The sequence below is a fragment of the Salvia hispanica genome, chromosome 5, assembly GCF_029641045.1.
Source record: "Salvia hispanica isolate PSC_SH4W2 chromosome 5, Shi_PSC_v1, whole genome shotgun sequence".
Classification (NCBI taxonomy): Eukaryota; Viridiplantae; Streptophyta; class Magnoliopsida; order Lamiales; family Lamiaceae; genus Salvia; species Salvia hispanica.
In genome coordinates, this window is record NC_142696.1 from 20,303,490 (window position 1) to 20,425,385 (window position 121,896).

Genomic DNA, 121,896 nt, shown 5'->3' on the forward strand with positions numbered 1-121,896 from the left:
AAATGAGTGGCAGTTGGCTATGCAAGAAGAGCTTTCAGCCTTCATCAGGACTGACACTTGGTTCATAACTGTGCTTCCCCCGGGTAAAATCCCCATCGATTGTAAATGGATTTACAAAGTTAAGTATAATGCAGATGCCTCTGTGGAAAGGTATAAAGCTAGATTAGTAGCTAAAGGGTTTACACAACTTGAAGGTGTGGATTTTTTGGATACTTTCTCACCAGTTGCAAAGCTCACTACTGTGAAGATGATGCTAGCTCTAGCTGCTATAAAAGGCTGGTCTTTGACTCACTTAGATATCAATAATGCCTTTCTATATGGGGATTTAGAAGAGGACATCTACATGACTCTACCACCAGGTCTTAAAGTGGACAGGCTGAGTGTTGAGGGAGCCACTCCAGATTCTACTTTAGTTTGTAAACTGAAAAAGTCCCTTTATGGCTTAAAACAAGCATCAAGGCAATAGTATTTGAAACTATCAGAAGTCCTCAAGGGATTTGGTTTACAACAATCAGCCTCGGATCACTCATTTTTCTTTAAATCAGATGGGGCAGAGAAATTCTTTGGAATAGTGGTGTATGTGGATGACATTCTTGTTGCTACTACTGATCCAGAGATGACTAATGAGTTCAAAGAATTTCTCACACAACACTTCAAGTTCAAAGACCTTGGTGTTCCAAAATATTTTCTTGGGATTGAGATAGCCAGATGCAAAAAGGGGATCCAAATCTCTCAAAGGAAGTACATCATGGATTTGTTGAAAGATACAGGACTTTTAGGCTGCAAACCTGCATCCACTCCTATGGATCCATTGAAGAAACTGAAACTGGATTGTGGAGCAACCTTGGGAGATCCTTCAAAGTATAGAAGACTAATTGGGAGATTGTTATATCTCTGCATCACCAGACCAGATATAACCTTCGTTGTGCATAAGTTGAGTCAATATGTGTCAAAACCTTGTGATGAACACTGGCAAGCTGCTGAAAGAATCTTGAGATATCTTAAAGGAACTCCAGGACATGGCTTATTCTACTCCAGCAACTCTAAGCCTACTCTAAGTATTTTCTCAGATGCTGATTGGGCTGCATGCCCAGATACAAGGAAATCTATGACTGGATATTGTCTTTTCCTAGGGAATTCTATGATTTCTTGGAAGGCTAAGAAGCAAAACACTATATCCAGATCATCTGCAGAGGCAGAATATAGAGCCATGGCTCAAGCTACATGTGAGGTTGTATGGGTCGTGGCTGTGTTGCAAGACTTTGGAGTAAAAATAGAGAAAGCAGTTCCTCTATATTGTGACAACCAATCTGCCATATACATATGTTCAAATCCAGTCTTTCATGAAAGAACTAAACACATCGAGATAGATTGTCACACAGTTAGGTCCTGTAGATACTCGTACAACATTTCCTATTCATCGATCTGCGCCTGCCTTTATACAGTTAGATACAAAATTATCTATTTTTGAAACAGGAATTAAAGTAGTAGATCTTTTAGCACCTTATCGCCGCGGGGGAAAAATCAGACTATTTGGTTGTGCTTCTACAACATAGGTGCCAACGTGGACAAGGTGAAGCGTGAACCAGAGCTGGTGGAAGATGTGGTGAATGTGGATGTGACCGAACTACGGAAGGAGATGGATGTGGTGAGAGGAGATATGGGGGAAGTCAAGAAGGCGCTACAGAAGATCAAAGAGAGTTTGAATATCCTAGCTGGACGATCAGCTGCCCAGAATGAGAGGATGACCGAGGCTGTCAAGCTTATGCAGAGAATGTCAGTATGGTTGGGAGAGATGTTTCCCCAAATCAATGAGAAACGGCAGCCCGGTCCGGGAAGTTCCTCCCAACAGCAGCTTCCACCCCCCTCCAAGCCTTCGGTAGCCCCGCATGTGTCTCCAGCCTTGACGTTGTCCCTGTGAAGAAACCCCTATCTAGACCCCCTGTTATTACTGAAGAGGAAGCGCCGGCAAAGAAGAAAGTGAAAGTGAACCGCCCCAGCATACCATCCAAGTCTGGCTCCCAAGGGAGCCGGACTCAGAATTGAATCCCCCGTTGACCAAGTAATTTTACATTTCAGTCATTTCATTTTGTTTTCTGTTTTTGTATATCCATGTTATTTGTGCTGAGCATGTTTAACTGTTTTCTAGTGTGTTCTCCCACATAGCCCAATCTTTGGTCTAAGTGTGAGAAGTTTATATGTTCCTTAAGCATGCTTTTCTTGTGATTAGGTGTTCATCTCCCACTTAGCCCAATTCTTGGTCTAAGTGTGAGAAGTTTGTGTATATATTCAGCATGTTTGTTCCTGTTTATGTTTTTGTTTTTTCTCTCCCACTTAGCCCGTTGTTCGGTCTAAGTGTGAGAAGTTTTAAGTGTTTTATTTTGATTGTGTGCACCAACTCCCTCATTTCCCCCCTTCACTAGGATAGCTTGGGAACAAGCTAGAGTGAAGTGGGAGGGGGTGGGAGAGTTAGTGCAATATGTGCTCAGCATGTGAAGGAGTTCTTAGGTCTAGGAGTTCTAGTTTTTTTTTTTTAGGTTATGTGTTTAAGCATGAATTAACAAGGATAATAAGGCAAGATTCCCTTAGGGAGAGTAATTGAAAATAGGATGCACTACAACTTTGAGGCCACTTTCCTTAATAAGCTAAAATCGGTTTGGAGGAGGCAAGAACGATAGAAGGTGTCTTAGCTGACCTAATTGTGAAGTCCCACTATTAATGTGACTTAGAAGCCTTAGCATTGAGTGCTAACATAATAAAAAGGGCTGCTACCTGATGCTTAGGGAGAAGAATCTAGAAAGGAGATATTAAGAAAAGAAAAAAAAAAAGAAAAAAAATTTTCAAACCCGGAGGTATAAGCTGGAAATATTAAAAAAAAAAGAGAGAGAGAGAAAAAAAATTTGGAGGAATAAGCTGGACGAAGTCCAAGAAAGATGAGGTATAAGCTGGACGAAGTCTAGGAGAAAAATTAGGAAAGGAGGATAGAAGGAGAAAATTCTCATAACCCGAAGCATCAGTAGCAAGAACTAACTATGAGCGATTGATCCTAACATCCCTGGTGAGGAATGAGTGATCGAGCGAATCTAACAATTAGCAGGCTAATGGCTATCTGGACGAGCTGACAAACCGATTAGGTGGAAGAAGGGAAGGGGGGGATTTGGAGAGTGTAGACTATTGGATTGACCTTAAACTTGTGGGGACAGCTGCCCAAAAATCTGAACTAATTCATGCCTATGTGTTTTATTAAGTGTTATTGTTTTTCCTTTCTTTCATGTTAGTGTCTAGGTCTAGTAGTTCTCTTTGGTCAGGGAATAACCATGCATTGAAATTTGCCTTATTTCTCTTTTCTTGTCTTTATACTTGAGGACAAGTATGTTTTAAGTGTGAACAGTTTGATAAGGCTAATTTCATGCATTGGTTAAAGGATAAATTATGTGATTTCCTGGGTCTAACAAACCTTTTTGAGCCAGGTGTGTAGAGAAAAATTGTCAACCCCAGCAAGAAGACAGAGATCACCTAGTGGAGGAAGTCGGCAAGAGAAATAAGCTGAGCAAGGAAGAGCACTAGACAAAAGAGCATTGAATCGAAGGGCAAAATGGGCATTGCAAGAACAGTCTAGAAGCTTTATCCATTATAAAAAGGGAGCACGCAATCAACATGAAGGATCACTTTTTCAGCTCCTAGCTTAGTTTTCCGCTTTTTCTCTACACACTCACACACTTAGGGGGAAATCTCAGGGGGGTTCTCGTTTCATCGGAAGTTTGGGTGCAACACCGTCTCTGCGGAGGCGAAGAAACAATTGTCTTTTAATTTTTTTCTGTCTACTTTGGTACTCGTCGAGTCCTCGCTGTTCGAGGCTCGGCTTTGGTGTTGTTTCTATCGTTGGATATTTCGTATTTTGCAATGGATATGTCTGTTTATGTTCTGTTTATCTTATCGTGTTGTTTTGGGTTTGATTTGCTGATTATTGTTGGTTGATCTGAGTTTGGAGTTGGTTTGTAAGAAATTTGTTGTCGATCGGTTGAATCTACGTAGACTAGTGAGGATCGGAGGTGGAAATGATGTTTGGTTGTTGTGGATGGCTTGGATCCGGAGTGGATTAAGCGTCCCGTGGTTGGATCTGCTTGTTTTGTTTCATTCGATTGTTTAAGTTCTGTATTCTCGTTTTACCTCGTCTAGTAGCCGTAGATCTGCTTTAGTTTTAACTGTTCTTCATTTCTATCGGTTTAATTCCATCTACTTTGTTTTGATCTTCGTTCTTGCTCTGTTTTAACTGGTTGTTTCATGATAAATGTTGGAGAAGATGATGTCGCTGTTAGTTAGTCCTTTAGTTAGTTATTTTGAAGCTTTCCAATCGTACTCTACCTTTTCAGAAAATGGTCCCCACATTTAGTTGCTTTCTCAGGTCTAGGTTAATTCAGGAAATTGTTCGTTCGATCTAGTAATTGTCTCGCTCTTTTCGATTAATATGCATGTTTTTGTGTTTCTGCCTAGATCTAACTGTTAGAGTAGAATATTTCAATTTCCAAGTCTAGGAATTAAAGCTCAACCCAAAATTGCGTGGCAGCAGCCAACAAAAAAAAATAGTTCCCGAGTCTTTGAACATGTTTACTTGCACATTCATCTCTGTGGATTCGATCCCTACTTCCACGTACTAGTTTTCTTAATTAAAGCGGGTTGAGGGTTTTTGAAGAGGGAGTTAAGGTAGTGATTGTGTGCCCAACGACAAATAGCTCAAGGTTCTCTAAGTTTCTAGACCAAGTGTCTAACGGATTTCTTGGACCGAGGATTTTCTTCATTATTTTTAGAACACGCTTTCGCTAACCATCATTAGCTTCTAGCTTCTGTCCCACCCACTCTTCAAAGCCAAATAAACATGTTGACTAGATTAACAACTTATGATTAAATATATTAAAAACAAAATATACTTATTTATCAAAAAACCCCATTCCCGCTAGTGTCTCTCTCAAATTGAAATAATGACATTCCAAAAATTGAACCATAGATCTCTGATCCCTTCGCGTCTCTTCTCTCTCGTCTGGTCGGGAGGAGCACCGCCATCGCCGGCGTGTGGCGGTACGGGTGTCTCCTCCTCTTTCCCCAACTGCCCTCACTCTCACTCTACCTCTCTTTCTCTCTTGACCTCACCGTAGCGCTTCTCGGCCGGCCTAGTCGACACCGCCCTAGTCTTCGGTGAGCGGCAGCGCGCGTTGTCCGTCGTGCTTCAGCCGTGGGTTGCTGCCCGCCGTCAGTCCCCGATTCCTCGCTGATTGTCTCGCCATAGACGCTACTGTTCAAATCTCACTATATAAAACAATAAAGCCCAATTAACCTCACTATTACTTCAGATTCAAACCTACCATAACATATTGTGCTAGGACGAGACTACTAGATGAAACCAATCAAAATTTATCATCATCAAAAAAGTACGAGAAGAGCATTCAAAATTTATCATCATGAAAAAGGTCTGAGAGGCCGTAGGGGAAGGACGCGAGCTCGACGGTGCGGAATTGGGAGCTTTTTAAGGTGGAATTGAGCAAAGATGATGCGAATTGGGAGCTCCTTGTGGAGGAATTGAGCAGAGATGAGGAGATTGTGGGGCATGGGGCGGGAGCCGAATTCCGTCATTTAATTTGACAAATTAAATATATTTAATTTTTTGGTAAGTTTTTCATTAGAAGTTGTTAATCCAGTCAAAAATAAACTAAATCCCGGCCGTTTTCATTTGTTCAGGATACAATAATTCAAAAGATAATATTCTGGACAAAAAGCGTAAAATCTTTATATGTTTATGTTATATTTTTATGATCACATTTGATCAAATTACTCTCCATCTTACAAAGTTTGCACTTATTTCCATTTTTGTCTATCCCACAAAATTTATCACATTTTCCTTTTACCATTTTTTATTATTGACCTCATCATCCACTAACTCATACTCATTCGCATTTTATTACTCCCCGTCTACAAAAAATAGAGCACTTTGTGTATGTAGAATTGGTAAAGTAAGAGAGAGGGAAAAAAGTACTCTCTCCGTCCCGGAGTATTAGACTCACTTCTTTTGGGCACATGATTTAAGGAATTGATATTTAAATAATTAAAGTGGAGAGAGTAAAGTATGAGAGAGGGAAAAAATAGGGGAGAGAAGAGAGAAAAAAGTAGATGGAGAATAAAATAAGATAGATGCTTTTTGCTAAAAAAGGAAATGAGTCTAATATGTTGGGACATATCAAAAAGGAAAGTTAGTCTAATACCTTGGTAGTAGTCATCCTCATCACCCCTATCTCTGGTCCTCTCCCTTCTCTCACTTCGATCTCTGTGGCGATCTCGGTGATGTCAATCTCGATCCCGTTCCCTTTCCCCGTCTCTGTCTCTACCCCTCTCCCTTTCCCGATCCCTATTCCTCTCTTTGTCCCTGTCTCTATCTTTGTCTCTACTACCTCTTTCCCTCTCCCTGTCTCTGCTTTTAGACTCCCTTTCCCTATCTCTTGCATGTTCACGAGATTCATGCTGCAAAAAGTGAAGTTTAATATATGTAACATTAGGCAACATATAAAAAACAGACAAACTGAGAAATTCACTCTCCAACTGATCTTTCCAATGAATAAAAAGAAACAGCACAACAAGATGTAACAAATTTTTTTTGTAACTTTCCATATGTGACATGGAAATAGATGGATGCAGCCTTGCAGGCATTACATCTCTTCTAGTGGAATCAAAGGATGCTTAACAACTAACCTTCCCTACACCTGGTGCATTTTCTACATCAGGAACTGGGCGTGGGACAATCAAATTCACCAATGTACCTGCAAATTTTTTATACAAAATTCAGAACCATCATTTTAATAACTAAATAATGTACTATATCAGCAGCATTCGGTATTACAAAGTAGGGTGTACGTGTGTGTAGAATGTTCCGTGTAGCAGAGTAAGGAGTTGCAAAAAAATGTAGAAGGCGAGCACAGCCCACAAAAAAATAATTAAAGACTGAGAAAATAGAGAAAAGGTAAATTTAGAAGCAGAGGAGCTAAGATTACTAACCAAACTTCCCACATTCAGTTCTCATGTCTTCGAGTATATCTTCATAATCATCGTCATTCATGAGCTCATCGGGGGAAACCACATTTGTTAAGCAAACAACCTTTGTAACCGGTTCAATATTAGGTGCTAACATGAGTCTCTGCAAAAGAAATGGCATTAATTTCAAGTTTAAACAACTGCACCAGTCAGACTCACATTTGATATCAACGGCCTTGAGGATCATGATAAGAACACAAGGATATCAGAGATCATGAGTATCATTACCTGTAATGCAATTTGTTGTTGCGCATGTAATAGCACGCTCTCCTGCTCAGGTTTAGGCTGTGTTGTACCTTGATTAGCACGCCTAACAGTGAGCGTTTTACTACCCATCTTTATCCCATCAAGAGCTGCACAAGCAAAATCTGTAACAGAAAAGTCCTGGTAAACACAAAATGCATAGCCTTTGGAGTTCCCTGTTTCTCTATCTTTAACCAGATCAAAACCCCGAAGTGGTCCAAAGGATTCGAGCAGCTCCCTGATTTTAGCTTCTGTGCAATAATACGGCAACCCACCAACAAATATGCGGTCAGGGCCTTCAAGCCCCCCAGCAGATCCTGGAGTTAACCCAACAGCTGCAAGATTCAGATTGGGATTAGGTTGACTGGGGCCCAGAGTGGCAGCAAGCGAGGGGTTATAGTCACTCGGTCTTCTAACTTTAACTGGGGCACCCTGAATAATAAAGCAGAAATTACTTTCAAAAGCATACTACCAAATGATGCAATTGTCATTTCAGCACAAACAATAACTAACTCAGAATCAAGTAAACTTCAATTTCCACAAGCAGTAAGATCAGTTGCTACCTCAAAAATAATGCCATCTAAAGCCATTGCATTGCTAGCCTCTTCAACTGATCTCATCTCCACAAAAGCAAATTTCTTTTCATGGTTAATGTAAACATTTACCACGGCATCTCCTGAATAATTAAAAAGGAACGGTATGAATGATTAATAAACTCTCATAGATACACGGATGACCAAAGGATTTATAAAAGTGTAGAGATGTTTACCTGGACCGGCAGTATTTCCTCCAATTGCTGACATAACATGACTAAAGAACGTTGCCACAGACTGCACAAGGAGAACATGAAAATGAAACGCTTAGCTGATCATACAGAACATTGAAATAAAATACATATGAGCAAGAAAAGAAATAGACAAATAAGGGATTAACAGCAAAGGCCGTGAGAACGACAGGAATTTGTTTAAAAGATTGAAAATGTGGCCCTCTAATTTCAAAGAAAACTGTGGATATGATGTATCAACAGAACCACTCCATGCACTTGCAAATAACAGCATGGGAAGAATCATAACATTCATAAACTGGTTGCAAAAGGGTCAGACTTAAATAGAAAATATTAGGCATTAAGGTATCTAACTAGTGCCATATCTAGTAACGGATACAATACGAAAACTCTGGAGAAATTGAGTTAGAACTTAGTAACACCTGTTCATTAGCAGTTGGCGGAAGACCACCAACATATACCCTGCGAGCATGCCTGGTAGCCTGACAAAACAAAATTTCTTTAAGGACTTCTCATATTTACTTATTCAGAATTAACACAATACATAAAGCAATATAAAGAGACCTGCTGAGTCATTGCCTGCACTGGCATAACAGGGAGGGCTCCAAACTGCAATCAGATTGAAGACACGTCTTTAGAAGTTATATTAAAGAGCTAGTGAGCAACAATGAATGCTAGAGGTAAAAGTAAGACAACCTGTCCTCCTGGCAAAGGTAACATACTGAGGAACATTCCAGGAATTGTGGGGGTGGCTCCAGGAAGCTGACCTGTGAATGCTACATCAAGTTACATCAAAAATAAAAAGGCAGTCTATTCTAAAGTTACAGGTGCCAGAGCTTATATTCGTTAATATATACTTTTCCATGATTATGTTCTGATACAGGCTATCGATTTACAAAAGAACTCTAACATCTATTATAATTCTGTAAAAGCTACCAGACATGCAATCCTGGTTAGAGATGGACAAGACCTGTAATCATTCTTCCTTGTACATAAAAGCTACAGAAGTCGGCTCACGCCCATTGTCAGCACAGTGGGGCTAGTGGCCCAACATTGCCTTCTTAGAACATTACATAGCACATGCAAAACAAACAAACAAACACAAACACACCAAGCAAACAATTAAATAACAACAAAGTGAACTGTCAATTTTAGGGACTACTGCTCCAAATTGAGATGTGCAATTGAAGGACCGAGTACGCTTACCAAAATGAAACCATTTTTTTGGTACGACCATTCCACACTAAATCACAAAAAAGAAAATAAAATAGTTATCATCAATAAAATTGTAGAATAAGTGTTTGGCTGTACCTGCTACAGCAGCAGCAGTATTTGGAAGCAAGGTAGCAGGAGCCATGTCAAAACCACTCATCCTTTTGCTGTAGAGTACAATATTAATGCCAGAGACAAGCAAAACATGTGGGAGCAATAGTTCGATTTAGACCAATAACATAACTTTTATGAGTAATTGAACCCAAATTAATTAATTCAGGCATTATAGAAGGGCAGCAGGTATAACGTAGAAGCAGAGTTCATATTAGTAAAAAACAATTCTGGTGGAGCTGCCTTATCTAGAAAGAGTTAAGAAACACAAACATAGTCCCTTTAAAAATCTCCCCAAATACTGCTCGGAAGAATAACTAATTTCAAACAATATATAAACCAGTAGCATGTCAGGTCAATGACATACTCTAAATAACGAATATAGGCTACTGAGAGTTCTAAATGAGTATAACGCAATCATAACATATCCATGCAACAACGACATTTAAGCCAGCTATGTGTAACTAAAGCCTCCAGCCTTGTCTGCTAATACTATGATTGTTTTCATTTTTCTCCAAAGACATAAAATAGTAAAATCAGAGTAATTTAACACTCCCTCCGTCCCACCCTAAGTGACACATTTTCCTTTTTGGGAGTCCCACCCTAAATGACACATTTCTTAAAATAGAAACACCATTCTCTCTACTGTTTTTCACTCTAACTTTATCATCACTCCACTTAACTCACAAAATAACACTACATAAAATCCCGTGCCAAAAAGGAAATGTTCCACTTAGGGTGGGACGGAGGGAGTAGTACTTTTCTTTTCTCAATGTAAAGTTCGAAATTAAGAAATACTAGCATTCTGCAAATTTGATGGATTTCCTTTTGCAAATTGAAGCACTGAGTAGAGAGGCACTTTCAGATCTGAAAGTCCCAAAAGATAAAGAACAAGAGAAGAGCAGCATCACAAATTACCTTTTAGAACGTGAACGGGACTGCGATCTTGATCTGTGCTCAGATTTAGCCCTTGAACGAGACCTGGATCTGTGTCGGGGCCTTTCTTCCCTATCTTTATCATAATCTTTCCGTCTGAGTTTAGAATATTTTACTTTAAGTCCTTACCAGTAACTAATAAATGACCACTGTTGGTAGAAAGATATAGAAAGTTGCACTTTTCTCACCTGTCATAGTCTCTGCTTCGGTAGTAGTCATCCTCATCACCCCTATCTCTGGTCCTCTCCCTTCTCTCACTTCGATCTCTGTGGCGATCTCGGTGATGTCGATCTCGATCCCGTTCCCTTTCCCCGTCTCTGTCTCTACCCCTCTCCCTTTCCCGATCCCTATTCCTCTCTTTGTCCCTGTCTCTATCTTTGTCTCTACTACCTCTTTCCCTCTCCCTGTCTCTGCTTTTAGACTCCCTTTCCCTATCTCTTGCATGTTCACGAGATTCATGCTGCAAAAAGTGAAGTTTAATATATGTAACATTAGGCAACATATAAAAAACAGACAAACTGAGAAATTCACTCTCCAACTGATCTTTCCAATGAATAAAAAGAAACAGCACAACAAGATGTAACAAATTTTTTTTGTAACTTTCCATATGTGACATGGAAATAGATGGATGCAGCCTTGCAGGCATTACATCTCTTCTAGTGGAATCAAAGGATGCTTAACAACTAACCTTCCCTACACCTGGTGCATTTTCTACATCAGGAACTGGGCGTGGGACAATCAAATTCACCAATGTACCTGCAAATTTTTTATACAAAATTCAGAACCATCATTTTAATAACTAAATAATGTACTATATCAGCAGCATTCGGTATTACAAAGTAGGGTGTACGTGTGTGTAGAATGTTCCGTGTAGCAGAGTAAGGAGTTGCAAAAAAATGTAGAAGGCGAGCACAGCCCACAAAAACATAATTAAAGACTGAGAAAATAGAGAAAAGGTAAATTTAGAAGCAGAGGAGCTAAGATTACTAACCAAACTTCCCACATTCAGTTCTCATGTCTTCGAGTATATCTTCATAATCATCGTCATTCATGAGCTCATCGGGGGAAACCACATTTGTTAAGCAAACAACCTTTGTAACCGGTTCAATATTAGGTGCTAACATGAGTCTCTGCAAAAGAAATGGCATTAATTTCAAGTTTAAACAACTGCACCAGTCAGACTCACATTTGATATCAACGGCCTTGAGGATCATGATAAGAACACAAGGATATCAGAGATCATGAGTATCATTACCTGTAATGCAATTTGTTGTTGCGCATGTAATAGCACGCTCTCCTGCTCAGGTTTAGGCTGTGTTGTACCTTGATTAGCACGCCTAACAGTGAGCGTTTTACTACCCATCTTTATCCCATCAAGAGCTGCACAAGCAAAATCTGTAACAGAAAAGTCCTGGTAAACACAAAATGCATAGCCTTTGGAGTTCCCTGTTTCTCTATCTTTAACCAGATCAAAACCCCGAAGTGGTCCAAAGGATTCGAGCAGCTCCCTGAGGTGCGATTCTGTGAAATAATACGGCAACCCACCAACAAATATGCGGTCAGGGCCATCAAGCCCCCCAGCAGATCCTGGTGTTAACCCAACAGCTGCAAGATTCAGATTGGGATTAGGTTGACTGGGGCCCAGAGTGACAGCAAGCGAAGGGTTATAGTCACTCGGTCTTCTAACTTTAACTGGGGCACCCTGAATAATAAAGAAGAAATTACTTTCAAAAGCATACTACCAAATAATGCAATTGTCAATTCAGAACAAAAGCAAATTTCTTTTCAGGGTGATTGTAAACATTCACAACAGCATCTCCTGAATGACCAAAATGAACAGTATGAATTATTACATAAAATCCCTCACAGATATATGGATAGCCAGAGAATTTATAACAGTGTTGGGATGATACCTGGACCAGCAGTATTTCCTCCAATTGCTGACATAACATGACTAAAGAACGTTGCCACAGACTGCACAAGGAGAACATGAAAATGAAATGCTTAGCTGATCATACAGAACATTGAAATAAAATACCTATGAGCAAGAAAAGAAATAGACAAATCAGGGATTAACAGCAAAGGCCGTGAGAACGACAGGAATTTGTTTAAAAGATTGAAAATGTGGCCCTCAAATTCTATATAAAACTAAGGATGTGATGTAACAACAGAATCGCTCCATTCACATACAAATAACATTTATAAAATGGTTGCAAAAGAGTCAGACTTAACAACAAAAATAATGACATTATGGCATCTATGGTGCCAAATCTAGCAATGAATATACTCATATGCCCAGCTATAATACAAAAAATTTCGAGATTGAACGTACTATCACCTGTTCATTAGCAGTTGGTGGAAGTCCACCAACATAGACCTATCGAGCAAGTCTGGTAGTCTGGCGAAACAAATTTCTTTAAGAATTTCTCATAATACATGATTTAACACATATACATAGAGTAACATGAAGAGACCTGCTGAGTCATTGTCTGAACAGGCATAACAGGGCTAGCTCCAAACTGCAATCAGATTTATGATACAGTTTCAGTAGCTATATTAAAGAGCTACAATAGTCAATAAATGCCATAGGTAAAACTCAAACAACCTGTCCGCCTGGCAAAGGTATCATATAAGGGAGCAATCCTTGAATTGTGGGAGCGGCTCCTGGAAACTGACCTGTAAATGCTATACCAAGTTACAACCAACTTAAAAAGGTAGTCCATCTTATTCTTCAGTTACAGGTGACAGAGTTGATATTAGTTAATATATTTTCTCCATGATCAATTTATCATATTTTAATTTAGGTTATAGATTACAATAGAACTCTAACATCTACTGGAAATTCTGTAAAAGCTACCAAACATGCAATCCTGGTTAGAGATGGACAAGACCTGTATTCATTCTTCCTTGTACATAAAAGCTACAGAAGTCGGCTCACGCCCATTGTTAGCACAGTGTGGCTAATGGCCCAACATTGCCTTCTTAGAACATAACATAGCATTTAGCACATACAAAACAAACAAACAAACAAGAAACCAAAAATCTCTCAGTTTCCATTACCAAGCAAATAATTAAACAAATAACTGAAATGTCAAATTTAGGGACTACTCCTCCAAAATGTGATGTGCAATTGAAGGACTGAGCACGCTTACCAAAAATGAAACCATTTTTTTCGATACGACCATTCCACACTATAACACAGAAAAGAGAATATAATGGTTATCATATCAAGCAAACTGTAGATCAAGTGTTTGGCTGTACCTGCAACAGCAAAAGCTGTATTTGGAAGCAATGCAGCAGGAGAAGCCATGTCGAAAGCACTCATCCTTTTGCTGTAGAGTACAACATTAATGCCAGAGACAACAAAATATGATGCGGTTATAATTGAATTTATACCACATAATATAAATTGCATGAGTGATTGAACCACAAATTAAGTAATTCTGTATTACAGAAGGGCAGAAAAAATAATGTAGAAGCAGGGGAACTACCTTATCTAGAAAGTAGAAAGAGTTAAGAAACACAGACATCAATCACCCCAATTACTTGATAATTCTCCCAAAATACAGCTCAAAAGATTAACTAATTTCAAACAATATTATAAACCAGTAACATGTCTGGTCAAAGAAATACTGAGTATGATGCAATCATTGCATATCCATCCCACGCAGCAAGTTAAGCCAGTTATGTGTAACTAAAGCCTCCAGGCTTGTCAGCCGATGTGATGATTGTTTTCGTTTGTTACCAAAAAAAAGTAGTGTGGTCAACGTTATCTGTTGAATAGGTAAACCTATTATGTTTACTTTAAAATTTTGACAGTACGCATCAACCACAATACATGAGTATAAGAAAATCAATATATACCATTTTTTTGCCTCCACCAGCAGAAGATAAAATAGTAGAATCAGAGTTATTTAATCAGAATTCGATACCTAATATTTTTCTTTTTACCCTGTACCCTCAAGAGCTCAGTATAAACTTTGAAATTAAGAAATAAGAAATACCCCCCCCCCCCCCCATTTCACTACCAACAGTTTCGGTAGCGGACTGCACGGATTTCAATACAAAATTGGTAAAATAGGAGAGAGCTACAGAGAAAAAATGGTTGGAGTATTTTTTGTGGACGGACCAAAATGGAAAAAATAGGACGGTTGGTTGTGGAGGGAGGGAGTAGAATTATGGAATATTGATGAGTTTCCTTTGCAAATTGGACCACCACATTGACAAGGCTTTCCAATTGGACAGTCGAAAAAAACAAGAGAAAAGTACATCACAAACTACCTTTTTGAATGTGAACAGGATCGCAACCTTGATCTGTGCTCAGATTTAGCCTTTGAACGAGACCTAGATCCGTGTCGGTGCCTTTCCTCCCTATCTTTATCATAATCTTTCCGGCTGAAATCAGAATATTTATTATTTTAAGTCCTTAACAGTAATAATAAATGACCATTTCTGGTAGAGAAGATACAAAAAGTTGCACTTTTCTCACCTGCCATAGTCTCGGTTTCGGTAGTAGTCAACATAATCATCCCTATATCTGGTCCTCTCCCTTCTCTCACTTCGGTCTCTGTGGTGATCTCGGTGATGTCGATCACGATCCTTATCCCGTTCCCTTTCCCTGTATTTATCCCTTTCCCTATCTCGCTCTCTGTTCCTCTCCCTTTCTCGATCCCTGTCTCTATCTTTGTCTCTACCTCTTTCCCTCTCCCTGTCTCTGTTTCGAGACTCTCTCTCCCTATCTCTTGCATGTTCACGATATTTATGCTGCAAAAAGTGAAGTTTGATAAATGTAACATTAGACAACACACATAAAACAAAACAAACTGAGAAGTGCGCTGTCCAACTGATCTTTCTGATGAATATAAAGTTGGGAATTAGCATAACCAGAACACAGAACAATTTGTGAAAAATTACGATGGAGTTTGATATTTTCTCATTTTAAAATTTCTTTTCTCTCCACTGCTGCAATGAAACAAAATAATCTAAGCATTCTCCAGACAAGCATGACTATTGCTAATAGCTACACCTAGCGCCAAAAATGGCCTAAATGTAAGTATAGGCTAATCTGGCCAAAAAACGGTGGTTCGTTTACGGTTCAAACCGAAACAATCTAATTCTTTCCCAGGCCTGTTATGGTTCACATTTCCTCCGAACCAGAAGCAGAAGCAGAAGCAGCGGTTCCGGGTGAGTGAGCATTGCTACTTGCAGCATGAAATAACAATTAAAACAGAAAGGAGATGGACTGACGACAAAATAAGCTAATAATCTCTCAAAATTGATGACCTTGGATCCAAAACTTGAAGAACCTTTGTGAGCTTTCTCCTGCATGGATGCTACTTTGGGTGATTCTGTATGAGATGGAGCCGCGCGAGTTGCCATCTGGGTTAAGAGAATACTACTCCTTAGCTGCAGCAAGAAAATCTTGTACCACAAATTAGGGTTTGAGAAAAGTGATAAGGGTTTCCTAGAATCCAAGAACGTCAAGCTACCGTCGATTGTCCAATAGACCGCCAAGAGTTACTGGCTACTTATACAATAGACATTTACACTTTACAATGAAAAAATCAAACATTGTGACATCAAAATTTCATAAATTTGGTTATTCTAACTTTTAAAACCATAAATTAGATTTCAAGAAAAATGAGCAAGCTTGCAGATAGAGGGAAAAAGAAGAAGATACAAGATCGGTGAACAAAAACTGACCTGATGGACAAAGAAAGTTAGGGCTATGCTGCTGCGTTAAGGCAGAAAAGAAGACAGCGAGTACAATTCGACGGAGTCGACGAGCTGGAAATGTAGAGACGGGTTTTACAGAAATTTGCGTTTGCGTTTACTAACTCCTTTTTTATTGCGTCCATATTTTTTTGCCGCGATTCGAATCCATAACAGACTAACAGTATTAATTAATTCATTTTTTATCCAGTCAATACCTAACTAAATAATTAAACATAATTAACTATAACTTTCTTCAAATTTATAAATCAATTTTTGAGCCGCGACATCAAAATCCGCCCTCACATTCATAAACCAAAAATGCGAATATATGATTTAGGCTTCTAAAATGGGAGCCTTTCTTTTTTATTTCCGGATTTGGTAATCTCGAGTTTGGGAAACTAGGCTTTAATTCCAAGTATCTCAAACTCAACTTTAACGTTTACCTTTAAAGAATATTTGAGCATCAGAAATATGTTGTTAATTTTGCGCCAGTGATCAAGGAGGTTGCCTGTCATTCACAAGATTGCGCGATTCTCCGCCATACTTTTTCCATTAATTGTTTTACTCTATTTTAATTTGAAATTAATCATGCAATTAATTTCATATAAATAGAACAATACCTTAAACTTAAAATAAAAGAATTTGTAAATTATGAACAAAATTGCAATATGATGTTATTTTCTTGAGTGAGTAGTAGAAAAATAACAAACTTTGATTTATATAATTAATGTAAAACTAAAACAGTACGGAGTACAAAGTATTTAAGAAGACAAGAAATAAGAATCTAATTATACGAAAAATTACATTCAACCCAAAATAAATTATATTTTTAAAACGTGATTGAATTTGGAATTGATGGAACTTTTTGACTGAAAATGTGATTTTCGAAATGTTGGATACTCAGAATACATACAAATGGCATTTTCTGGTTACTATTTTTACACTTCACTCTAGTATATTTTATATTCATTACAAACACTATAACATAAAAACAAGTGCCTACATTCAAGGAACATGGTGACATTTTTTCTGTTGTTCTTGTTAATTCGTTTTTAATCTTATAAAAAAAGTAAAGATCACGGTAACGCTCTAGTGAGTTGGTTACTGATAGAAAACATGAGTTCTATTTGACTGTATATTACATTTACTTCTGATTTTATCAGAAACAAATATCATGCCAAAAAAAGTTGGAGTAAATTTTTTTTATGGAATTTAGTATAGCCACCCACCAGCATTGGTAGTAAAATCCTCTTGTGTAATTTCAGCGAATATCCAAGCTTCTGCAAAGAGTTCAGCGCTGAAGTCAGGATTTCAAAGAAAATAATGAACAAAAGTTACAGGTAGCTCTAGTTTAAATCAGCCATACAGTAACATTTTTATTTAACATAAATCATTTTAAAAATTAGTAGTATAACACTAGTATTATATTTTTAGTTATATTAAGCGTAACGCCTATGTCAATTAATCGTAAACATTCAAACGAGTCTACAAATGACACTTAATTTGAAAGACCAAGTGTTGGCTAATAAATAAAACTTAAACTAAACTACTCTTATTATATTTGTATTGAATGATGAAACATTAACTCTTTCGAAGAACAATAAATTTATATCGTTGTAACCCCAAGTTGCTGATTGTTAAGGAAACCATCCCCAAGGAAAGCTAATTAAAGTAAGCAATCTCTAAATTTTGAGTTGTTGAATGGAACTATTTGATTATAAATTCTATAATTAAATTCCAATTTTTTTTTTTATATTTCTATTCAAGTTAGGGCATAACTAACTTGAAGATCTAGGATTAAATGGTCAATAACATTCAACTTTTAAAAAAATTGTAACATAACATTGACTTAAATATCGAGTGAAGTCTGAATTTCCACTTTTGTCCAAACACCAAGTCAATTAAATGTGCAAAATAATTACAAATATGATCCCGATCAAATTAAAAGTAAAGACCGAAATAAATTAATAATGATAACAGAGAAGCTTTGTCAATCAATTAGAATACAACTGTAACAAAATACAAAAACAAAAAGAAAAAGAAAAGAAAAAGAAAATGCGTCTGTTATACTTAGATACCAATAAGGGGTAACGGGTTTTGAATATAATCTTTAATATTGGAGATTTAGAGGGCATGAAATTCGAAATAGTTCATTACAAATCACATTTATTTATCTCAACTTATGGCCTGAATTTTGGTCTGTTTTACAAAAATACTGTGATCTTCAAGATATCCAAAACAAGTGCTATATTTTTTCAAAAGATAAGCTAAATAACACAGTTTTTAAAATTTAGCTAGCGGTAGTCCTGCATGTAAATGTTGTACCATATCCAATTTTAAAATTAGATTTGCATGGGGAACCTGAGCGTGCCAAACGATAGATACAGTGGAAAATCGACATTCGGTAATATTTTTGGAGAAAATTATATTGAGAAGTCAGGCTTTTGTATATTTTGAAGGTGATCATATTTTTACAAAAAGGCAACACAATTTAGTTTATTAAGACAAACAGTTACCTAGTGATGTTGGGTTGATGAGGCATTGCACGAGCTCCACAATGCTGATTAGGTCTCTGCTGACATGTCTGCATTTTTTTTTAATCTCTGATGATCAACATATCGTAAATTATATCATCACATAAAGCTTATAAGATGCTATAGCTAGATCTTACCCACAACTCTGGCTGAACAGAACCATGGCTACTTCGACTCGTACCCTGTATTTAAAGCCCAAACATATTATTACATCGTAGTACAACATTATCATATCGTGTTTACGCAGTTTTTAGACTTGTCTTGGAGCTCACCGAGAATGTGGGACTTGTCTTGGAGCTGGCCCAGGACGAACTTTCTGACTGACACGTTCTCTTCGACTTTGGTCCCAGAGAGAGCTGGAAAGGTAAGGGATGAGCGAGAGAGAGAGAGAGGTAATATGATACATCGGCAACAAATATTCTACCTTGTTGAACTCCTCTGGGAGAGGACTTTCCTGGAGTTTTGATGTGTTTTCCTGCAAAACATTGAAGCCTATTATTATTGAATACAAGTAAATATGGCTATGATATGATGGCTCATATTTTACTGTTAATTTGTCCCCTCGTAGAGTAAATGTCAAGAGTAGAAACTTGAACATGCCACATTCTAAATTCTTAATCACTTTCATGTTGGTAAGTACTGTTTCTTAATTGTACTACTACTATATTTGTATGTTGTAATGGTAAATTTGATTGTTTAGATTGGATGCTGATCTCAATGTAAAATTTGTTTGAAACTCATCAATTAACTCAAGAGACAGAGACTTCTTTGATTTTGAGGTATCAATGATATGACTTACCTTAGCTGATGAATGGTGATTGGCCCTCTCCCTAGTTTTGAAGTTAAATTCCTGGAATTGACGACATAAAAGCAAACTCAGATGCCAAAACGCAATAGATCAAACACCATATTGAATTACCGAGGGAATTTCTTTTGTTTTTCTTTCTTCTTGCTAGAAATCATAATCTACTTGGGGAACATGCAAAACTACAATTAAAAATAAGTTAATGCAGCAGGAAAGCATAAGTTACTTGAAACTCTGTAAGTGGTGTCTTGCTCTTTCTTATAGGGGGTAACGAATGAGACTGCAAAATCTACAGAAAGGGAAACGGATGATAATAAGTTTTTTTCCGTAAACACAATGAAAGCCAAAAAAGAATTAGAGAACTCTGGTTTACGGAAAATACTAACTTTTCTGTGTGAATGATTTTGAGCTTTAAAAGGACCCTTGCTTTCCTGGCTTTCGGTTGTGCTTGATACAGAACTGTTCTTGGACCTGAGATCCATGAGCACAGGAAACTTCATTAACACATTGGAAGTCTACATTGATGAGATGTACAAAAACTTTCTGAGAAAAAGTTGCATATACCTTTGACTTTGTGATCTGAGCAGTGTTCCCCGCTGCGGTTCTCTTGGAACATTAACCTTTGCATCAAAAAGAAGTGCGACATAAAACAGCATCAGAGTTAGTATCCAGCTAACAAAATTCTATATGCAACAACACCTTCTTTGATGATTTATGAGACAATGATAACTTGTGCTTTAAATAGGACCCCAACATAACACATTATTCACATACCAATCCCCACCCACCTCTTTAAATCAGAATAGCATAGTAACTAGTAAGTGACATAATTAGTCATAGTAGAAATTGACAAAACATGAATTTTTTTTTCCAAATAATGGAACCATCTCTTTGTCATTCGAGGTACAAACTCTTATTTTATCCAACGACTTTGGCTCTTCAAATAATGGGATATCATTGTTATGTTCATATTACGCATACAAAAGGGTCGGCTCACTTAAAAAATTTAAGCCTCTGTAACATATAATGTATGAATTATTACGTTGTTGAAGAACCCAGTCTCAAGCTTTTGTCGCTTCGTTGCATGATTTTGATATCCAATGAAATTTATTTTCTCGTCCTGCATGATCCCCATTCTCTGTAACCTGTTATATGAGAGACAAGAAAACACACATAATCAAAACGAGAACTTTAGTACTTCAGTATAAAGATTCAACTACATGGAACAATAACTTTTGGCAGTGGGAGAGCAAGAATGACACAAACAAAATTGTCTATTCCAATTCTTAGAATGAAAGTTAAACCTTGTGAAATGGTTGCTGGATTGTTGCTTGTCATGCAGTACTGCATTTTTCTTTGCCAAATGGCTAGCTGTAGGTTCCATAAAGTTTGCACTCCGCGTTTGAGATAAATTATGAGAAGCCTTGGGTTTCGGCTTTGCTGCATCCTCAACCGCAAGATGGCCTTTTACTGAAGAGAAACATAGAATACAAGAGATCAATACATGTGAAAAAGAAACAATTACACATACCGAAAGAAGCTGACAGAAACTAGTGAACGTAAAAAGAACATATTGGTAACAACTAATTAAACCGAGCACAAAATTCTGCATTAGATGACATTCCCACAGTGTTCACAAAAAAAGCGGGATTCTGATCTTAAACCCAAATGAAAGCTAGTGTAACTGACATCATACATCCAACTTTTGCTCCTTTAGGGAAGCAATTCACTAGGAGGAGTTAATAATCCATGACTTGATTTTGAAGGAAAATCAGGCATAACAAATGGGTTGAACCGATAGGAAACTTGGAAAGAGATAATTCTTTTAGTCCATATGGATCACAAATACCATGAGCTTAATATCCAGTTTGCCAAAGTTTGAACAGATGCTTGTGATATTGCGAATAAACATGACAATGAGATAGTAGTACAAGATTTGAGAACAAACTTCTTTCAGGAAATTGCTTCCCTAAACGAGCACAAGTTTTCCTATTGAATTATAAGTCTGCAATAAGTATCAGACTAATATAAAGTGAAAAATGACCCAGAAAGTCATATAGTATGCTTTAGAGACCAAATTAAGAAATAATGTTAGTTTTCGTATGACTGAAAAATGAACCAAGAACAATCAAGAGCACACCACATAGTTACAAGAATGCTCAAATCTAATTTTCATCATTGCAATCATGGTAAAACTAAATCAATTGATGATGAGCAGCAATAGCAAAACATACATTGAGAGAAATGGAGAGCCCTCCTATTTTACCTTTGGCATTCTTTTTAGAAGGGGGAAGCCCATGCCTGCTATCAGTATCCGAACTGCTGCATACTTTTTTGGGTTTTGATGACTTACAGGAGCTGGGCACAGACAGTATTTTGCCTATATTCAATTCCACGATAAAAGCTGGAAATAACAAAAATTCCACAAGTGAATAGACAATCAAAATGATCGAGATCAATTGAATCGGCAATCTCACAAAAATAAAAGTCGGAGAAGGGATAGAAACTGACGAGAATTGGGATAATCTCCAGAAATTTGGAACCAGCGCTCAACCTCCTGAATCTCAGAATCAACCTCGGTCCTAGTGAAATCGAAGAACTGAGAGGCGTCGAACTCGTACTCATGGTCAATCTCGACGCTACAGTCATCAACAGAATCCTCCATTTGTGACAAAAATAAAAAATAAAAAAGGCGCCTATTGTTCCATGGTGGGTGTTGGTAGAGGAAATCGCTGAGTCCTGCTTCTCAGAGATTTCGAGGAGGGTTGAGAGGAGGAGAGAATGAATTTGTTTGAAAATGATTGAGCTGTTTTGATGACAATGCGATCTTCCCGTGCTCATTCGAAAACAAGAGGACCAAAATATTGCTGCTATTTCTTTTACAAATTTAGCGCCCAATTTAAATTTGTGGGGCCTTTTTCGGAATATCCCCCTAACCATCTTTATCTTATTCTCTATTCGTATAAAGCAGCCAAAATATTGCTCCCTCCGTCCCTCTTTAGTAGTCCCATTGACTTTTCTGTCCTCTTTTTATAAATATGATAAAAAATAGTTAAAGTGGAGAAATAGTAAAGTAAGAGAGACAATAATGTAGATAAGACTCTTCTCTATTTATTTTCTCTCTTAATTTACCATTTCTCCTCTTTAACTATTTTTTATCATTTTTACAAAAAGATGGCAGAAAAGTCAATGGGACTACTAAAGCGGGACGGAGGGAGTATTTGTTATTTTACGCTCATATACTAATATTAATCCAAACACAACAAACAATGAATCTTTTAATATACGAGTACTTCCCAAATTCATCACAATTCAATTTTTCTGAAACATGGAAGTTTTATTTGACCGTAATTACAAGTTTCCTTTTAGTCTCCGCAGTCAGTGTTTTAGTGAAAGACACGGTAATTAAACTTGAATATTTTACATTCTCACAATCATTCATTTTCACAAATTATAAATGGAACTCAATTTAATTTTAGAAAATAGGGGACAGTGCAAACATGATACTCTGTTGGGAACAAGCTGAATCCTAATACATTAGAAAATGGGAACATTTCCTTTGGTGAAACATCATAATAATACAAGCATGAACATTACATGCTGAATTTAATTTTGGAGTGAAGGGGATATTTCACATCAATTTAAGCTGCAGCTGCCTCTTCCACTTGAGTGGCAACCGATTGATTCCGTTTCCAGACTGAAAGATGCAGCAACCAAAGGCATTCCCCCTCATAAAGTCCTGTCATCAGTAAAACAATCTTTAGTTGCTGCAGCCGAGAGGTAATTCTGTTTTAAAGCAAGAATATGGTTACCATGGATTGCTGCTTATGCATTTTGTTGACTTTCCTTTGGCAGCTCTGTCGTCGGCTCATCATAATCAACTCTCCAAGGGTCAGCAGCGGCCTTCTGGCTTGACCGCAGTTGCTGCCACGCTGATACTCTATAGCTTCTACATCGTTCCCTCGAGAAGGAGCCTTTGAATTCGACACCAGCAGAGGGAAGAGCCACTCCAAGAAGGAAGCTCCTACCAAGCTCGCGCTGCCAGTAGCGTAGCTGCAGGTGCTGTCAGTTTCAGAAGCTGGCGAACCAGGACTCTGCACAAGTCTGCTGCTATCTGTGGTCACCAGTGCAAGACAAGTTTGCTGCACAGGAACAGCGCTTGCGATTGCTGTGCTTGATATTAGGCCATTGGCTAGGAGGGACTTGGCCGAGCAGAAGGAGTCATCAGTGCCCACACTGCACGTGTCGAGCTCCGTCTCTGATGATTCATCGCCTTCACTGTCACCTTGATCATCATTATGTATGGAGCTAGCATGCCAGTTTCCATATTTAATGGCCAATAGTTGTGGAGGTTGAGTGAAGGATGGGAGTGGCGTCCCAGGCTTCTCTTCCCATCCGAAGGGGACGGATACGACCAACTTGGGAGGTGGCGCAGGAGGCTCGACCGGTCGGCTGAAAGGCTTCCAGTCTTTCTTGGGCATCCCAGGTTTTTCTTCCCATATGAATGGAACAGAAATGAGCTGCCTCTCTCTCTTCCTCTCGCTTTTGGAAGGGTTTGGTTCTGCCATTTGCATTAATGGATTTTGTGAATTTTACATTGAATCGGAGACTCTTATATAGAGCTGCTACTGTTAGAATTAGTGGAGTAGTAGTTTCTCAACTAATTCATTGGACTCTGCTAATTAACAGAACCATTTTGTTTAGAAAAATTAGGCTTACCTACTGCCCCATTTGAATAAAGAATTTGACTTGATTTAAAGTGGAGTTTTGCCAGTTTGTTTAAGGTAGTGCTCTTATCTTTGACTTCTTTCCCAAATAAGTTGATATGTGATAAGATTGGGTGGAGTCTCAACTGTATTTGGATTATCACAACTGCCTGCTTAATTTATTTTTTCGCAATATATATTATTCAAATCGTCTGTGGAGTCTAGAGAGAATTAAAAGAAGGTTCAAAAATTAAAGGAAACGATTTTTTTTTCATGAACTTTGTCAAATTATTAGGTCTATAAATTTTAAAAATATTATTTGAGGTCTGTCAATTATAAGTTAATCAATCGATTAGTATATTTAATTTTTAATTTATTTATATCAATTGACCGTTAGATCTCAATATAGTTTTGTTTTTTTTATTTTTAATTTATTTATATTATACAATTGACCATTGGACCTCAATATAATTTTTGTGTTCACGACATTGTGAGCTTTTCATACAAGTCTCATTAGATTTGTTTTTATCATAATACTCATTAGATTTGTTTTAATTAGATTCTTGCATGTTACCAAGCCGTTGTACCAGAGGCTATCAGCTGCTCGGGATTCTTGAGATTTCCTAATTCATTTAGATGTGGTTCGGTTGCTATGACTATGATTATTCATCTAAAATTAAGTTATGGGATATAACAATTTCATAACATTCAATTATCTTCAGTTGTGAGCATACGGACAGTTGAGAGAGAGGATCGGACCATAAGGAGATTGTTCTGGGCTTTGACATATGTCCGGCGGGATTATCCTGGAGAGTTTGTTCGGGGCCCCGACATATGTTCGGAAATCTAATTGCCGACGTGTAAGAGAGATGAATAATAAATTAATTTGATGTGTGTATTGAAGGAGTATTATTTTTAGTTTGATATGTGTATTGAATATTTATTGTTAAATAAATAATTTAAGAATAAATGGAAAATGAGAGAGATTAATAAGAAATTAAATACTCTATATATCTCAAGATAGATATTACACATATCTTTTTAGTTTAACCTATAAAAGATGTCACATTTCTTTTTTTTCGAAAAAGTTTTTTCTCGCATTAATATATAAAAATATATTTTACTCTCTACTTAACACACAAAACAACATTTTCTAAAATCTCGTGACTAGTCACAGACTAGTCACTCTCTCTCCCTGCCATGTCATCAGCACTAAAATTCCATTTGCCACATCATCATTTTAAGCAAATAGGCTAGCCTAAGGCTAGCCACAGGCTAACCACAATAAAAATAATTAAAAAACAACTACATTTACGGAATTAAATTTACGATAAATTACGAAATTAAATTTACGAGACATATACGGGAAAAATCATTCATTTCATTTAAATAAAAAAAAGGTGCATAGATAAAATAAAAGTACATAAAAAAATCGGGCTTCTACACACGAGTCCCGCCTCTCTCTACTCCTCATCACCGTCGCCGTCCTCGCCGCCGTTGCCGCTGCCACCCGGGACCTCCACATCGGTGGCATCTGAGCCCGCGTTTGAGCCCCCCATCTGTGCCCTCGCGGCATCCAAATCGACCCGCATGCTCTCGAGCATCGAGTGAAGAAACCTCTTCTCCGCTGGGTCAGTTGCGGCCCTCCAATCTTGGAAGACCATGTACATCTGTTCCCGCATTTTTTTACGCGAAAGAAAGGTGTATGCGGGTGGGGGGTGCCGACTGGACCTCCTGGGGCGATAGGAGGGAGGATCCCCTCGCTTCCCGTTGCGCCCGCCTTTGGCCAACCGGGCGAGTGCGGCGAGCAAACGATGGAGGGGACGGACACTTCTCAACATCCGGGGGGAGGTCGTGGGAACCGCCGCTGTTTCCGCTGTAATTGCTGGAATAGTTCAACTTCTGCTTCTTCAGCCACCCAGCGTCGACCCCCGCCCGGAACTTCTCGTAGTCCTTCAGCACCAGATAGCAAGATAGCAGTTCCAGTAGGTGAATTCCTTGTAAAGCCCCGGCACGGGGAACAGACTCTCCGCTATCCTCCGGCAGTCTTCCTCAGTCTGCCCACTAGTCTGCATGCGGAGGGCGTTGGCGTACAACCCCGAAAATCGGCCGACCGCGGCCCTGATGCGTTCCCACCCCTTCCGGCACTCCTCCCCGGTGTAGTCCTTTCCGTGCGGGCAGTTCCTCTTGTAGGCTGCTCTAATCTTAGCCCACATATTGACGATCCACTGGTTGTTCGCAACCAGCGGATCGTCGCAAACCGACAACCACGCCTTGGCCAGGGCGACGTACTCCTCTTCCCTCCACTTCCTCCGTGTGGTGGTGTCGTCAACAGCCGGTTGCGATGACTCGCCGACCACCTTGCTCTTTCCCTTGCTCTTCTTCTTCTTCTTCTTCGGCGTGACCCAACCCCCCTACTCCCCCGCTGGAACGGCAGTGTCCGCCTCCACGATATCGATCCTCAGCTCATGTAATGAGAAACGGTCATCCCCACTGAACTGCGTCTCCACTGGGGTCGATGTGTGAGACGAAGCCGTCAAAAAGTTAAGAGTGGGACGATATACCGTGCCTCCCCCCCTCCCCCCCCCCCCCCCCGGGCTGCATCCCCCCCTGCCATATTGGCATCATCCGCATCATGTGTTGTATCATCTGCGTCATACCTCCCCACCCCGGCATTGCTTGCCCTCCGCTGGCCTGCCCCCCGCTATCAATCCCATCAACTATTGCCAAGGGTACATGTTGTACCCCCCGCCCATCTGGCCGCCGCCCACCGGCCCGCCGCCAATGTGCCCCCATCCAAACCCCACGGGTACTGTGGGAGTCTGAGACCCACTCGTCGTCGGACTGGACTCGTTGTTGTTGTCCATCGCTCGATGTTGCTCTTGTACAAAAAGTTAGAGAGAGAGAAAACTCGTTAAAACAAGTGGTGCAAATGAAAATGAAACTAAAATCGCGTATATATAGTGTTTCAAAATTTTTCAAAAATAAATAAATAAATAATTGCGCTGGTCGATCGCCAGCCTGCAATGGCGGCCAGCGCATCGGCGAGCGCATCGGCCAGTGCCTAGAAATCGAGTAGTGCTCGCCGGTTTTTTGCCGAAAAGTCGTTGGTCGATTACAATGGTTCGGCTAGCCGACCGGTTAGCGACGCGAATCGGCTAGCCAGTGCGCGAGCTGCCATTGTGGATGCTCTTATCGAGGGATCTTTTTGTAGTTCACTCAAAGAAAAATTAGGACTATTTAATAGCATGAAAGAAGTATACTAGTATAAATTAATCTTATCACAATTTTGATATACTCTGAGCTAGGGGTGTCGAAACGGGTACCCGCGGGTACCCGCACCCGACGAGTCGGGTACCCGTACCCGATTTCGGCCGAAATGGCTGTCCCGATACCCGTCCCGCATTGAGTCGGGTATAACCCGATACCTGAGTCGGGTATCCCGCACCCGACACCGCGGGTACCCGACCCGCAACATGTGTTTTTTTTTTTTTTAATCTTTTTTTTTACTATTTGTATACTATTTTATATGATTTGCACACTCCTATAATTCCAAAATTCACATGAGGATTTGTACAACTAATATGTTGCATCTGTGCGTGTGCGTGTGCGTCACATACTTTTAAGTTTAGGCATAAATGTCATTACCAGTATAGAATCTAAAATGCTCCAAGACAATGAATCATAAAACACACAAATTATTCATATTAGTTGCTTAAGAAATGCTCCATAGACTAAAATGCTCCCTAACTCCCAAGAAAATATATCATAAAACATGCTTAGAACCAAATTATTAATAAAAATAATTATATTCTAACCGGAGGTATTAACATTAAAAATAAAAAATTCTAAAATACTTATATAAATATCGGGTATTTTGGGACTAACGGGTATACCCGAGCGGGTATCGGGTAATACCCGATACCCGCAAAACCCAAAAGATGAACACCCGACCCCGACCCGCATCCCGATTCTGTCGGGTAGCGGGTACCCGATACCCGCCGGGTATCGGGTCGGGTTGGGAATTACCCGTTACCCGCTACCCGTTTCGACACCCCTACTCCGAGCCGATAAAAAAATGAGACATATATTAATGGACAAAAGAAGTAATTATTTTATTCAATTTAAGATTAATTAGAGCATTTGCAACCCTCAACAAGAATAATAAATTGAAAACATAATTATTCGTGAGTTTCACAAGTAAATATTTAAGCATAGTAAACACTATGGTAGCAGATAGCTCACGAGTTGTTTTGCCTTGGATGAGAGTTTGGAGTTGGTATGGCCCCCAATGAGTAAAAATGTTTCTTTGGTTACTTGTGCACAACGAAGTTTTGGTTAATGAGGAGAGAGCAAGGCGAGAAATCTCCAGCTCAAGTATATGTAGTATATGTGGCTCCATGTCTGAGAATAGCTTACATATGCTACGTGACTGTAGTGATGCGAAAAGAACATGGAAAGGTCTAATGGGATATGACGAGGTTGAAAGCTTCTTTCTATAAATTTGAAGGAGTGGATTATTCGAAATATTAGTTCTAAGGTTTTGATGGGTAGTGGAGTAAGGTGTCGTACGGTGTTTGGAATAGGTTGCTGGTAGTTGTGGAAGAAAAGATGTAATTCTATTTTTAAAGGAGATAGGGTAAGTCCGGCTGGAACTATCAGTAGGATCATTAATATGGTTAAGATAGTTGAGTCTTCTCGGACAGTATAATTTGGATACAGCTTAGGTTAAATTGTCGGTTATGATAAGTTGGAGACCTCCACATCTGGATTTTCGTAAGTTAAATACAGATGCGTCTTTGAAAGGGGAGCTGGACTTGCTTTTGGGGGAGGTCTTATCCGTGATGAGTTAGGAGCGTGGAGGTCTGGTTTTGTAGCTAATGTTGGGGTTTGTTCAATTTTGACGGCATAGATTTGGTGTCTCTTCCATGGAGTCCAGTTGGCGAAAAATTTGGGCATCCGGAAGCTGGTGGTGGAAAGTGATAGTGTTGTTGGGGTTGCCATGATTATGTGGAATTTTGAGGTAACTGTCAACTGCCAGAACATTGTGCAGAGGTTGCGTGGCTGACTACAAGATTTTGAGTCGGTGGTAGTTCAACATGTGCATAGAGAAGGTAATTTTGCTGCAGATTTTCTCTCCCATTATGCATATAGCTTTCATAAAGGAGTTCATGTTCTAGATGGCCCTCCACCGGGTATGAATGCTTGCTACCACTATTTGTGATAGATTCATCAGTTTATAGGCTGTGCCCAACTTTCTTCACCCAAAAAAAAAAGTTGAGTATTTAAACTATATATTTAGAGGTTATATCTATTTTTTCATATTTTCAAATTATTTCTTATTTATAGATTTAAATTAAATTGATTTACAAATAAACAAAAATTTAATCTAAAAAACAAATTACGTAATTGAAATAAAAAATACTCCATCCGTCCCCCATTAGGAGTCATACTTCCGTTTCTGCCCTCGTTTTATAAAAATGATAATAAATAGTTAAAGTGGAAAAATGGTAAAGTAAGAGAGAGAATAATGTAGAGAAAAGTTTTATCTACGTTATTCTCTCTCTTACCTTACCATTTCTCCACTTTAACTATTTATTATCATTTTTATAAAACGAGGGCAGAAACGGAAGTATGACTCCTAATGGGGGACGGAGGGAGTACGTAACTAAAATAAAAGAAAACATAATTGAAAAAATCAATTAATCATGTGCTCACTAGACGTGATGCGCAAGCATGCTATATAAAGTGCTTAACAGAGCCCTAGCAATCAAGAAAAATATTAAAAGTATAATTAAGACTATTACTATATGATGTTGAACTAGGAATTGTATTTCATTGTTTTGTATTAATTATTTTAGAGTACAAAATACACTCCTATATATAGGAGAAGACTACTTAAATGTACCTAGGAAATAGATACTTGGAAACATACTCTACTAATGACATATTCCCTAGAGAAGATAAAAGTATCCTTCCAATGTCTTGGAACGTATAAACTACTAATTCCAACACTCCCTCTCAAGTTAAGTGACGGGATTCCCGATACTTAACTTGCGGAGCACATTCGCAAAATTCTTCGCTCCAACTGCCTTGGTAAGAATATCTGCAAGTTGATCTCCAGATCGGACGAAGGGAAAAGCAATAATCCCAGATTCAATGTTTTCTTTGATGAAATGTCGGTCGACTTCGACATGCTTGGTCCTGTCATGTTGGACTGGATTCTCAGAAATGCTAATTGCAGCCTTGTTGTCACAAAAAAGTTGGCAAGTTTTAGGGGATAACAAGCCTAATTCGTTCATAACAATCCTTAGCCACAATATTTCCATGAGACCACTTCTGATTCCCCTGAACTCCGCTTCTGCACTTGACAATGCTACGACTTTCTGTTTCTTACTCCTCCAAGACACAAGGTTTCCTCCAACAAACGTGAAATATCCTGCAGTTGATCTTCTGTCGACTGGATTCCCTGCCCAATCTGCATCTGTGTAACCATGGATCTCCAAGTGGTCGTTTCTTTTGAATAGGACTCCATGATCAAAGGTACCCTTTAGATACCTAACAATTCTAACCGCTGCTTCCATGTGATCGATCTAAGGGTGGTGCATAAATTGGCTAACAACACTCACTGCATAGGCTATATCTGGCCTTGTATGAGATAAGTAGATTAGCTTCCCTACCAGTCGTTGATACCTCCCACGATCTGCCAATGCTGATTCTTCATTTATTTTCAAGTTGTGATTTGTAGCCATAGGTGTTTCGGCCGGCTTGCAGTCCACCATTCCAGTTTCTGCCAAGAGATCCAAAATGTACTTCTTCTGGTTAATGAAAATCCCTTGCGGTGACCTCATTACTTCAACTCCCAAGAAATACTTTAGATACCCCAAATCTTTCATTTCAAATTCAGATCCCAAGTTTTTCTTCAACACCTCTATCTCTTCTGAATCATTTCCGGTGATGATCATATCATCCACATAAATCAACAAGCATGTGATCTTTTCTCCTTTTCTTTTGATGAACAGAGTATGATCCGCATTACTCTGAGAATAGTCATATTTCTTCATTGCTTCAGTGAACCTCCCAAACCAGGCTTTCGGGGATTGCTTCAACCCATATAGAGTTCTTTTCAGTTTGCATACTTCTCCATTTTCAAATTCTTCGCCAAATCCAGGAGGGACTTCCATATATACTTCCTTCGTCAGTTCTCCATGGAGGAAGGCATTGGTTACATCCAGTTGATGCAGAGGCCAGTCTTTGTTTGCTGCGATTGACAGTAACACCCGAACAGTGTTCATCTTGGCTACTGGTGAGAAAGTTTCTGAATAATCAACACCGTAGGTCTGTGTGTACCCCTTGGCCACCAGGCGAGCTTTATATCGTTCAATCGTCCCATCCGGTCTCCTTTTGATTGTAAACACCCATCTACATCCCACGGGCCTTTTTCCTTCAGGAAGCGTACACTTTTCCCATGTATTATTTCGTGCAAGTGCACCCATTTCCAGCTTCATGGCTTCTCTCCAGTTCTTGCTTTTCCATGCTTCCTCAATTGTTTGGGGAATCTCTTCTTCTTCGTATAGAGCGTCTTCAAATGCCCGGGCCATTTTGGAAAGATTGGCCTTGGCAAAATTTCCAATTGCATATCTTGCCCTGGACCTGTCCTTCTCGGGGGAGTATCGTTTTGGTGGTATTCCCCTGTTGATCCGATCCGGCAAGATGTACCTCCCGGTATCCCCATCTATAGCGTTCGTCTCTGTATCATCATTGTTAGAAGAAGAAGAACTTTCTTGATTACTAGGAATGTTTACCTCAGATTTCGGAGGGATAGTGGGTGTGTCACTGAGCCCCACGGTTTGCATTGGAGTGTGCGAGGCCTGCTCGGCAGCAGGAACAGTTGACTCGGGTGGAGCTGCAGTAGGAATGTTGACATTTGGCATAGGCAACCAACTTAGCGGGTCACTAGATTTCTCCCCCTGACTGGTAAGTTGGGTATGGTAAAAAAATTCGGATTCCAAAAAATCACAATTCATTGTAGTAAAAATCTGTCTTTTCTTTGGATCGAAGCATCTATAGCCTTTTTGATTTATCCCATATCCTATGAAGACACATTTAACTGCACAAGGAGAAAGTTTGGATCGTTCATGTTTTGGAATGTGGACAAAGACAGAGCTCCCAAAAATACGAGGTGGAAGGGATAAGGGTGCGGGCACAGTGGTAAGTTTGGATAACTCAAAGATCGGGGTTTGGAGCTTCAGGATTTTTGTGGGAAGTCTATTAAGAAGATAGACTGAAGTGGCAACAGCTTCTGGCCAAAAAAACTTTGGTACTTTAGAATCAAGCATAATTGATCGCGTCATTTCTAGAATGATCCTATTTTTCCTTTCAGCGACACCATTTTGTTCTGGGGTATATGCACAGGAAGTTTGGTGAATGAGACCTTTTTCGGCAAAAAACTGTTTCATTTGAGTGTTGACAAATTCCCCCCCATTGTCAGATCTAAGAATCTTAATGTTCTTTTGAAACTGAGTTTGGATCATTTTGTAAAATTCTGTGAATTTTGAGAAAACATCAGACTTCTTTTTCAGGAAATAAACCCATGTCATCCTTGTGCAATCATCAATAAATAAGACAAAGTATTTTAACCCATTTCCCCCAATAACAGGTGAAGGTCCCCAAACATCAGAGTGAATCAAGGAAAAAACAGAGTCAACCCTCGTATTTCTGGATTGAAAAGAATGTCTGTGACTTTTTGCCAACACACATGTTTCACAATTAAGATGCTCAAGTTTAGAAAATGAGGGAAATAAAGTGTGCAGATAGCTAAATGACGGGTGTCCTAACCGCCTATGCCACAGCCATGCATCCCGTTCTGTAGCTCCGTGAGTCAACATCACCCTGCCAGTTTGAGCTTCCTCGTCCACGTAGTACAACCCGTGACGTTCAGTGCCACGCCCAATAATCGTCCCGGTCCGAATATCCTGAAGAACACAAAATTTAGACTGGATTAGGAGAGCACAGTTTAGTTCTTTCGTAACTTTACTGACAGACATTAGTTTTTGAGTCAAAGATGGAACATATAAGCAATTTGAGATTTTCAAATTTGGGGATATTTGGACCGTGCCAGCTCCTTCGACTGGTGAGATTTCTCCATTAGCTGTTTCAACATGTGTCCTTCGGGATTTATGAAAAGACTCAAAATCGGACTTGTCAAATGCCATAGTGTCAGTAGCTCCACAATCAAAAATCCATCTCCTATCTTTATGTCTACTGATTTCTCTTACTTGACACGAAATCGCAATGGTAGGGTCATTTTCAAGTACAGAAAAATGATTTTTGCAGAGAATATCAGTATGCCTTTTTTCGAGGAGGGTAATTTTTAAGAAATCACAATTTTCGGGGATGATAGGAGCAATTTTAATATCTTGGGGGTCGTTTTGATATATAGGAAAAAGAGAAGGGTTTAGGTTAAAAAACCTAAACCCTTTACCTTCTTCATCCGCCGCCTCCTTCATTTTCTCTCCTCCTTCTCCTCCTTCTCCTCCTTCCGTCTGTACTTGAGCGGCCCACCACCTCGGAGCCGCCTCTGTTCTCCCGTTGATTCCTCCGGCGTAGGCAACCTCCTGGTTGGCCGCCGGAGATTTTGAGTCTTGAGGTGCCTCCTGTCCTACGATTACCATCTTTCCTTTCGCTTTTGAGTTCCGATTCTCTTTGTGGCCATCTTCCCACCACTCCGAGAAGCCAATGAGGTGGAAGCATGTCTCCCGTGTGTGCTTTGTCATGCCACAGTGAGAGCAGACGAGTCTTGACTTGTCGATTTTTGCTCCGGTCCGATTTGATGGTGGTGTTGCTTTGTGCGGCGGTGGTGGGGGTCCCCTGTTCGGTCGGGAAAATTGCGGTGTTCCGCTGTTCCTAGCACCGAATCCCGACCCGATATCGGAGAAACCCGACTCCTGAGTCGCCGGTTTCCAGATCTGAGTGCGATTCTCCTCTTGTTTGATGGCGGCGAACGCTGTTTCTGCGGTTGGCTCCGGGGATTCCTTGAGTAATTCCCGTCGAAGCCTATCATGTTTGTCATTCAAGCCAGATAGAAACTGGTATAGCTTTCTCTTCTCGTTCTCCCGTTAGTAAGTTGCGACTCCCTTATCGCAGCATGTGTATGGACATGGCTTTCTTGTTTCAATGTTTACCCATAAGCTTTGCATCTCACTCCAGTAGTCTTCCAATGTTTGATCGTTCTGAGAAAATCTGCTTACTTTGGTGTCGAGGTCGTATACTTGGAGCGGATCTGCTCTGACCTCGAACGTTGTTGTGAGGCTTTTCCATACTCCTTTCGCTGTTTGATGTTGGGCGAATTGCATCACTAATTTTGGCTCCATATTTTGAATAAGCCAAGAGTATACTGTGTAATCGTCGGTCTGCCATTGCTTGAATTTCAGGTCGTCGGGAGGCGGCTGTGAGTCCCCCTCGATGTGTTCCAGCTTCTCCCGGCTTCCTATGGCTGCTTTCATAAGCCGAGACCAAACTGGGAAGTTTCTCCCATCGAGTTTGATCCCTATGTTTACTGTTTCGATTGTTTTGGACATTTTTTGATGCTCACTTGATTTTGGCTGACTGTTTTTGGCTGTAGGAGAGGCTGAATTTGATCGGACTTTTGCCGGATTTTGGTTGAAAGGTTTGAGAAGGGTAGAACGATGATGATTTCAAAAATCTGAGTTCAAAAGAAAATTTTGGATTGTTTGGATCGAAAAGCTGCTCTGATACCATGTTGAACTAGGAATTGTATTTCATTGTTTTGTATTAATTATTTTAGAGTACAAAATACACTCCTATATATAGGAGAAGACTACTTAAATGTACCTAGGAAATAGATACTTGGAAACATACTCTACTAATGACATATTCCCTAGAGAAGATAAAAGTATCCTTCCAATGTCTTGGAACGTATAAACTACTAATTCCAACATATGATTTTATCATAATCGATAAACATAGGAGTATATTATAAATAAAATATTATTCTTAATTAATTACATAAAATAGGGATTTTATTCTCTCGTATCATAATAATACGAATATACAGGCATTAAAATAGATTGGAGTTAATCTGAATCCTAGTTCTGGGTAGTATATATGGTAAAATTCTAATTAGCACTGCATATCCATCTCCAAAAGGTAATTAGAAGCCATACATGGTAAACATTGATAGCCTCCTCTCCTCTATATATATCGATAACTCTTTTGATTAATTCCAAGCCTAAACAAACATCAAAACAAGAGAATCATCGATCCACATTGATACAATTACTCGAATCGAATGGATTCCTCGATCGCCGACGAAACGCCCCGCCCCTGCGCCGGCGGTTGCGGTTTTTTCGGCACCGCCGAGAACAAAGGCCTCTGCTCGCTGTGCTACAAACGCCACCTCCTCAAAGCCGCAACTGCGCATAAAGAGACGATAACTGAAATTGGCGGTTCTCTGACATCGCTAAAGATTGATGAAAGCGAACCAGCAGCAGCAGCAGCCTCGACGACGACGCAGCGGAGTAGATGCAGTGTGTGCAAGAAGAGACTTGGAGTGTTAGGGTTTACGTGCCGGTGTGGGGCCGGTTTCTGCGGCGTGCATCGGCTGCCGGAGGCGCATGGCTGCGGCGTTGATTTCAAGGAAGAAGGAAAGATTGCTATCCAGAAACAAAACCCTCTTTGCAAATCGGACAAGATGATAAATAGGATTTGATTTGATTTTAACACTTTACAATTGATTATAGCGCTCTACATATTTTGTGATTTTATAAAACTATTTGTTTCTGATATTATTTGTTAATGGATCGGTGTTTATATTTCATCTCTTCTGAAATCAATTCCAAATTTAATCCATGGATTTAATAACCCTAGTTTCGTTGCAGTACTGTATCCCAAATCATCCCTACACATGAATGATTAGTAAAAATTAATACTCCATATTTTTCTTGAAAGCAATAAATAAATAGATCAAGTAATTTTATATAAATTCTTCGGGGACATTCAAAACGCTTTTGCGTTAATTAATTAAAGAGTAAACATCAATTTTGGTCATAAATATATAAACAAAATACGAATTTGAATTACTGTATGAAAAACGGGTCCATAACAAATAAAAATGTCTACGAAGTAGTCCTTTTTATGATGGTTCCGTCAAACACTAACGGTCAACACTAATTGCATAGTGGCATTGCCGTTAGTTTTTTGACGGACGGATACATCAAAGAAGGACCGCTCCGACAAGAATTTTGTTTGTTATAGACATGTCTTTCAAAAAGTGACTGTTTTGGATTAAATTCGTATTTTGTTCATATGTTTAGATCAAAATTGATATTTACTCTTAATAAAATAAAGGTGAAAGGGCTATAAATAAATCACCTTTTCCATACACGAAATCTAACTAGATCTATATAAAACGAGAAAAGATGATTATGGTGTATGGAGTATGGTGTTGTGCACACGAACAAAAACAAAGGAAATTGACATTTATATCTTATTTTTCATGTTCTTTTTATTTTATCATTTTTTAAATATTGGTGCACATCACCGTACAGTGCCAAATTACGGGATCCTTTTTCATAAAAAAAAGGTGATAAAGTAAATTGGGGATGGTTGAGGGGCAAATCATAAGGAATATTCATACGAAATTAAATTAGCAAATGGACTAGTACTATAATTGAGTTATCCGTGTGAAAAAGGTATAATTGAATACGCAGGATCGGGCAAAACAGAAAAGAAAAGGTGTTGACCTTTTTCAGTTTCTACGATTAATCCTTTCATATCTAAACTGACAAATTATGAAGGCCCATTGCCCTCATATCACGAGAGTCCAATTTCGCCCCTTCCATCAGTTGCACCATGAATCAAGCCCAACAAGACCAGCCCATGCTCGACAAGGCACAGCGATGGAGCGCCCTAAACGGACGAGAACCAAACCTTCCATACATAATCAAAATCATTAGCCTAAAAATTTAGTATTTTCATATATTTAAAACTGGGCCAAAAATTACCATAAATTTAAATTTTTAGTAGTAAATTTTCTACGAATTTAGTTTTTTCTAAAATTGAAATTGAATTTGTAGGAAATTAACTACAAACTCATAATTTTTGCAATTTGAATCCGTGAAAATACCAAAATTTTGACATTTTTTTGATATAACGGATCAATAGCTCAGTAATTAAACATAAATTTAAATAAATTTGGTCATATCGAGATTATGTTAATTAATGTAACGGGACGGGATTATAATATTACACGTATATCATGTGTAGTGTTTGAAAATGAAAAACGTGACAGTGAGACAGTGACAACTCCTCATTAATACACTATTATTGTTGCTTTGTTAAAAATATGATAGTACTACTAGTATTTAAATTGTAGGTGAGGAGGCAACATATTCCGGAAGAAGGTTAGAAAGATGAGACAGGCGGCTTCTATTCCTCAATTTGTGGTGGGTGTTTTTGCAACTTTACTTATTCTCATCTTGCTCATTGTTTACGCTTTCAACGGATTCTTGACCACCTCTGATATTCTCTTCCTCATTTTCTTAGGTAATTCCTCTCTCTACTGCGTTTTTCTCTTCAATTTTATGTTGAACTGGAATTCATCCTTCATCTTTGAAATTTGTTGATTAATTTAATCTGTTTTGTGCAGTGGGTGGGTTTTCGTTTACGACAGTGGAAATTGGATTATCGTTATGTTGGAAAGGGGAAGAGAGCAGCCCTTTATTAGGTGAGGTACCACCATCTTATGCCGTGGACATCCCTATTGGATCACAAGATTCACACACCCAATCATTACCGTAGATCTTATCATTAAATCTCCCTTGTAATTATTGCTCAAATTCTCCCGTTAGAGGATGTCTCATTTTCACAAATTTAATTGTTAAAACTCTAATTTTTCCATCTCAATTTAGTTGAGTTTATTCTGTTCTACAAAGTTAAATGACCATTTCCTTTTGACAAAAATACTCCCCCCTTCTTCTATAAAAAATAGTCTTATTTGTGGACGAGACGGATTTTAATGTGAAATTAGTGAAGTAAGAGAGAATGAGAAAAAATAGGTAAAGTAAAATAAAGAAAAAGTGGATAAACATGATAAAGCTAGGGAGTAAAAGTAGGTAAAATAAGAAAGATAAACATTTTGGACATTGAAACTATTTTTTATAGCAAAATGAGAATTTTTTATGAAAGTATTAACGTTTATTTTTCTATAGTACATTATTCTCTTATATTTCATTCTTTCTTATCTCATTACTTTATTTTATCTTAATCTCTACATTTTATTCTTTTTCAACTTTATTCTCTCTTATCTATACTTTATGATCATCCCATTTAATTCACTAAATAACTTTTATTTATTTATTTTCTTGTGCCAAATAAAACATTTTGATTAAGATGGGACAAAAGGAGTAATGGATTTAGAAAATTATCAAAGCTAGAATACGGAGAACACTCAAACAGTCTACGTTCATTCAGTTCGAAAGCAAGCATCATCCAAGCAATAGCCATTAGTATATTTCAAAAACAAGAAACTAAGAGATCATATAGCTATTTGGCAACTAACAAATTAATTCACATGCACCATTGTGAAGGGTAATGAATGTCATTCTCATCTAATTTTCATGTATACAATGGGGAAGAAAGGTTACAAGACACTTAAACTAGCAACAAACAGTTGATGAATGAATTGAACGATGCCTTCATTTATACCTGAATAAAATGTTAATCTTTTCAGCTTCCTATAGCAAAATACACCCACCAAAGCGAAAACATGACTATCCGTCATACAGCTACAGATACAAATTCATATTGCAGACGGGTCTATCAATGGTGACATCTAATGTTTGCAAGTGTCTATTGGGAAAATCAAAATTCATAAGCACTATTCCTGTTTAAATTAGCCGATAAATCGATGTCATTCAGCTAAGAACCATATCCCTTTCAAATTTACCTGAATGAATGTTTCAAGATTCTCAGACGAATTAAAGAGGTCACTTGGAGCTCGAAATTGTATCCTTATCCATCTGCATGCATGTAAATGAGATCAGCTTTAGTGAACGAAACTGAAGTGACGGGGAGTTATTTTGTGATATTCAAATATTACTCTTAGCCTACATTTTTAGCTAGTTCTGCAGCCTTCGTATCATCAAAACCAAATCCAGCCAATATCTTATAGCCTGCAGACTCTTTTTGTGACCAAATTCCCAGAAGTATATGTGTCACTGTTATTTCACCGCTTTCGCCTGCATATTCAACTAATTTTAGTTATAACCAATGAATATAGCAAAAGTGAAAGTTAACTATACCGCATTGCCTTCTCATAGCATTTGCACGAACTATTCAAGATTGAGATTGGGTTTTAATCAATACTTGGCATAATTGATACACATAAGAGCAAGGTTGGAATCAGCATAACCTTAGAGGCCATTTTTTTGAGTAATATGATAGATTATGTAACAAATGATTGAGTATTGAAGGATAAGATGGCCAAACAAGTTCAAAATTAATCAATCTATAAAAGTAAATGGTACATTAGCATGGATTATTTTTATCCATCCATATTATAACCCAAAGTAAACATGTTTGCTTTGAATGATAGGATAGATTGATAAAATATAGGATTAAGTATTCAAATGATATAATAGTCAAACAAGCTTAAGACTAATCAATCCATCAAAGTAAACAGTGGATTGGAATGGATGAGTTTTATCAATTGATCTTGTCACTAAAAGTAAATGCGCCCTTAGTGTCTAACATTAATATTATCAAGACAACAAATTATTAAACCAAGCCAATTTCAATTATACAAACATGTGTTTATGTAGTAAACATTGAACAGAGAAAACATGGGAGGGGGGAGAGAGAGAGAGAGAAACAAGTTTCTCACCCCTAAGTGTGAAAGAGTTGTATATATTTTCAAACCAGGAAATGCAGCTAAACTCGAAAAATACTGGATTGCAAATTACTCCACTATGTCTTTAAAACAAAATCCATAAATCAACAGTAGTACATTTCAACTACTGACTCCAAGTCTACACGAGGCTTCTATGACATCTAAACAACCCCTATTTAATTCCATGTGTAACCCAAACTTAGTACCTGAGGGATGAATATGGGTCAGGATTGATAAATCAGCAGCTCTGGATCGAGAGAATTGGGTGATATTATTTTATAATGAATATGAAAAAGAGCTAAGCTAGTTGGGTATCTGCATCCTGATGGAATAAATTTCTAATGAGTCTATCCTGTAGAGGTACTCTAATTAGACAACTAATAACCTTTTCTAGGTTTTGTTGTAAATCTAACTAGAAGTAAAAGAGAAATCATTATATAATATAAATAGTGCCTTTTGAGCCAAGTAGCACCCACATAAATTGCTTCCACAAATATTTAATGAGATGGCCTTGTTCTTCTAGATCAATGGGGAGGAGGAGTTTTTATAGTCAGTGGATTACAGCACTCCAATTCAAGCTGGACCAATGCTGTGTTGAAGGCCCAAATTCATCAGTTTCCATATCACCTTCCTCTTACTTGGCATGTGATTGAAAAAATGCAGCCATTTTCAGGCTCTCTTTTAGTTCCACAAAATGAGGGGAAACGATTAGTTCCAGTTTTGGTTTCAATGAATTCAGGATATGTACTAATCAAATGACAGAATATCAAAATTTGCCAAAACATTCTCTCAAAGTTTCTGTCTAAAAACTATCCCCAATCCAAGCTCCAATTCATCAACCTTTCTTCTTCTGTGATTCTCCATCGTAAGGAGATGCCTAACTTGTGCTTTATATTTATTTTTTACCTCAGGTAGAAGTTTCTTCTTTCTTCTTGTGCGAGTCAGTTTCATGTGTGACATAAACAGATATCAGGTTTTTAGGGTTCATTTAGCCGATTCTGGGTTACATCCAAATCCAAATTCTTCATCAAATTTGCAGACCTAAGAGCAATTTGGATATCAGGTCATCTGCTCCTTTTGGAATTGTGAGAGGATTTACTCAGAAAATTTCAAAGGTTATTATATTCATTTCATTTGCTAATGTTTTCCTCTTCTAGTGCTGTGGGAGGATTTCTCTCTTCGTAAAAGAAAACTCTATGCACTAAGATATACTTACAGTTCGATGCATTTTTTTTTGGTTTTTGCAATTTCTTCTTTTCAACAAAAAAAAGTTACTTTTTCTTTCTCTTTTTGGTTTTTATAGGAAGACAAAAAACCAAAACCCTGTAGGCCTTGGCTTCTCAAAGGACAACAAAATATAAAATTATACTAGTATACAGTATTTCCTTTTATTTAAAGAGAAGAAAATAAATTCAGACAATAATACACAGCAGAGAAATGGTAGTATATATGAATTTCTACAATGATGTGATAAAAAAAGAAAGCATGAATACGACAGCATTATGAACGAAGACTATGCATTGCATAACACGTATGACATTATTTTGACAAGCACATACAATTAAATACAGATTCAATGTTGATTAGTTGGTAGGAATACTAGGAACCATTTTTAGTGATCAAATAAAGACTCAAATGAACTATTGGTTGTTGTTGTCAACAGTACTTCAAGTTAGAGGATGCTCTTTTAACATTCAACTTGGTATAGTTCACTAACATTTCATCTAATTGATGATCAAAGTGAGCTTGCACCACAAACCCTTTCCCATGCCTCAAGATATTCACTAATAAGAGGCCAAATACTCCATTGCAGCACTACGTTACAAAATGAGCCAAATGTGGAAACGATAAATTATTATGTAAGCCACCATGCAGAGTTTTTCCACTTAAACACATTAAGGGGTGATTGGTTGATGGGTTTGGGACCGAACTGGGATTCAATCACATATAGATGCTTGGTAAACCTGACAAGTACTTTGAATCATTACTATCAGGTACAGTATTTGTTTATTCCCCTAAAAAAACTCCAAATTTCGAGCACTAGTATTCAAAAAGTACATCAATAAGAAAGATAAGAAGATCAATATATAATATCTTCTACTCAAGTTTCTGTGGAAAAATAGCCCTACATAAATGTGGTGAAGAACAAATCAGGAATGAAATTGAAAAAACATAGATATTTGACTGCGACGATGAGATAAGGATATGAAAGAAGTCCACTATTCAAAGACAAACTTATAAATGATACAGTCCATGAAGAAAATTGGTACTAGTACCTGACTTCAGCTTCTCCTCAACTGCCCAGTCAAGAGCCTTTTGGGCTGGTTCAGTCAACGGGGGATGCTCAGGACTGAAAAAATACATGTCTGATTTCCCTATCAATCGTACAATTTCGTCTCGCACCTTAAAGAGTGTAATACCATTCTCCCTCAAAAACTTTGCTGCCAAACTGGTCCCTGCAGGATCAAACTTGAGCATCATGATCTACATTCAGCACATATGTTAATTTGGCTCTAAACTAATAAAAGGCTTTGTTGAGTGAGCAGTTCTCAAGGATTCAAACAGTTACCAGCTTTATAAACAAAATAAGATTCTTTTCCATATCCGCATTCCTGAGAAAATTTATAGTATTTGGTATGAATATGAAACAACCTAAGAGCAAAGCATATTTTAGCAACAAAAATTCAGATTTGAACACAAATATAAGCTTTAAAGAACTGGAATAGAGCTGCAATATGTTTATTTCATTTCATCCTAAACAATAGCAGGCAGACCTTCAACCAGAATGCCCATGAGTAGAGCCTCCGTCCCAGTATTCGGATATTTAAGTTTCCGCGCCTCCAATTCCCCCATAGCAAACGATTTAATCGACCTTGCTGACCATCTGCAATCACCATTGTTGGGGGAGGGCAACAGAATCACAAGAATGCCCACAGCCACATTAAAATATACTAATTCGCACAAGTTATTTTATTGCAACAAGAAAAGGGGAATCTAACAAAAAAGAAACATAAAAAAAATCTTACTTGGCCTTCTTATCAGTATTAAGCCCCTCTGTCTTTCTGCAAAAACCAAAATAACACATCAAATTTGCTTTTAATACGGAACAGAATAATGGTTTTTCATACGATAAACTGAGTATTACGTGTTGGGCAAACTGAAGGAGATGGTGGCGACAGCGTAACTACGTCGTTTCGAAGCAACGAGACTTAAATTTGACAGCTGAGTCGATAGCTTGGCGCCCAAAAAGGTATTCGGTGGATTGAAATTCAACCCCTGTTCTTCAAAGTGTTTTGCAGCTGAAGAAATGGGCGTGATCAACAACACTGAAAGCCCTTGAATAGCCATTAATTAACTTGGAGATTATTCTTCAGAATTATGGTAATGGAAATTTATGCGGAATTTCACTTGAAATACGATAAACCGAGGGATTTTTAAATTTTGTGTTTCTGCTGGAGAAGATTGATTGTTGGGCTGAATTGGGCTGGGCGGACCAGCTCAGTACGGTCCAAGACTCGATAGTCCACGCGCTAATCCACTATTATAGATGCTCTAAGGACGGTGTATAAAGTTGACCCATTAGCTCATTTTCAGGTGTTTTGGCTTCCTCTTAAATTTTTAACATTACTCGACGAGTAAGTTTACAATTTAATAAATTTTAATAAATATATTAAAAAAATTTAGGGCAAAATGTCAGTTTACAATTTAATATATCAAATAATCTAATATACCAAATCATTCATTGTTTTTATTTTATTTAATTTTTTTTATGCACCAAACAGTAATGTACAAATTAATCATCTTTTTATCTATTGGCCTCATAGCCCCATACTAATTAGCTAATCTTGAAGTATTGGTTCTAATCCATTAGGGCAACCTATTGAGTCCTATATTTTGAAAGAAAAAAAATGTAAACCCTATTGGGGTATATCCCTAAAAACATCATATCGAAATAAAATTGAGCGGGAATAAAAAGTGAGACGAAGAATTCGAAATATTCTAGATTAGCTTTGGAGTATACATTATCAAAGACAAAACAGGGAAAGGTCTTAAGTTTGGAATTCATTAACTATTTTTATCTTGATTATATATATTGCGACTAACTATTCAATTGTGTTTTGTCTATTCGATATGGTTTTGACTTTTGAAGCTATTACAAATTACAATAAACAAAATTTACGTTGGATGTTTCTCTTGTCTTACATTTAATGAGAGCGAATGTAACAAAAAAATAGAGCATATAATTTCAGAATAAAAAAGAGAATTTGTGATACCCCAACACATTGCATCTTCTCAAGTTAAAGACGTGGTCCCCTCACAGAATAATTAATAAATCCACTTCAACCCCCTTGACCTTACACTTAATATTTATTAAATCAATAAACAAACATTCCTTCACATTATAACACGAGAGCACCACTTCCCCTTTAAAAAATGGTGCCTCGCACGTAATATAACTCTCCGCGTTCTTCAATGCCAAAATTGTTCAAGTGAAGTGTATATATAATAAACATTGGCTTCAACCATTCATTCATTCCCATAAAAACAAAAAAAAAAAGAAAAAAGAAAAACAAAGCATGGCCAGCCTCAACCCCTACGGCAAGCTGAACGAGGCCGAGCAAGAAAGGCTGGTGGCGCGTCGCAAAACGCGGCGACGCATCACCATCATCGCCCTATCCAGCATGGTCCTCGTGGCCGTCGTGGTGGCCACCGCCGTCAGCGTCACTCAAACCCGAGACAACGGAAGCAAGAAGTCCCCCACCGTGTCCACCTCCCTCAAGGCCTCCTGCGCCACCACACTCTACCCAGACTCCTGCTACACCAGCCTCTCCCCTCTCGTGAAATCCCGCAACGTCACCCCTCAAGACCTCTACAAACTCTCCCTCCAAGTCTCCATCGACGAGCTCTCCAAAGCCTCCACCGCCTTCCTCGACGACGCGGTGAAGTCCCTCAACATCACCGACAAAAAAACCCTCGCCGCCGTCGACTGCTGCCACGAGCTCTTCGTCCTGGCGCTCGACCACCTCAACGACTCCATCTCCGCCGCCGCCGGGCTCCACGACCTCCGCACGTGGCTGAGCTCCGCGGGGACGTATCAGCAGACGTGCATAGACGAGCTCAGCGCCTCCTCCGATGTGCTCAGCTCCCTCGCGGAGAAGCATCTCAGGAACTCCACGGAGTTCACCAGCAACACCCTGGCCTTCCTCACCGCCGCCGAGGAATCCATCGACGCGCTCGGCGGCATAGGGAGGCGCCGCCTCATGAGCGCCTCCCCCGGGGAGTGGCTGTCTTTTAGGGACCGGAGGCTGCTTCAGACGCCAAGCGCGAAATTGAAGTTCGACGCGGTGGTGGCTAAAGACGGGAGCGGGGACCACAAGACGATCGCGGCGGCGCTGAAGAAGGTGCCGGAGAAGAGTAAGAAGAGGTTTGTTATATACGTGAAGAAGGGTGTTTATGTTGAGAATGTGAAGATCGAGAAGAAGATGTGGAATGTTATGATGGTTGGTGATGGCAAGGATGCTACTATTGTCTCCGGCGGCCTCAATTTTATCGATGGAACTCCTACTTTTCAGACGGCCACCTTTGGTACTGCACACGCACGGCTTTTAAATTTATATTCATTCATCTATTAAAAATAGGTCTGGTTCGTTTTAAACTAATTAATTAATATTTTTTATATAGCTGTGACCGGGAAAGGATTCATCGCACGAGACATGGGGTTCGTGAACACGGCCGGGGCAAACAAGCATCAAGCCGTGGCCCTGATGTCGACGGCCGACCAATCGGTCTTCTATCGCTGCAAAATGGATGCGTTCCAAGACACGCTCTACCCGCACTCGAACCGCCAATTCTACCGCGAATGCGACATCTACGGCACTGTGGACTTCATATTCGGAAACTCCGCGGTTGTGATTCAAAACTGCAACATTATGCCAAAGTTACCCATGCAAGGCCAACAAAACACCATCACCGCGCAGGGCAAGATCGACCCCAACCAAAACACGGGCATATCCATCCAAAACTGCATCATTAGGCCCGCGGCCAACCTCTCTGGGGTCAACAACTTCTTAGGCCGGCCGTGGAAAAATTATTCCACGACCGTTTTCTTGCAGAATAAGATGGAAGGCTTCATCGACCCGAAAGGGTGGCTCCCGTGGGTTGGCACCTCGGCCCCCGATACCATCTTCTATGCCGAGTACGGAAACTGGGGGCCGGGAGCCGTCACCAAGAAGAGGGTTAATTGGAAGGGTTTGAAGCTCAACCTTGATGCAAAACAAGTGAACAAGTTTACGGTTGATAAATTTGTCAATAAGGACAAATGGATTAAAGACACAGGTGTTACCTACAAATCGGGACTTTGAGTTTACTAATAATTCATTCTCAACTACATCTTTCTTTGCTCATCATTCTTACACGTGGATTTCTTTTCTTTAATTTCCTGTTAACATCTACTCCATATGTTTTTTGTTTTTCTCTCCTTTTTGATCATTGTACGTTTTTCTATCATCGTCAATATACAGAAACTAAAGTGGAAATATTTCTTCTTCTTTAGTTTGAGAAAAGTTCACTAAATAACCCATATTATATGGGCCATATATTTCTATTGCCATTTGCTTTTCACTACTACTCGTATATATAATGAATTATTTGGTTGAATGCATTAACGTTTTCTATGAAATTGTAATGCCTAATACTCCTATACATATCTTTTAATTTTATTCGTTCGCTACTCTCTTGAGAAAGTTAACTATTCTATTTTGTATATGCGGATTAAAATATATATTAGTACTTAGCGTAGGGTTAAAATAATCCTAATTAGATTAAATTAATGATAATTATGAATCCTTAGATAAAAAAATGGATTGTGGAGCTCTAGAGTTTTCGCTTGGCCGTAATACAATGTAAATAGGGCATTAAGTGGTAAAATAGTTCAATTGATAATTGTAATAAAAATTCGCAAATTTTATTGGCATTGCATACAATGTACTTAGGTCATTACATGTACTGGACTTAGGATATTAAAATAAAACTGCTTGCAAATTCAAAAAACACACTTAAACATTGCAATTTTTCGCCATTAAAACATTGACTAAGGGCATCAAAGTAATGCAACGAAGAAAATTATTGAAGTCGATATATAAATATTGAAAATATATTTTTGGGCCATTTTTTCATCAAAACGTTTGCAATTGAGATTTTTTAGAATCCACGTAAAATTTTCTTTAATTTGCTATATGATTGTAAAAAAATCATTTAAACTGAGAAAATTATATAAAATTTAAGTTGTAGGATTTTATTTTTTATTTTTAAGGGCTTTCATTGATTTCCTAATTTAACCTTACTTACTATATATATACAATAAATTCTATAAATATGAGACATAATGTAGGCTCCCAATCTAATTATATTACTCTAGTTTAGCCTTAGTTTTTATATAATAAAAGTTTTAATATGTAATTAATTTTAACCATATTTGGTCAAGAGAAGTTTGGCTGATTCAAACGTACGTGCTGCATCATAATTTTGAGAAAGAAAACTTAAATTTGTGTAGCCGAATTCGACTAGAGGGATATAATCAATTTGAAAAGCCACTCATATTACAGAAAACGAGATTTTTTGGAATGATGAAGATGAAAAAGTGCAAGATTAAGAATTGTGAGTTTAGAGAAATGATTGTGATTAAAATGACAAAAGTGAAAATTGAGAGTTAGATTTCGAAACTAATTTTTGTGGAAAAATGGCCACAAATAGTAACATTTGATAAAAGAAAATTGAATAACGGTAATAAATTAGTACTAGTAGACATGAAAATTAAAAAGGGAAAAGAAAATACAAAGGATAGAAATAAAAGAAAGAGAAAAAAGGAATTTGGTGAATGGGGTTAGACTTAGTGTGTCCCCAGTCTATTGGGAATTTGATGTAGTTTTTTGCCCGAATATGTTATTCAAACCAATTTAATTTAAACAATTTTGGCCAATTATTCCAATTTTAGGAAAATCATAAATTTGATCTAAACTAGGTAACTTATTTAAAATTAAATATTAGTACAAAATTTACCAATTACTTAAGTTAAATTCTACTACTACTATATTTTGTTTAGAAATAACCTCTACCTAAAATACTCTTCACTCAATATGTATTATTCATGTTTCGTCGAATAAATTGACCAAATACTAAAAACATAATTTAGTTTATAAATGACTAAGTTTGCTTGGAGATTGATTTCACAAGGGCTAAGACAATCTGATCGAGTTAACTACACAGTAGTATTGAAATTATAAAATAAATTATATCGAAATATATAACAACACAATGATTAATCATTGGGGTAAAAAATTCATGGAATCAACATGCAATAACATTAGGCAGCCTAAATGTCGGATCACAAGCAGGGGTCAACACGTGTCCCATGATGAACCCGCCTGTCACTTACTCTTGGTCACAGTCAGTGGCTCAATACCCGAACTATTTAACTCACATAATCTTTATTAATTTCGAAATTTGAAAAAATGTGCTCTGTCATCGTTCATATCATTTCCTCTCACACATTCAACGGTCGAAATTTTCAATACCCAATTCCCCATCTTTTATTTTTCTCTGGCTTTCACTCTTCACTCCCTGAATTTTAAATACATCACCATCTTCTCAGGATTAAGTCCTAGATCTTCACCACTGCAACAGAATTGTTGCGATTGGAAGTATTCTCATCGATTTTGGGTTATTTTTCCTGGTACGCTCTCAGATTTAACTTAAACCTCCTTCCATCTCCTTTGTGTGCTTTCTTCTGTTGATTGATTCACTAAAATTCGGTGCTGGAATTTGTTTTTTTCTTCGTATGAAATGAGTTTCTGGGGAGTTATGATGAACTGAGCTTCTCAATTCATTTCGGAAATCTGTTGCTTGGTTAATTAGGATAATTCTATGTTACTTCGTTATCACTCGTAATGAACGTCGATACTGGTGGCATGAGAATTGTAGGTTGGTAGCTCAATCGATTCATAGACATTGACATAATTTGATTTGGCATTAGGTATTAGTAGAAGTTTGTTTGTAGTTTGTTGGAACCGCTGTGTATCCTTTTTTTGAATTATTCTCTTTCCTTTTGACCTATGTAAGCTGGGCTGGCGTTGGAGGTTCGACAACTACTCAAAATGTGATAGTTAGATAGAATGATTTCATTTTGCCAGTGTTTTACTGGTTGGCTACTATCTGCAGGTGCAGTTTGATTCAAATGTCAGAAGGTGAAAACAAGATGCTTACCCTAACGGAAACAACATGTGGTACTCTTCTGAATGAATTGCAGGTAGATAAACTTATGGTACTTTACCGATTACATTTTCGACAATCTTCTTTTTTCCATCTATTCTTTGCCATATTATTTTCTTGTTCATATAATAGAAATCAATTGTTACTATTGTTCATGTGCCAACTTCCTTATTTCTGTCAGATAATATGGGAGGAGGTTGGGGAATCTAATACTGAAAAAGACAGAATGTTGCTTGAGATAGAACGAGAATGTTTAGAGGTGTACAGGAGAAAAGTAGATCAGGCAAACAAGTGTAGGGCTCAACTGAGGCAAGCAATTGCTGATGCTGAGGCCGAGCTTGCTGCCATCTGCTCTTCCATAGGTGAGCCTCCCGTACACATAAGACAGGTAAGCTTATAGATGTGTTTGTTTTCTTATTAAATAGTGATGTGTTTCTTATTTAGTGTACCAACTCAAAATTGATTTCGTATACAAGTGACGAGACTAATCATTGTTCAGTGATGATAATTTCTTAATCCATATGAAAGTTTTAAAAAGTTGGAAGGCGTTTATATAAGTTGTTGTGGTATACAAACACATTGTTCAGTGACGAGACTAATCATTGATTTCATATACAAACGCACATCGCATTTGAAGCAAAGTTGTTGTGGTAGGGAGGTCATATAATGCTGAAAACTCATAAGGACAATGGGGTCAAATATGATTTGACAAATTAGCTGCTAAAGAAAGATCTTTAATTCATCAAAAGAGTTCAATTTTCTTTTTTTACCTTAATGGATGATCTTTCTTCATATAGTCTGATAAAAGCACTGGAAGCTTGAAAGCTGAGCTGAGAGCAATACTTCCACAAATAGAAGAGATGAGAAAGAGGAAATCTGATAGGAAAAACCAATTTATAGAGGTGAATGGTGAGATACAGAGTATCAAGAATGAAATATATGGTGGAGGTTATGCTTCGAAGGATGTGGCAGTGAATGAAACTGATTTATCATTGAGAAAGCTTGAAGAGTTGCATATTGAACTGCAGGAACTCCAAAATGAAAAGGTAGACTCATGAAACTAATTTTAAAAGATTTTTTCATGTTTCCTGACATTCTCCCTAGATGCAATGAGAATATCTGAAGCAGGTTCTAGAGCACCTAAATTTTATTTACACTGGTTGCACGGTGCTTGGTTTGGATTTTCTCAAGATATCATATCCTTATCTTGCCATTGTTTTGTGACGCCCTGGATTGCTTGCAGTGTGAACGTCTGAAGCATGTTCATGAACGCCTGAATTATTTGTACCTGGGCTGCTCAGTGCTTGGTTTGGATTTTAAGCAAACTGTCAGTGAGATTCATCCAAGTCTAGGGGAACCTGAAGGTTCAAAAGACATCAGCAATGGTACCATTGAACAATTGAGGACTGCTATGCAAAGAATGCAGGAGGTTAAAATACAGAGAATGCAGCAGGTATATCATGATCTATTAGGATTTTCTTTAGTACTATAATTTCCCTGTAAGTTAGCGAGTTGTTAACTGCAAAATGCTATTCAGTTACGAGATCTAGCATCTTCGTTACTCGAGCTTTGGAACTTGATGGATACACCAATTGAAGAGCAACAGATTTTTCAGAAAGTTACCTGTAATATTGCTGCTTCAGAAGATGAAATAACAGAGCCTGGCATGCTTTCTGCCGACTTTATCAACTATGTGAGTTAAAGATTTTTGTTTGTGAGATATGTTCTTTCATACTATGTGTTACATCTTGCTTGAATTTGGAAGTTGAAGTTTCCAACATGCAAACTGGTTTTAAAATCTCCACAAAAATCTATCATTCAGGTCAAGGCTGAAGTTTCACGACTGGAGGAGCTAAAAGTAAGCAAAATGAAGGAGCTTGTTTTTAAAAAGAGGGGAGAGCTTGAAGATATTTGTAGGAAAACACATTTAATTCCAGACTCAGATAATCCAGTAGATTTGGCTATAGAAGCTGTTGAATCTGGTACTATGTCTTAAACTTAACAATCATTTTTTTCCTTCAGTTCTTCTTTCTCATTAGGAGGAGCTGTTGAATCTATCTTTTCTGATCAATAACAGGAGCCATTGATGCCTCTTGTGTTCTGGAACAAATTGAGCTCCAAATATCTAAAGTTAGAGAAGAGGCTCTAAACAGGAAAGACATTCTTGAAAGGGTTGAGAAGTGGATGGCTGCATGTGATGAGGAGAGCTGGCTTGAGGAGTATAATAGGGTTAGACTCCTGTAGAACATCCTACTGATTACTTCTTGAGTTCTAATGCTTGATTGCTTATAATGCCACCCCTTATTTTTTGTAGGATGACAATCGCTATAGTGCTGTGAGAGGTGCCCATCTTATTCTGAAACGTGCTGAAAAAGCTCGTGTTCTAGTCAACAAACTACCTGGTATGGTGGGAATTTTGTTGGGGACTATTATAGTTGATTGGTGAATCACTTTGAAATATATTCATGAGACTTTGACATTTCTTTGATCGTTTATATAGCAATGGTGGAGACATTGGCTTCAAAGATTACTGCATGGGAAAAAGAGAACGGAGTCTATTTTACCTATGATGGTGTAAGTGCTAGCATAGCAAACATTATTTTCATTAATACTTTGAGATTAAGCATACATTATTTTCATTCATCTCTTCTATGTCTAGGTTCGCCTGCTTTCTATGCTTGAAGATTACATGACTTTGCGGCAAGAAAAAGAATTAGAGCGCAAAAGGCAGAGGGTATAGAGCTTTTCTATTGATAATAACTAAAACTGTGATTGTGGTTATGATTCGTTCTCTTTCTCTAGCCCTTGTTACATCTCTGTATATGTATTATTTGCTATAACAACAGGAACAGAAGAAACTTCACGGGCAGTTACTTACTGAGCAGGAGGCTCTTTATGGTTCCAAACCAAGTCCTATGAAGAACCAGAGTGCAAAGAAAGGCGCTAGATTGTCATGTGGTGGTGCTGCGACGAGCAGAAGACTTTCTCTTGGTGGAAATATGCTGCAGACTCCTAGGCATGATATGCCTCCTCCAGCAAAGGCTACTCCTGTTACTCGCAATGCCAAAAAGAGTGAACGTGTAACTAATGACTCTCTTAAGGAGGACGGATTTCAAACTCTCTCTACTGGTAAATTTTTTTCCGATATCCTGGTTATTTGTTTCTCTGCTATTCAAGTGTTTAGCCACAAGTTGCCATGGTTTGGTATAGTCACAGAAAAGATTTTATTTGACTCTTGTTACTACTACTGAATACAGAATAGCAAAATTTATATTTAGTTTGAGACAATTTGAGACAATTTGAGACATGGTGTCAGAATATACTAGTTTGAGACATCTCTGTCTATGTATTATTTGCTTATAACCACATGTTTTGCTTCAAATTTCTTATTGAGTTTACCGTGTCTTGATTTCAGGGAGGAGAGGTTTGGACTTGGCTGGTCTTCCTGCAAGCCAGCACTCTCTCAACTTGCTAAATGGTCGAGAAATAGAGTCATCCATGACTCGAAAGCCTTTCTCTCCCATTTCTTCCACAGACTCATCAAGGTCGAATGCCACAAATATTTTAGGTGACCTGAACCAGAAACACAATGACATGAGGCCAAAGATGCTCACAAGTAACAACAGCACACCATTCAGCACTCCTTCTAAGATGATTTCAGCAGCCGAAGTAGAGAACAGAATGCCTCAAGCGATGGCAACCCCAGTACCCTCGACACCCTCAACATTGTCCATCCCAATGCATCTGGCTATGACGCCAATGCAGAAGCCCCTACCATCGGCAACACTGCAAATGGCCATCACACCGGCTAAGTCAGTCAATGAGGAGATAGAGTACTCGTTTGAGGAGAAGAGAGCCGGATTTGTGCTGCCTAGATCACATCTAGTGAACTTGATGCAAGTATTGTAAGTTTGAGCTTTTGCAAAGTGCTACCATTCTGTATTCATTTTTTTTATATCTTACTATGATAACATTCAATTCCATCTCTGTTCTCTTGTACATAGTCTGCGAACAAGTAGACATGAACTAAGATCCTTAAATGCTCTTCCCCTCGGAGCGATCCAACGTTCTAAACTTCTATGGTAAATGGTTTGTTGAATCTCATTATGCTTTTTCCATCCTATAAGGCTGCATGAATCATTCCTAATTCATTTCTTTAGTAACTTTTTTGTTTTGACAGTTTCCAGTTTCCAGTTTCCTATATCTTTTAATATTATCTTCAAACATGTGAGAGATTTGCATTTGACTAAGCAGATGAGAGATACTTTTGGTGTATAATAGTGTATCTATGGACTATGATACTATTGTAAGTAGTATCTTGTCTGGTAAAAAACAAGCCGCAGATATTATAGTGATTTGTGGAACTATGCATATCACCTTTTTAGGTGGGTATAATTAATATAAATCATATTTATAGCATGCTCTATATAGGATACACTTTTGAAAAAGATTTTTAAAGTACTCCTAACAAACAAGCAAGTTTGGCACAATTCTAAATTTGTGATTGGGTTCGGTATAATTGGATAATAAGTAGTTAAATTCATATGAAGTTATACTTGTAATCGAGAAAGTCAAACTGGGTGTCTGGTAATTTCATGAAAATATGAACACTGATCTACTTTGTTTTCCTGTTATTTTTGTATTAGTTCAGAAGGAGTGATTTTGGTGAAAAATACACTAAACATGAGCTGGGAACTAATATGGCGTAATAAAGCAAAAAATACAGTGACATTAAAAGTTAATTATCCCTAAAATCAAGGGTAGGAATTTCGTAATAAGTTGGTCGACTTTTATTTACCTAAAAAGACAAAGAACAGGTCAGAGTTGAAAGTTGAATGGCTCCAACGTTAACTTTACAGCTTTAAATAATTAAACACTCATTTTTAAATTCAAAATAATTATCATTTTCCCAAAATTACCTTTATTATTATATTCAAATTCATTAACTTTGTTATTTTTTTAAATGTCACTTATTAAATTTCCAAGACGGACCTGAAACCATTTTCTCAACCATAATTAATACTTTGAATTTTGCAATTTAAATATTGCTTCCTACCTAATTAATTTTTCAATATATTAAAATTGATTCCCTTTTATTTCTTAATTTTCTCCAACTTTATTTTCTTCATCTACTTTTTCTTGCAAAAACCCTAATTTTTTTCAGTCACAATTTTCCTTTTTTCTGACATCAAAATTTAATTTTTCCATTTCATCTCTGTAACTCTGTTCTAGCTCTGCAATGGCTTGTATTATGCATACGTAATTTTACAAAAAAACGCACAGTAAAACAGATTCTTCTTGCAGTAGAGTTCTGCTGTACTGTGTTGATCTCTGAATTTTAAGACAACCTAATTTTTGTTTCTAGACTCACAGAGTGTCTCAGCAGACTGCGTCATGTTTGTGTTTGTACAATTCTTCACTCTTCAAAGAATTTTGTGTTTGAATGTGATTTTCTCTGTTGGTACATGTGTTTGAGGTGAAAAAGATTTGATCTTTATTAGTCTTGTGATTAGGGGCTAAGCATTTTGGAATTGTTTTTCAAGGGTTTAAGTTTGTTAGTATATGAATGGAGGAAAAAGAAGGGATGAATGGTTCAGGCATCACAGTAAGAGGTGATGAAGCTCCTCAAAGCTACAGTGTTGAGCCAAGAGTTGAAAATTCCAGCAACTTTGTTGGATCAGCGCCAACTGCGGCTGCATCCACTGGGGATGGGAAGAAGAAGAGAGGGAGGCCAAGGAAGTACGCGCCAGATGGCTCTATTGTGGCATTGTCTCCTATGCCGATATCGGCCTCGATTCCGCTCACCGGAGATTATCCGGGTTGGAAGCAGAGCGGAGGCCGGCCGGTTGACTCTTTCAAGAAGAAGCATAAGCTGGATTTTGCAAATGCAGGTACTTTTTTCTATTGGTGACTGAGATTGTTGTTGGTTAAAGTGTTGAGTAGTTAGATCTAGTGGTGTTTGCTTTTTCCATATGTTTTCTTTGGGGGGATTAAAGTTGAAGAGCATATTTAAAGAATCCAAATTTAGAATTGGGACCCCTTTCAGGATGTGGATTGCGGCAGTTTTGGTTGATGCTCTGGGCAAATTGGAATGGAATATTGTTGAGAATCATCCTTGTTACTGGTGTTGTCTTTTTATATCTGATGTGACATGACAGAGGTTGTGTCTTTTACTCAATAATTGCTGTGTGCACAAATGGAAAGAAATAATAAATGATAATGATGAGGAGATGATGTAACATATGTGGATCTAAACTGAGATTCTGATCTGTATATACTGTCTAAGAAGAGTTAGGATTTTTGCAAGCGGAGAAGTCTAACTACAAAACACATCTCAATATGATTCATTCCCATCGTTTCTTGTTTATTTTCTAAGTTGGTCCCTACTGCAAAATGAGCTAATATTGAACAAGGCTGCATTATATAACTCCAAAATTTGTTCTTACTTGTTCTTGAATAAAAATATGGATACTACTGCTTTCATGCCATCTACACTTTTCAGATTCAATTGGAAGGAGACAGTGTTTGGGACATCCCTTGAGCTAATAAATATGATGCATGATCAGCAGTTTCTTGGGATTCTGTGATATTTCCGAAATTGGGCTCATAAACTATTGAACCATATTGATCACCAATAATTTTTGTGCATTTTACTCAAGTAAATTCTTTTTTATTTATTGTAGGTAGTACTATGGCATACCCTGTTGGTGGATGTTTTACTCCCCACATGATAACTGTAAACTCTGGCGAGGTACTTCTAATTGTTTCTGTATTTTCTTTTGAATGGTTGCTGTACTAATTGTTGTTATTGAACATATACTTCTGCTAAATTGGCAAATTTCTGTTACTTAGAGTTCCATATAATATCCATGTAAATTAAAACTAAATGGCATTGTCACTTCTGATGCACAGAATTAGCTATCTGTGGTATTTAGAACTGGAGAAAGGGTATTCTAGCAATTAAATTTAGTTTTGAGAAATCAGGTGAAGATTCTAAGGAATTTACTGATATTTATGTTCGGATGTTATATGTTTCTCTTAACTTACTCAAAGCACATATCTTCTTTTGATATGTGTCTATTTCCATTTTAGGTCAACATTAGCCATCTAAATATGTTTTTGGACAGTAGGTATATCCTGTTATATTGTCATGTTTTTTTGTGCTTAACAGCTGTGCCCCTCTAAGAGAAGCATATGACACTATAAATGTTTGATCTCGTCTATTGTTTCATTATTTAAATGCTGTATTTGAAACATTTTTTAATGGAACGAGTGTATTCTACATACTCCAAATAAGCAAAAACCACAGATACATTTGAGTGTGAATTTGTACTCACCCCTTTATTAGATGTTTTGAGAGTTGAGGTATCCTTTATCAAACGTCTTTTCAGCAACTGTCCTGTGCCTATGAAGAAACACGTTAAACATTGATATTAAGCTATTAGCACTATTTTGGTTGATAGAGTAGAGTAACTGTATCATCTACCAAAAGATATTTGAAGCAGCTGTACAACAATCTTCAATTATGTATGTGATTGAAAGATTCTACCTCTGATATATTGCTGTGTTGAAAGATTCTAACTTTTAGTTTTTCATATCGTTTCAGGATATCATGATGAAGATAATATCCTTTTCCCAACAAGTATCCCGAGCCATTTGCCTTCTGGCTGCAAATGGTGCGATCTCAAATGTCACCCTACGTCAACCAAATTCTTCTGGTGGTACTTTAACTTATGAGGTGAGAGCCTTCTGAGCAGTTGTACATTTTGCCTTCGATTAAACTTCATAAAAACACGTGAAGTGATACAGTTTGAAGGACGGCCTAAATTCATTTGGTTACTTACATCTGAGTTGTGAGGATTACTGAATTATAGTTTCGTACTTTCTACAGGGTCGTTTTGAAATCCTCTCTTTGACGGGATCATTTATACCTAGTGATAACGGAGTGACAAAAAGCAGATCAGGTGGATTGAGCGTCTCTCTGGCAGGCCCTGATGGGCGCGTATTGGGTGGAGGACTAGCTGGCATGCTCGTCGCAGCCAGCCCAGTTCAGGTAAGTTAACGAGCTACAATTGAGTGCGAAGACACATCCTTTTTCTTACAATTTGGATGCAAGTCCAGAACTGGCATTGTTTTCTAAAGCTATCAATGTTCCAAACAGATTGTGATTGGCAGCTTTGTTCCTGGTGGATCCCACGCGCAGCCAGAGCAAAAGCCTAAGAAACCGAAATACGAGCAAACAATATCATTTGGGGCTATCCCCGCTAACCCTATTTCTGAAGCCTCCTACGGTGGGCCAAAGGCGAATCTGACTACGTCCGTTTCCTTCCATGGCGACAACCTGTCGTCAGTGAACTCCATACATGGTTCGAAGATCGCTGACCCTGGTAATAATGTATCTTTTACCGGTGACGAATCTAGAGAGCAGAACCATGACTTAACGTGCTGATGGCGTATGCGTTTTTACTGTATTTGAATCTTTGGCTTTTGAATATGGTGTAGAAGTTTTATAGGCTCACCTGTCCTGACCCCCGTTACAAAGTAGAGCATGATTTGTCTGTTAAATTTTTCATAGGAAGTTAGGATTAGAAGGGTTCTGTTGTAGGGTTGATCACCTTTGTTGTGTGTAACTTTGATCAGTTGATGTATTATTATTATTATTATTATTAAACTGGAATCATCACTTGTAGTCAAGACTTGAATTATCTTGTCACATTTATTATTATTACTGTTAAATGCAATATAAGCTTAAATTTGTTGAGAATTGAAACATTGGCAAGAAAAGTAGTAGAATATTGTGTGGTCATTGCATTGCACATGCTTAAGTGTAAAAAATGAGTTGCTTTGCTTTATTATGCACGCGCAACACTTATGATTAAAAATTGTGTGGGTAAATTTACTATTTTTATTTTATTTTTTTAAATAATTTTCACCAAGAATAAGAGCTAAATGAAAAATATGGCATTATCTTCGTAGAAGTTGAAATATACAATTGTCAAAAACTAATTATTTAAACAGAACACTACTTCTAATTGGAAAGAGCAGAACTAATAACTAAGTTTAGAGAAGAAGATAAGATTTGGGATAGAAAAGCAGAACTAGTGGTGAGGTGGAGTAGGATAAACAATATTTGCAAGAGATTACTTTAAAGATTTGATATGAGACTCATTAATAAATATGTGTGCAACTGCAACTTTTTTGTGTGGTCCATGTTAATCCAATCCCCAAATTGATTAAAGCTAATCCTTCGACTATGCATTCTTACTAATAATCTCTAATTCTTTCCTCCTATGAAACTAATCCTGTTTTAGATTGCTTCAAATTTGTGTTCGTTTTCTTAATTGAGATCGTGATAATTTAGGTGAAATTATATGAAATGTGACATCCGAAAAATTGTATGATGACAAGGCCATTCTTAAAATCATTTGATTTGTTGATGCAAAAACAGAGGAATAGAAGAATTGTTGATGTCATTGAATCAAAGAAGTTGTATATCTCATCATCTTTTCTGCCTCCCAACCTCTGTTGGTTTTCTCGATGAACTCTTCCACTCTTTTTCTCAACTCATCTTCTGCTTCCTCTTCTTCCGCTTCTTCATCCATGTCAATGCTCACAGACGATTCTTTCGCATCTGAGCTTTGGTTGTGGCAAACAATGGCAGGGCTTGGCCTCGCAATTTCATCAGACTCGGAGCTTGTTTTCGAGGCGCCAACAACAAGAATCGCGATTAACACATTGCAAAAACAGAAAACAGCAAGGGAATTCGATGCAGCTAGGCTTATCAACTCAATCATCCAAACCACCATCTTTTTATTCTAAATGGAAAAATCAAGAATGATTTAATAATTGGTGTATTTGAATAGAGAAGGTGACTGTGATGTTTTGGTGGGAGAGAGGGGGGATGGTTTTGGGGTTTATAAAGGCTTTTGGTTTGAACAAAAATGTGTTGAGGAAGCTGCTTTTTTTGCAAAGGTTTAGATGAATAGATGAGGTGTAGTGTGAAAGCTATCCAATTTTATTAATTATTGACCAATTTGGAGCTTCCCCTCTAACTATATTTGATTGATTATGTAATAGATTAATCAAAGTGTGCTTAACAACCCACATGCTCATTTTCTCGATGCCTATGCAGAATTTCAAATTCTTACTAGTAAAGTTAGTTTTTGACTTAGTCAAGTAAATCTATCAAAGTACGTGGAGTCTTAGATCTATATATGAACACCGTTGATGCAACATTCATTAATCATTATTGAAACATGGTAATGTGGGAAGAAATCACAAAATTGCTAGCCCAAGTTCAATCAAAACTTTAGATGGACACTAAAGTTTATGGATTAATTTGAATTATAATGTTAGGTACTTAGGTTATCTGATTATTGGTTCAAGTGATTTTTCAATATTTGGATAGTACAGTTGACATTTGGGAGTCAATGAGATAATAAAAATAAAGAAAAAATCATAAGGAAACAACTCATCGTTAGGTGGCGCAAAAATTGAATGGATGCGTGATGGCCATAAAACATAAAAATTGGCATAAATTAGCAGTAGGTGATGGTTTAGCTAATGAAAAGAATATCTATTATTGCCTGACAAAAAAATTGAAGTTTTCCGAAAATTCTTGCAACTTTAAGTTAAAAGAATGGATAGCTGTATAACTTCTTAATAATGCACGAGATATGAATGCGAAATAAATGCAAGTGACACTGAAGATCTACTCATGATTCCCTTCCAATGCAAGTGACACCATTTTTGTCCGTCCATAAAAAATAGAGCATATTTATTTATAAAAAATTTTCAATAAATAATAACCCTACACATCATTTCACTAACACTATTTCTCACTTACTTTTTCTCCTCTCTCTTACTTTTTCTCTCATCTCTTACTTTACTAATTTTACATTAAAATCCATGTCATACACCAATTGCCGAAAGGAGTATTATTCAAAATTAATCTCTTCGTTCATTGAAATAGAGGAGCAGAATTCAATATTTTCAGTCTTTTTCATTACTCCATCATAGGCTAATAATGTGATTATATTTCTCATCTTTTCTTTTGCCATCCGTGTAATCTTTTCTTAGTAGGAGTATATTTTCTAGCCATCTAATTCCTTATTACTGATTTACTGGTGACATGAAATGCATTAAATTTAAACCCTAAATTCAAAATATCATTCGCAAACTTGGGATACACCATAAATACAAGACATAGGTGAAAGAACAAAATTTAATGATACAAGGTAGAGTTGCTTAGTTGGCATCTACCAGCTCCACATCAAACACCAGCCATGAGTTGGGAGGTATTGCTGGAGGACATCCTTTGGGACCATAGCTGCATATTACAACAAATATTAATTAAAGATTCTATTGTTATGCAACAAATAACCTCCTAATTCTATAACTGTGCATCACTCAGACTTCTTTCTTATACTATTTCATTATCTAGATGTTCAAGTTTGGTGGCACTATGAATACAAGCACATTCACGCATTCATCCTGTTTCTATTCTCATAAATTTAATTTTGCACTTTTAGGCCACCTTACAGTGGTGGGGAAGGGCTAAAGTTTGGGTTTTCAGTCACCAAACCTTCCATTTTTAGTACTACATCATTCAATATAAATATGGAAGAAGATATCATACCCCATAGCTGGAGGGATTGTAAGTCTTCTTTTGTCCCCAACGCGCATGCCTGCTCATTCAAATAAATTTAATTCATTACATAATAGAAACAGGTAAATATTTCCAACATCGTGCATTCATTAACTTAGCAATAGTTACCATTTACACCAACATCCCATCCCTTAATAACTTGGCCAATACCTGCACCATGATGAACATACTTAAAATGGAAAAGGTAAATATCAAAATGTTGTATAGATAACAAATTTTCTTAAGAGATGGTGTACCTAGGCGAAACTTAAAGGGTGCTTTTCTGATGTTTGAGTCAAAGATTTTTCCATTTTTCTGCAGCTTCCCAATGTAATGGACACTAACCTGCACACAACAACAGATCAGAGTGTCGTGAAACACAGAACAATTGGCACTCCCAACGAACAGCATTTGCATATTTAGGTGCAAACTCATTTTCAAAAAGATCAGAAAAAAAGTTGTCAATTCACCTTTTTCCCTGGAGAAGCTCTTTTTCCATCAGGCCTACCCATTGCCAACTCCTCAATTACCAGACCATTCGGGAATGTCCTCACTTGTAGTGATTTCGATGCTCCTCCATTCACTTGTTTCTCCAAGTCAGTTTCATTTTTATCCACTACTTTTCCTGCACTCGGAGTCTGTGCATTTTCTTGGACTTTGTTTTGTTTGTTCTTTTTCTTTTCTTTTTTCCTGTGACATTAATATCGGAGATACCATCAGGATTTAAGACCAAGTAAATGCATCAAACCAAAAACTGGCCAGTGATGAAAGATGAATTGCCCAGTAAAAAGCACAAAGTCTTTCATCTCCGAAACTCAAAACACAAGTACAGGCTTTCAGCAGCTAAAGTTGGAAACTATGTGTCTAGTGATGCATGTTTCTGTTGTATAGTATTAATCCATGAATCGAATACAGAAAGCAATTTTGATAAACTTCAAAAGTACTTTAGACAAATAATCTGTCATCTGCACATGTATCACAAACAATCAATGCAACTTGCTATGGAACATTATGAGTTAATGAGGAGAATCTCACTTTTCAGAAGATGGTTTGAGATCACTTCCCAATTCAGGTACTGGAGACTTTGCCATAACTTCAGAATCTGATTTTCTATTTTCCATGGAACTGTCTAATTTCTCTACTACCTTTTTCTTCTTGTTCTTGTTTAGTTTTTTAGTTTTGGTGGTGTCAGGTTCGGCAGAAGAACTGTGTGGTTCAATTTCGCTGCAAATAGCAAAAGCAGATAAACTTATAAAAATAACTTTTAAAAATGTCCTCAAATGAAAACCTTCTGAATCCTAATCAGCAGTAGATTCACAAGTTCAGCTAATGCAGTCGCTTGAAGTATACCCTACCTTGCAGGTTGTTCATCTTGATCTACAGCACCACTCTTTCTTTTCAAGTTCCTCTCAGAAGCAGCATCTGCTTTATCACTCTTGTTCTGGGATTTTTTAGGAATACTTTCATGTGCAGTTTTATCTAGGCTTGCTTCAGATTTTTTATCACATGCATGTACAGGAAAACCATCTTCATCTTCACTTTCAAGGACGGAAACACTAGTTCCAGCCTTAGGAACAATCTGGCTGTTGACGTTTTCATTTATACCAGTTTTCTTCTTCTTCGCTTTTTTAGATATGCCATTATCCTCACTCGGCTTTCCTTCATCCACTATCTCTTCAATTTTCACTGTCAAGATTAACGGAAAACAGAAGAAAAATCAGTAAAGCGTAAACTGAGGTAATCTTACATAGAAAACTAAGATCAGCATTATCTATGAAACAAGATCAGGACTTCCAGACTTAAGTAGCAATTTCAAAACATATGCATTTGGCTGTCAAAGGCAAAACTTCTTCCCTTAAAAGTTAAACCCCTAGGGTGAACTTTTAAGATCAAACAGTATGAAAAACTCAGTTGTGTATGGAGCACCTTCAACATGAAAATGTTAAATGACCCTTGAAATTCTCATGCAAATAATAAAAGCCGCCTTTAACATTTCTCTTAATATATCAACCATCTTGTTTCACAAGGGGGAATCAATTAACTTGGTCCAACATCCCCACCCCCCACGTGCACTTGACTCTACAACTAGGTAGGGAGCTGGGGCGAGCTCAAGCAGCCATCCTAGCACAAAATTCTTTTGTATTACCAACCTTATAGTTACGGTCGAATTTTTTCAACTTTAACTCATTCGAGCTATATACAACAGCTCGAGACTGCAACATCATTAAACTCTAAGCAGTTTGACGACCTATCTAAAATACTATTGCTATGTAAACATCCTTGCTCAGAAACGCAATTCAGCCGCTAGGTGCAAACGTGCAGGTGTATGTCTGATTATTAAGAACAAATAACCCATCTTAATTGTCAAACTAAATATAATCTGACCAAGAGCATATTAAGTTGAATATTCTATAAAAAAAATACCTCCACTGTTGCGAACAGGTGAATGGGGGTACTCGCAGCAGAGGTCATCCTCAGAATAGTCCTCATCTTCTTCATCTTCAGAATCATAGTCAAAACCTTCCTCATCTTCAGAACCAATCCCCACTGCATCATCCTCATAGAGATTGCTTCACAAGTTAAAGAAAACAGGAAAAAAAAAACACACACAAAAACAAAAAAGAATGCAAAAGTAGACCAAATAATGCTACTTCCTTTTCTTCGGACAACCCATCTAGCTTGTTTCATTGCAAAGCAAGAAAGGGGCCAAATACAATATTATAGTCATACCACCAAATATATGGAGTCCAATTAATTTAGCTACAACACTAAAAGGATACCATCCATAACCATCTTCATCAGATTCATCCTCGTCATCAGATTCATCACCATAAAAGAAACCAGAGAGATGCACACTCTGAGGACCAATGATCGAGAAGGTAACTTCTTCGTCTTCCTCAAACTCGAGGTTCAACGGGCATGTCTCGAGTTTATCGGGCAACAAGGAGCACAGGTAAATTGGCTTTTTATCTCCCACTTCACACTGTAAAATGCTCTTCTTAGTCGATGCCCCTGATCCTAATGTGGCCTGGAAACAAATCAAACAATGATTAAACTCACAGTTTTAAACTGAATACTCTTCAATTTGAACATATGAAACTAAACAGTAAAATAATAAACACGTTTTCTGCAAAAACAAATACAGTAGATAGGTAAAAGTAATGCCAAATTCAAACTCGACAAACCTGAGTCACATGAAGCCTTCCTCTCTCCTCATCAGACAAAACGTACGGTTCTCCTGGTTTTACTTCAATCCCTGATTGTCCAAAAAAGACAAATCTGTCAAGTGTGAAGAATAGTAGATTGTCTATAACGCTCTAATTAAACGATGAAACTAAAAAGATAAAGAATTGATTGAGTGTATACCCCAAAAAGCCATTGTTGTGGCGCAATTCAAATGCCGACTGCGGTTTTGCGTAAGACCTCAGGGATGGCAACAAGGTAGTGTTAAACCCTACCACGGAATTTCTTTTTTTTTATTATTATTATTATTTGTCTTTTTTTTTTTACTCCGTATATATTAAGTGGGCCGCTCCTGCTCTGGGTTGAGCTTGCCGCAGATCCATTTGGACTTTTTTTGTACTTCATCTAATTTATTTTGATTACTCCATTTAAATTAGTCTCATTTTATTTATGAAAATTTAATTTTTCATTCCAATTTTGTTTATTTATTTTTATTTTTCTCTCATACTTAAAACATGTGGAGTATCATCTACAAATAAAATTATTTTTCATAAATGAATATGAGTATATATTTAAGCTCAGCTTAGCCGGACCTACTTGGTAAACAGGTTGGCTAGGTTAGAATATAAATGCCGTTATATAATTTGATCAAAAATTATAGGCTCATTGGTTATTTGAAGATCAGAAGTTCATTCACAAATTGAATCATCTTGAAGGTTATAAGTTTACAAAATGATGGTAGTGGTGATTAGGGATGTCAATCGGGCTAATCCGTTCGGGTTAGGGCCAGCCTACACAGGTCGTCGGGTTATTTGGGTGTGGGCCATTCGGGTTATAGATTTTTCGGGTCATGAATTTTCAACCCTAACCCTAACCCGTCGGGTTTTGGGCTAACCCATCGGGCTATTCGGGCCTAAAAACTTTCGAAAATAATCTCTTGTATCAAAATTTTCTTCTATAAATTATTTTAATTTTAGATACTTTTTTCCTTTTAGTTTAAAATCATATAAAATCTTCAAATTTTCATAGTTTTCTTCAATAATACTCCCTCCGTCCCCCATTAAGAGTCACACCTTTCCATTTCGGTCCGTCCCCAATTAAGAGTCACGCATCATTTTTACCATAAATAGTAAATAGGTCTCACATTCCACTAACTTAATTCACTCACATTTTATTATAAAACCAATATAAAAAAATGGGTCTCACATTCCACTAACTTTTTCAACCAACTTTTCTTTACATTTCTTAAAATCCGTGTCCGGTCAAAGAGTGACTCCTAATAGGGGACGGAGGGAGTACTTGAAAAGAAGTCTTTCATCTTGATCAACTACAATATAAATTAAAGCTTGTGTTCGTGTCATTATTATGGCATTGTTCGTAACTAATTCTTTACGAAAATTAAAAATCATATCTTACATGAATCATTATTAAAATGATAAATATATTAAGATTTTAATGGGTTAGTTCTTAATTTTATCTTGGCTTTGGTAGTGGTAAGACACTAGTGGCGGATGATAGAACGGTGCAATAATGAGTTGAGATGGAACTTGAAAGTTGATATTGTGGGATCGGTGCAATAATGAGTTGAAATGAAACTTGAAAGCTGATATTGTGGGATCGAGTGAAAAAACTAATGATTGTGTAGAATGAAAATTGAGGATTCAAAAATATAAAAAAACCCCTAAAACTTAATATTTTATAATTAAAACTCACAACCCATTGGGCCGACTCGTTTAACCCGTCAACCCATTCGGGCCAACCAGTTTAGCCCGTTTTGTATTCGGGTAATAAAATTATGGCCCTAACCCACTCATATTACCGGGTTGTTCGGGCCGGCCCACGGGTTTTGAGTTGAATTGACATCCCTAGTGGTGATTATCAATACACTTTATATTTATGGAATATTTCATCCGTCTGCCATTATAATTCTAATTTCACTTTTACTAGTTTTAGCAATTGAACCATATATTCCACTAACCCACACTGCATTCACATTTTATTATAAAATCAATATAAAAGTAGGAATCCATCTTCCATTAATTATTTCTACCACTTTATTTTATTAAGTCAGACAATTTTTTAAAACTCGAGGAGGTAAAAGATGTTACATTTATTTACGTGGGAGTAAATTTTAATTGAATACTTTTATTATTTATAGTATTATACTCATATAATTCCATAAGTACCATTTTCGCTATTTGAGTTGTCTTATAATAAGAGCAACTTCTAATTTCTCAACTAGTATATTTTAATCACTTTTTAATCTATTTCTTTTTTATTTTATTAATTATGTATTAAAATCCATGCAAAACAGTGGTTTATTTGTATGGAACATAGGAGTATAATTTTTTAAAATGGATGATAATTAAAAAATAAAATAAAAAACTAAAATAAAATTTAGTATAGGTTTATAAAGTTATAGATACAAATTAAAGGAATCAGTGATGAGTGATGTAATAATATTAGAAACATGAAAAATTTGAAGCCATTGTAAAATAGATGACATGTCAGTAAACGAGTGCTAGAGTTGACTAGTAAGTGAATCTAATTGGCTTGTTGTATTGGGCCCCCACCTTTTTGACAAATCTTAAAGCTCTGATTCGTGGATTCCTCACACGCGCCTTTATCAGCAAATAAAATACCCACCTTCTATAAACATTAATTAAATACTCTAATTTACATTCACAGACACCCACTCCTCCATCATCATCTCCCATTTCTCCAATCTCTCTCTCTACATGATTCTGCACACCGTATCTTCTCCTTCCTTCCTTCCTTCCCCTTGTCCCATTTTCCCGTACACTTGTTCCCTTCTCTCTCTGCGGCTAAAATGACGGCCGCCGCCCCCCCCAATCCCACGTCAATGATGAACTCATCCCACTAAAGCCTGCTTCAAAATGTCTAATGCTTCAAATTCAATCCCAATCGAAGACGCGGCGGCGAAGGCGGTTTTCAAGCGCTATGAAGGCCTCGCAGCCGTCCGTACAAAGGCGGTGAAGGGCAAAGGCGCTTGGTACTGGGCCCATCTCGAGCCAATTCTCATACGGGAGAGTGATATGAAACCGCCCAAAGCCGTGAAGCTGAAATGCACTCTCTGCAACGCCGCCTTCTCCGCATCAAACCCGTCAAGAACTGCCACCGAGCATCTCAAGAAGGGGACTTGTCCCAATTTCAACTCAATGCTGCAGCTTCCCCCTCTGGCCTCGCCCACCGCTCGCAAGAGTAGTAATCGCAAGCGATGCTTGCAGTCTCAAGAATCCGTTGATGCTTCCCTAGATGTGTGCCCGCTTAACATGGTTGATCCCTCGCGTTTCCTTACCAATGAGGTGAGCTTTCTCCCTGCTCCGCCTCTCTATCTGAAGCCGCTCCAGTTGTCCGGCGGGAAGGAGGATTACGGGCCGTTGGCGCGGCTGGAGAGCAGTGTGAAGAAGCTCAAGAGCCCCGGGGGCTCCTCGCCTAGCCCGGCCTTGAGCACGAGTCAAGTGAAGAGATCGTTTGATGCTTTGGGAGACTGGTTTTACGACTCATGTGGGGTGGTCTCCTTTTCAAGCCTTGAACATCCCAAGTTCAGGGCTTTCCTTAACCAGCTTGGGTTTCCTGCGGCCTTGAACATGGACTTCTTGAGCTCGAGGCTCGAATCCAAGTTTGACCATGCTAGGATGGACTCAGAAGCTAGGATTTCTGATGCAGCATTCTTTCAGCTTGCTTGTGATGGGTGGAAGGCCGGTGTTGGGAGCCAGCGTTTGGTTAAGTTCACGGTGAACCTTCCCAACAGGACAGCCATTTTCCGGAAGGCCATGAGCGTTGATGGTGCAGCCGTGCCATCACAGTATGCGGAGGAGGTTCTGTGGGAGACTATCCAAGGGGTTTGTGGTGGCAATGTGCAGAGATGTGTTGGGGTCGTTTCAGATAAGTATAAAGCTAAAGCATTGAGGAATTTAGAACTCCAGAATCATTGGATGATCAATTTATCTTGTCAGGTTCAAGGATTCTTTAGTTTGATAAAGGACTTGTATAGAGAGCTTCCATTGTTTAAGACTGTAAGTGATAATTGTACAAAAATTGCTAGCCTCATCAATTCCACTCCGCAGATTAGGAATAGTTTCCACAGGTTTAGGCTGCAAGGGTATGACATTGCTGGATTTATTAGAGTGCCTCATCCTAAATGTGAAATCTCAAAGATTTGGTCTCCTTTTATTGCAATGCTGGATGATTTATTGAGCTGCTCTAGAATTCTGAACCTAATTGTATCGGATGATTCGTGTAAAGTTGCCTTATTGGATGTTTGTGGTGGGGAGGTTGCAGCTGTGATTCAGGATGTTGGATTCTGGAGACACGTTGAGGCTGCTCATTCGCTAGTGAAAATGATCGTGGCGATGGCTGAAGAAATTGAGGCTGAGAGGCCGTCAGTTGGGCAGTGTCTCCCTCTTTGGGAGGAACTGAGGGCTAAAATAAAGGAGTGGTGCACAAAAAATGACATTGCTGAAGGACCTGTGGAGAAGATTCTCGAAAGGCGATTCAGAAAGGTGTATCATCCAGCGTGGTCGGCTGCATTTATTCTTGATCCTTTGTATTTGGTCAGAGATGCTAGTGGGAAGTATCTTCCGCCTTTTAAGTGCTTGACACACGAGCAAGAGAAGGACGTTGACAAGCTTGTGACGCGGCTGGTTTCAAGGGAGGAAGCTCATATTGCTTTAATGGAACTAATGAAGTGGAGATCAGATGGTTTGGACCCACTATATGCTCAGGCAGTTCAGGTAAGACAGCATGATGCTGTGACGGGGAAACTGAAAGTTGCCAATCCCCAGGGCAGTAGGCTTGTCTGGGAAACATACCTCAAAGATTTTAAGATATTGAGTAAAGTTGCAGTCAGGCTTCTTTTCCTTCAAGCGACCTCGTGTGGAATCAAACATGATTCATCGTTCACAAGGTGGTTTTGTAGACAAGGAAATTCGAGATCGGGTTCGGATAGGGCTCAGAAGCTAATATTTGTCGCAGCTCATGCAAAGCTCGAGAGACAGGACTACTCCAGTCCTGAAGAAAAGGATGCAGAGCTTTTTGGCTCCATATATGGCGATGACGTCATGCTGAACGAGGTTCTAGCAGATACACCTTCTACCTAGTGTCTCTGTTGGTTAACTTTGTAGAATTGTTGTTGTAGGATTTAATTGATATTTATTGTTTCCTTTCTTTCAGTTTTCTTTGGTTTGTTGAATCTGGAGTTAGGTCCATATGAAGGATATATAGGTTTGGGAGGGAGGAGGGTTATCATTTATGGTATTATTGTTGTGTAGATAGCAAATGCATTCTTGTTTGTAGTTACTAATATGAATTTTAAAACATGATATTGTTGAATGTTAGAGGCTTTGCTATGTTAATAAGATGAGTGTTTTCATATAGTTGATGAAGCCATGCACACTGTTATGGTCCACTGATATCTCAAAATTAAGCTTTCACAACTTTCTTAAGCTCACTGTGATGTAAAATATTATTGTAAAAGATGAAGAAACAGAAATTCAGTTGTAAAGAAGCATTTTCATTCTTGTCTAAGTCATAGCCCCACCAAAGATGGTGGAGGTCTATCACAAAAGTATAGCTTTAAGCTGTCAATGGTGAAAGAGAAGGTTTGAGCTACTCTCTTCTTTGTGGTCAAGGTAAGGTGCACACTTTTTCTTGATCAATTACTTGTACATGATTGCAACACAAGTTTTTTGAAGCAATAGTGAGATGCAAAATCACCCCATTTTATGCTTTGAAATGGATGCAGCAACGAACTCGAAAGCTGTTCTACTCAGACATGGAGGAGATGTGGTCGGGCTGGGGTTGTGCAGGCATCACGGCACCAGTCACGTAAAAGGTTGCAATCAAGTAAAAGTAAGTGTATGATTATTCCTTTCCATGATGGAAAATAGTAGTAGCAAAAGTTGGGAAAATACAAGTAAGAGCTCATAGTCATAGTGATATGGGGATGGGGTCATAATAGCTATGGGGATGGGGTCATAATAGCTACACTTTGTGTGTTTCTTCTTTTGGTGCTCTTTATTCTACCACCACCTGCAATGTCTGGTTAGGACAGGGGGTGTTTTCATTTGGCCTTGTTTTGGCGTATCCAACTGTTTTTGAGTGTCAAAATTAATGAGGTTTTTTACTCCAAATTTGCTTTCACTGTGCACAACAGATGATTGCAGCATGAACCTTAATGATGGTTGTATCCTTCTCTACCTACGGCAGTTGCTAACTAATGTGTCGGCAAGCGATGACTGCTCACCAAACAAGAGAGAGAAGAATAGAATGATGGTGCAAAAAGAACTATTTTAGATGCTATTGGTTTAGTAGGCTAATACCAGCGTTGCTCAACTTCTTTTGTTAAAGTGAAACTAGCTTCAATCATTTTGCATTCTACTACTCCCTACATAATATCTCATATCCCACTTGTGTGTGAATTATAGTACTAGACTTCATGCTTTCTGTGATTCAAATTAGTGAAATCTCAAATCAATCATTAAGTCCAGTGTTTTTCGTCTCTCAACACTGTCAATAAACGCGTATTCTACGTTTCTTCTTAACAGAAACACTGCTATTAAATCGTGCATATAAATTTTCACTATTTTATATTTTATTCTAGTATTATAGTAGTAGTTGGTAATTAAAAATATATAGAGCACCGTCAATTAAGGTGAAGCAATCATTATTCTAAAAGAATAGTTGATTTGCAGTAAATAGAGTATTTGTTAGGTGAATGAGTATTTGGATTTATTGAAATAGAGCAGACCGGAGAAGCAGTAAATTAAGTATTAATTGCAAATTGATTAACGACTTCTTAATCCAACAAATCAAATTTTAAAATAAAACTAAGATAAAGTTTGGCATTCTTAATTTAATAATTCTGATATCGTGTGATATAAAATACTTAACACTAAAATAAATTGAAGCTTATCATTCTACTATAGCATCTCAAAAAAAAAAAAAAGTAAATGAAGAGGTAAAGAGAAATAACTATCATATTTATTTTTTCTTCATAAAATTTCATATTCCAATGAAAATAGTATTTCAGGAGTTCTTGCATCATATTTATTTTTTTTTTATAAAATTTCATGCTCCAATGAAAATAGTATTTCAGGAGTTCTTTCATTTTGAGAATGTATTAAAAAATCTACTAAACTGTTATTGCTAACCAAACATGTTATTGCTAACCAAACAAAAGAACAGATTAAATAACAAACTGACTAAATCTCACGAATCATTTTTGAGAGGATCGGACGTGTACTAATATTGTACAGTGATGGCAAATGTACTAATAGGAGGAGTCTTGTTTTTCTATTTTAATCCGTTTGCGAATAAGAGTCTCGGTTCATTTTTATAATAAATGATAATAGGGTCACGCTTTCCATTAGCTCATTCCACTTATATTTTATTCAACTTAATATATACAAGTGGGACCTCTATTCCATTAACTTTTTTTCCACCCACTTCTCTTAACGTTTCTTAAAACCCGTGCCGCTCACAAATAAGACTCCTAATGGCGGACGGAGAGAGTATTTCATATTTTAATATTGATCTTCAAATCCAATTAGGACATTCACAACGGTGTCTCTTATCCGTCTCTTAACCCCTCATCTCTTCACTATTCATGGGCCCCACTGTACTTTTTCACTCCATCTCTTAACTAAGAGACAGCACATACATCCATCCATCTCTTAACCATCTCATCTCTTAACTATCTATTCAATTTCATTTTTTATTTTTATTTTCAAAAAATCCAATTAATAAAAAACACACTTCATTAAATAAAATAAAATTACAATTTAAAATCCTAAAAATATAAAAAATACATAATTAAAACCCTAAAAAAATAAAAACACATGATTAAAATCATAAAAAAAAACAAAAAAAAACTCACCACTAAAAAAATTGAGTGAGAATAGAGAGTTTTTTTTATGGTGGATAATATGTGGGAATGATTTGGTATTTATAGAAGTGATTGAAGGCTTTAAAAAATTGAAAAAAAATTACAAATTTGAAAAAAAATGGCTAGTATAGTTTTTAGATTTTTTTTATATATATTTTTTAATTTTTGAATTTTTTCTGATTTAAAAAAAATAAAAAAAATCAATTTTAATGGATATAAACGACACCCACTCGCCGGCCGGCGAGTGGGCGTCACGCCTAGCGCCAGCGCGCCACGTGGTGCTGGCACGTGGCGAGACAGCTCGTCGCGATGCCCTTCCGCGCGCGACACGGAACGGGATGGCTCATCCTGACGAGACGAGATGGTGTTTGCAACTGCGTCTCATCGCCGTCTCGTCTCTGCGGGACGAGATAGGAATGGCAACGAGACGCGTTGCTGATGCTCTTATATATCTAGCGAGACATTTACCATTGTACAGTGGTATCATAATAAACTCAAATTCAAAATTTATAAACATTAATTATTTTATTATTAGACCAATACACCCACAACATGAGTGAGACCTAGTACTTTTTTACACTATATGTAGCTTTAAGTATATTTTCATCATATTTGTATCATTGTATGACCACATACATTTTTTTTAATTTGCAGCATTTAAATATAGATAAAATTGTTTGTATCATTGTATGACTACATACTCTTTTTTTTTTAATTTGCAGCATTTAAATAAATACTACTATATTGTGTTTCTCAAAAATCACACATTATAGTTAGTACTTTCATTTTCTTGTCCGGTCTCGTTGTACAATAAATGTGTTTACAACCTAAACAAAAAGTACATAAACATAAATAAAAAGGAATAGAAAAAGTCTAAAAATTGCACGACTATCGGTATAATGTTTCCATAATTTCTTGGCCGATCACCATTAATTGTGTAATTTAATCTATTAGCGATATAGGTGCATCGAAATTAATAGAGCTAGTTATAAGGAGCTGATAAAGAAATGAGTAGAAAAAAAATCAAAGATTCTCCATTTCCTTGCAACACTAATGTACAATATAATTGCATAAAAGTAGTGGCATGATACTATACAGTCATACAGAAGTGGTAAGCATAATTGGATTCAATTGAATCATATCAAATCATTTTCTGATTTTATTTAATATAATATTTTAGTGATTATATTGAACTAATCTATGGTAATATATACTGCAAGTATGTTTTATTGTGATTGGAAGTTTTTCGTGAAAATTGAAAACTTTACAATTGGTGCTTAGTAGTTAGTAGGGCCTTTACTAATAATCGTGGTGCTTGGTATATATTATGCCTTGTCTAAAAATCAAATAACTTCGTGGGGCTATTAATGTCGAAAGATCCAAATTATCAGATATTAGAAATTTAACTTATATATTATTTTAATGTTTTGTCGTTTTATTTTTTCAATTTCGTTCTTCAATACATTTTATGTGTCGTTGAATCATATTCTTCACTAACAATACTTCAATCATTTTTTCTTTATACGTCTCTTTTACTATACCAATTGTACATTAAAACTTATTTGATCTCAAAAATTTCTATTTTTATGGGACGGAGGGAGTAATAAGTAGCAAATGACCATTTTCAATGGGATATTAGATTCTTATAACTTTAGCCCAATTTCAGTATTTTCCACGAATTTTAAAATTGACAAAAACAAATTTCATATTTTGTGTGTTATGTTTGAACTCGACCTAAATATGATATTTTCGGTGAAAACTTAGTTGAAGTTGGCAACCGTGAGATCGAGCGCCTTATCTCGACACAAATGAAATGAATTTTAGAGTAAAGGCCAAATGTGGTCCCTAACATAAGGTCGTTTTATCAATTTGGTCCATAACATTATCTTTTTGATTATTTGGTTCCTCACAAATAAACTCGGACCCGAATCGGTTCTCACTTAACAGAACCGTCAAAAAATAGACAATGACCGCAATTTGACTATATTAAATTACTAATGGTAATTAATTATACCTAATTGTAATTCTTTTCTTATTAGCAAAATTGGAAAAAAGATAGTATCAATTGCAAAATGAAATGAATAATTTGTAATTTAATAGGAATTAAGAATTATAATTAGATATAATTAATTACCATTAGTAATTTAATATAGTCAAATTGCAATAACCGTCTATTTTTTGACGGTTCTGTTAAGTGAGGACCGATTCGGATCCGAGTTTATTTGTGAGGGACCAAATAATCAAAAAGACAATGTTAAGGACCAAATTGATAAAACAGCCATATGTTAGGGACCACATTTGGCCTTTACTTTGAATTTTAATTGGACACAAATATATTCACTTCATTTAATAGGACACAAATATGAAGTGAATTAGAAAATGAACACAAATATATTGCAATAAGTTTTTATTCATTAGATTAGATATATACTAATAAACGAAGTGTTAAAAACAAATATATTCAATAGGACATCATAAATAATTCGATGTTTTACCATTTGGTATGTATACAGTTTTAAACCTAATGAAATTATAGATGCAATAATAGTAACCTAATAATAATAATATCTCCCAAATCCCAACTTTAAGACGGCGTATCCTCTCTTTTCGATTTCGGGAAGAGCCTTATGACACAATCTTACTCGAGATCGATCAAAGACTTGTGAGTTCTTCTTTAGACTTTCTGTGTGCTAATAATAATATGATGATTTCTTTATTCATCAATCCAATCATATCTTGTAAGTTGAATGAATAAGGCAATTTTATGAAGTATTTCGGCAGCTTAAAAGTGAAGTCTTTCTACAATGTCTAATCAACCGAGAAGCACTACGCTTATTTGAAATATGAGTAATTTATCAATGCTACATGACACACCAAGATTGATTTGTGGCGGCAATGATAATGACTCTCATAGTAGTATCTGAAAGTCTGAAACAATCTAATTGAAAAACAAAAGTAATGATTTGTTTGAAAATGGGTAAGGTAATTTTGATCATTCAGTTAACTATTTGATTGGGGTCAGTTTGGCCCCAAAATTTCTGGTCATTAACTTTCTTTTAGTTCGATGCGGGCCAATCCTGTTAATTTCGGGCGCATCCAACCTATTTTGATTAGGCCCAGTAAGTGATTTCAACTAGGAGTTTTTATTAAAGACCGTAGAATATTTTAAAATTCTAAGATAAGGTTTGATATTATAATTATGTACAAGGGAAGGGAGTACTGTCGTATTTCGTGGATCAATATTGAAGATTTTTTTTCTTTTTTTTTTAGTAAAGGATTGGAGGGGCAAAGCCAAGGCTTGAGCCATAAAACAGGTGAGAGAAATAACGAGCAAGACAAAATCAAAACAAAAAATCTCAAATAGTCTACTATGACCCAACTGAAAGATTTGGAAAGCACCACCAAGCACAACCAGGCAACAAATCAAAATAACATAAACAAAAGGCTAAACATCTCTGAAAAACTAGAATCAACTTGACTACCTCTTTGCAGCTCCTTGAAGTCTCCCATCCTCTGATGTCGCTAAAATTTTCCATTACTTGCGCCGAGGAGAATGGAAAGTTCGGGCACCATTCTTTTAAGTTTTACCCACATGCCTAAGCGCCAAAGTAGTCATCTATCCTTGAACTCCCAGTTAATTAGGCTTGAAAACTTGAAGATTTTGAATATCCCAAATAGATGATGTGATGACGTAGAACATGTGAAAAATGCATGAAATTATTCTACCCTATTTTGACTTCTGTAACTAAAATTCGCTCAATAAACAAAGCAAAAAATCAAAGCAATGGAAAAAATAAATGAGTATTAAAATTTTAATGTAAAATTATTCAATTTCACTGAGATCGAGCGACTTATCTTGACACAATGACAACTTTAATGTATCTCCTCCGTCCCAAGGAAAACGATCCATTTCTTGAGTTGCAAGAGAATTTATGCATCTTTATTTTGTGTATGGAGTGGAGAGAGTAAAACAAGAGAGAGAATAAAGTAGAAAGAAAAGTGTTTCCATTTTTAATAATCGGACATCTTGGTTGAAATAATCCAAAAAAAAAGTAAGTCATCTTTCTCAAGAGACTAGCTCTCTCTAATTTATTTTTATATTTTTTTTTGCATAAAGAAGTATGCTCAAGCACACTAGCGAGCAAGAAATTCAAAATATGTAGAAAAAAAATAAGCCAAAAAACACCAACAAAACATCTAACCTAATCCAAAGGAAAAGCCAACAAAACTACTCTAACAGAAAAACTAACAAAGAGCAACCCCTACCCAAAATAGCAGACCACCAAGCCCGGAGTGTTTGATATAATTGTGTGTATATAGATTTAATTAATTAATTAATTATAGTGTCATCTAATAGGTAGAGGTATTATTATACGTGCCTACCTAACTAATCCTCAACCAAAACTAATGTGAAATCTTATAAGCAGCGAACATAGAGATACTAGTACATAATAGTGTATCAGCATACTTTGATATTTAGCCATAATAAATATCAAAGACCAACTAAATGAAGGACCTTCGATCTCTGCACAATTCGAAAAATAAAATAAAATCTTCGAATGAGACAATAAATTGTCACAAAATGATAAAGTAGGCTCACATGAACTTCCTAGCTAGGTAGAAGCGAAGGATATATACATGAACCATCACCCAAAATCGAAACGGATAGAAGTTTAAAAGCTCTATCCATAACCAAAAACATACTCAGCCCATGCTCCCATGTCTCTCACAAACTTTACCCTAATAATAATACTACTAATATTTTTTTTTTGTAAAGGGAAACTGAACCCTTAGGAAACATATTATATCCACACTGTAACTCCATACCTTGTCTTCAAACATGTTTGTTTTCTTACTATTTACTTACCATTACACAATTTCCGACACGACAAATAAACTATGTATAGCATATACAACTGCAGACAAGAATATTGCAGCTGGGGTATCTCTGTTACAAATCAAATCATCGATCGGGATATTTTAATCTTTGTTACAACATTTTTTCAAGAATATTATATTGTGTGTATCTATATACAATATTAATATATATAGATTCTTAGCAACATTATACAATTTATACTTGATAATTATTCAAATAATTGTACTTGCATGTACCAAAAATTTACTTGTCTTTAATTAAAAACAAATTTATCTAAAGTAGAAAGGAAAAAAAAACTTGTGTACGTCTTAATGTACGATGCATCTTCTTCAATAAAGATTCACCAACCCTAATTAAAATTCATTAATTTTAATAATCACAGTTATGATTTAATTAAGACGAGACGATAGAGTGTGCCTCAAGTACAAATGTGAGGAACAAAACTAATCTTTAATTACATTAATATATATGTAAGCACACGTGTAAATAATTACAGATTGGGATTTTCTCAAGGTGTTATTTTTCGTTGGACATAGACCAATGTTTTAGAGAAAGCTAATAACGTACTCCCTCCATTCCATGTTAATTGTGTAATTTTTTATTTTAGGAAGATCTAAAATAATTGAGTTGTTTCTATTTTCGGCAAAAAATAACGCTCTTTTTTACTTTTTTTTTCACTTTCATCTTTCTTATTTTATTCTCAATTACTTTATTCAACACCTACTTAATAGACTATTTGATACAGACTAAACAGGAGAACTTAGTCCAAAAGACTAGTTTGTTAGGAGAGAGAACCCAATTTTTAATCTATATACCCCACATCAATTGTTCTCACAATCTATATGGGAATGAAGTCCGTAACATTCGACCCTCCTTTAAGGGCCAACGTCCTCATTGGTCACGGCGGATTCTTTGCTAAGCCATCACTCTGAGTCGCCCCAAACATACTCATTGGTCACGGTGAGTTCGTTGTCTGGCTACCACTCCGAGTCGTTTGTGCTTTCAATGAAAGCACCAATTGATACAAACTAAACAAGAGAACTCAGCTCAAAAGACTAGTCTGTTAGGAGAGAGAGCTCATTTAATCCATATACCCACCAACACAAGTTGTTCTCACAACCGATTTGGAAATTGAGACCGTAACACTATTCTTAATCTTCGTGCCGAAAAGAAATGTCTCTATTAACAAGGAAGGGAAGAATCACTTAATTTGGCATTTGATGAGCTAAATTTATTGACAGACGGCCTCTTAAAATATTAGTACTATAATTGATAATTATAGGTGCGTAACTACGGAATCATGAATCCGGATTATTTAAATTAATATCGTGATTACGAAGAATACGCGTTGATCTACGTGTTGGCCAAATTAAGAAATATAGGTGAAAACAATAATGTCGCCTCTATTAATTAATTAATTTTCCTGGCTTTTCTTTTAATTTTTGAAGATATTCCGTCGACGTTGATACGGAGGTACAATTAATAATGTTTTAGCAAGTTGAATACATGGCTTCTCATCGATAATCTACATATTAACAAATAGATACCTCCAAAATTTTCTTCAAATTTCCACTTTAGTTGGGACAGGATAATGCATTTGTCTTTTTCTATCCTCCTCCACACTATATATAACACTGTGGTAGTAGTTTGTACTTGTATACCCCTCCAATATATTTATTATTCTACCATAAGTAGTATCAAATTAAAGGAAATGGCTGTCTGGTCTGCTGAAAATGCTACTAACGCTTATCTCAGAGCAATAAAAATGGTGAGCATAAACATTCCTACAATAAAAATCTATTAATTGTTTATTTGAAAATCCAATTTGTAATGAAAATGGTAATGCAGGGAGAGAGAAGCAAGGAGCCAGACACGGCGGAGTTTATCTCCGCCCTGGTGGCAGGCACCAGCGCTCGCCTCATGGTGGTTGCATGCTCGGGCGCCGCCGACTGCACCACCTTAGCCCTGGTGGCAGCGGCCTACCAAACAGGGGGCCAGGTGGTGTGCATCGTGGGCGGCGCCAGTGAGGTGCAGCAGTCGAGGCGAGCGCTGGGAGAGAGCGGCGCGGATGTGAAGTTCGTTGTGGGGAGTGCGGAGTTTCTACTGGCGGGGGAGTATAGAGAAGCGGACTGCGTGGTAGTGGATTGCAGGATCCGAAACTGCCAGAGGATTCTAGAAAGTGCGAGAAGCGAGGCGTTGGTTTTGGGGTACAATGCTTTGTGCGGAGGCTTGGAGTTTGGTAATGATGCGCATTTGCTACCAATAGGGGAAGGGCTGCTCGTGAGGAGGGCCACGCTGCCTCGTCGCCGGACGGAGAAGGGCGGCCGCTGGGTTGTGACCGTCGATAAGTTCACTGGTGAAGAGCATGTTTTTAGGGTTCGGAGTAAGCCCAAGTTTTGCAAGTGATCAAGTTTTCTCAATATGCCGTTGCTTCTATTCTAAATTGTGGTAGAGAAATATATGAGTTTTGTTTGTTTGATTATAAAGATCCTAATTGTAAATACTAGTACTAGATATCATGTATTGTGATTTATCTAGGATGTAATGTTGAATTTTGCTACTATTAATTTGAATTATTCGGTGTAAGAAACTGATTCTGCAAATTGAGAATCAATATTCATTTTGTTACTCAACCATCACTACCACTGATTATTTTCTAACGCAAGTCACATTAAATTAAAAAATTATATACCTTAATTAGTTACATTAAAGTCTTAATAATAAGGGCATGATTCAAATAGAACACAGAGTGAAATATAAAAACTGGACTATTAAATTTCAACGTACGGCATTTAGTGACCGATTAATGACCATCTATACAAAAAAATTAGTACTACTACTACTGCTACTAGTTTTAACCAAAATAAAATTTTTGTCGCTAGATGATCTGTGGGCCCGTGGTAAAACAAATTTCTTATTTTTTTCCAATTTTCAAAAAATAGAAACTCTTTTCCTTTTTTTAATTTGTATTCTGAAAATAGAAATTTCCATTTTAGGAAATTGGCTCCTACTATTTTTTCTCTTCATCTTTCTTATAATATCCATTTTTCTCTCTCTTTTTTACTTTAATTTTTTTTCTTATTCTCTGTTATTTTGCCAAATTTGTATTAAAATTTGTGCTGATTCCAGAATTCTTATTTTTAGGAAATAGAGATAGTATTATCTTTAGTGTTTCACTTATTTTATTTACAAACTAATCACAATTTGTAAGTATTTTCTTTATTATTTTACTTAACTATTTTAGTTTAAACTTAGAGCGTCTCCAATGGCGGACGTCCCGGTAGGACGTCGCCGACGTCCGACCGGACGTCCGCCGTAGTGAACGGGAAGGGCGCCCACACCCGTCCCATGTCCTCGCCCCTCAGCCCCACGTCCGACCGGACGTCCGCCGCTGTGGCGAAGGTCGGACGTCCGCGCTTTAATATATATATATATTTTTAAAGTCTATAAATAGGGCTCGTTGAACTTCATTTCATTCACACCACTTGTGTTGACAAGTTTCTCTCTCTAACCTCTTTTTTCAAGTATATCTAGAATGGCGAGTAGTCGTGCGGGTGGTAGTGGCGGATGCGCTAGTGATAGTGATAGTGATAATGAATTGGATCTCGCTGTGCAAGGGCGATTGATCGATTGCTCCGGCAGAGGCAGCAGGCGGCGGCGGCGATGCCTCGGCCGATCCATCGCCGACGTCATGTACCCCGGGACCACATTGCTGCACATATTCGGTTGTATGAGGACTACTTTGCTCCGCAGCCGCGTTTTGGGGATGTCTTATTCCGGCGACGTTTTAGGATGCATCGTCCTCTGTTTATGCATATCGTGGGTGCTTTAGAGAGAAGATACGAGTTTTTCAGGATCAGGGAGGATGCGGCTGGCAAACCCGGACACACGACAATACAGAAGTGCACTGCCGCAATCAGACAACTGGCGTACGGAGGCCCGACCGACATGTTCGATGAGTACCTCCACATTGATGAGTCTTCAGCCGTCGAGTGTCTGCTGAATTTTTGCGCGGGCGTTAGATCGATATTCGGGGATCAGTATCTTCAGCGTCCGAGCCCCGAAGACTGTCAGCGGCTGATAAATATGCACGGGTCGGTGCACAGGTTCCCTGCGATGTTGGGCAACATAGATTGTATGCATTGGGAGTGGAGGAACTGCCCCGTCGCCTGGAAGGGGATACACACTTCCGGCTTCAAAGCCAAGCATCCCACGATGATCCTTGAAGATGTAGCTGACTACCGACTGTGGATATGGCATGCTTATTTTGGAGTCGACGGGTCGAACAACGACCTCAACGTCCTCCAGTCGTCGCCCCTGTTCAACGATCAGTGCAATGACGTTGGTCCTGCCATCAGTTTCGTCGCCAACGGCAACCAGCACAATATGGGATACTATTTGGCGGATGGGATATACCCAAACTGGCCCGTCTTTGTGAAGACGATCAAGCATGCGGTCGGACCAAAGAAGTCCTACTTTGCGACCCGTCAGGAGGCAGCGCGCAAGGATGTTGAGCGCACATTTGGTGTGCTCCAGAGTCGATGGGGGATGGTGAGGGGTCCGGCACGGCAGTGGTATATTCCCAACATCGGCGACATCATGCACGCATGTATCATTTTGCACAACATGATTGTCGAAAGTGAAGGGGACGAACTGACTCAGTGGACCAACGAAGATGATACGGGTGCCGGTCCAAGCCATGCCGTGGTCAGTGCGAATGTGAACATGGGGGTACCTCATGGAGAGGTTGAGCGGTTGCGCGCATTTGCCAACATGCGGCAAAGAGATGCCCATATTCGACTTCAGGAGGATATCATCGAAGAGGTTTGGACGCGGAGGGGTGCACGTTGACGTGGTTGTTTTTTTTTCTATCTACTATGTAAATTTTTTTTTTCGAATGATGTATGTTTTTTTTAATGAAATATTTGCATTTCCTCGTTCGTATTTGTGTCGAATTTTAATTCCGTAAATTTTAATTTTAATTGTGAATTTAATTTTATTGCGGGAAGTCCTAGTGGGAAGTCGTAGTGCAGTGGGAAGTCCTAGTGATGTGGAAGTGGAATGGGAAAGGTTAGTGATGACGTAGCAGATAGTTTTATGGGAAGTCCTAGTGGGAGGGGCGCCACCGGAGACGCTCTTGCGAAAACTTCCTACGCTAATATACATCTCATGTTTTTTTGGTAAAGAATATACATCTCATTTTATAATCACTGTTTCATTCACTTTATTATGGTAAATACATTACGTACGACTCCCATTAACACATTCAGGTCATATTTTATTTTAACATTATTAGAGTAATATATAAAATTGAGTATGGTCTTCATTTCAGTAACTTGATTCAATAACGTTTCTTAAAATCTAAGTCGATAAAAAAGTAAGACATCTATTGGCTATTGTGAAGGGGTTGGCAGTGGAAGCGCTCACATAAATCAATTACATAATAATTCAGATCTATTAAGCGGATTATTAAGACAAATTTTATTCGCGTAATTATCACATGTATCATGCTCATAACTCAAATAATAACATGTTTTAAATTAATTGAAACCTAAAACATGCTTTTCTAAGGTTCAGCCATTATACCTTGATGATTCTCCAAAGAATCGAAGATGGCTAGCGCCTTCTCCTCGTGAAGATCTTCAGTACAAAACCACGGATCTTCTGACTGGTTCCCGAACTGTGAACTGATATCAGGGTGGGCTGATCTCACCAGCGCACTAGGACTTAAATAGAGAAGACAGAAATCCTTTCCCCCAGAGGAGAGAAATTCGACTACCACAATAAGTAGGGGCCGAAAATTTTGAGAAAAATTAAGTGTATTTTCTGTCTCCTTTATTCTCCTATTTATAATAAGTCACATATTGGGCCCAGTCAGGGATCTATGGAAGGCTTTGGATATGGGCTCCTCCAATTAGCTTTTTACTAATTAAATTAAACTCAATTTAATATAAGCTAAAATTGGAATATTACGAGCAGCCACTACATAAGTAATACTGCACTCCCCATCCAAATCCGAAAATATAAGTACTTCGGGTTTCCAATACTTTATATTTATTTCCCGCACTTAAGATAGAAACATCCATTAATTAATTATTGTCTGCTATGGACTTAATTAATTAATATCTTATTTATTCCAAGAGAGGACTCAGCAAGAAAATCTTATTTATTATTCATAGAGTAATTAAACTCCAACTAGCTAGGTTCCGAATAATAAAACCTTATTTCAAGCTTCTCTTGAGGATGTTATCAAACGAGACTCACCTTGCGCACGATTCAACATAATAGCAATCCTAGCACCGCTAGATACTAATCACCACTACCCAATATACCAGGCTTATTGGGTTGCGAAAAACCCGCACCATTTGGTAAGTCAAAGTAGTGCATGATCAATACCGTATGCTCAATGCTAACGTACATTGATTGAGAAATAATTTACGAGACCTCGTCTTTCAGTAGATAGCATAAAGACTGTCTCGCTGTTAGATCCATTCAGTGCTATACCACACCAACGTCATCTTATTTCAGTAAGGCTTAGAAATAATCGGATTGACATTGCAACCTTTCACGATAGGTAGTCTAAGCCTATCTATGTTGTGAAATTATTCTTTTTCTTTGTTTAGAACTGACCGTGTTACCTTAAAGTGGACGAGCCCACAACCGGTCTACTAAAACAAAGACTTAGACTTTGTTAAGTTACTTATACATTTAAATATGCAATAAACATCCATTAAATGTAAAACATAACAACATTATGACAAAATAATCTGTTTATTCATTTGGAAAATAAAATAAGAGTTTTAACAGTATTCAATCACTCGAAAGGTGATTTCTAGTATACAAACTCTAACATATTGCTGTATTCAATCACTCGAAAGGTGATTTCTAGTATACAAACTCTAACATATTGCTGATGACGGATAGGATTGATTATATCCGACTGAAAATTTAAGATTCATATAGCATCTTATTTTTTGGTTTTATTAATAATTAATCATTAATTAGGAGTTATTCCATTACTTTATAGGAAAATATTTTAATTTTGTATAGTGTATATGGATAAAGTAATAAATTTAATAGTGATATACAAATGGGATGAATAATTGGGGCAGAGTATATTCTGAAATGTAACTGCATAAGTCAGAAGAATTACAGTTAAAATGAATTGTAAATTTGATAGGATAAAAGATATGGTGACCAAAACAAAAATAAACCCGATATAGCAGTCAAGGACGAATTATGCAAGCCGAGTGACCGAGTAAGGAATACGGATGAACGTTATGACTACTAAATCAAATTCATATATTTATACCTCCCCAATAACTCTTCAAATTAATTATAGTAGTAAATATGACTAATCCAACATCTATACAATATATAAAAGGAGAATTTTGGAGAAATTATAAGATTGTCATTTAATTTTAAAAATTATATTAAATTAAAATGTATAATTAAAGGCCATTTAAATGTTTGATTAAAAGCTAAAAACGTGTGATTAAATGGAGTGAGTGGGAGGTTACGTGGAGTAAGTGAGAGGTTTTACTATGTCATTTAAATTTGGAGAAATTTTACAAGATTAATTAAGTGGAGTGAGTGAGAGGTTTTACTATGTCATTTAAATTTGGAGAAATTTTTACAAGATTAATTATATAGATATTTTTGTTTGTCGACGTGCACTGTGACCTGAATGCAATGCTTGAGACAAAATCTTGCCATTGATTCTCCTCGCTTTTCATTCTTTTCAACTTTCATGCATTGACATAAGATTTTGAGTTTCCTGTTCTTATATATATATAGGTATGAGAAGAACTTGAGAGAGAAGAATTAGACTGAAAGTATGAAGGTTTTCTTAAAAGGTATGCAATTAAACTATTTAGTGACATAAAATGTGTGTTGTTATTGAAGGGAGATTTGCAACTCAAAAAAAATCTAAAAACTTGAAGCTTTATTGCGACAAGATAGCTAGGATCGATCTTATAGCTTAGGAACAAGGGCGCAGATCGAGCAGAAACGAAAACACGAAGAATCCATCATGAAAGATGCGAAGATTTATTCTTATTTCTTAATTTTTTTGTGATGTTGTTTCACTATTGAGCTATATATATTATTAATCATACATTGTTGATGTACGTTATGAATTTTTTGTATTACTAGATTTTTGTCAATATTTATGGACTAATTTTAATGAGCTATATTACAAGAGCACAAGTCGAGTAGAAACAAGAACACAAAGAATCCATTATGAAAGATGCAAAGTTTTAAAAAAAAAAAATTTTGGTGACGTTTCACTATTGAACTTAGGATTTACGATATCAAATAAATTTTCGACAATATTTATGGGCTAATTATAATGAATACTAGATGTCACACTTGGGAGATGGCACGAGATTTTAGGAGATGTTATTTTGTGTGTTAAGTGGTGAGAGAAAATATAATGGTGTGAGAGGGAACTTTTCCAAAAGAAGAAATGTGACATCCTTTGTGGTACAAACTAAAACAGAAAGTGTGACATCTATTATGGGACGTAGAGAATATATTAGTATATTACAGAGCACGGGTCGAAGAGATACGAAAATACGAAGAATCTATCATGAAAGATACAAACTTTTATTTTTATTTTTTAAATTTTGGTAACATTGTGTCATCAATATTTATGTACTAATTCTAAGAATGTATTTTTATAATTTTTACTTTTAATGCATAATAATTTTTTATTATACACATATTTTAAGGAAATACAATATGCCGTGCATATATAGCACGGATATCACGGATATGATACTAATTTTAATAAAATACTAGTTCTCTAGAGGACACGTCTGTAATTCTAAAATATTGATAATTAGGATTTTCTAATTATAATCATATTTATCAATTCATGATTAGACATTAACTAACTACTATACTTATTAAATAATTAGGATTTGGTTGGGTCCGCATGATGAGGCCGTCCACGAGAGCTGTTGTTTAGAGATAAATAATGAACGGATTAATATTTCCAACAAATATTTTCTTAATCTGAAGCTTCCGGCTCCTAATTAGGCTACCAATTTGAATAAAGACGAGGGGCGTCTTAATATCAACTTAGCTGGCAGAGTGTAATTACCAATTAACCTAAACCTTATCTTTTATGTCCTCAATTTGAATTTATTTTTAAAATAGACCCAATTTGGCAAATTATAAAACTATGGTTTATGTCAATAATCAAACTAACGTAACATGTAAAACATTTTTCTCGAATAAAACTAAAGAATTACAGAAGATCAATACAAACTTAATTATAATGGTTAATATATTTTAATTGTATATTTTTTTTACAATAATAGGAGTATTTACATAGTACTACATTTTTTCTTACTCTGCCATAGTTATACTACATAAAACTTTTACTTATTTAATTCATTCTTCTTTCTTAGTCAGAAGATATATTAAAATGAACCTCATTTTTAGTGCATGAAATATTGGTTTTGCACTTTTGGATCTGGATAAGAAATTTATAAAGTGGAAAATTGCACAATTAAAAACCTACAAAATACAACAATCAATTTAGAATACACAAATTTATCAAAATAAAAAAGATTAGGAAATGTCATGTGGGATGCAACCATTGAAGGCCTCGTCCGCATGCTTATGCACTCATAAGCGTGTAATCGGCCCGTGCTTATAGGCATTATAGTGCTTAATGCAGCCACTGACTGAGCACACGGTCTCTGATGCTCTAAGCAAATTCTTGATGAGTAGACACTTGCAATGCCCATATTTTGTAAGATTCTTTTGCTCAAACACTAGATCTGATTTGTCACCTACCTTCATGCATATTTCCATCGAAGCTGGCCCACAAGCAAGCAATCTAAAAAACTGAAATGAAGTCCAATTAATAGTGGCGTGGGCAGAGGCATGCCATTTCAAATCTCTGCATCTCTCAGCAAACTGCTCCCCCTTTGCCTTTGGATACAGCTCATACTTACTTCCCCCATTGTGATTTGATATCTTGTTTTTTTTTACGCTTTGATCGACAGATGTTTAGACAGCAACGAGGCATGCCTCTTTGTGCTTGTGTCTGAGGTTGGAAACAACTTGATCTCATCTACATCTCTGTATTCCTGTCCGGGGACAGTGGAAACCGCCATCCCTTCTCACCCTGACACACTTACAATCACTATTCAAATCAAACTCTTTAATTATATGTGGAAACAGCCTTTTTATTACTAGTGTTTAGCACATAGTTTTCCAGCAAACACTCTGTTAATTAAGTTGACTTCGTTATTGTCAAGGTTTCAGTTGTCCCTCTCACCTACAACATTACAGCTAATATGCATAATTTTCTTTGGATTAAGATAATGATCATACATATCCTCTCAAACATCACCACTAATTACGATAATTAACTTCCACGAAACTCACTCCTCCATACCATATGTTAACTGTTTAAATAGTTAGCCAATGCCTTAATTCAACTTGTACTATTAGGAAATCATATTTCATCTCCTACTTAGTAATCTATTCAACTTAAACTTGTAGTATTTGTATGGAGATGGTATAATTATAAGACCGGCTTCGACCAACATGGAGTACATTTTATCTTCTTGGAAACAAGTTGGTTTTTACATTATTGTTTATATAATATAATTACAAGCATGGCCAGTTGGATACACAGAGTCCCCACATGCTTCTCTCTCTTCATATATATATATTTCTCAACAAGACTTTTGGAAATTCACATTCACCAACACAATCCACTACTGCTCTTGAGATTCACCAAATTCCCAATATTTGCAAGAAATGGCTTGCTGGTCTGCTGAAAATGCCACCAAGGCCTATCTCAAAACCATGAGAATGGTGAGTTCATTAATACTATGTTCAAATCCCAATCCAAGAAACTAATGAATGATTATTAGCTTTTGCTTATTAGTACTTCTTTTATGTGTTTGTAGGGAAAGAATGCTAAAGAGCCAAATGGAGTGGAGTTCATCTCAGCCATGGCAGCAGGGAACAATGCTCAATTCATGGTGGTTGCCTGCAGTGGAGCGGCAGATTCCACCGCCCTCGCCCTCCTAGCAGCAGCACAGCAAACCGGAGGGCGCCTCATCTGCATTCTCCAAGGCCAGGACGAGCTCCTCTCCTCCACAGCCGCCCTCGGCCCCAATTCAGGCAACATTGACTTCGTCATAGGGGACGCCAAGGTGCTCATCCCAGGCTGCTACAAGGACTCGGACTTCATTGTCATTGACTGCAACCTTGAGAACCACGAGGAGATCATAGGGGCAGCCGTTCAAGAGAATGCCAGGGCTCATCATGGAAACACAATTGTGCTCGGATACAACGCCTTCTGCAGGGAGACGTGGAGGAACAGCCCTCTGCGCACACAGCTGCTGCCCATCGGAGAAGGACTGCTGCTCACCAGAGTGGCACCGCCTGCTGCCAAGAGGAGTAAGAGCAACTGGATTGTGAAGGTGGATAAGTGCACCGGTGAAGAACATGTCTTCAGAGTCAGATCCTCTGTGGGGAGATTCGTCAGAGCCTGAAATCTTGATCAATCTTTCTTTCTTTCTTTGGTTTAGATTTTAGCTTCATTGAAAGAGATTCTCGATTAGGATTAATATTTGTCAATTGTATATAGTGTATCACAATCAGTAGAGGTAGATAAGTATCAATTTTGTTTACTTTTTTGCCAAACCAACTCAAAAGCAAAGGCACAAAAAGGTGATTATATGCTGAATCTTGTTCAATCCAAAATCCTATCTTTAGCAAGACTATATTCAGATGTGATTGGCATGTACGCAAAAATAAAGTAGAATTGATCGAAAGAGAAGTCAAAACTGATGAAGCAGTGAGGGAAAAACAGCCTTCTCAATTACAGTACAAATCTTGATAAATTCAAGAAGGTGGAGTTAGAGAATCTCCCAATATGCATTAACTAAGGGCTATGCTCTACAGACTACAACAAATTCAACATGTAAAAGGATTCAAGTGGTTAGTACAAGTCTACTACACATAGTAAACCTAACGCATTCAATGGCTAAGAAATGCCACGGCTTCTGATATAGTGACCTTAATTTAGTAGTGGCAGAGTTCGTGGGTGCACACGGCAGCAAGATTTGCAAGCATTGCAGCTTCGGATTCTTTGAACGCCCCATGGAGATTAGGATCTATGATGTCAAGGCTGCAAGACTCAGTAGAAGATCTCATAGAAGCAACATATTTCTTCTTTCCAGACAGGATCTGCAAGAGAAGCACCCCAAAAGCATACACATCACTTTTCTCAGTGAAACGGCCAGTGTTTGTGTACTCAGAGCAAGATACCCCATAGCAGCACTAGCTTTGAGTGCCGAGAAGACTGTGTCATCAGTGAGAAGTTTGTGCAGGAACGAGTCAGATAGCAAGGGCTTCGACCACTGGTTGATGAGCACATTCTTACCAGAAATGTTTTGATGAACCATAGACGGCTTGTTCACCTTGCACCCATGCAAATACTCTACACCTGTTCAAGTAAAAGAAAAACCTCAGATTCTTAATTTGTTTAGCTATAGAATGCACAACAACTGTTGCTAACAATGTACCTTTAGCAATCCCATTGATTATAGAAACTCTAGTAGACCATATAAGAACATGGCTGTCGCCCTCCTTGAGATCAAGATACCAGAACAAACTCCCATTAGGTATATAATCATAAACGGTCACCGCGGCCTCTAGAACAGCAGAACCCTCTAAGCATGACCAAATTTTCATGCCTCAACGAGGTGAGGATGCTCAACCCCTTTAAGAATTCTGCTTCCTCCGATTTGCAGCTACTCTTCATAATCCTCTGACCAGCAACAATGGATCCATCTCTCAAAGTTCCTCTATATGTCACTGCGTAGTTACTCTTTCCCAGTAAATTCTTATCAGCAAAGTACTGAGTAGCTGTCTCGATCTCCTGCAGGTTTAGCCTAAAGCTCTGCATAACTTCTTGCAAGCCACCATAGCGACGATCCTCAGCCAATGGATCCCATCCATTTGAGTACTCAAGGCTGACAAGTGGAGATCCAGATCCATTCTTTCTGTAACCCTTCTTGACACGGTCAGTACTGAGTCGGCTCTCGGACATTTCAAATGCACTACCAAGCTTCTGCTTACGCCTATGGTAGAGTACAAACGACAGAATGCCAACAGCTGATACAATAACAGAAACAACCACTACGCCAACAGCCAACGAGACACCCGGAGTCTTTGATTTCTTGGAGCAAGAACTCTGGCTGCAGTTTAAATTGAGATCAGCAGTCTCTGGTATATTCTTGGTTGAGAGACCATCCCCTCCTCCTGCATAAGGCTCTGGCCCCTCAGAGCTGGGATGATCCGAATCAATACAGCTCCTCAGAGAAGAGAAACCAGAACCACACAGCCCAGGATTGTTATCATACTGAAACCCATACACCAGCCTCTTCAGAGCTTCAACCATCAAACACCATACAAAATCAACATCCATTCATTTAAAGCTCATACAATGATGTAAAGGAGAAAATTTATGTAATTACCAAGAGGCACATTGCCAGAGAGGGTGTAGTCGAACATCCAAGACTTGGAGCAACGGTGCATCAGCCAGTTTGGTAGGGATTGATCAAGAGGCGGTTGAAACTGAGGTCTAGCTTCATTAAGACTCCCAAATTGCCCAACATGGCAGTGATTGCACCACTCAAAAAGATTGGATTGCAGAGCTAGAACGTTCAACTTCTTCAGAGAACTCAGCTGTGTGGGTATACACCCACTCAGCTGGTTATAAGTTATAACACAGCTGCAAAACTACATGGATACCAAAATTTGACTTCAAAAAAGTGATTAAAACTTCAACAAACGAGCAAGATTCTTAAAATGAGAAAGATAGAGATAATGACGCAAACCAACTAAGGAAGCAAATATCCAAACAAAACACATAAACAACGATGCTAACAAAATCAAAGTTGTTAAATTACAATTAACATTGGGCATCACATAAACTCTGTTCTTCCTTTTTTATTATTAAACGCCCCTCAAACTTTGCCTTAATTGACATTCCAACCCCTCCATTTCAAAACTCATAATTTAGTCGTTGGAGGTCGCAGACATTCTCTTCTGTAACCGAAAGAGAAAAATAAAACACCCCAAAAATTCACGAAAAATTCCAGTAAGAATCTGCAGATTATGGGGAAAGATCTGAGCGACGATCAGGTTTCATCAATGAAGGAGGCTTTCACCCTGTTCGACACCGACGGCGACGGCAAGATCGCGCCGTCGGAACTCGGAATCCTCATGCGCTCGCTCGGCGGAAACCCTACGCAGGCGCAGCTAAAGTCGATCATCGCCGAGGAGAAGCTCACCGCGCCGTTCGACTTCCCTCGCTTCCTTGACCTCATGTCCAAGCATTTGAAGCCGGAGCCCTTCGATCGCCAGCTACGCGACGCCTTTAAGGTGCTCGACAAGGACTGTACTGGATACGTCGTCGTTTCAGATCTCAGACACATTCTCACCAGCATCGGAGAGAAATTGGAGCCTGCGGAGTTCGATGAGTGGATCCGCGAGGTGGATATCGGATCCGATGGCAAGATCCGGTATGAGGACTTCATCGCGCGCATGGTAGCTAAGTGAGGACGCGTTTTTCCAGGCCATTGAGGTTTTATTTTCACCATTTATGCTGCTATTTGCAATGTGTTTTGATATTATTTCCTTCTTATCTATGATATGTGGAAATCGAATTCAGCGCTTGATAATACAGGAAATTGTATTGGGTTTTTTAGGGTTTAGATGTTTATTGATGTTGAAGAGTGCAGACCATCATAAGTCGTAATTAGTCAGAATCTAAATAGTCATCTATACTAAACAAGTACTATAATTTTTAGGGAAAACAGAATTTCTAGACCCAATTTTCTTTGATTTTCAGTCTCCGCTGTGGCAGTTGAAGAGACTTTATCTGATTTATTTAATGAACTTGCTGAAAGGTGATTTCTGTGGTTTTACTCCAAAAAAAAAGGCGAAAGACTCTGCGTGTCATTTCCTAAATGAAATACTAGCTTCAGACTGACCGTAAGATTGTGAAAGTAGTCAAAACAAAGACACACCCAAGCCAACTAACTTTTTTGTGCTGTCCAACCATCTAGAACCCTCACTGACTTGTTCAAGAAACGAAGTAATATTCACCTATTTGCATCCCTTGTCATGGGCATGATTTGTACATATTGCTTAATCAACCATTCATGTCCATATCCTTTATAGTATTTCTATAAGGTGGATATTTAGTTCTCATATTCAATAAGCATTTGTTAAATTAGTAATGTTATTTAAATTGTGTCCATGTGTGTATCACATTATTCAGTATGTAACAGTCTTGGAGAATCATGTCTTGATGTTTCTGAAGTGCATGTTCTTGTCAAGAACGATGTCATTAAAAAGATATAATTATTGTGGAGGTGTGTGCTTATGCATTGCTCGACCTAAAAGGACTAAATAAACAAAAATCAGGGTAATTTTGTTACATTCATGGGTTTGAAAATGATACTCCCAAGCTACCTATAGGAGCATTGCAAACATCTTTCATCTTCAAAACAACTTCCCTAGAAATATCAAATAGTGATCTGGATTAGTAATAGTAATCACTAAAATCCCTCTTGGAAACTAATATTATCACTTGTGTCCCTCTTTTTATTTTCCCTCATTTCACTCCCATTTATGATAATGTTTTCCACCCTAGAGAACACGAGGTAAAAAAGGTGGGGGCACTTAATTGTGATAAAATTCACCAATATTTTCTTATCCCTTATTTACATATGATAAATTTGCAATTAGAGAGCACACACCCTAAAAGTAGGAAATGTGATGTGTTGTCAAAAAATGTAAACACCCATCAAGAAAACTAATGCAACCTAAGAGAAAGTTTGCACTTAGAAGTCAGTGGAGTACGATATTTTTCCTCTTATTATCTGATTATCAAGAAAACTAATGTAAACCACTGATTATCTGTGCTTGGAATTCTCTTCTCAGTGTTCACTAGATGAGTTACCCCAATGATAAGTATATCTAGTTTGGCGATATACTCTTTGCACTAGGATAGGAAACAACCTTTACATCTTAAGTTAAGTGTTAATAGTATTTTCTAGATATTTTGGCGATATACTCGTATATCTTGATAATATTGCTGTCATATGTATTAACCAAAATGAACTCAGTCATTCTTCATCTGGAAAATAAAATACAAAATGGAAGCCAGTTTGATTGCTTGATCAAAGTGGGGTCTGTATTTGTTGTGATGTTCTCTGGTTCTGCACTTCCACTAATGTGAACTTAGAAGCAATATGTATTTGATATGCGCCATATTTGAGCGGGGCTGATGCCATACTTGTCATTGTATTTATGTATGTTTTGGTTGCAGGTGAATGACATTGTGGTTGTGCTGTGCGTTTGACTTGAAGCAAGAAGCTGTGTGTTTTATTCAGCGTAGACTAGTGTTTTGATGTGCTGTTTGTTGTACATCTTTATAACTTAATTAAGGTATTTGTGTAAGTTGACTTAAACAGGTGTTAAAACCCATGACATTCAGTAATACTCTGTAGCTCTTCTTGGCTGCGGCAGTATCTAGTGTTTGCTGAATCTGTGAATAGCGGATTAGCATCTGAATCATGGCATCAGTGCTTGTTTTATTTTATTTTCATTTTCTTCGTTTCTCGTTTTTATACTACATGTTGAGTAAAGGTTAAAAAATCATTGGTGACACTAAATAACTAGTACTACTACTATTTATTAAGATCTACTAGAACAGATTGGTACTCTTGGTTAAACCTTATTAAGATCTATTTATTGAATTCTCATATTTGTATCTCTTAATAGATACTTACAATCAAATCCTTTTCTTATCCGACTAACCTAAATCACATAGTTTTATTTAAAATTAAAAATAAATACTCCATACTCCTTTTGTCCCATTAAAATTAGGACTTTGAGGGCAATACGGGTATTGCAACGAAATTGGTAAAGTATTAAAGAGATTTGAGTATTGTTAGTGAAAAAAAAGACCATCTAGGGTTGACAATCATGCAGGTTGGGTTGCTATCGGGTTAACCTGATATATATCTATCTATCCTAATAAGGCCAAGCCTAATCCAACCCGAAATCACCGGGTTATTATTGGATCACAACCCATTAACTTCATTTTGTACATGTCTGTGTCATGTAGAAAATCATGTATACATGTCTTAACGTAGACATACATGTAATAAATCAATTCATTTTGATTTAAGAAATTTTAAAATAAATCGAATATAATCATTAAAAAAAATCTAATTCTCCATTTTTCGTATTCAATAGTATGATTTCATTCACGTCAGACCGGACGTGAAACAATTGTAAATCTTATAACTTGTCAGTAATTTCTCAAAATTTAAGCATAAGCTAAAATTTATTTTTCAAAGAATCTGCCTTTCAGTAGATATTTTGAAATTCCATGCTTTGTACCACTCGACAAATAATACTAATTTCTTACTGACATACAACTAGATAGATACTATAATTCATTATTTAGTAAAGTACTACTCCTGGTAGGTGTATTATTTGTGTTGTGATATGAAAAAGTAAACGTGAGAGAGAGAGAGAGAGAGAGAGAGAGAGGAAGAGTCAAGCGAGAGAGAAATGGCGGATGCAGCAGTGGAGTTCCTGCTGAACAATCTCAAGGAGCTACTGCTGTACCACTCTCATCTCATCACTGATACTAAGAAGCAGATCGAGAGTTTGGACACAGATCTCCGCCTATTCAACGCTTTTCTCAAGGATTCGATGAGAAAGCGGAGAAAGGATGACCGGACAAAGGAGCTCGTTAGAAGCATTCGAGATGTTGTATATGAAGTGGAAGATGTGATCGACGCTTTCGTTACTCAGGCCATGGAGAAAAAATCAACCTCTGCTTTCCTCAAATTTTGGAAGCCTTCCGTTAAGCTCCACGACATTGGCAAAAAGGTCGAGGAGGTCAGAGAAAAGGTCGACAAGGCCAGGGTCGACTTCGCTAACCTCTCCGTCCACGATCAACACGACTATGAAAAACCTGAGGTCACTTTCCCTCTTTTACTATTTCCATTCTTCTTCCTTATCCTGCATATTTTATTTGCGTATATAAACTCAAATCTGACATTGTAAAGCAACATTTAGGGGTAAATATAAGAACATAACCTAGCAAATTTGAGTCAAACAAGACCTATTTGAGTGTTATAACTAAGCGGTGAAATTTTATTTAGTAGACGAGAGAGTAGAGTTTCTTGTATTTTAATTGAAATGAAACTTTTGAAATAGGCTCGGCCGCCAAGGCAAAAAGACGTTGTGGGATTCGTAGACGTGACAGAGGAACTAATAGGGCGTCTGACGAGAGATACAGACTATTTTGATGTGGTTTCTCTGATTGGTATGTTTGGACTAGGCAAGACAACGTTGGCATGGAAGATTTTCAACGATCCGGAGATACTCTACAAGTTCCCTGTTCGGATATGGCTTCCGATTTCTCAGGAGTTCTCAGATAAGGATATCTTTCTAGCCATTCTCAAAGAGTTCACTACTATAGATGATGAACTTCGTCAGAAAGACAGCATGCTATTAGCCCCTATAGTTGCCGACTATCTTTCGAGAGCAAGTTTCTTGATCGTCTTTGATGATGTCTGGAGTCGGTCTGATTGGGAGAGACTCAAGGTTGCAATGCCTCAGAACAATAATAAGGGTAAAGTACTTATCACTAGTCGTATGGAGGATGTTGGCGTGTCTGCTAGTTGTCCCCAACACCCTACCAAGTTGCGTTTCTTTAATCAAGATGAAAGTTGGGAGCTGCTCCGATTGGAAGCCCTCCACAAGCTGGACTGCCCTCCCGAATTGGAAAATACCGGCCAACTAATTGCAAGAGATTGTGAGGGACTTCCTCTTGCAATAGTCGTCATTGGAGGCATCCTCTCCGCTAAGTTCTCAGCCAAGGATTTAACTGAAACGAGGAAAGCTTGGGATAAAGTATCCACACGGGTGAATACATACCTTAGTGAGAAAGATCCTGCAAATCGCATGAAGAATTTTATATCTCTAAGTTATGATAGATTGCCTTACCACTTACGTGCATGCTTTCTTTATTTGGGAGTGTTTCCTGAAGATTATGAGATCACAGTTTCAAGACTGATCCGCATGTGGATTGGAGAAGGATTCATACAACAAAACAATGACTACAGCTTGGAAGAGGCTGGAGAGATGTATCTGGAGGATCTTATCAATAGAAACTTGGTCACAATCGAAAAGCTTAAACCTAATGGTAAGGTTAAAACATGTCGGATTCATGATGCCTTACGCGATTTCTGCAGAACTGAAGCTGGGAAAGAAAATGAAAATTTCTTTCAAGAAATCAAGTGTAACAGTGGGACTTGGGCACCTCCAGTTTCTGACTTGCATAACTGTCGACGTCTCTCTGTTCATTCTAACTGCTTGGACTTCATTGCTTTAAAACCTTCTGGTCATCGTGTCCGCTCATTTGTCTGTTTTTGCAAAGATGAACTGATCTTATCAGCAGATCACATTCCGCACCTCTTGGGAGCTTTCAAACTTCTCAGAGTCTTGGATGTTAAACCCATCAAACTCATCAAAATTACCAATGACATGTACCAGTTGGTTCATGTGAGGTATATTGCCTTGTCGACCGATATGTCCATCCTTCCTTCGAAATTCAGCCAGCTTTGGAATTTACAGACTCTTATAGTCGACACAACATCTCGCACTCTTGAAGTTAAAGCAGATATATGGAGATTAACTCAGCTAAGGCATTTCAAGACAAATGCGTCTGCTAGCTTACCCGAGCCGAGTAAGAATAGTAAACATGGCGCAGAGCTTCAAACACTCAGCACAATCTCAGTGGAGAGCTGCACGGCAAAGCTTCTTGAGCATGCTTCCAATCTGAAGAAATTAGGCATTCGTGGGCGACTAGCTTTGCTTCTTGAAGGAAAGATTGGTTCCTTTGATAGCGTGGGGAAAATGAAATATCTTGAACAGCTGAAACTAGTGAATGATGTGCATCCTAAGCCACCTATAGATGGTCAACTACGTTGCCTTCCTCAGCCTTATCAATTCCCTTCTAAACTAAAGAGCCTCACACTAGTTGGGACTTTCCTCACTTGGAATTTTATGTCTGTCCTTGGGTTGCTGGAAACTTTGGAGGTGTTGAAGCTAAAAAATAAGGCATTTATGGGGAATACCTGGAGTGCAACTGATGGAGGTTTCCGACGTCTTGAATTCTTGCACATTGAGCAGACGGACTTAGCTGTTTGGGAAGCTTCATCACATCATTTCCCTAGACTCAGAGGCCTTGTGCTTAAGAACTGTGAGAAGCTTATTGCCATTCCGATTGGGCTGGCTGATGTAGCAAGCTTCCAGATGTTGGAGTTGTTCGTTTGTAAACCTGCAGCTGCGTCTGCCAATAAAATTCACGAGGCCAAGAAGAAGAAGGCAGGCTCTGTATTCAAGCTCTCAATTTTCCCACCTACTGATTGATTAAACTTAACAGGTAACTTATCTTTTCAACTCTTGAGACCAACCGAATCTTTTGATATTAACTTTGAGTTCTAATGCTAATTGCATTTTACATTTTAATCTTCTTATCAGCTGGCACACTAATGTAATTAAATATTCATTCATAATTTCTTGTCACCTCTGAGAATTTTGAGTTTGCAGGGGTGCCGTGCTATGCTACAGGCTGGATTGCTTGAAGAATTTAGTGTTGACTTTTATCTGTTTCAAGTCCAAAATGTTGCACTATCTTGTTCATTTGAATTTGATTATTTGTGTTGAACTTGGTTGTGCTGGATGAAATCTCTTTTAATTTTTGTGTCAGCAGATGATTGCTGTTCCTCATTTCTCATCATACTTTAGTTAAGCATCATAAGAATGAAAAATCTGTGATTTAGTATATGAGGGCTTGCAAGCATGATCCGTATCTAATAACTAGTGTCTCTTCACATATATAAACTTGTCAAAATGGAATTTTCTGCTTGATAACTAACACAAAAATCATAGCATGTGCATATCCAACTCATCTTTACAGTTTTCCAAGAAAGCTAACACAAATTAAAAGACAGTTTAAAAAACAAGCTACTTTAAAGTTTCAAACAAGAACAATGGGAGGATCATAAAATGCAGATTGATGAAACATCCTAACCCGGGTGGCCCTTCAACCACATCTCAAGGAATTGAAAGTTTAAACTAAATCATTTTAGTTGAAAATCAAAATTATGTAGGGTAGTAGGCATGCTGAACAAAACATGATTCTAACATTCTAAGAGATTCATTAAAGCTGAACAAAATGAGAAAGTGATTGTTAGTTCTAGACAAATAAACTTAAGCAGTTATGAAATGAAAGAAATACTATTTCCAGACGGGTGGCAGCTTCTTAGTCTTCTTGTAGCTCCACCAAAATCAACCAGTCCTTCCGGATAGCCACTGCTTTCTTGATCAAGTGGATTTAAGGAACCCGTATTTCATTTTCCCCCCTTTTTATCTATACTTTTCTTATCACTACCCCTTCCGGCTCATGTATCACAGATGCCTTCTTTTTATAATGGATTGTCGCACCAAATCATATACTACTTGTTTGGTTTTATTCATGTTAATTTGTTTATGTAATGCTTTTTTATGATTTGAATGCCAATTGCACCAACCAAACCTCGAATATCCAGACTACACATATTTCGCAAGAGGTAGAATGATCAAAATATGAATATTTTATATGGACACGTAAACCCATCAGATTAAAAGATGATAAGTGAAACAGGCGTTCTGTTGAATTTACAAAACAGAAGCCCATCATAATAAGAGATAAATTAATAAAAAAATAAAATAAAATAGAAGCCCATTATATCAAACCCTAGATTTATAAACACACCCAACACTTAATCTCGCCTCAGTTTGGAGCAGTCGACACTTTCCTCCGCCTCCCGCCGTCGCGCTCCATTCCTCAGGTACGGATCTCATCGGCCGTGTTAATTGAATGTGATGCTATCTCCAAAGGTTTAATTTTCTCCTTCTGCCAGAACAAAGAAGCCCCGAGTGAATTATGGCGTTTGCAGCGATGAAACCAACAAAGCTAGGGCTAGAGGAGCCCCAGGAGCAGGTTCACAAGATCCGGATTACTCTTTCTTCCAAGAACGTGAAGAATTTGGAGAAAGGTACACTTATTTTGTTGCAATTCTTAATTTTTGTGTATACTGCTCTGTTTCAACGATGATGGCATATTCAATTTGTTACTTTTCGTATGTATTCACTAATGTAGAGATCATTTGTTTAATTATATGCGTTACTAGTGCTTAATGCTATAGATAGGAATTCGGTGGATAAAGGTTTGATTTTTTATTTATTTATGCATTATAGATGGTCAGAATTGAAACCATGAACTCGGTCTCTTTTCTAGAGGTGAAGTCCACTGATTTACTAAAAGTTTGTCTATTGTGTTATTTTTGGTGTGCTATGTATTTGTAATTTACTATGGAAACTGAACTCTTAGCTTCATAAATCTTATTAGTGTGTCTATGAGTTTATATATCTTGTTTCATCAGTGAAGACTTTTTGCTCTAATAATTGATACTCCTACAATTCCATTGATGATGAGTGGTGCTTACAGTGTGTGCCGACCTAGTACGTGGTGCCAAGGACAAGAGGCTCAGAGTCAAGGGACCAGTGAGGATGCCCACTAAGGTTCTCAAGATTACTACTAGGAAGTCTCCCTGTGGTGAAGGTAAAAACTTTGTTCCCGTTGTCTTGAATTTCTGTTGAATGCATAATTTCACTTGGAATTTGAGTGTTTATTTTGGCCCTTTAGGAATATCCTTTGACGTTCTCATTTTTTTGGGTTTTAGGCTTTGTATAATGTGGACAGCTCTCCATTTTCTCATTTTAATCCTCTAAAATTAGATCATAACCTTGAGTGAATCTTTTCATGAAATCAAATTTTGTTAGTCCTGTAATTCTTATTCTAGCAATGTGACTTTCTTCACTTTGTAATGATTACACAATCTATACTTTACTTTTCAATAGTGCAAATTGGATGATTTTACTTTCCATTGGAATATTTGAATCACTTTCCTGTGAGGTCCTTGTGAACTGTGGTTAGTGATTGAAATATAGTATATATCTTGATATGATGGGCTAACTCTTAATTTTGTTTATTTAGGTACCAACACCTTTGATAGGTTTGAGCTTAGGGTTCACAAGCGAGTGATCGACCTTTTCAGCTCCCCTGATGTCGTGAAGCAGATTACCTCAATTACCATTGAACCTGGTGTAGAGGTTGAGGTTACAATAGCAGATTCTTAGATATTTTGTTTGCCTATTTCTGCTTTTTGTCATTATTTTTCGAACCAGAAATTCTTGAGGAGATATAATGGGGCAAGTTTGTCATACGTGTTCTTTTAGCTGTTTGCAATTTTGAATTACCAAGACTGCTTTATTATTTTGAGTACTTTTCAATTGTTGAGATATTGACTTCAGTTAATGTGACAGCACTGGAAACTAGTTGATTTTGGGACCTGTTTCATGTCCTTGTTGAAATCTTGTCTAGTAATCTTGTACTGCCTCTGTCGCATGAGACTACACTCTTTTCTTTCTAGTCTGACTCACAAGAGTTCAGGTTTGGAAAATCTACTCTTTTCTTTTATGTCTGTCTCACAAGAGTTTAGTTTTGGAAAATCTAGAGTTTAGTTTTGAAAAATCTTTTCTTTCTAATGAGGTGTGACTCATTCTCCACCCTCCAATAACAATACTTTGATATTATTTTCTTTTTATTTCTCTTAGTTTATCAATTGTGCATTAAAACGTGTGTTCAACTAAAATTGCATTATCTAATGGTCCAAAAAGTGTGAAATGAAGTTTGAATTCTGAAATATTTAGCGTGCATATGTTTTATACTTAATCTACATTCAGGTTGATGAGTTTATGTCGATTGGAAATCTGAATGGATCATATAATTAAAATCGTCAACCAAGGATCATATCATATCTTCTTCTGTGTCTAGGGGGCATTGATGTTTCATTCTTTGTTGATGTATCAGTACCTATGCTACTCATTGTCTTTAACTGCTTAACATGACGTCCAGGGTAAATATTCGGTCACAAAGGAATTCCTAAACTTTTAACATCAAAGTTTGATTAAAAAAACAAAGAATTTTTCTAGCTATATCTGTTGAAAACTCGAAAGTGCCCTCACACGTTTAAATTTGGTTTGTAGACAACATATTCCAGTGTTATATGAATAATTTTGATAAAAGAATTAGTCTGTTATTTCTTGCAACTTGCCAAAATCTACTATCAATAAAATTATACCGCGGGTCCCTCTTCTTGCAGTGAATGGGCTGCAAGGTCTAGGAACTCGATAACCAGGAAAGATCACGGTCTTTGGACTCAACTTCAGTCCACTATCAAAGAAAATAATACCTCAACCCACTACACTGTAACTAGCATAGAGAAGTAAGGGTCGAACCGACAGAGACAGACGGACGCGAGTGAGAGTTAAAAGGACCTTGGACTGGTTTGGCTGCTGCCACACGATTTTGGGTTGAGAACCTAACTACTAGACTCGGAAATGCAATTGATCTATTCTAACAGCTAGACCTAGGAAAAGGAAAACATAACGAAGGCATGCATGACGAAAACAGAGATGTAAACAAATCAACACTTCGGCAACGAAATTTACCAAACCTAGTGAATAACTTCCCTAAAATGCCTAGATAGATGAAGAACAGACCGTGGGGACCATTTCCTAAAACAACAAATGTACAGATGAAAAGCTACAAATAAGTAACAATGCATTTAACTAACATCCATCTTCATATCTTGAACTGATTAAATGCATAAATACAAAGAGAACAAAGCAACAACCCATATTAAAACAGAACATGACGATTCGGTCATCGGAAAAACACAGATCACCGGAAAATACTCAGATCTACAGTAGCTAGACGAGGTAAACTAAAAACAGTAACTAAAACTCATAACCATGCAGAATTCAATAGATCTAGCACCGGATGCTTCATCCGCTCCGGATCCAAGCCATCCACAACAAACCACAACAAATTCCATCTCCGATCACTCCGATCTAACCAAATTCAACCGATCAACTACTATTCCAACACGATCATGTTAGAGTTTGTATACTAAAAATCACCTTTCGAGTGATTGAATACTGTTAAAACTCTTATTTTATTTTCCAAATGAATAAACAGATTATTTTGTCATAATGTTGTTATGTTTTACATTTAATGGATATTTATTACTCCATCCGTCCCGGCTAAGATGACACATTGCTTAGCCGGCATGGGATTTTAGGAGTTATTAGTTAAAGTGTTTAATTGGAGAGAGAGAAGGTGGGTGGAAGTATTAAAGTATAGAGATAAAGAAAGATGAATATTTTAATAGGAGTGAGAAAAAGTGGTTGAGTGTATTAATTGAAGAGAGAAAGTTACCAAAAAAGGAAATGTGTCATCTTAGTTGGGACAGACTAAAAAGGAAAACGTGTCATTTTAAGCGGGACGGGGGGAGTACATGTTTAAATGTATAAGTAACTTAACAAAGTCTAAGTCTTTGTTTTAGTAGACCGGTTGTGGGCGTAGTTCAATTTAAGGTAACACGGTCAGTTATGAACAAAGAAAAAGAAGAATTTCACAACCTAGATAGGCTTAGACTACCTATCGTGAAAGGTTGCAATGTCAGTCCGATTATTTCTAAGCCTTACTGAAATAAGATGACGTTGGTGTGGTATAGCACTGAATTGGATCTAATAGCGAGACATGTCTTTATGCTATCTACTAAAAGACGAGGTCTCGTAAATTATTGTTTCTTAATCAATGTACGTTAGCATTGAGTAAACAGTATTGATTATGCACTACTTTGACTTACCAAATGGTGCGGGTTTGTCGCAACCCAATAAGCCTGGTATATTGGGTATTGGTGATTAATATCTAGCGGTGCTAGGATTGCTATTATGTTGAATCGTGCGCGAGGTGAGTCTCGTTTGATAACATCCTCAAGAGGAGCTTGAAATAAGGTTTTATTATTCGGAACCTATCTAGTTGGAGTTTGATTACTCTATGAATAATAAATAAGAATTTGTTGTTGAGTCCACTCTTGGAATTAATAAGATATTAATTAATTAAGTCCATAGCAGACGATAATTAATTAATGGATGTTTCTATCTTAAGTGCGGGAAAGAAATATCAAGCAATGGAAACCCGGATTACTTATAATTTCGGATTTGGATGGGGAGTGCAATATTATTTTTGTAGTGGCTACTCGTAATATTCTAATTATAAGCTTATATTAAATTGTGGTTCAATTTAATTAGTAAAAAGCTAATTGGAGGAGCCCATATCCAAAACCTTCCATAGATCCATGTCTGGACCCAATATGTGACTTAATATAAATAGGAGAATAAAGGAGACAGAAAATACACTTATTTTCTTCCAATATTTTTCGCCCCTCTCTCTTCTCTGTAGAGGAACGATTTTTCCTCTCCTCCGTGGGGAAGGTGAGATCAGACCACCCTGATATCAGTTTACAGTTCGGGAACCAGACAGAAGATCCGTGGTTTAGTACTGAAGATCTTCACGTGGAGAAGGAAGCGCTAGCTATCTTCGATTCTTTGGAGAATCATCAAGGTAAAATAGCTAAACCGTAGAAAAGCATGTTTTAGGTTTTAATTAATTTAAAGCATGATTTATTTGAGTTATGAGCATGATACATGTGATAATTGCGCGAATAGAATTTGTCTAAATAATCTGCTAAATAGATCAGGATTATTATGTAATCGATTTATGAGAACGCTTCCGCTGCCAACACCTTCAGATCCAACTTCAACAAAACAAAATCAAGTGCGAAAAGCATCCAAGGTATGGTAAAGCAACAATCGAAGCAAACATAGAACGAAAACAGAGAATAAACTTCCATAGCTAAACGATTAAGAATTCAACAACGATTCGACCAACGAAGACTCGGGGAATTCCAAAGCAGAAATTAAAACTTAAAGCAGTAAATTGTTTCTTCGCCTCACGTGGAGATGGTGGTACACAACAGCAGATCAAAACACGAACCCCGACCCCATGAATTTCCGGTATCCCTCCAAGTGTGTGTAGAAGTGTACGAAAATGAGCTAAGAGCAAAAGTGAGATGATGATGATCCATGTATGTTGCGTGCTCTTATTTATAGACGTGGAGGTGATTTTCTAGAATCTTCTTGAATTCCCCTATTTGCCCTTCATCTAGTAATCCCCTATGTCTGGGAATTTCTTCCTTTTCTGCTCATTTTCTCGCCAAACTCCTTCACCTGGTGACTCCCTTCATTTCTTCCCGGATCTGGCGATTTCCTCTACACACCTGGCTTAAAAGCTTTGTTAGACTCAGAAATTCAACGAATTTAATCCCATAACCAATGCATGAAATTAGCCTTATCATTTACATTAAATTCAAATTTATAAGAATAAATATTATCTAATATAGAGTACTTTTTTTTACTACAAAAATTTGAAATTGAGTTTGTTTTAGTGTAAACTCAAATAGGGAGTATATTTTATTTAAAAATAAAAAATAAAATTAATTTTGAAGTATATTGAAAGTAATTACCTACTCCATTTTGGATTTTAGAGTATCTCGGAGACGGTCTTAGTACTCACTGTCCTTAATAAAAATACTCCACTGTCTTACCTGAGTTTTTCAATTTTATGGAACGAGGAAATGTTAATTATTGGAGAGAAGAGACGCCACCCCTTACTATGGATAGGCCCCATTTTTTTCAGTCTTTTTGCAGTTGTAATTATAGAGTTCACCGCCTATCACTCCAATATTCCACAACACAATATCATTTTCTTCTGTAATGTACTACTACTATCATATACTCACTCGGTCACTCCCCATTCTCCTGTGTTTCCCCTAATACGTTTATATTTTTCTTCATTTTCTCATATTTCCAAATTCTAATGAACATGAGATAAAAAAGAATGTGAGAACTACTAAAAAGTAATATGCCCTCCGATCCTAAAATAGTTGAGCCATTTCTTTTAGGCGCGAGATTTAGGAAATTAATTTGTTAAAATTTAAAGTGGAGAGATGAAAGTAAGAGAGAGTAAAGTAAGAGATGAAAGAAAATTTTTATAAAAAAAGAAATGACTGAATTAAAAAAAAAATACGACCTATTTAACTAACTTGGGAAGAAGGGAGCACTGCCAATCAAATACTATTATTTTAAGAAGATATATATTAATTTATAAATATCTATATGGAATGCTTAATAGTAGTAGTAAATATTATTCTGTCCTATTGAAATAGGGCGCGAGAATGTTAAGTAATGATTAATCTTTTAGTCCCACAATAAAAATTATGTTATGTCATTTTGGTCCATCTCATAAAAAAAGTCACACTCCATTTTTACTATGATAAATAGGTTTCACATTTCACTGACTCACTTCACTCATATTTTATTATAAAATCAATATAAAAAAGTGGTCTTATTTTCTATTAATTTTTCTAATCTATAGTAGTATTCTCTACAATTCTTAAAACTCATGCCCATAATAAAAGGGACTCCTATTTTGGGACGGAGAGACTAGTTTATATCAAAATTTAATCAATAAAATATGAGAAAGTGAAAATGAGATCTTTAATCATATTATGTAATACTAATAGATTTGTTAATTTGATTTGATTTTGAAAACTTGCTATTATTTCAACAAGAAGAGATCTTTTCTTATATAACTGCACTCATGCTCCCCTGCGTGATATGTGCGACCGGGCTCGAATCAAACTTGACGTGACTTAGTCTGATTCTTTACAGTAATTATTTTATTAAAACAATCATTTTTGAACAACTTTTACTTTTACAATGGTCCCTTTTAATCATCAGATGAATTATCACTTTTCACTTTTGACATACTAGCAGCTAGCTAGTAGTACTACTTTTATAGTAGTATTATTAATCATGACAATACTTACTTACACATCAATATTTTTATCAATAGATCAATTATTTTAATGTATGCATACAATATTTTTTCTTAAAGCTAATAGTTAGTGAGAGATAGCTAGCACAAATTATTGTCTTTTTAAACCCTTCGTTTCTAATGGTATAGTTGTAACTAAAGAGAACACAAGTTAAGTGAAATAGGTGTATCGCATAGTAAATACCATGCTTAACTTATTATAGTATTGAAATGAAATGATAAAATTTGATTCAAATTAAATAGCGTCTATTCTTGAAATTTCAATTTGGGATGAATGAATAATAAAGTTAGGCAATTTAATTGGAAATGCAAATACCCCATATTGAAAAAGTGAAGAAAAAAAATCCACTAATAAATACATCCACACAACTGTTGAAAACCAACTCTGCCCCCACCATGGGGCACCCTGTTTGTTTTTAGTAAGTCAATATTTTTGATAGATATATAAAATACTCTAATCCAAAAAGTTATGAACAATAAATTTCATTGTAAAGACCAACAACGCAACAAGAAAACAAACTTCAAGGTTCACAAAATCATGGGCATCCACAATATTTCAACCAAACAACAGACACAACAAACACACAAAGAGACAGAAGGGGAAGAAAAAAATTAGAAACAAGCCAACAAAAATTATTTTTCCTTGAACTCTTAGTTGGGTTTGAAATATTACAACTTTATTTCTTATATTCTAAAATAAACATAATTAATTAGTCAATTTATAGCACCGAAGTGCTCACAAGGATGAGGTTAAAGCCATCCACATCCTTATCTCTTATTCATCTCTTAACCATCTCATCTCTTCATTATTTATGAGCTCCACTGTACTTTTCACCTCATCTCTTAACTAAGAGACAACACATGCATCCCTTCATCTCTTAACCATCTCATCCCTTAACTATTCAGTCAATTTCATTTTTTATTTTTATTTCCAACTCAATTAATAAAAATAGTAAAACACACTTTATTAAATAAAAGAAAGTTACAATTTAAAATCATAAAAAAATAAAAAATACATAATTTAAAATACTAGAAATTAAAAATTGCACACTTAAATTCAAAATCTCAAAACTCAAATCATAAAAAAATGGAGGCAAAGAAGCAGAAGAAGGAGTTCTCTAGTGAAGATCATTTGTAGGAATGATTTGGTATTTATAGAAGTGATTGGAGGCTTCAAAAAAATTGAAAAAAAATTAAAAATTTGAAAAAAAACGGCTATAAACAGCTAGTATAATTTTTGGGATTTTTTTAATTTTTATTTTAATTTTTGAATTTTTTTTTGAAAAAAAACAAAAAAAAAATAATTTTAATGGATATAAACGACGCCCACTCGCGGGCGTCACGGACGAATGGGAGAGCACCACGTCGCCACGAGACAGCTCACGAACCTCCTCTTCCGGAAGAGATAAGAGGCGAGATAGAGATGAGATAGGGACGAGACGGAGCTTGCATCACTGTCTCAATGTCGTCTCGTCTCGGAGAGACGAGATTGAGACAGCGACGAGATGCGCTGCGGATGCCCTAAGACATCCACATCTCAATGAATATGAAACACTTAGAGCATCCACATCCACGCTCTTACCAAGAGCACGGATGTGGGCCCGAACCCACCTTTATTTATTTTTATTTCCATGCTCTTCCGCAAGAGCACAACACCCACATCCATGTTCTTCCGTAAAATCATGCTCTTGCACTATTCGAGGATTCCACCATTCTATTATTCAATTTAAATACTTCAATTATTAAAAATATTATAAAAGTTGTTGCATAATTGATTAATCTTGTTGCTTCCTAATTGAAGACACAAGAACATGCTTGTATATATAGGCTACAAAATTAGGAATTGTAACCACAAACTTAAACCTATCTATCTTAAGTAAAAATTGACATTTGATGAGAAAGATTGACTGATATCACTACTATTTGATGTAAAAAAAATCAAATTTTTTTTTAAATAAAGTTCGAAAAACAGCTATATTTTTTGGAATCCGATTTTTTTTTTCCAAATTATTTTCAATATTTTATGAATTTTAAAAAAAATTAACAGAATAAAAACACGTACGTATTCTTGCTGACGGCAAGAGGACCGTTGGAGATGCTCTTAGCTTAGAACAAATATTATAAGAAAGCTAGCAAAGTTAGCCTCGATTTCATAGGGAAATAGATGAATTATTTAAATTGGGTATAAAGTTGACATTAAATTTAAATCTGTTGCATGTGTGTGGTCCAGACTGAAAATAGGAGTTTAATGGATAAAAAGATATGGGCTGCTCATAAAGTAGTTCAGTATTGAATGGGTATGTGATACTGATACCAATCTCCCGATAAATAAATAAGGGATTGCCGTTCATTCAACTATACAATTCAACTTTAAATATGGTCGCATAAATTAGTATTCGAATGCATGCCGAGAATATAGGTAAGTGGAGACTGTGATTTTATAGATTTTTACTAGAATAGAAAGAGAGTCCATTTTAGAAAGTTTAACAAATTTATGAACATGGCTACACTTTATTTATAAGTTGTTTATAAACTTTTTTTTATGAAAATTTAACAAATTGATGTAGATGGCTAAACACCACCAAAGTGCATGTGTACATGCAGTGTACTAACTAACGATAAAATAAGGTGTCTCGCAATAATAGTTTTTGTGTATATTTCACACATGTGACTAATAATAGTACTGTACGTATTTCATATTGCGAATCTCATCTAATTTATCGTGCATAAAATTATACAGTACAAAATTTGTATAATACTACTACTACTACTACATATTAAAAAGTTAAGGAAAGTGTGAATTTCCTTTTGTTTTTTCATGCACGAATTCATGTCTAGTCCGTTGAGTAAAATTTACTAATACTATACTAGTAATAAATAACAAAAATTAAAATAAATAAAGTTTAAATTCTCTCTTAAATAATGGAAGAATGCATGAGAAAGAGAAAACAAATCCTAACTATTTTGGTATTCATCGAAGTCACACTCTAAATATATAATCAGTGAACTACAAAAATGGTACAAAAATGGTCCTTGGACTATAAATCTCGCTCATAGTCCCTAGATTTTAACAATATCGCTAGACATCTCTGGACTAAGGGTTTATCTCGAAAATAGTCCATTTCATTGTTTTCGGTAAAAAATACTCTTTTGGGGGTTTTGGGGGGTTTGGTCTTTTTACACTTTTAACATTTTAAATCTGATATTATTTCAGTTATATACTAAATATGATATTATTTCAAAATTATCATTCGTCTTCCCTTTTGTCACCCTTCACTTTATTTCTTTATTTCAATATTAGATTTAATTTTATAAAATTAAATTTTAAATTTTAATTTTTAAATATCAATAAATTTTTTAATTAAAACTATTAACTCATGGACACTATAAATATTGATTAAAACTAAATTTTTGTTATTTAATATAATATTCAGCTGAATTGAAGAAGTACAGAAAATAACATTAAACATGATGAAAAAATAAGAGCTATTCTATTTAGCCTTCGTTCGGTTATTATAATTGTTTGTGATTGAATATTGTGAAGTTAGACTAAAAATTTGATCTTACTAAAATTTTTTATATAGGATTGTTTTTGTTGAATTTTTTTAGTAAATTTTGATTGTTTTCAAATTAATAAACGAAAATTATATTAGTCTTACATTAGATGAATATTTATTTCAGAATAAATCGTGTTATATGATCTAAATATTGATTAAAACTAAGGCGTTGTCATCAGGGGCGAATCCACATGTATTTGTAGTGGGGCAACTGCCCATGTTAAAAAATGTTCATCTATACTAATTTTTCTTTAAATTTGAATATTTGTTTGAGTTCCTTCTTAAATGCCCCTTCTCAATTATTCAATTATTTGCTTAGGTATATTTTTGCCCCTCTTGAGTTTAATTCCTGGTTCCGCCCCTGGTTGTCATACCTTATTGATTAAATATTAGACACCACCAAATATTGATTATGACTATTAATTTTTGTTATTTAATAATTTTTATAATTAAAATTTTTTATTGATATTTAAAAATTGAAATTTAAAATTTAATTTTATAAAATTAAATCTAATTTTGAAATAAAGAAACAAAGTGAATGATGACGAAAGGGAAGAAGAATGATAATTTTGAAATAATATCAGATTTAGTGAAGTACATAACTGAAATAATATCAGATTTTAAATCTTAAAAGTGTAAAAAGATCAAATTGCCCAAATCCCCCAAAACCCCCCAAAAGGGTATTTTTGACCGAAAACATTGAAAAAGAACCATTTTCGAGATAAATCCTTAGTCCAGAGATGTCTGGCGATATTTTTAAAGTCCAAAGACTATACGCGAGATAAACCCATAGTCCATGGACCATTTTTGCAGTTTACTCTATGAATAAACATCTTTATGTATTGGCTAACTAATGTCAAGCGTGAAGGCAATAAACTGAAGTAAAAGACATAACTTAGAGCATCTCTATCCGTGCTTTTATTTTAAGAGTATGGAGATGGGTCCAGACCCACTTTTTCTCCTTGTTCTTAGCTAAGAGCACAACACCCACATCCGTGCTCTTAGCTAAGGACAAGCTCAAGGGTCCTACTATTCTATTATTCAATTTAACTACTTCAATTACTAAAAACATTTCTACAATATAAAACTACATTAAAAATATAAAAATTACATAATTAAATCCTAAAAAATAAAAATTACATAATTAAAATCCTAAAAAATAAAAATACATAATTAAAATCTTACAAATTAAAAATTACATAATTAAAGACTAAAAAATACTCCCGTGGAAGTCTAGTCTTCTATCCATTGTTCTCTTGAGACCCCGGATCATTCCCACATGTGTTGCAAGTTGGTCGGGAGTCATGTTAGACGTATCGTTCATATAGAGTTGACCCAAGAGGGCCCACAGCGAGTTGTACGGGGGTGGAGGAGGCACAAAGGGAGCTGGAGCTGGGGCGGGGCGGATGGAGTCGGGGCGCGACGGCGGGTGGCCGTCGCCTTCTTCCTTCCTTGCGGCCAGCGGGAACTGCTCGGGCCAGCGTCGGGGCTACCCAAGTTAGTTCCGACAAGTTGGGTAGCCACATCATCGGATGCGCCGTTGGATAGGGCTACCGACCTCGACCGTTTGCTAAAGGAGCTGGAGGAGGATGCTACTACGCCGCCCCTATACTTCGGATGTTGGTGCCCCTCCTGCCAACGATTGAGGTACTTGAACGGTTTCAACTCCATGCGTTGGTAGGTCGCCAAGGCGGCACTGATGATGTCGAGCTCGCTCGTGCCGCTACCCGCCGACCGTTCTTCCTGGAGGTAATACCCCTGGAACTTACCGATTGCGTCGTTGCATCTGAAGATGCAATTGCGCACCATACTATCATTGCGATAGATGGTTCCCCCCGGACGGGTTTCATTGTAAAGACGAGTGATGCGCCACCAATACGTTTCCCCGGTTTGGTTCGTGCCAACTTCCGGATCTTCAAAGACTGCCAAGTAGGCTTTGAACATCGCCATCATCTCACCCGGTGTGTACGGGGTGCAGGTGCCACGATTAGGAGGAGTAGGAGTAGGAGTAGGAATAGAAGTAGGAGTAGGAGGGCGGTAGCCACCCGGAACTTGCGAACCTTGGGTTTGAGGAGGGGCCGAAAATTGTGTTTTCGGACTAGGGAATGAGTCGGAGTCGAACCAATCGTGGTTCCAACCATGATTGACGGAGGGGTGATCGCCGGAGCCGGATATTGTGTAGTGTGGTGGAAATTTAGATGAGAGAATATGAGAAAAAAGATGAGAGAATCTAGATGATAGAATAGATGAGAATGTGATTTTTTTTGTGTTGAAGTGGGGATATTTATAGATGAAAATGTGAATTTTGGGAAAAAAAAAATTGAAAAAAAAATTAAAAGTGGGTAGAAAACGGATATAATTTTTTGGAAAGTGGGAAAATATTTTTTTTATTTAAAAACATTTTTTTTAAATTAATTTCGAATATAAAAAAAAATAAAAATTTTGAATATGCCAACGGCTAAGCCGTTGGCCAATCAGACAGCGCCACGTAAGGGTGCTCAGCGGCACGGATATGCTCTTATTTAAGAGCAGTGCCGAGCCGCTGGCACGGACGGACGGCTTGCAGCGGCGGACGAGCTCGTCCTTACCGCTGGCACGCACGGACGGGCGGCGTTTTTGCAACCGCTGCGGATGCTCTTATAGTACTAAATGTTACCACCTCCGTCCCTGAAAGTTTGTCACAATTTACCATTTCGGTCTGCCCCTGAAAGTTTGTCACATTTTACTTTTTACCGTTTTTGATAGTGGACTTCATATTCTACTAACCCATTTCTACTCATATTTTATTATAAAACTAATACTTTAAAAGTAGGATCCACATCCCACCAACTTTTTCAACTCCCTTTTCATTACCTTTCTTAAAAGCTGATAATTAAAAATACTCCTAAGCATTTTCCTACAGGTCGAAACTATTTGCCCTCGAATTAGATGTTACTTCATCCCCAAAAGAATTAGAGCATCCGCAATGGTCGGCTAGCGACCGGCTAGCCGATTCGTCGCACTGGCCGATCGGCTAGCCGAACCATTGCAGTCGGCCAGCGCAAAATCGGCGAGCGGATCGGCGTGGGCTCGCCGATCGCTCGTCACTGGCCGAAACGCTAGCCGATCGGCTAGCCGCCATTGTGGAGGCCCGATCAGCCAGCGCCGATTTTCGATTTTTTTTTTTTTAAATCATATATAAACGCGATTTTCGTTTCATTTTCATTTGCACCACTTGTTTTAACGAGTTTTCTCTCTCTCTAACTTTCTGTTCAAGAGCATCATCGAGCGATGGATCACGCGGGTGGTAGCGGTAGCGGTAGTGGTGGGGATCCTGAGGAGTACGAACGGAGGATGAACGAGGCTATGGAGGCCTACATGAACCGCGGGATGGAGCGGTACATGCGTATGGTGGAACAGCAGGCGATACCTCGCCCTCCACGAGTTGTCCACCTCCGAGCAGTGATTGATCGGGATCACGCTGCTGCACATCAGCGGCTGTACGACGACTACTTTTCAGAGAACCCGCGGTTTCCCGCCAACATGTTCCGGCGGCGTTTCAGGATGCGCAGGGAGTTGTTTATGCGCATCGTTAGGGCATTGGAGCGTCAATATATGTGTTTCCGCTTCAGGCACGATGCGGCTGGCAGACCCGGCCACACCCCTATCCAAAAGTGCACGGCGGCAATCAGGCAGTTGGCCTACGGAGGCGCGGCAGACATGTGGGATGAGTACCTCCACATCGGTGAGTCGTCAGCCCTGAAATGTCTGAAGGAGTTCTGTGGGGGCGTGATCAGCATTTTCGGTGAGCAGTACCTTCGAAGCCCTACTCCCGAAGATTGTCAGAATTTGATGCAGATGCACGGGGAGAAGCATGGGTTCCCCGGGATGTTAGGCAGCATAGACTGTATGCATTGGGAGTGGAAGAACTGTCCGACTGCCTGGAAGGGGGCCTACACGACCGGCTACAAGTCAAAGAACCCCACGATAATCCTCGAGGCCGTAGCTGATTACCGGCTGTGGATCTGGCATGCGTATTTTGGGGTAGCCGGGTCGAACAACGACCTCAACGTCCTGAACTCGTCTCCCCTCTTCAACGAGAAGTGCCAGGGCGTCGGTCCAGCCGTCTCATTCATGGTCAACGGCAACCGGCATGATATGGGCTACTACTTGGCGGATGGGATATACCCTCGGTGGCCGGTCTTTGTGAAGACGATCTGACAAACAAGTGATGAAAAGAAGGCCTACTTTGCGCAACGACAGGAGTCGGCGCGCAAGGACGTGGAGCGCGCATTTGGTGTGCTCCAGTCTCGATGGGCGGCAATCAAGGGCCCAACGCGTTTGTGGGATGTCGGATGCGTTTCCGAGATAATGTACGCCTGCATTATCCTGCACAACATGATCGTCGAAGACGAAGGCGTACAACTGACTAGTTGGGTCAGTGACGATGAAGCCGGTCCAAGCCACGGAACGGCCACCCCTAGTGTACGACAGGGGGTACCCCTCGATGAAGCCGGCCGACTCAAGGAATTTGCCAGTATGCGCCAAGTGGATGCTCATATTCAACTCCAAAAGGATATAATTGAAGAGTTGTGGGCACGGAGGACTGCACGACGATAGTTTTTTTTCTTTATTATGCATGTATTTTTTTTTAATCTATGTAACTTTTTTAAATGCAATTAATGAATTTTCCCGTACACGTGTCTAAATTTAATTCCGTATTTTAATCGTAATTTTAATTCCGTAAATGTAGTATATTTTGAATTGTTTTTATTGCGGCTGGCCTATGGCTGGCCTAAATCTGACGTGGCAGGTGGTTTTTTTAGTGTTGCTGACGTGACAGAGGAGAGAATGACTGGCGTATGGCTGGCCTATGCACCATTGCGGATGCTCTTACTACCTCCAGAAAAAGGCATCAAAAATTTAAAATGCACCTTGCGACGCTGAAGTTCAGCACTGGATTTGTGTTTAGCATTAAAAATGCATATTTCACAAATAAAACCAATTCAGTGGAACATGAAAAACAATCTCATACCCATTATTTCAATTCAATTTATAGAAATCTAATTCCAGTTCAATTTCAATTTCAATTTCATATATCAAATGGATTCTAATTTCTAAGTGTTGATCCACAATCACAGTAGAATTTCAATTGCATATACCAAATCTACCATTCTTATACGAGTGTGTATTCCCACGAAAATTAAAGCAAATAAAATTAGTAAAATTAAGAATTTGATGAAGGGGCATGGACAAATTAAAGAGTGACAAGTGTAGGTGCATAGCATGAGTATATGGTATGCTCCCCATACTTAGAAGGGTACTTTTGTTTTGGAGTTCAAAAGATAAACACCCTTGGTCCACTTAACAAAAGAATATTTATTCGCCCAAAATAATCCTTCATTTATACCCCCCTTCCAAATTTCATCTTACCTTTTCTTCTTTATTTTTTTTTGAAGGGGACCCCTCCACCTCCATTCCTCAATACATAAACATTTTGATTTATCAAACAGTTGATTATGTCTTATGCATGCTCATATACAAATTCTTTTTTAGATATACAATATTGGGTTGGCAAAAAGTTGGCTCGGATTGATCCGAGGCGTGAATAAAAACCACCAGACTTGTTTTTGTCGACTCAAATAAAATCATACAAATTGAATTGCATTTCCAATACTAGTTCATACTTAGGTATCAAGGGGGACATAATCGAGAAGGAAAGTGACTTATGTTTCGATCAAAAACTTTAATTTTTTATTGTTCAATCTAAAATAAATGATATAATAATTAACTAAAAATCATCTTTCGCCCTTACCAAGTTGATCATCTGAGCACCGAAAGCTGGAAATCGGAGAATGCATATGGGTAAAATTGCAAAGAAAAAGGAACATGAATGATTGTCGGAAAATAATGATTGCATAAATAGTATAGGTAGAAAAAAAAATTGAATAAGAACACCTAAAAGTAAAATAGATCTTAACTAGTTGAATTTAAAGTGACAGTTACAAATTTATTTTTGGAATGCATCACTCGAAAGCGTCATGTTTCTTAAAATTAAAACACAACTATTTCTAATTTATTAAACATCTCATAAAATTTAATATTGAAAAATAAATGCTCTACTTTATATTTGTATGTAAAAAATATAAGTGGGGATTTGGATTTTGTGCCAGGGGATGTGTCACACAAAATTTAATATAGTATTATATAGAAAAAATTAATATTTTAATATTATAATTTAAAAATAAATTATTTGAATACGTGTAACAGCACAGTAAAGGCTCTACCAACATTTTATCTGCTACTATACATGAGAAAATATTTAGTGGTCTAAGCATATCACATGGCAATATAAGAGCATCTCTAATGTCGGCTAGCCAACCGGCTAGCCGATTCGCGTCGCTAGCCGATCGGCTAGCCAAATCATTGCAGCAGGCCAGCCCGAAATCGGCGAAAAAAGCGGCGTGGGCTAGCTGATCGCCTAGCGCTGGCCGCCATTGTGGCGTGCCGATCGGCCAGCGCCTTTTTTCGTTTTTTTTTTTTTTTTGAAAACCTATATAAACGCGGTTTTAGTTTCATTTTCATTTGCACCACTTGTTTTAACGAGTTTTCTCTCTCTCTAAATTTTTGTACAAGAGCATCATCGAGCGATGAGTAACGCGGGTGGTAGTAGTGGTGGTAGTGGTGGGGATGCCGAGGAGTACGAACGGAGGATGAACGAGGCTATGGAGGCCTACATGAACCGCGAGATGAAGCGGTACATGCGTAGGGTGGAACAACAGGCGATACCTCGCCCTCCACGGGTTGTCCACCGCCGAGCAGTGATTGATCGGGATCACGTAGCTGCACATCAGCGGCTATATGACGACTACTTTTCAGAGAACCCGCGGTTTCCCGCAAACATGTTCAGGCGGCGTTTTAGAATGCGCAGGAAGTTGTTTATGCGTATCGTCGACGCTTTGGAGCGTCGATATCTGTATTTCCGCTTCAGGCACGATGCGGTTGGCAGACCCGGCCACACCCCTATTCAAAAGTGCACGGCGGCAATCAGGCAGTTGGCCTACAGAGACGCGGCAGACATGTGGGATGAGTACCTCCACATCGGTGAGACGACTGCTCTGGAATGTCTGAAGTTTTTCTGTCAGGGCGTGATAAACATTTTCGGTGAGGAGTACCTTCGAAGCCCTATTCCCCAAGATTGTCAGAATTTGATGCAGATGCACGGGGAGCAGCATGGGTTCCCCGGGATGTTAGGCAGCATAGATTGTATGCATTGGGAGTGGAAGAACTGTCCGACTGCCTGGAAGGGGGCCTACACGACCGGCTACAAGGGAAAGAATCCCACGATGATCCTCGAGGCCGTAGCTGATTACCGACTGTGGATCTGGCATGCGTATTTTGGGGTAGCCGGGTCGAACAACGACCTCAACGTCTTCAACTCGTCACCCCTCTTCAACGAGAAGTGTCAGGGTATCGGTCCAGCCGTCTCATTTGTGGCCAACGGCAACCAGCATGATATGGGCTACTACTTGGCGGATGGGATATACCCTAGGTGGCCTGTCTTTGTGAAGACGATCAGACACGCAAGTGATGAAAGGAAGGCCTACTTTGCGGACAGGTAGGAGTCGGCGCGCAAGGACGTGGAGCGCGCATTTGGTGTGCTCCAGTCTCGATGGGCGGCAATTAAGGGTCCAACGCGTTTGTGGGATGCCGAATGCGTTTCCCAAATAATGTACGCCTGCATTATCATGCACAACATGATCGTCGAAGACGAAGTCGTACAACTGACTAGTTGGGCCAATGACGATGAAGCCAGTCCAAGCCACGGAACGGCCACCCCTAGCGTACGACGTGGGGTACCTCTCTATGAAGTCGGCCGCCTCAAGGAATATGCCGACATGCGCCAAGTGGATGCTCATATTCAACTCCAAAAGGATATAATTGAAGAGTTGTGGGCACGGAGGACTGCACGCTGATAGTTTTTTTTCTTTATTATGTAATTTTTTTTATCTATGTACCTTTTTTTAAATGCAATTAATGAATTTTCCCGTACATGTCTCGTAAATTTAATTCCGTAATTTAATCATAATTTTAATTCCGTAAGTGTAGTATTTCTTGAATTATTTTTATTGCGGCTGGCCTATGGCTGACCTAAATCTGATGTGGCAGGTGAATTTTTAGTGCTGCTGACGTGGCAGGGAGAGAGAGTGATTGGCCTATGGCTGGCCTATTTGCATTGGAGATGCTCTAACATGGTCCTGTCCATGGCTCCATGCGAACCTCTCAACTCCTCAATAAGCTCACTACTTAGCTCGAACTTCGTTTTTTTCATATATTCATGAGACACAACGTAGCGTACTAAAATGAGTTCATAAAACCGTAAAACACTTTAAAATTACATAAAACCAAAGAAAAATAATAAATTACTTCATAAATACTATTCCATCCATTCCATATTAATTGAGTAATTTTTTTTTGAAAAGTTTTAATATAATTGAGTCATTTCCATTTTTAGCAAAAATTAACCCTCTCTATTATTTTATTTTCTCTTATTACTTTATTCAGTGTCTATGTAACACACTATTCTTAATCACCATACTAAAATAAAATGTCTCAATTAATAAGGAACGGAGCCACGGAGAGAATATCAAGAACTCAGATTCATTAATAAAGAGGCTCTCACGTTATCGTCTCGTACGATTAATAAAAGGATGTGTCTGCTAATCGTACTTTCTTCTTAGAATAGTTGCATGCAAAATTAAACTGCTATAATAACATTTCATCTACTTGAACCTAAAATCAGGCAGTACAGTACGATAGGCTAAAGATATTTAATTATACACCCTTTTTTTTATTATAAAAAGAAAAAATAAATTAAAAATTTTAGTATAGAATAAATAACCTGTTTTTACGACAAAAATCAAAACAAAATTGATTCCTTGAGTGTGCGCCCCACAACCTCACCTACACTTTTAAAAATCCATCTGGCTTCCATTACATTTCAACACAATTCCAATTTCCATCTTCAAAAAAATATCCTCACTCACTCACTCACTCACTCACTCACTCATTCACCAATGGCGGCGGCGGTGCTAATGCTACCCTTGTTTTTCATCCTCTGTTTCTTCACCGCCCCCGTCATCTCGTGGCGGCCGTGGCCCGATTCCCCGCGCAACGCCACCGCGGCTGTGTTCGAGGGGTCGAAGAAATACGAGGGGTCGTCGGAATTGGTGAAGATGAAGTACCACATGGGCCCCGTGCTCAGCGGCAACATCACCGTCTACCCCATCTGGTACGGCAGCTGGCGCACCCCCCAGAAGCGCATCATCCGCGAGTTCATCTCGTCCATCTCCGCCCCCGCGTCCCGCCCCCCCTCCGTGGCCTCGTGGTGGCGCACCGTCCAGCAGTACACCGACCAGACCGGGTCCAACATCTCCCGCTCCGTCCGCATCGGCGGCGAGAAGAGCGACCGCTTCTACGGCCACGGCAAGTCCCTCACGCGCCTCTCCGTGCAGTCCCTCATCAAGTCCGCCGTCTCCGCCTCCACGCGCCCCCTCCCCATCAACCCCCGCGGCGGCCTCTACCTCCTGCTGACGTCAGATGACGTCTACGTCCAGGACTTCTGCAACAACGTCTGCGGCTTCCACTACTTCACCTTCCCCTCCATCGTCGGCTACACGCTCCCCTACGCCTGGGTCGGAAACTCCGCCAAGCTCTGCCCCGGCATCTGCGCCTACCCCTTCTCCGTCCCCAAATACATTCCCAATCTCAAGCCCGTCAAGTCCCCCAACGGCGACGTCGGAGTTGACGGAATGATTAGCGTCATTGCGCACGAGATAGCCGAGGTCGCCACCAACCCCTTAGTTAACGCCTGGTACGCGGGTGGCGACCCCGTCTTCCCGGTGGAGATTGCGGATTTGTGCGAGGGCATTTACGGAACTGGGGGCGGCGGCTCCTACACGGGCCAGATGATGAACGACGGACAGGGCGCCACGTATAATATGAACGGCATCCGACGCCGCTTTTTGGTCCAGTGGGTTTGGAACCATCTCCTTAGTTACTGCACTGGCCCTAATGCCCTTGATCACTAAATTAATCACATCTCATTTCTCTCTATGGGAGGGCACGTGTACTATTTTTCTTTTTCTTTAAATTACATTGCTATATTTTGGATGCTTGATTATTAATCACAAATTACTTGTGACTTCTCTACTTCTATATTCAAGGCCGACATAATTAAATATACATGTGTGTATAGGTATATCAACAAATTTAGCAAATAAATGCAAATTTTTTGGAAGTAGATAAACAATATTTTGTGGAGGCATTAACTCCCACGTCGACTAGTGTTTATTTTAGGTGTGTTGGGAAACAATTCACTGAGTGAGTGGTTAATTTCAATCAATATAGTGGAGTATAGTAGGAATATATTATAGTAGTACTAGTTTGATGTGTATATGGTTATAAGAAATTTGAAATTTTGAAATGAGGAAAAAGGGCAAAGGGAAAGCGACATAATTTCTAATGAAAATGCTTTAATTATGTGAAAGTGAAACATGTTGCGGACTTGGATGGAGGTGGAAATCCACGTCATTAGCATTGATTGGTTGGCAGAGTAGCTATGCATAATAATGTTGATTGTTGAGTGGCTGAATTGCCGTTTCCGCTCATCCGGCCGTGATAGCCGGACCGGACGGTGGGTGATGAACCGCGTTCTTATTCTCTGTTTCGGCTATATGCACCATTCTTTATTTTCTTAAATAACTGCATTCAATGTATATAGAAAAATTTCAAATCCACTCAAGTTTGAAATGTAGCACCCTCTTAAATTTAATTTTCGTGTTTTTTCATTTTCGACCCTTTTTCTGTCTTTTGTATCAATCCACGCGGAGGAAAACTCATTTAATTGCTAGACAAAAGATTTTTAAAGAGGGTTGATTTTTTAGGATCTAAATCTACAACACTCAAACAAATTGGACTTCATTAGAGCATCTCTCCAAGTGGAGAATACTTGAAAGAAGGTATATAAAAAAGTATATCATTTATATACCTCCTCAAAAAATTAAATATATCCTTTTAAAAAGAAATATACTTAAAAAAAATATATATAAAAAGGTACATGATTTTTTAAACATAAAATAATAGTACAAAATGCATTAAAAAAACATAAAGTGTGATACCTTCTTAAATATCTTCTCCCTTGGAGAAGGGGTTTTCATGAAAAGATGACAAATATGGTAGTTATAAGATTTTACCTATCCATTGATGGGGAGGTAAAGATACCTCTTCAAAATGAGAAAAGGTATAATACCTTCTCAAATAATTCTCCCATTGGAGAATGATTTTTCATGAAAAAAGGTAAATATGGTAGTTATATTAGTTTATCTCTTCCATTGGAGATGCGCTAAGAGCGCATCTCCAAGGGGAGAAGGTATGTAGAAAAAGTATATCATCTATATACCTCATCAAAAAGTGAAATATACCCTTCCAAAAAGAAATATACTCCAAAGGAAAAAGGTATATAGAAAGGTAAATGATTTTTAAACATAAAATAATAATATAAAATGCATTAAAAAATATAAAGTGTGATACCTTCTCAAATATCTTCTCCCTTGGAGAAGGGGTTTTCATGAAAAGATGGCAAATATGGTAGTTATAAGATTTTACCTCTCCATTGATGAGGAGGTAAAGATACCTCTTCAAAATGGGAAAAAGTATAATACATTCTCAAATATCTCTCCCTAGGAGAATGATTTTTTATGAAAAAAGGTAAATATGGTAGTTATATTAGTTTACCTCTCCATTTACCTCTTCCCTTGGAGATGCTCTTAGAAGATGAAAATATAGGAAACAAGCATTGCTTTCTAGTACTAGTAGTTTCTCCTAGAGGTGCCCACGGTTCTGGAACAGGCAGTTACGGTTCGGAACTGCCGGTTCCGGTTTTGGAAATTGCCGAACCAGAACCGAACCGCGAAGGTGTTTTGCGGTTACGGTCGGTTCCGAACCGACGATTTTTTTACGGTTTTTCACGGTTCCGAATTGCCGATTTTTTGCAGTTCTGGCTTGGTTTCACAGTTTTCCGGCGATTTTTTGCGGTTCCGGTTTGGAACCGTCCGCAACCAGCGGTTTCGGCTCGAAATCTTTTGAACTTGAACCGAACTACGATTCAAAAATCGACGGTTTCGGTTCGAGTAAATTCTCACGGTTTCGATTCGTAACCGTAATAGACGATTACAGTTTCGATGTTAACTGCCGGTTTGATAAACCTTGGATAGGTCTAGTTTCTCCTCCGATTCATGAATAGAGAAATGTGGTTTATTAACTCGGTTTAATCCTAGCTGTGATGCAGCTTTGAAATTATACTATAGTACTATATGCATTGAAACGCATCCATTCCTACTCTTTATGCCATGTTTATGGGGTCTATCCCACCTTGGGATTTGAGCCATTCACCC

The 121,896-nt window shown here is 37.6% G+C and overlaps 16 protein-coding genes, 1 long non-coding RNA gene and 2 pseudogenes across 20 annotated transcripts; 12 read left to right on the top strand and 7 right to left on the bottom strand.

The window, feature by feature from the left end:
- Positions 1–4,884: 4,884 nt before the first annotated feature.
- LOC125189717 (uncharacterized) lies at positions 4,885–13,039 on the bottom strand. Its single transcript, XM_089058886.1, has 20 exons — positions 12,969–13,039; positions 12,838–12,882; positions 12,702–12,761; positions 12,277–12,337; positions 11,619–12,065; positions 11,355–11,493; positions 11,052–11,119; positions 10,552–10,823; positions 10,346–10,459; positions 9,416–9,483; positions 8,801–8,871; positions 8,669–8,713; positions 8,527–8,586; positions 8,090–8,150; positions 7,884–7,996; positions 7,306–7,752; positions 7,042–7,180; positions 6,739–6,806; positions 6,255–6,510; positions 4,885–5,304 (listed from the first exon to the last, which is right to left on the bottom strand). The coding sequence occupies exons 3-19, from the start codon at positions 12,734–12,736 to the stop codon at positions 6,337–6,339; spliced, it is 2,382 nt and encodes a 793-aa protein (XP_088915012.1). The 5' UTR covers positions 12,737–12,761; positions 12,838–12,882; positions 12,969–13,039; the 3' UTR covers positions 4,885–5,304; positions 6,255–6,336.
- A 3,974-nt stretch (positions 13,040–17,013) lies between these two features.
- Positions 17,014–22,224, bottom strand: LOC125186473 (uncharacterized). Its single transcript, XM_048082844.2, has 13 exons — positions 21,929–22,224; positions 21,684–21,821; positions 20,722–20,887; positions 20,460–20,562; positions 19,982–20,037; positions 19,804–19,888; positions 19,644–19,706; positions 19,412–19,462; positions 19,037–19,087; positions 18,885–18,968; positions 18,750–18,794; positions 18,595–18,662; positions 17,014–17,358 (listed from the first exon to the last, which is right to left on the bottom strand). Exons 1-13 carry the CDS (start codon positions 22,080–22,082, stop codon positions 17,340–17,342), a joined length of 1,083 nt encoding a protein of 360 aa, XP_047938801.1. The 5' UTR covers positions 22,083–22,224; the 3' UTR covers positions 17,014–17,339.
- A 598-nt stretch (positions 22,225–22,822) lies between these two features.
- LOC125190947 (hydroxyproline-rich glycoprotein family protein) lies at positions 22,823–23,985 on the bottom strand. Its single transcript, XM_048088372.2, has 2 exons — positions 23,230–23,985; positions 22,823–23,156 (listed from the first exon to the last, which is right to left on the bottom strand). Exons 1-2 carry the CDS (start codon positions 23,983–23,985, stop codon positions 23,049–23,051), a joined length of 864 nt encoding a protein of 287 aa, XP_047944329.1. The 3' UTR covers positions 22,823–23,048.
- An 11,449-nt stretch (positions 23,986–35,434) lies between these two features.
- LOC125185998 (zinc finger A20 and AN1 domain-containing stress-associated protein 10-like) lies at positions 35,435–35,854 on the top strand. Its single transcript, XM_048082296.2, has one exon. It carries the CDS (start codon positions 35,435–35,437, stop codon positions 35,852–35,854), a length of 420 nt encoding a protein of 139 aa, XP_047938253.1.
- Positions 35,855–37,442: 1,588 nt separating this feature from the next.
- Positions 37,443–38,049, top strand: LOC125186007 (uncharacterized). The gene is made up of 2 exons (XR_007170346.2): positions 37,443–37,689; positions 37,793–38,049. It is a non-coding gene; the product is annotated as an uncharacterized LOC125186007 (long non-coding RNA).
- A 770-nt stretch (positions 38,050–38,819) lies between these two features.
- On the bottom strand, positions 38,820–43,451 carry LOC125187036 (ATP-dependent Clp protease ATP-binding subunit CLPT1, chloroplastic-like). Of its 2 annotated transcripts, XM_048083543.2 has the most exons (7): positions 43,179–43,451; positions 43,060–43,095; positions 42,808–42,917; positions 42,310–42,489; positions 39,256–39,395; positions 39,092–39,164; positions 38,820–38,850 (listed from the first exon to the last, which is right to left on the bottom strand). In XM_048083543.2, exons 1-6 carry the CDS (start codon positions 43,379–43,381, stop codon positions 39,132–39,134), a joined length of 702 nt encoding a protein of 233 aa, XP_047939500.2. In that variant the 5' UTR covers positions 43,382–43,451; the 3' UTR covers positions 38,820–38,850; positions 39,092–39,131. The 2 variants fall into 2 exon arrangements, with proteins under 2 accessions (XP_047939500.2, XP_047939501.2); XM_048083544.2 differs by having other exon boundaries at positions 38,820–39,164; positions 39,256–39,383; positions 43,179–43,448.
- Positions 43,452–44,589: 1,138 nt separating this feature from the next.
- Positions 44,590–46,674, top strand: LOC125187708 (putative pectinesterase/pectinesterase inhibitor 46). Its single transcript, XM_048084336.2, has 2 exons — positions 44,590–45,619; positions 45,716–46,674. Exons 1-2 carry the CDS (start codon positions 44,611–44,613, stop codon positions 46,393–46,395), a joined length of 1,689 nt encoding a protein of 562 aa, XP_047940293.1. The 5' UTR covers positions 44,590–44,610; the 3' UTR covers positions 46,396–46,674.
- A 1,952-nt stretch (positions 46,675–48,626) lies between these two features.
- LOC125187323 (65-kDa microtubule-associated protein 3-like) lies at positions 48,627–53,404 on the top strand. The gene is made up of 13 exons (XM_048083887.2): positions 48,627–48,764; positions 49,250–49,337; positions 49,482–49,688; positions 50,098–50,346; positions 50,544–50,753; positions 50,838–50,993; positions 51,123–51,282; positions 51,378–51,529; positions 51,615–51,702; positions 51,801–51,874; positions 51,960–52,034; positions 52,147–52,429; positions 52,716–53,404. The coding sequence occupies exons 2-13, from the start codon at positions 49,266–49,268 to the stop codon at positions 53,207–53,209; spliced, it is 2,220 nt and encodes a 739-aa protein (XP_047939844.1). The 5' UTR covers positions 48,627–48,764; positions 49,250–49,265; the 3' UTR covers positions 53,210–53,404.
- Positions 53,405–54,399: 995 nt separating this feature from the next.
- Positions 54,400–57,994, top strand: LOC125186529 (AT-hook motif nuclear-localized protein 1-like). The gene is made up of 5 exons (XM_048082905.2): positions 54,400–55,191; positions 55,984–56,051; positions 56,907–57,038; positions 57,192–57,353; positions 57,462–57,994. The coding sequence occupies exons 1-5, from the start codon at positions 54,867–54,869 to the stop codon at positions 57,747–57,749; spliced, it is 975 nt and encodes a 324-aa protein (XP_047938862.1). The 5' UTR covers positions 54,400–54,866; the 3' UTR covers positions 57,750–57,994.
- A 699-nt stretch (positions 57,995–58,693) lies between these two features.
- Positions 58,694–59,203, bottom strand: LOC148926428 (uncharacterized). Its single transcript, XM_089059731.1, has one exon. The coding sequence runs from the start codon at positions 59,104–59,106 to the stop codon at positions 58,771–58,773; it is 336 nt and encodes a 111-aa protein (XP_088915857.1). The 5' UTR covers positions 59,107–59,203; the 3' UTR covers positions 58,694–58,770.
- A 1,234-nt stretch (positions 59,204–60,437) lies between these two features.
- Positions 60,438–64,440, bottom strand: LOC125189236 (peptidyl-prolyl cis-trans isomerase FKBP53-like). The gene is made up of 11 exons (XM_048086533.2): positions 64,314–64,440; positions 64,133–64,203; positions 63,728–63,975; positions 63,372–63,517; positions 62,303–62,633; positions 61,983–62,171; positions 61,418–61,637; positions 61,205–61,292; positions 61,077–61,118; positions 60,939–60,987; positions 60,438–60,629 (listed from the first exon to the last, which is right to left on the bottom strand). Exons 1-11 carry the CDS (start codon positions 64,324–64,326, stop codon positions 60,548–60,550), a joined length of 1,479 nt encoding a protein of 492 aa, XP_047942490.1. The 5' UTR covers positions 64,327–64,440; the 3' UTR covers positions 60,438–60,547.
- Positions 64,441–66,809: 2,369 nt separating this feature from the next.
- LOC125191065 (uncharacterized) lies at positions 66,810–70,530 on the top strand. 2 transcript variants are annotated; one of them, XM_089059635.1, is made up of 3 exons: positions 66,810–69,226; positions 69,898–70,004; positions 70,309–70,530. In XM_089059635.1, the coding sequence occupies exons 1-2, from the start codon at positions 67,028–67,030 to the stop codon at positions 69,982–69,984; spliced, it is 2,286 nt and encodes a 761-aa protein (XP_088915761.1). In that variant the 5' UTR covers positions 66,810–67,027; the 3' UTR covers positions 69,985–70,004; positions 70,309–70,530. The 2 variants fall into 2 exon arrangements, with proteins under 2 accessions (XP_088915761.1, XP_047944483.1); XM_048088526.2 differs by lacking the exons at positions 69,898–70,004; positions 70,309–70,530 and having other exon boundaries at positions 66,810–69,511.
- Positions 70,531–78,629: 8,099 nt separating this feature from the next.
- Positions 78,630–79,481, top strand: LOC125186607 (uncharacterized). The gene is made up of 2 exons (XM_048083006.2): positions 78,630–78,686; positions 78,767–79,481. Exons 1-2 carry the CDS (start codon positions 78,630–78,632, stop codon positions 79,322–79,324), a joined length of 615 nt encoding a protein of 204 aa, XP_047938963.1. The 3' UTR covers positions 79,325–79,481.
- A 7,928-nt stretch (positions 79,482–87,409) lies between these two features.
- Positions 87,410–88,654, top strand: LOC125190487 (uncharacterized). The gene is made up of 2 exons (XM_048087810.2): positions 87,410–87,757; positions 87,853–88,654. Exons 1-2 carry the CDS (start codon positions 87,701–87,703, stop codon positions 88,441–88,443), a joined length of 648 nt encoding a protein of 215 aa, XP_047943767.2. The 5' UTR covers positions 87,410–87,700; the 3' UTR covers positions 88,444–88,654.
- A 95-nt stretch (positions 88,655–88,749) lies between these two features.
- Positions 88,750–90,947, bottom strand: LOC125189716 (proline-rich receptor-like protein kinase PERK10; annotated as a pseudogene). The gene is made up of 4 exons (XR_016130769.1): positions 90,931–90,947; positions 90,433–90,689; positions 89,479–90,346; positions 88,750–89,399 (listed from the first exon to the last, which is right to left on the bottom strand). The product of XR_016130769.1 is annotated as a proline-rich receptor-like protein kinase PERK10 (transcript).
- On the top strand, positions 90,900–93,569 carry LOC125190488 (putative calcium-binding protein CML13). The gene is made up of 2 exons (XM_048087811.2): positions 90,900–91,544; positions 93,297–93,569. The coding sequence occupies exon 1, from the start codon at positions 91,076–91,078 to the stop codon at positions 91,517–91,519; it is 444 nt and encodes a 147-aa protein (XP_047943768.1). The 5' UTR covers positions 90,900–91,075; the 3' UTR covers positions 91,520–91,544; positions 93,297–93,569.
- Positions 93,570–94,465: 896 nt separating this feature from the next.
- On the top strand, positions 94,466–97,762 carry LOC125190486 (putative late blight resistance protein homolog R1A-10). Its single transcript, XM_048087809.2, has 3 exons — positions 94,466–94,963; positions 95,204–97,436; positions 97,604–97,762. Exons 1-2 carry the CDS (start codon positions 94,550–94,552, stop codon positions 97,421–97,423), a joined length of 2,634 nt encoding a protein of 877 aa, XP_047943766.1. The 5' UTR covers positions 94,466–94,549; the 3' UTR covers positions 97,424–97,436; positions 97,604–97,762.
- Positions 97,763–98,728: 966 nt separating this feature from the next.
- On the top strand, positions 98,729–100,321 carry LOC125186725 (small ribosomal subunit protein uS10y-like). Its single transcript, XM_048083161.2, has 4 exons — positions 98,729–98,886; positions 98,959–99,093; positions 99,546–99,659; positions 100,095–100,321. Exons 2-4 carry the CDS (start codon positions 98,982–98,984, stop codon positions 100,235–100,237), a joined length of 369 nt encoding a protein of 122 aa, XP_047939118.1. The 5' UTR covers positions 98,729–98,886; positions 98,959–98,981; the 3' UTR covers positions 100,238–100,321.
- An 18,100-nt stretch (positions 100,322–118,421) lies between these two features.
- Positions 118,422–119,653, top strand: LOC125186445 (protein EXORDIUM-like 3 pseudogene; annotated as a pseudogene).
- The last annotated feature ends 2,243 nt before the right edge of the window (positions 119,654–121,896 follow it).

What these genes read in the sequence shown, in the direction of transcription:
- LOC125186725 (XM_048083161.2), top strand. Translation starts at nt 98,982, where the DNA reads ATGGCGTTTGCAGCGATGAAACCAACAAAGCTAGGGCTAGAGGAGCCC. An exon ending in CGTGAAGAATTTGGAGAAAG is followed by an intron (nt 99,094 to 99,545) that starts GTACACTTATTT and finishes TGGTGCTTACAG; the next exon opens with TGTGTGCCGACCTAGTACGT. An exon ending in GAAGTCTCCCTGTGGTGAAG is followed by an intron (nt 99,660 to 100,094) that starts GTAAAAACTTTG and finishes TTGTTTATTTAG; the next exon opens with GTACCAACACCTTTGATAGG.
- LOC125186607 (XM_048083006.2), top strand. Translation starts at nt 78,630, where the DNA reads ATGGCTGTCTGGTCTGCTGAAAATGCTACTAACGCTTATCTCAGAGCA. An exon ending in ATCTCAGAGCAATAAAAATG is followed by an intron (nt 78,687 to 78,766) that starts GTGAGCATAAAC and finishes ATGGTAATGCAG; the next exon opens with GGAGAGAGAAGCAAGGAGCC.
- LOC125185998 (XM_048082296.2), top strand. Translation starts at nt 35,435, where the DNA reads ATGGATTCCTCGATCGCCGACGAAACGCCCCGCCCCTGCGCCGGCGGT.
- LOC125186529 (XM_048082905.2), top strand. Translation starts at nt 54,867, where the DNA reads ATGGAGGAAAAAGAAGGGATGAATGGTTCAGGCATCACAGTAAGAGGT. An exon ending in GCTGGATTTTGCAAATGCAG is followed by an intron (nt 55,192 to 55,983) that starts GTACTTTTTTCT and finishes TATTTATTGTAG; the next exon opens with GTAGTACTATGGCATACCCT. An exon ending in TCGCAGCCAGCCCAGTTCAG is followed by an intron (nt 57,354 to 57,461) that starts GTAAGTTAACGA and finishes TGTTCCAAACAG; the next exon opens with ATTGTGATTGGCAGCTTTGT.
- LOC125186473 (XM_048082844.2), bottom strand. Translation starts at nt 22,082, where the DNA reads ATGGAGGATTCTGTTGATGACTGTAGCGTCGAGATTGACCATGAGTAC. An exon ending in AGACTGGGTTCTTCAACAAC is followed by an intron (nt 20,038 to 20,459) that starts GTAATAATTCAT and finishes TTTGATGCAAAG; the next exon opens with GTTAATGTTCCAAGAGAACC. An exon ending in CTCAGATCACAAAGTCAAAG is followed by an intron (nt 19,889 to 19,981) that starts GTATATGCAACT and finishes CATGGATCTCAG; the next exon opens with GTCCAAGAACAGTTCTGTAT.
- LOC125187708 (XM_048084336.2), top strand. Translation starts at nt 44,611, where the DNA reads ATGGCCAGCCTCAACCCCTACGGCAAGCTGAACGAGGCCGAGCAAGAA. An exon ending in TTTTCAGACGGCCACCTTTG is followed by an intron (nt 45,620 to 45,715) that starts GTACTGCACACG and finishes TTTTTTATATAG; the next exon opens with CTGTGACCGGGAAAGGATTC.
- LOC125190947 (XM_048088372.2), bottom strand. Translation starts at nt 23,985, where the DNA reads ATGGCAGAACCAAACCCTTCCAAAAGCGAGAGGAAGAGAGAGAGGCAG. An exon ending in TGCATAAGCAGCAATCCATG is followed by an intron (nt 23,157 to 23,229) that starts GTAACCATATTC and finishes TACTGATGACAG; the next exon opens with GACTTTATGAGGGGGAATGC.
- LOC125189717 (XM_089058886.1), bottom strand. Translation starts at nt 12,736, where the DNA reads ATGTTGGTGGACTTCCACCAACTGCTAATGAACAG. An exon ending in AACAACAAATTGCATTACAG is followed by an intron (nt 7,181 to 7,305) that starts GTAATGATACTC and finishes TTTCTTTTGCAG; the next exon opens with AGACTCATGTTAGCACCTAA. An exon ending in ATGCACCAGGTGTAGGGAAG is followed by an intron (nt 6,511 to 6,738) that starts GTTAGTTGTTAA and finishes CACTTTTTGCAG; the next exon opens with CATGAATCTCGTGAACATGC.
- LOC125187036 (XM_048083543.2), bottom strand. Translation starts at nt 43,381, where the DNA reads ATGGCTATTCAAGGGCTTTCAGTGTTGTTGATCACGCCCATTTCTTCA. An exon ending in TCCTTCAGTTTGCCCAACAC is followed by an intron (nt 43,096 to 43,178) that starts GTAATACTCAGT and finishes TGGTTTTTGCAG; the next exon opens with AAAGACAGAGGGGCTTAATA. An exon ending in AATACTGATAAGAAGGCCAA is followed by an intron (nt 42,918 to 43,059) that starts GTAAGATTTTTT and finishes TGGTGATTGCAG; the next exon opens with ATGGTCAGCAAGGTCGATTA.
- LOC125190487 (XM_048087810.2), top strand. Translation starts at nt 87,701, where the DNA reads ATGGCTTGCTGGTCTGCTGAAAATGCCACCAAGGCCTATCTCAAAACC. An exon ending in ATCTCAAAACCATGAGAATG is followed by an intron (nt 87,758 to 87,852) that starts GTGAGTTCATTA and finishes ATGTGTTTGTAG; the next exon opens with GGAAAGAATGCTAAAGAGCC.
- LOC125190486 (XM_048087809.2), top strand. Translation starts at nt 94,550, where the DNA reads ATGGCGGATGCAGCAGTGGAGTTCCTGCTGAACAATCTCAAGGAGCTA. An exon ending in ACGACTATGAAAAACCTGAG is followed by an intron (nt 94,964 to 95,203) that starts GTCACTTTCCCT and finishes CTTTTGAAATAG; the next exon opens with GCTCGGCCGCCAAGGCAAAA.
- LOC125190488 (XM_048087811.2), top strand. Translation starts at nt 91,076, where the DNA reads ATGGGGAAAGATCTGAGCGACGATCAGGTTTCATCAATGAAGGAGGCT.
- LOC125189236 (XM_048086533.2), bottom strand. An exon ending in GAAGGCTTCATGTGACTCAG is followed by an intron (nt 63,976 to 64,132) that starts GTTTGTCGAGTT and finishes ATTTGTTTCCAG; the next exon opens with GCCACATTAGGATCAGGGGC. An exon ending in GATGAAGATGGTTATGGATG is followed by an intron (nt 63,518 to 63,727) that starts GTATCCTTTTAG and finishes TAACTTGTGAAG; the next exon opens with CAATCTCTATGAGGATGATG.
- LOC148926428 (XM_089059731.1), bottom strand. Translation starts at nt 59,106, where the DNA reads ATGGTGGTTTGGATGATTGAGTTGATAAGCCTAGCTGCATCGAATTCC.
- LOC125187323 (XM_048083887.2), top strand. Translation starts at nt 49,266, where the DNA reads ATGTCAGAAGGTGAAAACAAGATGCTTACCCTAACGGAAACAACATGT. An exon ending in TAGAGCGCAAAAGGCAGAGG is followed by an intron (nt 52,035 to 52,146) that starts GTATAGAGCTTT and finishes CTATAACAACAG; the next exon opens with GAACAGAAGAAACTTCACGG. An exon ending in ATTTCAAACTCTCTCTACTG is followed by an intron (nt 52,430 to 52,715) that starts GTAAATTTTTTT and finishes TCTTGATTTCAG; the next exon opens with GGAGGAGAGGTTTGGACTTG.
- LOC125191065 (XM_089059635.1), top strand. Translation starts at nt 67,028, where the DNA reads ATGTCTAATGCTTCAAATTCAATCCCAATCGAAGACGCGGCGGCGAAG. An exon ending in ATGACGTCATGCTGAACGAG is followed by an intron (nt 69,227 to 69,897) that starts GTTCTAGCAGAT and finishes AAATGGATGCAG; the next exon opens with CAACGAACTCGAAAGCTGTT.